The sequence below is a fragment of the Coffea arabica genome, chromosome 3e, assembly GCF_036785885.1.
Source record: "Coffea arabica cultivar ET-39 chromosome 3e, Coffea Arabica ET-39 HiFi, whole genome shotgun sequence".
Classification (NCBI taxonomy): domain Eukaryota; kingdom Viridiplantae; phylum Streptophyta; class Magnoliopsida; order Gentianales; family Rubiaceae; genus Coffea; species Coffea arabica.
Window position 1 is genome coordinate 16492426 of NC_092315.1, and position 115795 is coordinate 16608220.

Consider the following 115795-nt stretch of genomic DNA (forward strand, 5'->3'; position numbering starts at 1 on the left):
AACTATTTCCCAAGTACTTTTGAAATGTTTCTTGCATTATTTACTCGATTGCATATCATGCGTGCTTGCATGTGAGTTCATGACATGTTTACCTGTTTTGGCTTCAATGAGTCCTGGAAAAGTCTTGTGCTTAGAACCAATGTCTCCACCACGTTTAATGTTTATCTGGAGCACCAACGGGCTCCCTATCACTGAGTGAGTGTTAAATGATCATTTTGAGCGTTGGATGCTAAGTACAATGATTTCACCGGCTCACGAGAGCGATAAACGTACATTTGATTTCAGATACATGACATCATTGAAATGAGCGATTGAGAAACTGATTTGATTACTGATTTTATTAGTTACTCACTGAGCTTCCAGCTCACCCCAAAACTATTTTATTCCCCTCCACAGGGCTTAAACCGACGGAGGCATTGATATTAAAGTGCTCCATGTGAATGGTTGGATCTCCTGTACCGTTGAAGTTTTAGTTTGACCTTGTGTAATATTTGAGACTGCAATTGTACTTGTATTTATATGAGAACTGAGGACCTTAGTCTTATTCGGGAAAGTTGTATTGCTTTGGTCTTTTAAGGTTATAATTGTTAGTGCAATTGATTAGTTTCCGTTTCGCTTTTGATATGTAAAATTTGGAACATTTGATGTATATTTGAGATTTATCTTGTAATCTATTTGATGACTGTAGTGAACGACTGAGTCCCGGCGAGAGCTGGGCAGGCGGCCTGCCGAACCCTTTGGTTCGCCTTAGGGGGAGGTGGGGCTGTCACAGAACCAACCCAAATTCTCATAGGAAGCGGCCTTACTTCCACACTCATATAGGTGAGTCTATCAAGGATGCTCCCATGACCTAGACATCCCACCCATAAGGGCTATAGAACTCATTAAAGGAATAAAAATCCCAACCTCACTTATCGTCATAGGATCACCAATGTACTTACATTATAGGGATAGACAATATAATCAAAGTAGTGCATATTAAACAACCAAATCACTCTATGATTCGTTTGTCTCCAACCTAGTTCTTGGGATCTCCAGTTCCTAGGTAGTTGTATCCTCATAGGTGGTTTTTAACATACATTGGACTTTTGTCTTATCCCCCTCGATGTGTATCATATCCTTGACTCAGACTTGAGATTTATTTTTTCAACACAAATAAAATAACAAAGATATGATATTCTCGAATTTTTCAAATAATCTCTTAGTGGTCCAAATACATGGAACCAATCTTCGATGAGAAAAATTCTCATCCATATATTTTTGCCAAATAGTGTAGGCGTATATTTACTCATATGTAATTTTTTAATTTTTTCCATGGCCAGTAGTCTAGTGATGCACTAGAAGCCATTCTCAAAAAACTCCATTGTTATTTTTGCTTTTGCAAAAATATCAAAAAAATATTTCAAGTACCTTCACATCAGGTCATACTTTTGAGTGAATGCTAGTATCAAGCAAAGCCACATTAATTTCCATCATTTCTGTAATCTTCTCAGTGGCTAGTAATCTAGTAACCCGCGACTCTCATAATCCTCAATGAATTTTCTTTTGCAAGAAAACTTCATAAGTAATTCAATTCTATCCAAATCATGCCTCACTTTTTAATCTGCACAACTCAAATTAGAGATTAAAAAAAATTCAAAAAATATAATAGTCAATGCACTATCATGCTTTAATTTCAAAATTCAACCTACAAACCTTATAATGAAAAATCTGAAGGGTTTCAAAATTCATAGCTACCAGCTTAGTCAACATTCACTGTCTGCGTTTCCATCCAAGCATAGTCTGACTATAGTCATGCTTCGCAAGGAAATTAAGTATTCCAGTTTGCATTAAATATAAAGACAACCACATAGCAAACAACATGAAATAATTTAATAAAAATCCCAAAGTTGTTGGTTGCCTGCAAATTGATGGCCTTTGACTAGAATACATATTTTTCAATGTACAACATCACATTTTCAACTCAAAAGTTCATATTCACAATTTTAACACAATACAAGTCAAGAGAATAGAGTTGTTGAGAATTATATGGCTAATAACTTTATATTTCACAACTTCAAGTCACTAAAGCTATTATCCATGTATATAATTTTTCCTTGGTGATGGTATAATCTTTTTTTCATGTATTATCAATACCGTTTATTGCTTGTGAAAATGCAAACCTCAAGCTTGGCTAATATCATATGAATTCAAGACAAAACTAGAGAATTTTAAACCCCCACTATTTAAATATAACTTGAACACTCATAATTGCAGTTTTTTTTTTATACATCTTGATACCACTATTCTTCAACGTGTCATAGTCATGCACTCAATTGAAGAATGCAATCATGTAATTACATACCCCCACTATTTCTAACAATTATTCATTCAAAACTACTCATGGAGTTCATATGTTAAGATAGTGCAGAAATAGTGTTCTAGGTACTCAAAATGATATACACTCAAAGTAGTACATAAGCATAAGAGCCATCTTATTGGGTACAAATCACACATTAACATCAACAAGAAACTTGACTTTTTTAAAATCACACACATTCAACAACTAAATAGTTGCAAAGTCATTCATATATTTTGAGATCATCGTTGTTTAAAAAGAGGCTGTCCACAGACTTGTAAATTGAACTTGACTCCAAGTTATAGATGTATTGTGTTTAGTGTATCTCGGCTGCAGTTGAATTCAATTTGATGGCCTACTAGTTTACAATTGTTTGAACTATAATGTCATAAGACTTGTACTTTTGTACAGCATTTTTTTTTTTTTGCAATCACGTTGAAAACCGAAACCAAGAAAATACTCATATACAAGTCTTTTAGGCTAACTTCAAAACTATGAGATCGTACACATTAAAGTAATAAACTTTTAAATTTGAATGCAATTAGGCAATTATAAAATGCATTGCATTCTTTAGTCAATTACTTATTCTTAAAACCTCATCATTAGATTTCATGTGCATAGATAAACAAGACACATCTAAAATTACTTAGCAATTTCACAACCAGTTCAAAATCTTTGAATATAAAGTTTTTTTTTTAAAATAGGAGCAAATTCATCTTAAAATTGTTGGTTCTAGACCAAAATAAATCATATAAGTAACAATAATTTCTCTAATAAAATTTAACAAATAAATTAACCAAAATTCATACCTCAATATTGCATTAAAAATGCAAATAATTGTACCATAAAAATGTTAATTTGGCATGGGTTGAGGCACGGACCAAGTCGCTCTCTTTAAGACGATTCGCGCCCCTACGGAATATCCTCCGGTGTAGTAAGTCTCAACACGTTGCCTCCAGGATACAACAGCTCAGCCTTTTACACACTGTAGTGTACTCCAATCTACACTATTGGAGTAAGACAGAAACCTCACACTAACATTGTTCTTTGCCCTATAAACTCTTATAGTAGTGGAGGAAAAATAGAAAGTAGTATAGAGATAGCAAAGTGTGTATTAGGTATGGTGGATAGATGCCTTATATATAGGCTAAGAAATTAGGAATATTAAAATTCCAACATTAATAGGAATTAACACCTCATATTTCAGTTACAAATTGAAAAGTCTAGATTCATTGTATAACGGAAAAAATTACTAAAAGAATTCATTAAACCTAATCATTACATAAGTTACAAATACAAGACATAAATCCCATAAGTTACACATTTAAATGTTTCAATTTGTAACTAAAATTTTATTTAAAGAATTTGTAATTTATTTAATTTGAATTCAAAATAAATATGTGATATTTTTTATTAAAATATCCAACAGATACCAAGGGCAGCTGGTAAGTTAGCTTCCATGCTTAAACTAGATTTACATGACAACCAACTTGCTGGTGGTATACCTCAGGAATTGGGACTGCTAACGGAATTTCTAGATCTGTCCACAAACTCCTTGAGTGGAGGTTTACCAGAAATTTTGGGAGATTTGAAACACTTGTTTCACATGAACTTGAGCAACAACGTTTTAAGTCAAAAGATTCTGCCACAGATTGGGAAGTTAATCCAACTTTCTGAATTGGATTTGAGTCAAAATCTCTTCACAGGAGGGATACCATTTGAGTTTCAAAATTTGCAGAATCTAGGGACACTAAATCTCTCCCAGAATAACCTCTCTGGTTTGATCCCAAAGGCTTTAGCAGAATTGCCTGGTTTATTGCACATTAATCTTTCTTTTAATAATTTGGAGGGTCCAATTCCGAGTGGTAGAGCCTTTGTGAATCTAACATTAGAAGAAGTAAAGGGAAATGAAGCTTTGTGTGGCAATATGACAGGGTTACGAGCGTGTGAAAGTTTCCCTTTGATTAGAAAGCACGTCAAGGATAAAAGGAAGGAACTTGTTCTCATAATTGTAATACCTCTACTGGGATCATTCATACTTCTTGGTGCATTCTCTGGCGTTCTTATATTGCATGATCAAATAAAAAAATATTCAAGAGCGGAAGACATGGAGGTGAAGAAGGGCGGATTATTTGCCATATGTGCTTTTGATGGCAAAGCATTGTATAAAGAAATCTTGAAGTCTACAGAAGAGTTCAGTGAAATATTTTCTATTGGGAAAGGAGGTTATGGAAGTGTTTACAGAGCACAGCTTCCATCAGGTGATGTAGTAGCTGTATAGAGACTTCACAACATGCCTAATGTGGCAAAGGATAGAAGTTTCTTGAATGAAATCAGGGCCTTGACAGAAATCTAGCATCGCAACATTGTGAAACTCTTTGGCTTCTGCTCAAATGCACAGCATTCGATTTTGGTTTATGAATACTTTGAAAGAGGAAGCTTGGCCAAAATCTTGAGCATGGAAGAAGAAGCTAAGGAACTAGACTGGCAAAAGAGGTTGAAAATCATCCAAGGAGTCGCTCATGCTTTATCTTACATGCATCATGATTGTTCACCAGCAATTGTGCATCGGGACATATCAAGCAACAACATTTTGCTTGATCCAGAATACGAGGCTCACGTTTCAGATTTTGGCACTTCCAAGTGTCTGCAAAAAGACTCTTCTAATTGGAGTTCTCTTACAGGCACATATGGATATGTTGCACCAGGTAATAAAGTTTTTTTTTTCCTTTCATTAACCGGTTAACTAGTAAATTCAAGTCTGATTACATATCATGAAAAATCATTTTCCTACTTTCTCTTGCAGAATTTGCCTACACAATGAAAGTTAACGAAAAGTGTGACGTTTATAGCTTTGGGGTGCTAACAATGGAAGTAATCAAAGGAAAGCATCCTGCTGACTTGATTGCTCACCTAATGTCTTCAAAGCCTAAAGAGATACTCCCTCCGTCCCAAAACGTTTGTCACTTTTCGGGACTCCAACTTCTTATCAACAGTGCTCAATTTTTGAAAAATTCATCCGTGTTTTCCATGTTACCCTTCGTTTAAACACAAAAGCTGCAGAATGGATGGCCAAAAATGTGATAGTGGGGTCCATATGTTTATTGATTGGCATGTGACTTAACTAATTTGAAGTAGAGTGTGAAGTCACGGACAGCAATCATTTCACGTTGGTTGGTGCGTGCAAAACCATCAACTAAACTGGAAAAGTTGCAAGTCTTGATGGAAGACTTTTTGACCATAATAACACCTGCTTTTTAGTCAGGTGAGACAGGGTAAGTATCGGAAATTATTGATAAAGTTTACAACCATTTTTGGTAAGTGACAAATATTTTGGGACAGACCAAAATAGAAAGCATGACACTTTTAATGGGACGGAGGGAGTATTACTGAGAGACATGCTAGACCAAAGACTTCTATATCCCAATCAAGAAATTGAAAAGATTCTGATATCCATTCACAAACTTGCAAGAGAATGTCTACATGTTGATCCTCAATGCAGGCCAACAATGCTCTTTATTTCCAGGTTGGCATGCTGATCCTATATGTAGGCCATATGAATCTCTTGTCCATTTCTTTTCTTGTTAAATCATTAGATCCATCAGATATGTTGAACTTGGATGATGTTTTCGGTTTTTGCAGATATCTTGCCTCCTATTAAATACAGGCTGCACTGGCTCATTCCCCTACCCCCTTACATAGCACTACCAGGCATTAGCAGAAGATGATATGATGTAGAGAATGTATTCTGCGTAAAAATAAACTCTGCCTAGCCAATAGAGTTTATGGAATTGATACCAAAACTAGTATAGGGTGAAAATCGAGCGTTTGGAAATGTATGGTAAATTTGTCCTGAAAGTAACAATTCTATAGCATTTACTTCGGTCTTAGTAGTCTTCGTAAAAGGTTAATACTTACAGGATGCAATAGTTCACCGTCCTAGAGATGGGTTCTTTCCTTCCAATTTTTACGTGGCCAAATTGAGCCCTCCCCATTCCCCAGCAATTACAATAGTAGGGTGCAACTTACTGTTGTTTGTGTTTCAATACAACAGAATGAGAAAATATTTAAGAAAACGAAGAGTCTTATGCACGACAAATGATCATAATTAAAGTTGAACGGCGTAAAGTTTTAGGTCTCGATCCAAGAAGTCGGCTTTTCCAATACAATATTATAGACCTTGATATTATGCTAAATCAGGCATGGGCTGGCATATATTCGAACCAGCGGCTAACCGTCAATGGATAAATAGGTTGCTAAAGGCATCGAACTTAGGGCGTGTTTGATAAAATTGAAGTATGAAAACTGAATCGTTAAGTTACTAACGCTAAAATATGAATATGTTAAGTTACTAAATCGTTAAGTATTAAGTCTGATCCATTTGAGTGTATATCACATTATGTGATAATTTGGAGTAAGTTTTATTTAGAAAATTTAATGTTACTTAATTAATTAAAATACTTTATTTTTGTTATCACACATGTCTGAACATGTTAAGATCCGAACCATTAGTCAACTTTGTGTGTTCCATTGGTTTCCTTTTTTTTCTTTCTTTCTTTTGCATCAATTTTGTGTATTCAAAATAGATTTCATTGAGAAAGGTTTGAACTGTTGAACATTTGGTAAAAGCCATTTTTAATGACTAGATAGGTGCATGTGTGTTTCACTTGTAATTTTGTGGTCTTCATATTTGCTTTTTCTCTATAAATTTGGAATGTTTTGTTGTATTTGGTCATAAATAAAATTGAACTGCAAACTGGTATCAATTTTTTCTTAATTAAGGAAATGTCCTTAAACATGCTGAAAACAATCACCAATATGAAACTAGTAATTAAATACATAATGATATGAAAATGTATCTAACGATTACCAGTATTTAGCCTTTTCCATTTTTATCTTCTTCTTGAGATTGTTGTCATCGGTTGCATTTTTTTTGACAGTTGAGTTTTTGAGATATTGAGATAATTTTGTGTCATCTTCTATGATTGAGACTTCATCTTCATCATCCTCTACAGTGTTTGTTTTTCTTTTTGTTGAAATTTTGGCTTTCTTCTTTGTCTTCATGTTGATGGAAAATAATTTTGTCATTTAATTGATTTTTTTTGTGTCATAGAAAATATTACCTGGGAATTGATGTGACATTTGTGCAATTGAGACATTCTACACCATCTTGTGTTTTAAGGACTGATCTTGTACATTGCTAACATGCATCGCGCCATGGTCTTGATTTATTTTCAATTGAATCCACAGTTGTTTTGAAATAATAATTCATATTCTACAAGTACATAGGTTTAGGTATTTATGTATTAAATCTGAATTCATGATGAAATATTTGTTTACCTCCTCTAGTGTTTCTCTTTTTTTGTATAATGTCATGGAGGGCAACTTCTGTGGTTTGTTGAATTTGTTTTTTCATTGATTGGTATTCCAAGTTTTTTGCTTCTGGTGAGCTTTTCAACCTATGGAAGAAATAGTATGAGAAGCTTAAACTCATTAGGTTATGTATTATTGTATAAATAGTTTTGACTTACCATTTTTTCAAATCTTTTGCTTCTTTGCAAATGGGATCGATCTCCAGCGTTGTGGCATGAGTGGTTTGTAAGTCTGTCCTTTCCTGCATACATAGATATAGGTCTATATGGATGTATGAATCATTTAAGTTGGGTTGGTTTGCAGTATGGATGTATAATTTGTATCTTGGTAGACGTCTTTCTTAAGGCCTGAAAGGGGCAAAACGGGTCTTTCATGTCATTGTGATAAAGAGATCAGGTTTGCTAAATCTCTGAACTAATGCCATAGAGTCAAGGTATCTCCGGCGCATAGCTCTTGGTCCTCCTATGAAAGATGCTGGGAGAATAGCATGCTGTCCTACTTCACTTGCTCTTGTTTCTCCAGCCAATACAGTGTCAACAACTCCTTTAATAGAAGTTCTACCCTCATTTTATTGGCCAATTCCTTAGACTATGATTGCTTTAAAAAAAAAAAAAAAAATCCATCCAATGTTGCATCTTAGAATTCGCGTATCAATCTATGGCACCACGGGCCATAAGATTGATCTCGATGCTTCAACCAGACATGATAATTCATCCCCAAAATTTTCCTCCCGATGATGTTCATGCTAATGAAGAACCAGGTATTTCACCAATTCTAAAATATATTGTATTTCTATTTTGCTCAATCATATTATAGTAACTAAGTATCATAATTACCATACAGATGTTACTGAAGAATACATGAAAAAAGTTTCATGTCAAGAATACTATGCCTACAAGTTACATATAAGATGTGGAAGCCAGTCTATTCTTCTTCTTGCTAGAAGACTGCTCCACGAATTTGTCGTGGACGTGCATTAAGGTAGAAACAACTCGACTGGATTTTTATAGGCGCAAGCAAAATAAAATGGGCTAATTTCTTTGTTTATTGCTGAAAAAAAATCACAAAAATTGTTTAAAACTTGAAATGGGCTGATATTAATTAGTCTGGCAGGCAAGGTAAATTTTTTTTTTTAAAACTGTTGGGTGGCTAGGCTGACTAGGCCCGACAGCTATCTAGAAATATTCCTGAAACGCTGCTGGGCTATCAGCCGCTTAATTTTTTTTAAATTGTTGGGCTGCCAAGCTTAGCGTGCTCGGCAGCCAGTTAGAAACCTTTCAACATTCTATTGCCCCCAAAAATACAATTAGCTTGCTTCCAATATCAAATGGTCAAAGCTAGAAATTTTTATGGGAAAATTTCAGAAACCTGTCTCAAGGTTTCTGATTGTTTCACTTAGCATTCTCAAATTTAAAAAAAAATCTCACTTGGTTCCCCTGCTTTAAACTTTTTGTAATAGTTAAATACATTTCAAAATCTAATATTAAAAATCTCAATTTGGGAGAGAGAGTACAACTTCATTTCAAATTTTCCATTTTCTTGTCATTTCTTAATTGTCATAATACACCAAATTTATTGCTTAAATTTTATAAATTGATCGATATAGTTCTTTAATGAAAATTTAATATTTGATAACATGATAAAAAAAACTCTTTAACAATTTTTGTGTGATTGGTTTGGACAAAAATGTAAATTACTGAAAATTATGAATGATTACAGTACTCTTAAAAATAACTTGCAACAATTTATAACCATAAGACTAACTTTTGTACTAACTAAAAAAATAAAAAAAATTATAACTAAATTTTAACATGGATTTTTTTAGTTGTCAAGCCATCGATTTAGACAAAAAAAAAATTTAAATTCAAAAATATGTAAATGATTATAAATTAACTCAAAACACTTTACATTAAAGAAAATATTATCTTTGTAACTTGTAAAAACTTCAATAAATTTTTAAATATATACTCTTGGAATTTTAAAAAAACTATATAAAGTTTTAAATATAGTCAAAATAATAATTTTGCTAACAAAATATAGTTTTTTCAAATGCCAAGAGTATATATTTAAAATCTTATTGAAGTTTTTACAAGTTACATAGATAACGTTTTCTTTATTGTAAAGTGTTTCGAGTTAATTCATAAATCATTTTAGTCAAAATCGATGGCTTGACAACTAAAAAGATACAATATGTTAAAATTTATATATAATTTTTTTTTATTTTTTTAGTTAGTCCAAAAAGTTATTCTTATGGTTATAAATTATTGCAAGTTATTTTTAAGAGTATTGTAATCATTCATAATTTTAAGTAATTTACATTTTTTGTCCGAACCAATCACACAAAAATTGTTAAAGATTTTTTTATCATGTTATCAAATATTAAATTTTCATTAAAGAACTATATGCGATCAATTTACAAAATTTAAGCAATAAATTTGGTGTATTATGACAATTAAGAAATGACAAGAAAAAGGCAAATTTGAAATGAAATTGTATTCTCTCTCCCAAAATGAGATTTTTAATATTATATTTTGAAATGGATTTTAAATATTACAAAAAGTTTAAATCAAGCGAACCAAGTGAGATTTTTTTTTAATTTGAGGATGCTAAGTGAAACAATCAGAAATCTCAAGGGAGGTTTCTGAAATTATCCCAGAAAAATTTCTAACTTTGACCATTTGGAATTGGAAGCAAGCTAATTGTACGTCTGGGGGCAGTAGAATGTTAGAAAGGTTTCTAACTAGCTGCCGGGCAACAATTTAAAAAAAAAAATTAAAGCAAGTTGTTGGGCTGACAGCCCCGCAGTTTTTCAGGAAAATTCCCAACTGGTTATCGGGCCTAGTCAGCCTAGCAACCCAATAGTTAAATTTTTTTTTTTGCCCTAAGTCTGGTAGGCATAAATTCAATATTCTTTTGATTTTTTTTCTTTCAGCAGTAAACAAAGAAATTAACCTAATACAGGGGACTGTTCCAATTGAAATGCCATTTCAACTCATTCAATTTTCTACGAAGTGGTTTAATGGGATATGGGGCAGGGACGGTTATCAGGCGGACCATCCCTAAGCAGTCCTCTCACAAAAAGGAATGAGAGGACTCAATGGACCATGTATAATAGGAACGGCAGTAAAGGAAAACGACACTATTTCACTAAGTGTGTAGGAAAAAAAATTAAAAAAACATATGAGAGGCTAGTGGGCTCTGTTAAAAAACCTCAGCTTCCGTTCCAAAAATTCCAACTGAAATTAAAGAGGCACGATTATTCTTCTGAAATCTTCAAATGAAATAGACTTTTGGTCTCCCTCCAAAAACTTATCTTTTGAACATTCCTTCACAATTTCAAAACATCGACAGAATAATATTCCTGCCCCAAATTGGGAAGTTTTAGATGAGAGGTTTTTGGAAGAATGTTGCAAAAACATAGTGTCACCAGTTAATGTATCGAGGGAACACAAGAAGTAATTGCTGTAGACAAGAATTTTTTATGAAGGCTACAAAAAGGTGAAATTGGTGAGATCTGAAGCAGAGATACACTCAATCGAATTGGACTAAACCCCATAGGTAAGAATATTGCAAACTCATCGCAATATCTGGCTTGTTTTGTGACTAAAGGGGATGAACTTACTTGCATGGTTTTGTTTGTACAACTTGTTTAAGACAGTGTGACATGAATAATGAAATTGGAACTCTAGTAGAAAATCGTAAACAAGGAAACCATATGGGTAACACAAGTTAAATACACTAAGAGCCAATTTGGGGAAGGTATGCACAAGAAACTTATTCATGCCAAGTGTTTGTAAATTTGACTCAGTAGACGAATTAAATGACTTAGAAAATTAATAGGCATATAAAATAACAGGGAGAGTATGAAGGTAATTGTTACTTGTTTTTTTTATTCTTGTTGCAGGATAGTAGTGACACCGTATAGTTTAGACTATATTACTGACTGTATATGAGCGCTCACATCACAGTAGACTGACACATACAAAAATAAAAGATAAGCAAACTGAGTCATTGTAAATTACACGAATGAAATAGGGAATACAACACTGCAATGCTAGACTCATAATGCTTACGCTTATGACCATACACTGTAAGTATCATCTAATAACATGTACATTATCTAAAACCTATTGTGCACAACTGTGACACTATGTGACCATCACTCACATACAATGCCCACTCTGCCAACATCATCCTAGGTATTAGTTACTTGAATGTGTATATCTATAAAAGATAGTGCAATGGTATGCATACATTTGGAATGGTTATTGGTGGTTATTGACCTAGATAAGGTGTGTGATGTACACCATATTTATCAGAATGTACAATATATTATTCATCAATAATATTATATCAAAAGGTTTTACTAGATGGTTATTTGTTTCAATTGCATATTAAAGTAACCATTAGTGCTTATGAGAGTGCATTAAATATTTAGTAGATATGTAGTTTACTTCAATAAGTAGCATGTATATAAATACTTAGTGAATGTACAATCTGGCTGAAATAATGTATACCATGTTACTGACCAAGTACGATGCAAAGAAATTGTTGAACATGCAGTTACTTGATCACATGCATATTGCAATTAATCATTGCAGCCATATGCATAGTGCAATGGTATGCATACATTTGGAATGATTATTGGTACTTTAATCCACTTGTGCATCTCTTTGCAGTTTGTAATGGGTGTGTAATTTTATTTGTATGACTAATACTAATTTGCCTTTAAGCACCTTACGTGGGGTGATATATGAGTTACAATCAATTTACAAAAATATACATTATGTTAGATGTTAGTTACTTGACTGTGTATATCTATAAAAGGTAGTGCAATGGTACACATAAATTTAAAATGATTATTGGCCATTTGATCAATTTGTGCATCTCCCTATAATAGATGTGTAATTTTACTTGTATGAGCCTTATACGGGGTGATATATGAAGTATAATCAGTTTACAAAAATGTACATCATGTTAGGTGTTAGTGACTTGACCATGTATATATATAAAAGGGAGATTAGATATAGCACAGCAAAAAGTAGTTACGCAAGTTGGAATATATTCTACAAACTTTGGTATAGCTGATATTAGCATTTCTCTATAGAGTGTACACGTTTTTAGTGGGTATAGAGTAGTGCTATATGTTATGTGTGCTTACATAGTCATAAATTTACAGAAGTTAGTCTATTGTTTGAATTTGTAATTGGTTATTAGCCCTTACACACTGTCACATGAATACACATAATGTAAGAATGAATTTAATGTATAGTTGTTCATTGGTTACGTAGAGTTCATATAGGGGTACAAATTGGGGTCTGATTAGCTAAACCGTGTATGTAATTGTTAACACATTATATCTTATTCACCTTATTTTGCAGCATGTCATGGGCAAAGATAGTTTCTTTTGACAAATCAATGGATATCAATCAACGTTGATGGAGCAAAGACATTAGATTGGATAACTAGATAGTTTCATTGTGCCAGACTCGTAACACTCATTAAAATATACTTACATTTAGTTCTTAATGCATTACCACATGTTCAATCTATTTTACAATGTCCAAGAGAAAAAAAGGTTAAATTGCTAATTTTAGATTCTATTTATAAGTATTGTACATTTAGTTAGTATTTAAGTACTATTTGTTGTTAATTTTTTATTGTTAGCTCGATATGCTTTAAAATATATCCAAAACAATAACTTCTATTCTATCGACTGATAAAAAAAAATTTACATTCTATTGCTAATTAGTAACATACTGATGTTGTACCTCATGTTGGTAATTATTGACTTTCCATTGCTAATGTCTTACAAACTGTTTAGTCCATTTTATGATATGTTTAAGAAAATAAAGATTTTTGTTTAACAAATTGGTGACAACTAGTGACATTTGGTTACTTATAAGTTACATACATGCTGATTGAACAAAAATTTAACTAGTCATCTACCACTACTATGAAAGTAGTGGCTTTAGGTAAGATTTTAGTTGTCAATGTATTATAATCTCAAAAAGTAGTAATTACCCATCAACAAATTTGTAACACCCAACCATAGTGTAACTCGTTTTCATTTTTATCAAACCCCAAACTAAAAGTCTTAGAAAAGTGGTTGGGATGTCAATTTTGGCATACTTCTATCATTTAATTGCTCTTTGAACAAATAGCTTTGGGTTGGTTGGGATGTCAATTTTGGCGTACTATTTTTTTTTGTGAGACCTAATTTATTGTTATTTTTTCTTTTTTATATTTTATTATTGATAAGCCGTAGCACAAAAGGGGTACACCAACTAGGAGTGCTACTCCCTTACACACATTCGACGAAAATATGGAAAGGACTTAGTGTCCAAAGCCGAGATGCCTTTCACACGGGGGGGCAAGCTAGCTGCGTCGTAAATATTCTTAGGCTTATTAGGTATGATGCATATAAATATAACATAAACATTAAGAGGGATAATGTGTGACTTAAAATGAAGAATGGAGAAGTTTGTTAAGTTTATAAACATAACGAAATGCCTCTTTGTTAGATAATTTTATTATATACAAATATTTCTAAAAATTAAACACAAATAATTAGCCAAATGTACACTCTAGTTATAACAATATGTACAACAATTCTAATAGATATATACAATGCTTTGAACAAATCTACAAATTGAACAAAAATCTATGATGATTATAATGATAACTACATAACATTTTCTATAAATCGAAATTGAAATTTACAAATGTTGTGATAACAAAAATCTGTAAAAAGAAGGTAAAAGAGTTGTACAATTCTGTTAATTGAGTTTCGATTGCTCCATTTCTTCTTCTCAAGTTGATTTCTTCTTTTCCTTTCTAATTATAAATGATGGGATTGGTTTTGCAAGTTCAGTAGTTCCCTTATTTATATTTCTTCCTTGTCACTTGGATTCTTCTTTGTCCTTTTTCGTGCCATCTTGCCTCTACTCATGCAAATTGTAAAGGCTATTTACTTTGTTCAACACATATCAGTTTGACTAAAATTTCATATAGTCTTATCTCTGCAAATTAATACAGAGTGAGACCAATTCAACAACTCATAATTGCAATTAGTCAAATAAATACATCTCACTATCCTACCAACATATTGGTGCAACATAAAAACATTGACAACTTACGTATTCAAAAATTTTGATGGTGCCTCAAGTTTGCTGTTACCCAGTTTTTCACTTTTTTCTTTTGTAGATTCTTTTTTAGTCGAGCTGCTCAATCTCATTCATGCCATCTGCACCAACTTTTTGATAAACAATTACATTTCAATTACATAAGATTTTCTCCCAACATTCCTAAATCAAGATAAACTAGTTATAAGAATAGCATAGCAGATTCAATTATAAGTAAAACATTTTGAACAACAAGTATATTCAACCTAATATATAGCCATTAAAACCAAGACTCAAGCCAATCAACTCTCATACTGTGGGCTTCAATTATTGGATTGATGCAATTAGTCGAGGTTTCAACTTATAAACAAGAGTAAACAATTACTAATACTTATTAATGTCTGGATTTCTTTCCATACAAGATTTCCATTATCAATCTCTTGGACCTGATTTAGCATCATTATTCTAGTTGATTGTACATTTATGACCACGTCAAAGTATTTCTACACTGTCACTGTTCTATCATATAATGTAATAGTTATCTAACAAGATGTGCATGCATACTAATTCAGATAACTGGTAACCATTTTTTCACATTATAAGAAAGGCAGTCTAAACAATATGTCATTTGACCTACTAGATACAAATTACAATATATACTTATACCTGTCTAGTTTCAAGAAATGCATTTCCTTTATTATACTACTATTCTGCAAAAGGTACAATGTTACAAGCATGAGATAACAATAGTTACTGTTTAATATTGTGTGCACATCCTCCTTCCCTCTCCTTCCCATCCTTTTATAAATTTTCCTTCTATTATCATTTAGTTTTAACATCATTGCATTAGTGAAATACTAATTTACAACACCATAACAGTTTTACTCCATGGTCACTCTTTATTCACATAAAATATTACTTCTCCAACATGATGTCAAGGAACACTGAATTGTAACCAATTTCTTTCACTAGGTAAGTCCAACTAAACAATATGTACATAGCGTAACACATATATCTACAACTATACTTATACTAAGTTTAAAAGAAATCCTTTTTAATTAATTCATTGTTAATAGGTACCAAATTTCTAACATGAGGTACTAACCAGCAATGTTTAATTAATAAAGTGTGCAGTTCCCTCCCCTCTTGTACCCCTTATTCCTTTTTTCATTTCTCGCTCCAATGTGATTCTCAACACATATAGATACCAAACCATGTTAGAATCCACTTAATTAGAGATACATAAGAGTATTTCTTAACCATCATTAGCTTATCTCAAAAAATATTTACTATCAAGAAGTATAACTAGCCACAATTACTCAAATACCTCGTAATCCTAGAAGAATCGCTCTTAAGAGATACATGAGTGTATTTCTCAATCGTCAGTAGTTTATCACAAAAAAGTATTTGTGATCAAGAAGTATAGCTAGCCACAATCATTCAAATACCTTGTAATCTTGAAGGAATCCCTCTTTGTTGTACTCCCTATTTCATTCATGTAATTTACAATGACTCAGTTTGCTTGTCTTTTATCTTTGTATGTGTTAGTTTTGTGACGCCCCCACTTCTCTCAAGGGAGAACCAAAGGATATCGGCGGGACGTCTGTCCGACTCTCGCCAGGACTCGGTACAATTCTAGTTCTAGTTTAAGCTTAAGATAGAATAGCCAATAATAATATACGGAGTAAGGAAAAGAAGTCACTTCCATACATAAGTGTTCAATCTTACATCACAAGATTCAAAATACATTCACTTTCTCAAAATATACAACTTCCAAATTGTCTAGTCAAATACGTTCAAAACCCTAATCCAAAAGTTCATCCCATTGGCTTCCCCGAGTTTCACTCCATATCAGTTCTTGTTAAGGAAAACAAATTTACAGGGTGAGCGATTGCTCGTGCGGCCAAAAAAATCATGCAAGCACGTAGTTCAACAATAACATTTATATCATAAATAAAGCGATAAAATCAAGTAATTTCACAATTAGTAATTAAACACACTTGAGTAGGATACAGGAGCTCTCAGGAGCTAATTTCCATTTGCTTTGCCGAGGCTTGATCCACTACCTTTACGAGTTGACACTCCGTCAATCGGGTAGATTTTAGGTCCGTAGAAGCTCCACTTAATACCTCCAGCCAACATTCCACCCACTCAGATCCGTAATCAAACACGCACGAAAAGGGCGATACTGCACGAGTATGCCGAACAAGATCTCAAGAGATCAAGTTTTGCTTTGTTATTGTCTTGGTTCATCAAGTTTCTGGACCAAGCCCATGCCGGCTCGAGTCGCAAGATTGGCCAAAGAGAATTGGGCGTCCCCATAAGTCGAGGAGGTTCACTCGACTCGACAACATGACATGCACACGTAAACGAGCATATTTTGCGTACGAGATTCACTCCAATTGACTTTGAAAACCAAGTTTAATGCGAGTAAAGTTTGAGTATTCACATAACAAGTTAAGCAACATGTTGAGTAAAGGAGAGCGAATGCGATAAAGTACACACTCGTCTCATCAGGTGATATTCACGTATATAAGCACGATAAATCAAGTAAATATGGCAAATCATGTACTTGACACTCATGAATGAAAGTAAGCGAGTAAGTGCTCAAACAAGTGTTTAAGCGTCCGCTTCGAATTCCTCTTGAAGGTCCCCTTGAGCACCTGAGCAAACAATAATTGGCTATCACACACTATTGTTTATAAACCCCTTGTTAACAAGGAAGATTGTACACTTGTACAATACTAAGAATATGTCATGAAAAGAGCTTTAATTACTCGTAAATCAAGACTCAAAAGTGGGATTTAATAACACAAGAAAAAATTGATATCTTCCGTGAAGTCAAGTTTAAAACGGTCAATCAATATCAAAGGATAGGGAAAAGTTTCCATAAACTCATTTCCCAACAAGTCCCAAAAATTCAGTTTTAAGTGACAATCTTTGAAAAATCCGATCTTGCACTCAGTAGGGCCAAAATTGGAAACCTTTATACCGTTCGAATCTTGGTTCAAAGTAATAAAAGTTCCTAGAAGACATTTTTCCAAGATTCTAAACGGAAGACATTCAAATTTCAGCTCAAAGTGGCTGATTTGAGCATATAAGACAGTTTCAGTCTTGTTTTTCGGCAAACTTTGGAAATTCGGAAAAATTCACAGAAAATGAACCAGCCCTTGAAATTCGTAACACAATAAGCATTTCAAACAAGGTTTCAAATAAAATAAACAGAACTAAATTTGGAGTTCCGAGTGTTGAGATACATCAGTTCAAAGTTGGTTGGCATTTTGTAAGCTGTTCAGTCATTTCCCAAATTTAAAGACTATCTTTGAAATATCATTTGGCCATCGAGTTGGCATTGGAAATATACCAAACTTGGTAAACTAAATCTATCTTTCATGTGTGGACAACATTTCTCAAGTTTGATGCAAAAACTCCCATGGGAAGGCAGTCATTAAAACAACCAATGTTCAAGAAATGTTTCAAGGCTAATCTGCCTTCTCACTTTTCTTTCCTTTTTTAAAAGATTTGTCCCACACAATCAACCTCAACTAACTCAAATGTTGAAACCAATGTTCCATAAACATCTAATAAGCAATTTAGAGGTAATTGATATCAAATTTTTTGAAATATAACTTCTCAAATCAGATTTGACCATTCGGCAAAGAGAAAAGGAAAAGTTTTCCAGATTTGAAAAGTAAACTTTGGGACATCGTTTGGGTATCGAAATGGTTTTAGAGTAACACCAAATTTGGTACACACAATCTTCCATATGAGAACTGCTTCACTATCAATTTTCACACAAAAAATCATACGGAAAGGTAGTTAACAAAACTACCGAAGTTCAAGAAATTTTCAAAGCAAATTTGTCTTCTTGCTTTCTTTTCCTTTTTCAAACATTTTGCACCACAAAATCAGCTCCAATTTGGTTCATTTGAGAAAACAAGGTCCAAGAAATATTTAATATACATTTTGTAGGTGATTGACACCAAAATTTTCGAAACAACATGTCCCAAGTCAAACTAGACCAGTCGGCTAGCAAGAAAGAAGGATTTTCCAGTTTTCCAGTTTTGGTACAGTTCAGGAATTTGGCTATATCTCAGTCAATACAACTTGAAATCGAGAATGGTTGGTAGAGTTTGAAAATCAGAAATTTTAGTTACCAAAAACTCAAGAAAACTACCAAGATGAAGCCTCTCGTCTAGCTTAAGTTGCTCTTCAAGTGAGGTGGAAGTTGTGTGACAATTTGTGAAGGTTTTGGAGCAAAGAATGAAGTGAAATGGAGAAGAGAGCTTTCTTCCTTCTTCCCTTTGAGGTTTCAGCGGAGAATGAGGGAGTGAGGAGAGAGAGATGAGGTTTTGTTTGTGTGCTAAAACTTGGGGAGAAAGAATGGAATAGTAGTCAACTGTTAGGCAAAAGTCAACTCTTATTAGTTGTCGCACGCGCACGTTTCGTCTCCGTTTTCTCTCAGGTTTGTTTCACTTGTGTATTAAACCTCTAATATGCTTTCGTAAACACTATAATTATTCACTCTTACTAGTCCCATTTAAATTTCTTAAATCTCCGTTTAACCATTCCAATTTGATATACGCGAAATTTCAATTTGCGTGCAATAAGGCGAAAGTTAAAAGGCATTCCTATAACGATTATATAATTAACTACTACTAAGGTAAATAATTATAAAATAACCATTTTAGAAATAAAATATGAGTTCTCACAAATATTAATTCCTCAAGTTTCCAATTTGTTGCGCGGTACGACCTTCGAGAAACTATCGATACGCACACAGTAAAAGTTTTATTTAACTTAATCACATCTAATCCCTCAATTAAATTTTCTTAATCCACTAGTAATCATTCTTAATCCTCCAAGATTGTTGTACTCTCAAATCGATTATTGCCTTGAAAAATGTGTATTCACTTATTCCTCGATAAACGAGTTGCAGAAAAATTAATTTGCTAACGGGATGTTTTAAAAATATACGTGAGACCTTGTTCCATGAAAACAGATTAAAAATGATTGAGATAAATTATTCGGAGGGAATGGTTGAGTAAATAATTAATTAAGCCAAGAAAATAAGATAAAATAATAAAAATTTCCGGGTTCTCACAAGTTTACTGTGATGTGAACGCCCATACACAGTCGGTAATACAATCTAAACTGTACGATGTCACTACTATCCTGCGACAAGAATAAAAAAACAAAAAAGCAAGTGACAATTACCTTCATACTCTCCCTGTTATTTTATATGCCTATAAACTTGCTAAGTCATTTAATTCGTCTACTAAGTCAAATTTACAAACACTTGGCATGCATAAGTTTCCTGTGCATACCACCCCCAAGTTGGCTCTTAGTGTATCTAACTTGTGTTACCCATATGGTTTCCTTGTTTAGAAGTTTTCGCCACAGTTCCAATTTCATTATTCATGTCACACCGTCTTAAACAAGTTGTGCAAACAAAACCATGCAGGTAAGTTCATCCCCCTTCAGTCGCAAAACAAGCTAAATATTGCGATGAGTTTGCAATATTCTTACCTATGGGGTAAGTGTATCTCTGCTTCAGATCTCACCAACTTTCACCTTTTTGTGGTCTTTATGAAAAATTCTTATCTCGCAGCAGTTATTTCTTGTATTCCCTCATTACATTGACTGGTGACACCATGTTTTTGCAACACTTACTCCAAAAAGCTTTCATCTGAAACTTTCCAATTTGGGACAAGGATGTTATTCTATTGATACTCCAAAATTGTGAAGGAATGCTCACAAGATAAGTTTTTGGAGGGAAACCAAAAGTCTATTTCGTTTGAAGATTTCATAAGAATAGTCGTGCCTCATTAATTTGAGTGGGAATTTTTGGAATGGAAGTTGAGGTTTTTTAACGGAGGCCGTTAGCCGCTCACATGTTTTTTTATTTGTTTTCCTACTCGCTTAGTGAAACGACGTCATTTTCTTTTACTATTGCTCCCATTACACATGGTCCATTGCAACTCTCTCATTCCCTTTGTGAGAGAACTGCTCAGGGATGGTCCGCATGATGATCATCCCTATCCCATATCTAGTTTAATGAAACTATGGACATGTAAATACCAATGTACGTGTTGGAATTGATAACTATTACCTGCTACCAGGGGAGAATCCCAAGTGATACAAGAAAATGGAAAATGAGACGATGATGAATCGGGCGAGATGAATCCTGCTGCAATTATGGTGGTGGTAAATTAATGAGATGGTGGCATGGACTAGGGTTACAAACGAATCAAGTCGCTCGCAAGCAGTTTGAGTCCGAACACGACCTCGACTCGAGTTCGGTCAATATCGAATTTCAGTCAAGTTCGAATTGATTAAATCGAATTCAAGTTCAAATTTGAGCTAAAAAATATTAAGTTGGTTAGTTCGTGAGCTGACTCGATTATATATGTATACCTCTCCTCTTATTTGTTCTCCTGCTCTCTCATATCACTTACATGAAACTTTGCTCTCTCATTTCTATCCTTCTCTCTCTTCTCATTTTTTTCTCTCTAATATTTAGCTAAATTTCTCATAATTTTCTTGAGTTTCTCACTGCTGTGAAGTTCTGAGATTCTTGGAGCTGCTTCTGAGGTGAACTCTTTGGAACTCTTGGTAGCTGGTGAATTAAGGGAGAAACTTAAAAGAACTTTGTGATCTTTTGGAGAATTTTCGTGGGTTTGTTGATGAATTTTTGTGGGTTTATGAGTTTGAGTTGAGTGATAGTGTTTTGGTGGCTTTGACTGGAATTTTTTTTGGCTTTTGCAGTTTTTGCTCATGTTTTGAGTGTTTTCTTGGTGAGGGGTTTTTGGATGATAGATCTGTGTTAACGAGTAGGGTGTAGAAATGGCTGCTTCAGAGGTGCCGATCAAGGGATATACTGAGCCAAGTGATGGCCTAAGAGGGCTACCAGAAGTGGCTAAAAGTGTTTCCGGTGCCGTAAAAGGTAATTCATGAGGTTTTGCTCTCATTTCTGGCATGAGTTTTCATTTTTCTAAGTCATTTTTGGGTCTAATTCTTATGGATTCTGATTTTGGATTGTTTTACTGTGTCAGTTGATGCTGAGACGGCTCTGTATACGGAGCTTTGGCGGGCATGTGCTGGACTGTTGGTGACAGTGCCTCGTGAGAAAGAGCTTGTGTACTATTTTCCTCAATGCCACATAGAACATGTTTTCTTAATTACTTTTTTTTATTCAAATGCTTTATCGTTAATGTTCATTTTCAGATTCATGCAACTTTTTTTTAGGTTTGATGTGTGCACGGATTCAAGCCCACGTAAGGACCCAGTTCGAGTGCCATTGGGGCCAGTTACACGTGCACGTGCTAAACGATTCGAAGAATCACTCCAAACACTTGTTCGAAGTGTTCAGGACCAACATGAGATTCATAGGAACATTGAAGGCTTGGACGTGGCGGGCCAAGGCATCTAAACATTGCTCCAAACCCATGAAGAGCCAAGTGGAGACCACGACTCCTCTAAGTAGAGTCGGCCAACTGTTAGGCCTTTTTAGTTGCGAGTCGTTAGTCGTCAAGTCATTGTTTAGATTAGTTACTAGTTGTTACATTGTTGAGTCATGGATTCGGCCCACCTATGTCCAAGGATGGACGAACCCTTTCCTTTCCCTAGCCTAAGGGTTTCTTAGTCATTAGTTTATATAAAGGCTCACTTTGTACAAATTCGGGGTTAGACACTTTTATCAACAAAATTTCAGATTTGTTTCTCTTCCTTTATTGAGAGAAATCTGCTCCTTTACTTGCATCGGCAAGGGCTCTTGAGCAATCTCATGATCGTTCTTGATTGTTCGTCCGACCTATCCATTTGAGTATTCACCTCAATTGGAGTCGTCGTTCTATCACCTCAATCAAGTCGTGTCATCCGTCTTGGTTTTAGGTCCCGCAATCCAGATGTTGGATAATCTCGCTAGATCCTTGGACAAACGTGCTATGTGTCTCGGAACGTGTTGACCGAGGACCGTATCAGTTAGCTTTAGAGCCTAGGTTGAGGTATCTTCCGCTATATCCGTGTTTCTCGTTATTGTGTCATTTAGGGTTTTTGTTTCCGCTGCCGTGTGTTAAAAAAACAAAAAAATCTGTCCGCACCTTTGTGTCTTTTGTTGCGTCAATTTCTGGTCATTGTTGTGTTGAGTCATTTGTTACAAATCTGTCCGAAGTACTTGTTGCTTCATTGTCGTTAAATTCTGTTCGGTGTTTGTGTCTTGTTTTCTGGGATATTCTGTCCAATTCGTGCGTCGTTTGTTGTTCACAACTCCATCCGTGAGTGTGTTGTTCGTTTAGTTTCCTTCGGTCCGAGTCTTGCTCTTTTATTTTCGTGTCTAATCTGCCATGGTTTGTGTGCGCTTGGAACGTATAAAATTCTGGTTGGAGTTTACAAACCTATCTTGATTAGTTGGTCGTCGCTTGGGCAGCAAGAAAATTAACTCTTGTGGCAGCTAGGGTTCTTTCCGCTCTAGGTTTCTTTAGTTAAAACCTGTCCAAGTTTGTTCGTTGGTCATCCAAGTTGTTTTACTTATTTTTCAAATCTGATTTTTGGTAAAACTTGTTGGTAATTGTGAATCTTGAAGAGAACCTACAAGAATCTAGGATTTCTTGAATTTCTTGATCACAATCTTGAAGTGCTTGAAAATTACCTTGGAAGTTCTTGAAGGATATTAAAGTTTGGTTGACTTTGGGGTGAATTAAGGGCTGACCAGATTCTGGAGTTTGATTGTTTCGGCCAAGGGTGTGTGTTATTCGTTTAAGTCAAAAAAAAAAAAGAAACAAAAGAAAAGAAAGGAGAAAGAAAACTCGGTTGGCAAGAAACAAAGAAAACAAGAAAGAAAGTGAATTTTTATTGCCAAAACAGTCCGCATACATCTTGTCCCTAACTAAAACAGAAAATTAAAACAAAGGGAAAGAATCAAAAGTTTTGATCCACCACTTCTTGGAATTCTTGAATATCTTGTTCCTTGGAAATTTGTTTCATCCTCCTAGAGTACATCTTCTTGTATTCTCTAGCGGTGGTGAAGGGTTTCCTTGGAGTTGGTGTGAATTTCTTGGGAACATCTTGGGTAACCCGTTGGGAGGGAGCTCGAGGAGGGTTGTTGGCATCACTTGGTTGAGCATCCATTGTCTTGAACCAAAAAACAAAATCTGCCTTGCTACTTGTCAAAAAAAAAGAGGAAGTCCGAATTGATCTTGTTGTTTACAAGTGAAGGTCATGTGGAAGGTGGTTTTAATAGCCTTCCAACCGACTAGGGTGAGAGTTTTGGGAAAAGAGGACCGAAATCTGTTTGTAATCCTATTTGGAAAAGAATTTGGGAAGTTTCTAAAAGTTATCCAAGAGGGAAAAGGTTTTCTAAAGATTTCCAAAACTAACTTGTTTCCAAAATCATTTAGGAAACTAAGTAGGTAGTTTGGGTAACTCTTCTATTTCCACTTGGACACACTCCTACATTCTAGGAAGCTAGGGTTTTGCTCGATTCCTTTCACACTAGCACACCTTTCATTCCTGTTCGCCATTAGTAGCTGCCAAATTCGAGCATTCTTAATTCCCTTTTGCATTCCATTTGTGTCTTGTTTCTGTGATTACTCTTGTGGAAAGTTTGGGTGATATTTGTTGGACTTTGTGCGGTATTTCTCAACTACCTAATCCGACAAGTAAAGGAATTTGGTAAGATCATTAGAGTGCTTTGAGTGAAAAAATATGAGGGTGAGTGATACACTAAGGGAGTGAAGTAAAGTTATACTTGTGTTATTTCCTTTTGTTTCTAACCTTTTTGTAGGCCACACGAGAGGCATGGAGCAAGCTCATCCAAGCCCCAACTATACCTTGATGTTCAATGCCATGAAGGCTGAGCTCTAACGGATTAGCGATCGACAAATAGAGGAAATGCACAGTCGTCTTGATGAAATCACCAAGAGTCTTCCGAGAGGTTCCCGTTCTAGATCCCACAACCGAAGTAGCCATGGTACCAAGGGAGGAAATATGACGATTACTAGGCCAGTTGATGAGAATATAAAGATCAAGGCCCATTCAAGCACATGGGGAATTGGGAGATTCAAGTGAAGACTAGTTGATTGCACGAATGCTTGAGTTTAGTAGGATTATTTGATTTTCCTCGTTGATTTTGGGTTATTTCTCGCTTTAGAAAGTCTAGGTAATTAAGCTAGTTTAATTGCGGCCCATTTGTTAGTAAGTAAGGCCAAAATCTTTCTTAAGTATGTAGGGTAGTTTGGTCAACTTTTGGATTAGGGTTAATGCTTGTAAGGGCTATAAATAGCCCCACTTCCTCTTTGTTTCAGATCAATTTTTGGCTATTAAATACAATTAGTGAGTTTTCACTTTCTCTTTGGCAAGAGAGTTTTCTTTGAATACTTGCGAATCTTCTCAAGTTATTCACCTGAATTTATCAATCGAGTATCTCCTTGATTGTGGCGTTCTACTACCTCCAATTTGGTTCGTTAATTCGAGTAGTGACGGGTTGAAATAATATCAAAATTGTTCGTGACTTCTAGGGATTAGTTGGGTCAAATTTCCGCAGCCTAAGCCATGGTGTTTTGGTTGTCTAGATCGGGGTTTCACATCACCAGTGAGGATGAGGAAAGGGCCGAGAGGCCAAGGAGGGGTACACCTAAGAGTGAGAGTAAGGGACTTAAGATCCAAGTTCCCACGTTCCAAGACAAAAGTGACCTTGAGGCTTACTTGGAATAGGAAGGTCGCATTGAGATGGTCTTCGACTGCTATGATTATAGCTAGGAACAAAAGGTGAAGGTTGCCACTGTTGAATTCACCGATTATGCCCTAGTTTTGTGGGACCAATTAAGGACTAATAGAAGGAGAATGGGAGAACCACGAGTCCGGACTTGGCGAGAACTCAAGGCATTAATGAGCAAGAGATTTGTTCCTAACTACTACAACTGCGATCTCCACTCTAAGCTTCAAACCCTCATTCAAGACAATATGAGTGTGGATGACTACTACAAGGAGATCAAAATGGCCATGATGAGGGCGAACATTCAAGAAGATAGTGAGGCTATAATGACAAGGTTCCTTAGAGGTCTCAATCTTGACCTTCAAGAAGCCTTGGAGCTCTAACATTGCTTGGACATGCATGACCTTCTTGAGCTAGCCATCAAGGCCGAGAGGGGAAAGAAGTTGAGGCGAGGAGGCCGAACCTTCCAAGCTTCCAACTCGACTTCATGGAGAGGAAACCAACCAAGGAGAACCGCCCATGAAGTTGAAAACTCGGCTACACCCATCTCTTCTAGCCGAATTCCAGGTAGTACTCCTAGCCAAAATTCCTATTTTACCCCTAACAAAATTGTTGATGCATCCAAGTCCACTTCTAAGACTCCTCATGAGACTCCTAAGATTAGGAGTAGAGATATCAAATGCTTCAAATATCAAAGGTTTGGACATATCCAGTTCCAATGTCCCAACCAAAGGGTCATGTTAGTCATTCACAATGGGAAAATTGTGTCCGATGATGATGATTGTGAGGAGATGCCTGGACTGATCAAGGGTGATTGTTTGGAGGATGACTTGGCTGAGGAAGAGTGCTCTCTTACTCAAGGAGAAATAGGTTGTTTGGTGGTACGACGAGTGCTAACCGCTTGCGTCAAAGAGGACGAGCAATTACAAAGAGAGAACTTATTTTAGACTCGATGTAAAGTAAGTGATAAGGTGTGTAGACTCATCATCGATGGTGGGAGTTGCACCAATATGGCAAGCTTACTAAGAGTTGAAAGTTTGGGCCTTCCTACAACTAAACATCCATACCCATACCGCCTCCAATGGCTAAGTGAAGAAAGTGAGGTGCGTGTCCATAAACAGGTACGTATTCCTTTTTTAATTGGCAACTACATTGATGAAATTGTATGTGATGTTGTTCCTATGCATGCGACGTATGTCATCTTAGGAAGATCTTGATAATTTGATAAACGTATCGTATTTGATGGTAGGGCAAATAAGTACACTCTTTTGCACGATGGTAAATGCATGGTTCTAACACCATTCACACCTGCACAAGTTTATGAGAATCAACATAAACTGCAAAGAGAGTGTAACTTAGACCGTCAAAAGAGGAAACAAAGGACGGTCGACCCTAGAAATTGCTCCACTTTCACAAATAAACAATCAACCAAGGGTCAAGTGAGCACACCTAGTGTACCACATGATCATGTATTGACTAAACCCAACACTAGGAAGCAAAACATGATAATTAAGGCTAAGGATATGCGAAAACTTGTAAATGCTGATCAGCATGTATTACTCATGATTTGTAAACATGTGGTACTGAATGTTGATAAGCTCGGTAAGGCATTGCCTTCGAGTGTGGTTGCTTTTTTGCAGGAATTCGAGGACGTGTTTCCTGATGAGATCCCTGATGGTTTACCACCTATTTGAGGGATCGAGCACCAGATAGACCTAATTCCTGGAGTCTCTCACTACCCAACAAACCTGCTTATCGCATGGGTCTTGAAGAAACAAAGGAGTTTCAAAGGCAAGTTGATGGCCTATTAGGTAAGGATTGGGTAAATAAAAGTCTGAGTTCTTGCATTGTGCCTGTGATACTTGTCCCCAAAAAGGATGGTACTTGGCGCATGTGCACAGACTGTAGAACTGTTAATGCTATCACTGTTAAATATCATCCCATTCTTAGATTAGATGATATGCTTGATGAACTTGACGGTGCTATTATTTTTGCTAAATTGATTTGAGAAGTGGGTATCATCAAATTAGAATCAAAGAAGGTGATGAATGGAAAACAACTTTTAAAACAAAATATGGCCTTTATGACTGGTTAGTCATGCCCTTCGGGTTGACTAATACCCCTAGTATCTTCATGAGATTAATGAACCATATTTTGAGGTAATTCATTGCGAAGTTTGTGGTTGTTTACTTTGATGACATTTTGATTTACAATCGCAACATGCATGAATACATGGAGCATTTGAGATTGGTTCTTAATACATTTCGAAAGGCGTGTCTATAGGCTAACCTTAAGAAGTGCACTTTTTTGTACTAATGAGCTTGTGTTTTTAGGGTATGTTGTGAGTTCGCAGGGTATCAAAATAGACGAGTCCAAGATTGAGACCATCAAGCAATGGCCGACACCGAAATCCGTCCCTGAGGTGCGCAATTTCCATGGATTGACGGGCTTTTACCGGCGTTTCATCAAGGACTTTAGCACCATTGCCGCCCCATTGACCGCCATGACATTCCATTGGGGAGAGACCTAAGAACAAGCATTTCTTACCCTTAAGGACAAACTCACACATGCACATGTTTTAGTATTACCAAATTTTAATAAGACTGTTGAGATTGAGTATGATGCTTCTGGTGTAGGAATTGGAGTTGTTCTCATGCAAGACAAGAGGCCTTGCGTATTCTTTAGCGAGAAATTGGGAAGTGCTGTCTTGAACTACCCCACGTATGATAAGGAGTTGTACGCACTAGAGAGAGCATTGGAGACATGGCAACACTAACTCCGTCCAAGGGAGTTCGTGATACACACTGATCAAGTATCTTTGAAGTTTCTCAAGGAACAGTCGAAATTGAGCAAGAAACATCCCAAATAGGTAAGTTTCATTGACACCTTCCCCTATGTCATTAAGTACAAAATTGGCAAAATGAATGTAGTAACTGATGCACTATTTCGTAGACATTTCTTGCTTGTTTTTCTTGATGCTAAGTTGTTAGGTTTTGAGATGATTAAGGAACTGTATGCACATGATCTTGATTTTGGTGATATATATGCTTCCTGTACTAAGAGTCCGCATGAAAAATACTTCTTGTATGATGAATTTCTGTTCTATGTGAATAAATTGTGTATGCCTAATTTTTCTATTCGTGATCTTTTGGTTCTAGAGGCACATAGCGGTGGTCTCATGGGACATTTTGGCATTGTTAAGACATTAGTAATGTTGCAAGAACACTTTTACTAGCCTCATATGTATAGGGATATTGAACGCATGGTTGGTAGATGTGCCACTTGCCACAAATCCAAGTCTAAAATAAATTCATATGGCTTGTATAAGCCATTGCCCATTCCACATTATCCTTGGGTAGACTTGTCTATGGACTTTGTTTTGGGACTATCTAAGCCACCAAGGGGTAATGATTCCATTTACATGGTAGTTGATAGATTTTCTAAGATGGCTCATTTCATCCCTTGTTACAAAACTGATGATGCATCTCATATTGCTAATTTATTCTTTAAAGAAATTGTTCGTTTGCATGGTATGGTTCAAACCATTATTAGTGATAGAAATGTGAAGTTTATGAGTTATTTTTGGAAGACTTTGTGGTCCAAACTTGGCACTAGATTGTTATTTTTGACCACAAGTCATCTCCAAAGCAATGGACAAACTGATGTTGTCAATCGCACACTTGGTACTTTACTCAGGGTTTTAATTAAAAAGAATCTTAAATCTTGGGAAGAGTGTTTACCACATGTTGAATTTGCTTATAATAGAATTGTTCATAGTGCAATACATTACTCACCATTTGAAATTGTTTATGGTTTTAACCCTCTGACCCTCTTGATTTAACATCCTTACCTTCCTCTGAGCACATGAGCTTAGATGGAAAAAAGAAAGCTGATTTTGTGCTCAGATTGCATGAAGCTGTTCGGGCCAATATTGAGAAGCATACGCAGCAATACATCTAGCAAACTAACAAGCACCGTCGCAAGATGACATTTGAACCTGGAGATTGGGTTTGGCTGCACTTGAGGAAGGAAAGATTTCCTAAGCAATGCCAGAGCAAGCTGTTCCCAAGGGGTGATGGACCCTTTCGTGTACTCCAACGAATCAATGAGAATGCTTACAAATTGGAGCTACCTAGGGAGTACAATGTTAGCGCAACCTTTAATGTCGCGAATTTGAACCCGTTCCTTGGGGAAGATAATCCAGATTTGAGAATAAATCCTTGTCAAGTGGAGGGAACTGATGTGTGCACGGACCCAGTTCGAGTGCTATTGGGGCCAGTTACACTTGCATGGGCTAAACGATTCAAAGAATCACTCCAAACCCTTGTTCAAAGTGTCCAGGACCAGCATGGGATTCATAGGAACACTGAAAGCTTGGACGTGGCCGGCCAAGGCCTTAAAGAGGAGCAACAATGCCACAACGCAAAGCAAATGATTTATTGTATAAAAATTGATTCAAATTGGGGCAATTTTGAAAAGATTTTTGCAGGTGAGTATTCAAGAATTTTTTCGTGCAATAACGTGTTTTTTATCACAGTTAGCATCGAGTATTAACTCACTAACGTGTGTTTTAATTTTTTCATATCCGTTAGTATCGGGTCCAACCCACTAACGTGTCTTTTATCACTGTTAGCATCGAGTATTAACTCACTAACGTGTGTTTTAATTTTTTCATATCCGTTAGTATCGGGTCCAACCCACTAACGTGTCTTTTATCACTGTTAGCATCGAGTATTGACTCACTAACGTGTGTTTTAATTTTTATCACCGTTAGCATCGGGTCCAACCCACTAACGTGTCTTTTATCCGTTAGCATTAAGTATTGACTCTCTAACGTGTGTTTTATTTTTTCATATCCATTAGCATCGGGTCCAACCTACTAACGTGTCTTTTATCACCGTTAGTATCGAGTACTAACTCACTAATGTGTGTTTTAATTTTCATCACCGTTAGCATCGGGTCCAATCCACTAACCTGTCTTTTATTACCATTAGCATCGAGTATTGACTCACTAACGTGTGTTTTAATTTTTTTCATATCCGTTAGCATCGGATCCAACCCACTAACGTATCTTTTATCACCGTTAGCATCGAGTACTGAATCACTAACATGTGTTTTAATTTTCATCACCGTTAGCATCGGGTCCAACCCACTAACGTGTCTTTTATCACCGTTAGCATCGAGTATTGACTCACTAACGTGTGTTTTATTTTTTTCATATCCGTTAGCATTGGGTTTAACTCACTAACGTGTCTTTTATCACCGTTAGTATCGAGTTGATCTCACTAACGTGTATTTTAACTTTCATATCTCCGTTAGCATTGGGTCCAACCCACTAACGTGACCTTTGTATATCACGTTGGGATCGGATTTTATCCCACCAACCTTGACAGGTTTGGGTTGTATCCCACTGACCGTTTTTATCATCTTGAATTTGGAATGTCGGCAAGGTATCCCACTGACCGTTTTCATTGTTGGGCTTGGGTCTTATCCCATTAACCTTGGCAGGATCGGGTTTTATCCCGCTGACCTTTTTCATGTTTCAGTTTGAGGCAGAATAAATACAGGTAAGTATTTGAAATCTACGTCTTTATCTCGAGTTTTTTAGATTTATTTATCATTATTTTAGTTTTTATTTGTTATTGATAATCAACTATTTTTACTTATTAATCTCATGATTTTATTTTAGACATTTCTTTAGCATTTTAGATGCCAAATTTTTATTTGTATTTTTAGCTTTATTTGTTATTATTTTCATTTTTATTGATTCAATGTATTTATTATTCAAAATTATTGGTGGCTTAATTTTTATTTTAAGACATTTTTAGTATTAAAATTTATCAAAAAAAAAAGAAGAAAAGGGAAAATTGTTCCAAAAAATACGCTTTCATTCTCTTAAATTCAATTTATCTAAGTTAAGTGAAAATTAGTATAAAATAAAAAGGCAAAATCATCGATCAAAATCAACAATTTTTTAGCATTTCATTTGATTTGATTAATCTTGTTTTATTTTTATTTTTTTATTGTTAAAATTACTTCATTATTTGTTGTTAAAAAAAAGAAGAGGAGAAAGCAAGCTCACGCATGTGTGAGCTACACACGATCCAAGCCCTTCCTCAGCTTCATATCAGAAGCTAGTTACGCGTAGTACAAAAAAACTGGCAGCTGGCTTCTTCTTTCCATTTCATTCGTTCCTCCAAAAGATTCTCAGTACAAGTCCAGCTCACTCCATTCATGAGCGGGATCAAAGGGGCAAGAGCAGGCCACATAAACCCATTTTGGGGTTTGAGATCTCAGCCTTCCATCGTAGGTTTAGGTTTTGGGTTCCTTTAAATGCTTGAAAACACAGCTAGCAAAAGGAGTAGGGTGTAACGGCTGAGAGAGAAAAAAAAGAGTAGATATGGAGTGACGGCTGAAGTTAGAGAGAAAGTGAGGAGGGAAAAAGCTGAGAGAAAAGAACCGAGAGAGGAGAGCTACGGTGAAGAAAGAAAAAAAACCAGAAAAGAAGAGAGAAAAAGGCTTCGGCAAAGAAAAAGAAAGCCAAGGAAGCTACGGGCTGGCTGGGAGAGCAAGAGGGAGCTGGAAAAAGAGAGCTTCGGCCGTGAGCTTGAGGAGGAAACCAAGAGAGGGAAGATTGAGACTGGAGGGCAGCTGAAGGTTGCGAGGGAGCAAGGGAATAGAAGAGAAAGTAAAGGGGGCGGCGGACGGGCTGAACAGAAAGAAAAGAAACAAGGAAGGAGAAAAGGGAGGAAACAGCATCGGAAAGGCGTAGTTTTGGCGTCAACTTAGTCGGCTTCCAGTTTTGTCCTTTTTTTCGGTAAAAGCTCTTACCTTTTCCTGGCGTTTATACCTTGATACTAAGATGTTGTTTCTGGTTTCTGTTTTGGGTGAGAGGAACCTCGTCAGTTGTTTGAAGTATGTGAATATACCCTCCAATATCCTATGGTTTGCTGTTTGATGTTATTTTTGCGTTGGTTTATGGTTTACAGTCCCAAGTTGTTGCCTTTTTGCTATTTATTTGCTCACTTTTTGTCTGTCCGATGGTTTTTCTCTTTGTTTTCCATATTGCCTAATGGTTACTTGCTGTTCGCTTTACTTAGAATCCACTGGTTCTTCCTAAGAAGCCAGATTTCGACCCCATCATACCTTAAATCTCCTCTGTTTCATTTTAGTAGTCGGTTCATGGTGGTTTTATGGAGTCGAAAGAGCATTAGACTCCAGTTTATCTGCTGAATGTGTTGTCTTGCCTATGTAGGTTGTGACGTCGAGCATGTTTGCATTTTCTGTTGGGTTCCTGTAACCTGTTTTCTTTGACTGAAAGGTGTAGATTTTGCTAATGTTTGTTAATTCGATTTGTTAAAGGACTAGAAAGTTTAGTGCTTGATGTTTTTGGGTGGCCTGAACGAAACAAAGTTAGCACCCAATGATTCTGATTTCATGTTTTCTTTTGTTGTGGCATGTTTTTCTCTTTTGACAAATCAAGAATCTTGTCCAGATTATGCTAACTAAGTGGGTTAACACCTAAGGATTTATGCTAAAAAGTATGAAGAATGCTGAATGATCTTGTTGCCTGGGTTTACATTGCGTCGGGCTGAGTCTTGTGCATAAAAATTTGCTGCAACAAGCTCGAGGCTCTCGGCTTGTTGCAGCAGTACATGCGGACAGTCTTTCCTTCCCTTTGGTTGCTGATGTTTTGATTGTTTGAAGTGTTGATTTGTTAGCTATTTGATTGGGATACCGTTGTGCATGTGTGCCATGAGGTGAAGTATTGATTTGGAGTAGAATTCAGCTGCAACACGGCACTTGTTTGTTGTAGCAATAGGCTGCGATTCAGCTGAAGTTAGCAACTTGTGTTTGCTAGTTGCTTCAGCTGAAGTCAGTAGCTCAGAATGTTTTTGTCTGAACATATACAAACCCTCCCATTTCCTCTCACTTTGAGTTCAATGTTTGAGTGTAAGTATACTTGCAGTGTTAGGGAGGGTAGTGTTTGACAGTTCTCCCTTTTCTTATCATTTCACTCCTATAATCTGTTTCTCCTCCTTTAAGAGTGGCGAACCTGTTCAATTTCTTATGTTTAGCCGTGAGAATGAGTGATGTTTACATGGGTTAATTTTCAAACAAAGCATTGATTTCTTTCAGTTTCATGGTATGGCAACTGCCATTTATACAGAAAGTATGTTTTGCTCTTGCCGTACCTAATGAAAACCCATGAAGTTACAAACAAGCTTCATGCTTTCTTTTGTTCTTCTACAACCAGGTGGATTTGGTTTTATTACCTTATTTGCTAGTTAATCTGATGTTTGAAAGAGGTAATTGAATGATTGATAGTGAGCTCGTTTGTTTTGGTCCAAACTATAGATGTCTTGGTGCGAATGCCACGCGAGTTGAAGCTGCAAAATTTGCAGCAGAACAAAAAGCTGCTGCATTCTCTTTGCTGTTTCCTTCTCCGCGACTGCTCACCAAGTTTGGCACCCAATTTGCTTGTTGATCTTATGTTGGAAAGAGGAATTGGATAAGTGGTGTTGAGTTTGCATGTTTGGAGTCTAAAAAATACTTGAATTAGGATCAAATATCTGTTGGAAATGAATGTCAGGTTGCCGAACCATTTTCTTTGCATGAATGTTTTCTTCCAGAATTTTGCATGATATCTTTCTAAGTCTCTTTTGTTTGTTTGGATTGCGATAGTTATGTAGTTTTGCTTAGTGTAAAGTTGTGGTGATAAGTTGAAAAATATCTAATCAAAGTTGTGTATTTGAATTGGAAATCTGAAGTTTGAAAACAAAATGCAGCTGGCCTCATTTTCGGTAATAGAAAGTAGTTGCAGAAGCTTGTTTCATTCGTGGTTTGTATGAAAGTTGCATGGAAAATGTTCCAAAAATTGCACTTTAACCCCTTAATTTGTGTTTAATGCTACTATGGCCCATAAGATTGAAAAGATTAATCAAATTTATCCCTTTAACACGTTATTTTTCCTTGGTATGCTTTCATGTGAATTGTGGACAGATTTTTCATGAATTTTAGGATGAAATAGGGAAAGTTTAATAATTTTTGAAGAATTTATAGTTTTGATTTCCATTTGATTAACGTTTTAGCTAATTTTGTCGTTTAATCCTAATAAATTGGTTTCCAATCATCTTTTGTGAAATTTTAAACATGAGATTTTGATAGGTCCCATCTTAAGCCATTAATTTTAGTATTTCATTTTAGACCCTTAAAATTTTTTAATTATTTTAATTAAGTCCTTGTTTGCTTTAATTTCTTGAACATGGATGGTTTATTTTATGTGAATACCTTAAGTGATTCCATTTCGTGTTTAATTTTCATTTCATGTTTAATCGTTATTTCATGTAATTAATTGTTAATTAAAGTGATGCCTTGACCCTTTCTTTGTTTTTGGAGGGTAAATAAGTAATTTCGTTTCATTAGGGCACCAACTCAAGGGAGGTACACTCTATCCCTTATTTTTACTTTATTTGACCATATGTACACTTATGTGACTTTATGTGTCTAGTTGCATGCCTTTTGAATATTTTTATTTCATTTATTTATCTGCTTTATTTGTTTCAATTTCGAATATTTATTTTAGTTTAATTTTAATTATTTGAAAGGCATTTAAATGCCAAATTGTAATAGTTAGGATTCAAGATCTATATTTAGATAGGATATGTAATAGTTAGGAGTTTATTTATTTATTTTTTATTCCTCCCCCCTTAGATTGTAGTTAGGGCCCCCCTAATGTAATAGTTAGGGCTTTATTTGTTTTATTTTTTTTTGTATGTTTTGCATGCTTACGTGCTATGTGTTACCGTTTTTTTAGGGTCTTGCATCTAGATATCATGATTATGTGTTGTGTTTATGTGATATTATGTGTTTACATGTTTTCATTAAGTTTACATGATTGAGTTAGTTATAATTAATGTGTGACTTGTTATCACGCTAGTCCAACGCTAGTTGTGATCCATTTCTCGAATCCACACTAGTCCAACGCTAGTGAGAATTTGTAGACATGGGCTAGTCCAACGCCAGACCCTTATGAGCCCTTCGAGCGTTAGATCATGATTGTGTGATAAAATCACTTCATCTCATACATGTTTCACTTTCTAGGGTCTTTTATCATTTTGTGTGACATCCCCCTAACATGTATATCCCTTATTCCATGTTCCCCCTTTTATATGTATATCCCTTATCCTATATTTCCCTTATATATTCATTCCCATTTTTGCATGAAAACATGACATTAGACTTGCATTTCATATAGGAAAAATTAGAGATAGGTTAGTACATATGCTTAATTAGATTAGGAAAAACCCCTTGAGTATGGGATATGGACGAGTTTGGCTTTCTAACCTTAGCACGCTCTTATTCCCTCTATTAAAGTGAAAATTAAGTCACAAACATTAGTCCCCTGTACCCGACATGATGCATTCCTTTAGGTCATGTATATTTGTATTTATATAATTATTTTATTTCTTTTCTTTTCTTAGAGTCTCATATTTTTGTATTATTCGTGACCTCTCCAAAGGTCACTATTGGGCATCACAATTAATGTGATTTGCACCAATTGAGTTTTGAAGAGAAATTCCGACCCTTCGACACCCTCCTAGGTCTGGGGTTTGCATTTATATAGTACATCCAAATGTGATAAATTCTTAGGTTAAAATAAGAAAATCTTTGATCAAATCATGCAACTAGCCTTGGCTAGGTTGAAAGGGTGCCACAGATTTTTTATCCTTGCCTCCCCTTTCTTCAAATGTGACTCCCGAACCTTTTTCTTTGATTTACGTAGACTAGGAGTCGTTTAAAAAGGGTTTTCCTATTTTTTCTTTGAAAAATTCATTTTTAGGTGACTTAGTATACCTTAACTCAATACCAAGTGGCGACTCCGATTTTTATTCAAAAACCCTTTTTAAACTATTATTCTGGGTCCAAATCGTCACACTTTCAAACCCCATTTTAGGCCATTTTCATTTTCTTTATTTATTTGTCACTAATCATTTAACTCACATTTTCACTCAAATAAATCAAAATCCCATTTTCTCTAAAAATGTTATTTTTCTTATAAAAATGGGGTGCGACAAAGTGGAGACCACGACTCCTCTAAGTAGAGTCGGCCAACTGTTAGGTCTTTTTAGTTGCTAGTCGTGAGTCGTCAAGTCATTGTTTAGATTAGTTACTAGTTGTTGCATTGTTGAGTCATGGATTCGGCCCACCTATGTCCAAGGATGGCCGAACCCTTTCCTTTCCCTAGCCTTAGGGTTTTTTAGTCATTAGTCTATATAAAGGCTCACTTTGTACGAATTTGAGGTTAGACACTTTTATCAATAAAATTTCAGATTTGTTTCTCATCCTTTATTGAGAGAAATCGGCTCCTTTACTTGCATCGGCAAGGGTTCTTGAGCAATCTCGTGATCGTTCTTGATTGTTCATCCGACCTATCCACTTGAGTACTCACCTTGATTGGAGTCGTCGTTCTATCACCTCAATCAAGTCGTGTCGTCCGTCTTGGTTTTAGGTCCCGCAATCCAAACGTTGGACACCTCGCTAGATCCTTGGGCAAACGTGCTACGTGTCTTGGAACGTGTTGACCGAGGAGCATATTAGGGTTTCTTCATTTTTTTTTGTCTTCATGCATTTACATTTATCTGTCTAAATGCTTTATCAGCAATTTTTGTTTTACGATTCATACAAAATTTTCCTGGGTTTCTTCATTTTTGTGCCTTATCTTCATTTACAAGCCTATTATGCTTCACTGCTTTGAAAGATAGAATTTTTTTTTGTTAAGTTTTGGTAACTTTTTACGTATCATTACTTGGTGTCAGCTCAAAGGGGGGAATATTTTGAAAACTTTATTATCCTTTTTTTTGGGTGAATGTACTGCTGTATATGGAGGCTGACTTGTCATGGGTTTTGTTCCTCTCTTTAGGTTGAAGCGTCAACTAATCAGGTTGCAGGCCAGGCGATGCCTGTTTATAATCTGCCTTGGAAGGTCCTTTGTCGTGTGATTAATGTTCAATTAAAGGTATGCCAAGTTCGACCATCAGGTCATCAACTGTTAATTTTGAGGTTCTACTTTTCCCTTGTGTGTGTGGTTTATAACTGGATGTAAAATGTATGAACATATGCAGGCTGAACCTAACACTAATGAGGTGTTTGCGCTAGTTACTCTGATGCCTGAGCCAGATGTGAGTCTCCATATGGAACTATCGTCATTGCATGTTTACCTTTTCTTGGAATTGGTTATTTGCTTGGAATTTTCAATTTTTTTGATATGGTCAATGGCAGCAAGATGAGAATTCTGTGAAGACAGAGCCAGTGCCAGCCCCTCCGTCGAGGTTCCATGTGCATTCTTTTTGTCAGACTCTTACTGCATCTGGTACAAGTACTGATGGTGGATTTTCAGTGCTGAGACGACATGCTAATGTATGTCTTCCACCACTGGCGAGTGCTTTTACAAGACTTGAAGTGTTTTATTGTTTGTTAGTACTTTCCGGGAATTGGGGGTTGTAATGTGTGTATCTATTTGGTTGTCTATGATAGGACATGTCTCGACAGCCTCTAACGCAAGAACTGGTGGCCAAAGATTTGCATGGAAATGAGTGGTGGTTTAGAGATATCTTTCGTGGTATAATGTAGAAACTTGGCACATTTTGGACTGTACCGTGTTGTATTACATCAGATTAAAAAAAGCAATTTTTGTTAATTTCCAGGTCAACCACGGAGACATCTCCTTCAGAGCGGTTGGAATCATACTGAAATGGAGGGCACCGATAAGATACTGATTTCTGAATCGCGGATATTATCGTATCCATGATGACTCGTTTTGACTCGGCTGATATTCGACGATTCAAATTCGTAATGCATGATATCAGCTAATATATCCAAATTAACTCGGAGTTGATTAAGATATTTTTTAAATTGTGCATTTTTTGGTATTTTTTAAATTTAGTAATTTTTTCAAAATTTTTGAAAACTTTCATGTACTATAATGTATGTATCACCCGATATTCAATTGATATGCCGCAATAGATGTGAAACAACCAAAACCGTGTCGTGATCACGACTCGCGATGGCAAACCATGGTTGGAATGTTTTTATTAGTTCAAAAAGGCTTGTTGCAGGGGATGCCTTCATATTTCTCAGGTTTGCTACTATCCCAAAATTCTTATCGTCCTCTACACATGATTTTTTTTTTCAAATTGATTGATATTGCATATTTAGAGGTGAAAATGGGAGCTCGGTGTTGGGGTGAGACGACCCATGAGACAGCAAGGAAATCCTACATCCTCGGTCATATCCAGTCACAGCATGGATCTTCGCAACGGATCTTCTGTACCATACCCTATCTCACATTCTGTTCCACTCCTTATAATCTTGCCAAGTGTCCCTTGATAAACCAAACCCTCAAACAACCCAACTCGAACCATGTTAAATTGATTAATCGATTAACCGGACAGAAAATTTAATCTCTTTAACCAAAACCAAGTAAAATAAAAACTCTTTAACCACAAAATTGTCATCATCTCCACCGTACCCTCTCGTCATCTCCCAAGAATCACTCACAATTCACCTATAAAATTGTCAGGTGTGGTCATGGGCTGTTGTGGGTAAAGCGTGGAAGGGGGGGTAAGATTGCGTTAAGCAGGTAGTGGAGGAAGCGCATTATATTTGTAAGGGTCAGCAGCCAAACTGCAAAAGGCAAACATTGAAATCAAACCGAGTGCTTGTAAGGAATCCCATATTTTGTACAAAAGAAAGCAGCACAAATCTACGCGACATACACTCATTATACTGTAGCACAGTGGAATATGCACAGGACGAAGCTCACCACCTGTTCATTCAAATGCCTAAACCGATTGCAGCTTTTTCTTTTGTTTTTTCTTTAACAAAAGTTATGCTAGGGACTAATTAGAAGCCAAGTTTTGCATGTAAGCTTATTTTTGAAAAAAAAAATTGTTCTTCTATTTTCAAGAAGAGAAAATAGCAAACATAGTCACAAACTGTTTGAAATTTTCTGTTTTGGTTATTAAATATTTTTATATGGCCAGAATGATCATTTTAGCATAGTGGACCATGCATGTTTTTGGAATCTCTCTGGGGATCTCATGCATATTTGTCTGAGGATCCCGATGGTGTGGATTTCTATCTCTGCTATTGTTTTGTAACTTTATGCATTGAATCATTTTTATCTTTATTTATAATATTACGCTTCATTACTGATTGCTGGATGAATTTGTAATTCAAGGTCAATGTTTAGGAATTGTTCCTTTTGACTCTCGGCTGAGCTTTTATTCATTTTTATTTTAAAGGTCAATGTTTAGGAATTCGTCATTTTTGTCTTGTATAGCATAGTAGATATGTTATTCATTTTAAATTTTTATTTGAATATTTTATTCTTTAGATGACTAAACTACATTAAAGAAATGTTTTTTCAATGATATTTTTAATTTGTGGTTGTCTCTCTTTAATTATATCAGGAATTTGGAATTCCAATAGAAGACATCTACAATAGGCGATATGCTGAAAACATGACACAATTATTGCAAGTAAGTAAATAGTATGCTTTTTGTAGATATTATGTCAACCATTAGTTGCATGTTGTTTCTTATTTATCTTAATTTTTCCCTAGTATTATATTTTTGCAAGTTTATAGCTGTTTGTTTGTATGTGTGGTCTTCTCTTTCTTATTTTTTGGCAAACATTGGACCCTAACTTCTACCAAGGCTATGATTTGATGTCTTCAAGTTCAATAGCACACCAGCATGCATCAATGAGTTTTGTCCAAGTAAGAAAGACCTTGATTAATTACTTAATCTTATATATATTAGTTTGATAAGTTACAATTATAATTCAATACATTTGCTAACTTAGCATTTGTTTTTTGTAGGCACAAGAACTGGAAAAAAAAAATGAAGATACTGATCAACAAGTTGCTAAAGATGAATGATCAGTGCAAAAAACTTGGATGGTGTGAAGTTATGCAAAAAACGCCAGTGCAAAAATTGTCACGTATTGACAAAATTCAAGGAGACAACATTCTTTATTAGATAAAGAAATCTGAAACTGATGCTGAGAGGTGTCTGATGCTAGTGGAAGACTAGTGGGTTGGTTTATTTTATTCAATCTCCTGTCTCCTAAGGAGATCAGTGTGAAAACTGTGGAAAGCTTTTAAATCCTACAGATATGATTTTGAATAGACTAGAGGAGAATGATATGATTAAATCCTACTGATCTTAATTCCTCTTAACAGGATAATGATTTTTCAAGTTTGCAAAGGTTTGATGATGTTTTCTTCTGGTTCTCTTTCTGTCAACTCATGAAACAGATGATCATTTACATTGCTCCTTATACCAATTCAAATTGAGAAGTGTGCTAAAGCTTGATCCGCTAGACCGTTGTTTACTAATGTGTTTACTTGCACATTTTTCATGTTTTCGGGTACGTCAGTGCTCTAAAATCGACAAGTGGGAAGATGATAATGCAAAAGAATACCATATGAACTTATCATTTTAGATTTAAGATGTATACACAACTTTGTTCAGTTTGATGACAAATAAGGAGAGCTTCTCGAATCTGAAAACTAGATAACCAACTTATTTTAACATGTATATACAGTTGGTAAATGAGTAAAACCACTAATCAGCAGATCGGTTAATAAAAGAATCAAAGACTGGCAAAATCAAATTTCTGTTGTGCAGCCTTTGTTCCGTGGTAGAGAATCTGTTTATTGCATCTGAGCTTCCATTTGATTCTTTGGAGAATTAGTATTTCGTGGCCATGTGAATCAATTGACATGAGGAACACTGCAGAAGGATTGTCCTCTGTCTCTGATTCTTTTCCAATTCCACTCTGATCTAGTTGGCCTTTGACAGACAGAGATAGAACTTTGACATCTGGAGATGTAAACATATGCAAATGACTTGAACCAGCTCCATCATCTTAGCACAGCAGGGAATAAGAGTGCCAAATTACTGTGACTACAGTTGCTGTATTTGATTTGTGCCCAAGAACCTTTTCCTCTCCTGCTCTTCTTGTCCATCATCAAGGTTGCACGAGAATGATATAGGCTTCCATAGTGAAAAATGCATTAACACGAATCTTTCTTGGTTTCTCCAAAACCAATCTGACGACTTTCCACAACGCAGAACAAATTCAAGAAATGAAAATGTTTTTCTTTTTTTTTTTCCAATATCAGTAATTTATTCTTAGGCTGAAATATTCAAGAACAAGAATAGAATAATCTATATGAGTTTAGACTTGGTTTAAAAGAGGAGAAAGTGCAACTAAGCAATCAGCATCTGTCAAGAACTTAATTAACCATTTGCATATCCAAACTACAAGACTTTTACCTAACTTTTCCAGAACAGTTTGGTTCATCTTCCTCTTAGGCATTTGATCGAACAGGTGGTGAGCTTCGTCTAATTGCCCATTGAGAGCACAAAATCTGATGAGCTTTGACCAAACAACAGAAGCTAAATTAACTTTGCATCCAAAAACAAATCTTCGGAAGCGGAAGTACCCATTACCCAGTACAAATTTACACTAAAACTAAATATATTTCTACAAGAAGAAAGAGCTTCGAAGAAACCCAGCAAGGAAAAAGGAAAATAAAACTTGGGTTCCTCTCAGAAATATTGAATTTTCCTGCTAGATTTTGTTAGAAATAATAATAAAAGTAATAGGCTGATATACTATAGAGAAGAGTAAATACAACCTAGAAAGAAAGAAATAATCAAAAATAACAATAATAACAATCCGAGGCTTGTGAGCACAATTTCCTTAAAACAGATTCGCTCCCTCCAGGTAGAGTGCTCGAGGTTGAGTAGGCGTCTGTCTCCCAGGATACAACGGATTAAAGGTGAATATGTCAGCACCAAACTTTAATCACCACAGCGAACTCGAACTAGAGCAATATGGAACACTATAAAAAGATGAAGATGCAAGAAGGAAAAAATAGAGAGAGCCCTCTTATTTGAAACAAAAGAGAGATATTTATAGATGCTGGCCAATGGTGACTGTTCGAAATTGGCAACAAGAGTTAAATACCAGATAATTATCTTCACGTTTATCAAAGTACCACATTCATGTACATACATGTATCTCAATAAGATAACTCCAAAATCATGTATTAAGTACATGAATCCTATCCAAAATCATGTATCAATAATTAATATACATGAATCCTAGGTACATGAATGAAAGATAGATAATTATCCTTGGATTCTATCGAGAGTGCCATTATGAGAACAATTTTCTCATTCACTCTACAATGGATATAGCCATTTTTCCAACAATCCCCCACATGAATGAAAAATTGTTTTGATTTGACTCTACAGTAGTGTTCCACAACTGAAACCTGCATAAGATAGGTAGGTGTTACCCTTTGAACCTTCTCTTGTGAAATACACTTTACTAGCAATCCAGTAGACATGATGTCTTTGAACTGTCCTGCTTTTTAGTGTAAATAAGCCATATATTTCACACAGGAATCATGCTCCATTTGTTCAGTTCTCATAGTTATGTTCGTTTTGGCCATGAACATCAACCTGGTTCAGCAAGAGTTTTTAAGAATTGAGCCCTAAACAATTCTCTTTTGAAGCGGCTCCATTTCACTCTTACATAGGTGATTTACTTAAGTCTTCAGTAATTAATTACTTCACTTAAGAATCATTAAAGCACGCCATTGTGCTATCCTTAATTCTCCTTTGTGTCATTGTTTCATTATGGAATGGGTCTAGGGATATTTCCCCACAATGACTATGCTAAGTCCTTATAATTAGGTTGTCCCTTTGAACCTGGATCTTGGGATCTCCAATCAGTTAGGTTGGGTTTCCTTTATAACACTTAGCCTTTCATGGGCTTTAGTCCCATTCCCTTTGCCATTTTTGCAACCAACTCTCTATTCAATCCTTTGGTTAGCGGATCTGCTATGTTATCCTTTGATTTCGCATAATCAATAGAGATAACTCCTGTTGAGAGTAGTTGTCTAATGGTATTATGCCTACGACGTATATGTCTAGACTTACCATTATATATGTTATTCTGTGCTCTTCCAATTGCTGATTGACTATCACAGTGAATACATATTGGTGGCACAGGTTTTTCCTATTTTGGAATGTCTTCAAAGAAATGGTGTAGCCATTCAGCTTCTTCTCCACATTTGTCCAAGGCAATGAACTCAGATTCCATTGTAGATCTAGCTACAATAGTTTGTTTAGAAGACTTCTAAGATACTGCTCCACCGACAAGTGTGAACACATACCCACTTGTGGATTTTGAATCTTTTATATCAGATATCCAATTTGCATCAGCATACCCTTCTAAAACAGCAGGGTATCTAGTGTAATGCAGTCCATAGTTCTGAGTGTACCGTAGGTATTTAAGTACCCTTGAAATTGCTTTCTAATGATCAGCACTCGGATTGCTTGTAAATCTGCTCAATTTGCTCACTGCATATGCAATGTCAGGTCTAGTACAACTCATTAAATACATTAGACTGCCAATGATTCTTGAGTATTCTACTTGAGAAATACTCTCTCCTCTATTCTTAGATAGATGGAAACTATTGTCTAATGGAGTTCTTGTAATTTCAGAATCATTCTTATTGAATTTTTCCAGAATCTTGTCCACATAATGAGTTTGGCTCAAGACCAACCCGTCTGCTATTCTTGTAATTTTAACTCCTAAAATTACATCAGCAAGCCCCATATCTTTCATGTCAAATTTTGAATTCAACATGTCCTTGGTAGACTTGACCATTTTGTCATTACTACCAACAATAAGTATGTCATCTACATAAAGACATAAGATGACATAGCCATGTTCTGTTTCTTTAGTGTAGACACATTTGTCACACTCATTTATTTTGTATCCATTAGTTATCATTGCAATGTCAAACTTTTCATGCCATTTCTTTGGCGCTTGTTTTAGTCCATACAATGATTTCACTAATTTACAAACTTTATTTCCTTTTCCCGGAGTTATGAAACCCTCAGGTTGCTCCATGTAGATTTCTTCATCTAAATCACCATTTAAGAAAGCCGTCTTTACATCCATTTGATGTATCTCTAGATTTCTCAATGCAGCGATAGCAAGAATCATTCTGATAGAATTTATTCTCGTAATAGGAGAATAAGTATCAAAATAATCCAAACCTTCTTGTTGCTTGTATCCTTTGATTACAAGTCTGGCTTTATACTTATCGACAGAGCCATCAGGTTTCATTTTCCTTTTAAAGATCCATTTGGACCCTAAAGGTCTACAACCAGGAGGAAGATCCACTAACTCCCATGTATGATTCTGTAAAATAGAATCAACCTCACTTTTTATTGCTTCTTTCCACAAAAATCCTTCAGAAGAACTTACAGCTTCTGTATAGGTTTGTGGTTCCTTTTCTAATAGAAAAGTTGTAAAATCATCTCCAAATGATTTTTCCACTCTAGCCCTTTTGCTACGTCTCGGTTCATCTTGTTGAATCAAGTCATGATCATGTTTTTCTTGATTCATAACTTCATGTGTTTGTTTTGATGAACTTGATGCACCATTCGATTTACAAGGAAACACATCTTCAAAGAATGAAGCATTCCTTGATTCCATTATCGTATTTTTGTGTATATCCGAAATTTCTGAATTATACACAAGAAATCGATAAGCAACACTATTATGTGCATAGCCTATAAAGATACAGTCCATAGTTCTAGGACCTATTTTTATTCTCTTTGGTGCTGGAATAGCCACTTTTGCAAGACACCCCCCACACTTTCAAGTATTTGTAGGATGGTCTCCTACCTTTCCATAACTCACAAGGAGTTTTATCTTATTTTTTTTTCGGGGTACCCTATTTAAAAGGTAATTGCTTGACAAAATAGCTTCACCCCACATATTTTGAGGCAATCCTGAACTTAGTAACATCGCATTCATCATTTCCTTTAGTGTGCGATTTTTCCGTTCAGCAACACCATTCGATTGTGGTGAGTAAGGTGCAGTTACTTCACGAATAATTTCATATTTTGCACAATAATCACCAATAGGTGTTTCATATTCACCACCTCTATCACTTCTTAACCTTTTAATTCTCCGGTTAAGTTGATTTTCAACTTCATTCTTGTAGAGAATGAATTTTTCCAAGGCTTCATCTTTACTTTTGAGCAAATACACATAACAGTATTTTGTGCAGTCATCAATGAAAGTGATAAAATATTTATTACCACCTCTTGTTTGAACAAATTTCAAATCACAGACATCTGTGTGAATCAATTCAAGGGGTTCGGTATTTCTTTCAATTGTTTGAAAAGATGACCTTGTTAATTTTGCTTCTACGCAAATCTCGCATTTATGGTTTGAATTGATGTGAAAGGAAGGAATATGATCCAAGTTAATTAGACTACGCAAAGTATCATAATTAACATGACCTAGTCTACCATGCCATAAATTGGAAGACTCAAGCAAATAAGCAGAAGACTTATTCTTATTATTCACAATAGTCATTACATTCAATTTGAACAACCCATCGGTTATATATCCTTTCCCTACATACATCCCAGATTTGGATAATATAACTTTATCCGATTCAAAAACCATGCGAAAGCCATGCTTGTTTAGCAACGATCCAGAAACAAGGTTCTTGCGGATTTCTGGCACATACAGAACATCGTTCAAAGTCAATGTTTTGCCAGAAGACATCTTTAGCAACACCTTCCCTTGACCTTCAATAGCAGATGAGGCAGAGTTCCCCATGAATATTTTTTCACCTTCAATTTTTTCGAAGGTAGTAAACAGGTCTTTGTCTATGCAGACATGTCTTGTGGCTCCAGTGTCAATCCATCATTCTTTCGGATTTGACCCTATCATATTCACTTCAGAAACCATAGCAGTCAGGTTCATGTTTTCCATGTCTCCCTCGATTCTATCAAGCAAGTTTGCTTCATGCTTCTTCTTCCTTGGAAGCTTACATTCAGTGGACCTGTGACCTTTTTTGTCACAGTTGAAGCACTTCCCTTGGAATTTCTGCTTAGAGATTTTCCCTTTTGCCCCAAAATTTCAATTTGGCTTTTTGCCTTTGGAGTTTTGCCCTTGCTTATACTCCACAATATTTGCCTTAGTATCAATAGAAGTTGTTGCCTTGCAATCAGAACCCCTGTTGTCTTCTTCAATTCAAAGTCTAACAATAAGGTCCTCCATACTCATCTCTTTGCGCTTGTGCTTGAGATAGTTCTTGAAATCCTTCCACCCAGGAGGTAGCTTCTCAATAACAGCAGCTACTTGAAAGGTTTCACTCAAAATCATGCCTTCAGCTAGAATCTCATGCAAGATAATCTGAATTTCTTGCACTTGACTGATAACAGTTTTGGAATCCACCATTATAGTCTAGAAATTTTCCAACGACAAATTTCTTTGCCCCAGCATCTTCGGTTTTATATTTCTGATCTAAGGATTCCTACAATGCCTTCGCCGTCTTGTGTATTTGATACACGTTATACAGCGAGTCATGCAAGCAATTCATGACATAATTTCGACAAAGGAAATCGGAGTGTTTCCAAGCATCAATAGCACTGACAGCTTGTGCATCAATTAAGCCTTCAGGCAGCTTTGAAGCATCCTCACTTAAGAATCTCGAGAGATTCAATGTTGTCAAATAGAACAACATCTTTTGTTGCCATGTTTTGAAGTTCTAGCCATGGAACTTCTCAGGTTTCTCACTATGGTTGGTAGAAGCCATAGGAGTAATCTTTCCTTCAGGTTGTTTCACAATTGTGCCAGAGGCAGAGGCATCAAAAGTAGAATTGTTGGTTTCTCTTCCTGTATTGTCAGCCATTGAGAACAGAATCTGTTTTAAGACTGTTAGAAATAATAATAAAAGTAATAGGCTGATATACTATAGAGAAGAGTAAATACAACCTAGAAAGAAAGAAATAATCGAAAATAACAATAATAACAATCCGAGGCTTGTGAGCACAATTTCCTTAAAACAGATTCGCCCCCTCCAGGTAGAGTGCTCGAGGTTGAGTAGGCGTCTGTCTCCCAGGATACAACGGATTAAAGGTGAATATGTCAGCACCAAACTTTAATCACCACAGCGAACTCGAACTAGAGCAATATGGAACACTATAAAAAGATGAAGATGCAAGAAGGAAAAAATAGAGAGAGCCCTCTTATTTGAAACAAAAGAGAGATATTTATAGATGCTGGTCAAGGGTGACTGTTCGAAATTGGCAACAAGAGTTAAATACCAGATAATTATCTTCACGTTTATCAAAGTACCACATTCATGTTCAATAAGATAACTCCAAAATCATGTATTAAGTACATGAATCCTATCCAAAATCATGTATCAATAATTAATATACATGAATCCTAGGTACATGAATGAAAGATAGATAATTATCCTTGGATTCTATCGAGAGTGCCATTATGAGAACAATTTTCTCATTCACTCTACAATGGATATAGCCATTTTTCCAACAGATTTTAGTCTACAAAATTTGTGTGTGTGAATGGGGTAGAAAGATAGTCTAGTGCGGGAGTGTTTGTGGGCGTCAGTGATGCATGTAAATTGCGCAACAGATAATCAAGTTGTATATTTGAATGGTGAAGATGATGAAGAGAGGACAGAGGTTGTTTGGGTTTTAGGGTTTTTTCTCTTGGTAAATTGTGATTTTGGTTAAAGAGTTTTTATTTTACTTGATTTTGATTAAAGATATTAAGTTTTCTGTCCGGTTAACGATTAATTAATTTAACATAGTCCGAGTTGGGTTGTTTGAGGGTTTAGTTTATCAAGGAACACTTGGCAAGATTATAAGTAGTGGGATAGGATGTAAGACAGGGTGTGATACAGAAGATTCGTTGCGATGGATCTTGGTGTGCTTGCAAAACCTTGGCATGCCATTCATTCTAAAACAATGTTTACATTTTATTATAAACCTAGGTATGTCACTTGTATAACTCTCTGTTTCAAGTTGTCTACTGAAAAAGCCAAAGATTAGAATGTTTCACAACATGCACCTTTATATGTTAAGCAACATGATTGATGAATGGTTATGGATGCTAGTGGAATTGCATTTGCTCGAGAATCTGACTGGTCTTCCTTCTCTATTTGTCGTCTACAGGACGAGCCCCTCTGAGTTTATTGTTCCTTTTGACCAATATATGGAGTCTGTGAAAAACAGCTACTCCATTGGAATGAGGTTCAAAATGCGATTTGAAGGTGAAGAGGCTCTAGAGTAGAGATTTACTGGAACTATTGTTGGTGTTGAAGAAGCTGATCCAAAAAGGTGGCCAAAATCAAAGTGGAAATGCCTGAAGGTAGTATCTTTGAACTTCATTTTGTCTTATTTTGCATTTTGTGATGGAGCTGAAAAGGTAACCTTTTCTTTAAGGTGAGATGGGATGAAACTTCAACTATTCCTCATCCTGATAGGGTTTCACCCTGGAAAATTGAACCTGCGCTTACTCCTGTGCTTAATCCTCTTCCGGTGCCTAGGCTATAAAGGCTTTGACCAAACATTTTGCCATCATCTCTTGATTCTTCTGTTCTGACCAGGGAAGGTAGGTTTTTGCTTTTATTATTCTGATCCAAGAATCTAGTCGAAATTTTGGAGGGATTCCCCAAGGATTCGTGGCAGAAAATTTTGGTGAAACATGGGACAAATCCCTCCCAAAATTCGGCCCAAAACTTTGACCGATTGCCGAAAGGATTCTGGTCAACAATGGTGGTTATAACTTGTGCAACTTGATTTCCACTCCAATATTTCACACCTTTTGAGGGGCATCTTATGGAAGATTTGTAGCTATAAAGTAGAGATTCTAGCTATAATTCTTGACCTTATTTTCTTCTATAATGATGTGATTTAGTTTGGAACAAAAAATATTGACATTTGAAGCTAATGTTCACACTTAAAGGAAGACATAAAGAGGGGTAAAGATTTCTTTATAAATAGGAGGTTGTGGTTTTTAGGAGAGCTAGGAGAGACTAGAGAGAAAAAGTACACTACAAGAATGTTGCTATTAAGTTTTAGGTTAGTATAATATAATTTAGGTAGTATTGTGTATTATCAACTTTTGTACATTGGCTAGATTAGGATAAAGATGGAGACGAAAAAGGAGAGGATGAAACTCATGTGACACGAGTTCTCTCTTCTCCAACTCTTTATCCTTTTCATTGGATTCTTATGTTTAGTTAATATATTAGTTTTGACTTATGTTTCATTATGTCTCTCTAAAGTTTATACCTTAGATTTTGGTTGAATTTTCTATGATTATGTTTTGTTGATTTATTAGCTATTTGTTGCTCTTATTTTAAGCAAGTTATTTAGCACTTTTTCTTTTATAATTATGATTAAATGGCCATTAATTGTAATAATCTTAAGGTGTTAGATTTGTAATGAGAATTAAAATTTAACACTAGTTTAACAAAGTACTTAACCTAAAGAGTATACTCACAAGAGTAGAGGTGCACTTTTGTGACTTTTAGCTAATTCATAACCATGAGAGTAGATATAGATTAATTATAAGTATAGTGTTCAACACAAGAGTTAGTTTCATATGCATAAGGAAATTATACCATAACTAGTTGAAGTATTAGTGTTCGATGATTCGAAAATTTGCACTTGTATGAGTAGTGACGGATACCATGACCTAAGAAGTTTTCATTTGTTATTTTATTGTACATTTCGGCTTAATTTTATTTTCTTCAATTTTTTAATAGTCTAAATAATAAAGGAGATTTAGTAGTGCTGACAGTTATCCATTCTTTCTCGTGGGTTCAACTCTTAATATGCTGTACTCAATGTCGACCTATATACTTGTAGAAAATTGTATGTGGGATATTTAGCAATTTATAAATATAAAACTTGAATGCGGTTTGAGCTTAACTTTATATATATACCCTACTCTCGTCACCTATTATGTATATGATTAGGAATTAGCAGTTATTTCCTGTTATTACTTGGGTGTTGGCCAATTAATAGGTGGAGGTTGGCATATTATAAAATAGCATACATGGGTGACATGCTGCCTTATACATGGGGTGAGAGATGGTTCTTGAGAGATAAAAAATGATATACAATGGTTGGATTTGGCTTTAAATTGTATTCTTGTATATGATTTTTTTCTCTCATAATAAAAATAGGTTTCTCTCCGTGAATGTAGGTTTCATGATGGAACCTAACTACGTTAAATCTTGTGTGTCATTTATGTTTCATGCTTTTAGTTTGTTTGTTATTAAATTATTGCATATTTGATGTCTCAATAGTCATATTTTCTGCACTTGGATCCCACCAAAATCTTCACAGGTCCTGTTGTTCATTAACTACGCCACATTAAAGATGCTCCTCTGACTCATTCCCTGGAATGATTTCTGACCCCAGAATGGATTTGAAAATTAGGAAGCACGAGGCATGATATCTCAAGAACGTATTCATGCATTTAAAAGGTAGGGTACAACATCTTATTGAGGTTTTCTCCTTTGGCTAGGCCGCGGCTTCTACCTCCGTGCCTCTCTTTTGAAGGCAATCTATGAGGCCTTTAATTGTACCGTATGAGAGTACAAGTTAGAAGATTTAAAGAAGAGCTGAAACATTTAGGTGATTAATCTTTTTATTCTTCGAGTTACATGTATATGATCGTGTAATGCTTAGAGTTATGTTTGTGTCTCCTTATTTAGAGATCATAGGCTTTTATATCTTTAACTTCAAATTCAGTGAATAAATTAGATTAAGGACATATTGATGGATATAAAACATGGACCTTATTTTTCTTCATAATGCTCAAGTTCTACTCCTTAAGCCTTGCAAGAAAGTAGAGCAAATGCTCTTTGTATGCATCTCTATTCCTTTACTTGCCGTAAAGTAGTGTTTTGAAACTGGGATTGGTTATCGATTCGGTCTAGATTAGGGGTCAATGGATTCGATCCCAGTAGAACCCATCTAAAAATAGAATGATATCATCATGATGTCATAAATATATTTAAATTTAAAAATTAATATATTATGTAAAATTTCTAAAAGCATATTAATATTAATAAATGTAGGTTCAATGTATGTTTGATGTTTTTAAAATACTTTACAAGAAAATACAAATAAGGTAGTATAATTAAGTGGCAATTTATGCAATTTACAATTTAATGCATATTCAACAAGTTTAGAACCAAATTGGAGGGCTTATTTGAAAAGTAATACAAGAGTTTAGGGCTATAGCTATAAGTTCTAAAATGTTTCTAGATGTAATAATAGTTTTTTAATACTCAAGGGGTCAAATCATAAATTCATACAATATTTCTAGGTAAATTTTTTACTTTCTTTTTTTAATGTATTATCCCTTTTTTTAACTTAGATCTTCCATTAGAGTTTGTGTTGAGAGAGATTTGTGGTAAGATATGTAAAGAGATTTAAGAGTAGTTAAAAGAAAGAATCAAAAAAGGAAAACAAAAGAGCTAAAAATGGAAAAGATGGAAAAAGCCCGGTTCAAAATGGTTCTTTTGATTTCTGGTCTAATCCAGTTTTTGGTCGTGTTTAATCGAGTTTTTGTTTCATGGTCTTTTAAGACAACTCGAACCGAATGTTTACCCAATTTTTGATTCAATTGATTGAACCGACCGATCTAATCCGTGTTTCAAAACGCAGCCGCGAAGGGACTGTAATTTATGCAAAATTACAGCAAGAATCTCTTCAACGGCCAACTACATCGTGGGCCCATTCCCTGACCCTTTTGAGTTTTGATGGCAATGTGGCATAGATTTTCCTATAAATAGAGATCAATCTATACCAGCTTTCTCATCCTTCACAAAACCATTTTTCAATACATAAATTTTCCTTGAGCGAAAATGGTTTCCAAGACACTTCTTTTCTTTTGCATCTCCTTGGCTATAGTTCTCACAATGACCTCACAGGTGGCTGCTAGGGAATTGGCTGAGACTTTCACATCAGTTAGCAATTGTAAGACATTTATTCTCTTATCCAATGCCCTCAATTTCTTTTTATTTGCTCCTAACTTCTCTTCTGTTACCTATTAGTAGGTTGTGATCGTTACTAACTCTGGTTGGGATTAAGTTACCTATTAACAGGCAACGTTTAAACAATTTTAGGGATATGTGAAAATCATTGATTTTGACTTGCACATCAAAAGACAAATTTTTGACCTGAATATAATCAAATCGATTTGGTATTCTTTAAAACAAAAAACGTGCAACACATTTAATCCAAAATCTAGAATTTCAAATTGTATGAGTGCCCAGATGAGTTTATTTGACAAGGCCATTCCCAGATTACATTAATGAACGTGCATGCTTTATTATCCTCAATGCAGCCAGGTCACTTGTGACTTCTAACAGTGGAGGGGATCCTGGAGGAGACTATGGAGGGAGCCTTGGAGGTTGGTATCCTGGAGGTGGCTATGCAGCAGGTGGCCAGGCAGAGCCTTAGAACTAATAAAGCCAGCTTCAACCAAGGTCATGAATGCTTAATCAGGCTTACTATAATAATATGCATACTTTGTAGTGTGAAATACAAATAAGAGCCGGATTAGTCATCGTGTAATGTGAACTCTATGTATTTGCTAGCTAGCTAGTTCACTATTCCAAGGGTACTTTTTGGTTGGTTTATAAATCAGTTGATCATTATCAAATGACGTTGTACCCTTTTTCTGTTTCTGGGCAAGCTTAATTAAGCAATACAAATATTTTCAAAGAGCTCAATCCTCTATTTGGTTCGTTATTCGTTTGGTTTATTATTGATTTTCAATAAGGCCCTCACTCCTATATACCTGTCTGTTGTATATAGTATATAAGCAGAAAAGAACTAATAACACCAAATATTAAGTATAAACATAAAAAATTAATGGTCAAAAACTACAGAAAATTTTGTTTATGTAACTTAGATTCACGACCTATTTTTCTCAAACCATAGCGGCCGTGGTTTGAGAGAAAGTTTAGGACTGATGATATTGATGAAATCTAAAATTTTACATTCCAGTTAAAATCTCAACCGAAATATTGAAGAATGTCTAAGACATAGAAGTTTCAATTGCTGATGTAACAAATGCAATGCAAAATTTTTCCGCCTGGAAATTTAGTTGGCTGCCTAGGTTTATCAACATTGTTGTCCTTGAGATGGCAAGGTAAGCTAGTTCAATTGATGATTCTATCATCTGCGTGGATTCTTTCCCACATTTTGTACTGTCCACTCTTTTTACGGACTCATCAATTCATTAATATTATTATAGGCCTTTTTCTATCAAAAAATACATTTGATTTTTATCCATATTGTTCTATTGATCAAAATAAGGATAACATATATTTTGTGGGTAAAATATCAAAAAATTTCCTGTGGTTTGCTGAATATTTAATATAATTCCCTCTAGTTTAGAAATCTATATTATAGCTCCCTGTGATTTCAACTAAATCGAAAATTGAACGGAAAGCATCCAATCTAACGTACGTAAAATAATAATATTGCCCTTGTATAAATGACTCCTTGTGATTTGTTGAATGTTCAATTTAACTCACTCGAGTTTGCAAAATTACACTATAACTCCTTGCGATTTTGACTTTATTGAAAATTGAAAAGAAAGAATTAATATAATAGGCTTTTTCTATCCAACAAAATTTGATTTTTATCTATATTATATTGATTTATTGATCAAAACAAGGACTATATATATATAAAAAAGATAATTCAATGTAACCACGACAATAAGTTATTATATAAACCTGAGGACCAACAACAACATCTAAAACTTAATGATTATACTACCATTAGATAAGGATCGACTAAAAATTATTTTGTCATACGGCAGTTGCTTGTTTTCAAACAAATTCGCGGTTTTACGATTCTTGGCTAAGGTCCAAAGGACTTACTTGTTCATAATGTATAGGGCAAAAAATCGCGGTGGTTCTCAAACTTTCAACTTTACGCATTTTTAGTCCTCCAACTAATAAGTACGTAAATATAGTTCTCCAACTAATAAAAATATGTAGTTGTAATCCTTCCATCCAATTTGGCCGTTAAGATGGACGGGAAACGCATCATGAATTGCTCACATGATATTTAATTTTGGGATAATTACAAAAACCTCCCTAGAGGTTTCTAACAATTTTACTGAGCTCCCCTGAGATTTGAAAAATTACACTTACATCCCTTGATTTGATTGTTTTAGTAACAAAACCTTAAAATAATATTGACTTGTTCAAATTTTTAAATGAATATCCAAAATTACCTTTGTGTAATGAGTTTTAATTTACTTCTTTATATAATTATAAGATTATCTAGTATAATTATAAGAAAAATGTCCCAAAATTTTCAAATCTATACCTATTATTTGATAAACAACTATAATTATAATTTTATCACTATGATAGGATACTTTTAATGGTGTTTTATTATGAATTTAAATTTATAAGATAGAAAAAATATTGAAATAATTCATTTAAAGTTTATGAATTTTTTGAGTAGTTGGATTATCATAATTTAATAGTAATTTTGGGCCATTTTCTTTTCATTTATTATTAATTTTAATATCAAAAAATAGAAAACAAAGATCAGCAAATCTATTGGATTGCATATAAAGTTAACTCGTCAAAAAAATCACTAGTTGGACATTTGGTTACAATAGAAACTAGAGGTAATAGTGGTAGTTCTACAGTTTTATTGGCAAAAAATTTTTTAAAAAAAGGAATAAGAAGGAAAAAGAATGAAAAAAATAATTTTAAAAGTCATTGTAAATATACACATACCAAACAAGGAAATTTTATTAAAATATTTAAGGATAGTATTATCATTTTAAATGATAAGGAAGGTATGTGTAATTTTTAAAACCTTAAGGGAGCTAAATAAAATTGTTAAAAACCTCAAGGGAGGTTTTTGAAATTATCCGTTTATTTTTTGTATCATCCCGTCTATCTTAACAGACAAATTAGATGGAAGGACTATGACTACACATTTTGATTAATTGGAGGACTATATTTACGCACTTATTAGTTGAAAGACTAAAAGTGCATAAAGTTAAAAGTTCGAGGACCACATCGATTTTTTGCCCTAATGTACAAGGATATATTGCTTTGTCTCTTTCTTATCACGATGTACCAACATCGGGAACAGGGTGGCGGATAGGATGACTTACCCGTAAGATTTTTAAATTTCTATTTCCTAACATTAGAATTAGGAGAAAATAACGAATCTAATCAAGACAAATACAATAATATTTAAGTTTATTTTATAATTTTTAACGAATTTGAAACTGTGCTCAACATTGACTTGTTGATTTACAAAGCCAAATTTAAACGGGTTTTAATATAATCAAACTAAAGTTATGTAAATTTCACTTTTATGCTAATAGAACCAAGTTCAAGTTAGGTTTGACAATTTACAGAATACAAAATTCTGTTTAAATTTGTTTTGAGTGGTTGGTGAAATTATGCTCGAATAAGTTCTTACCGAGTCGAACTCTACTCGAATATTAAGTAATTGATTTGTCTTTCAACTTTTATTAGAGTTTTAAGTGAATCCATAGCAATCTTAGTTTTTGCCACTTGACTCTGTGTTTAAGGTCAAATCTGGCACTCCCTACACTACAAGAAAATTGGTCATCAGTGACAACTTTTCTCTGTGACGAAAAAAAGTTGTCACAAAAGTGGATCCTTTATTGACGACTTTCTAACTCGTCACAAATCTCTAATGGGAGCCAACTCATTTGTGACGACTTTTCTAAGTGCTTTTCTAAGTCGTCACTAGTAAATTCCCGCCAAGATTTAGCAAGAGCGCGGGAGTGTTTAGAACACACAATAGTGACGACATTAAGAACATCATCACTATTGCTTGGCCTATTTACGGACGACTTTTTGTTGTCGTCACTGATCACTAAAAAAAAAGTTATTAGTGACAACATTTTGTTGTGATGACAATAAGTCGTCACAAAAGGAGCTTCTTTAGTCGCGACACCTAAAGTTGTCACAATTGCATCAAAGCAACTAAATGTTTAGTGACGACCCGTTATTTTCGTCACAAACTACACTGCAAGAAATATGGTCATTAGTGACAACATTTTTTAGTGACGACAAGGAGAGTTGTCATAATTGCTCAAAGCAACTAAGGCTGCAGTGACGACCTTGAAAAAGTTGTCACTAAAATGATCTATATAGTGACAACTTCTAATATCGTCACTGTCACTCTACCGATTCGGATTTCGTGACAAGAATTAATCGTCACTGTTTAAAGTACTTATTTCTAAGTCACTTTCATTAATTCTACTGTGCCACCCTAACTTTTGCGATTTAGCCCCAAATGTTGTAAAAAATTCCATTAATTCCATTATGATAGTTTAACTTTTACAATTTAGCCCCATATGTAGTACACCGATTTCTTTAATTCTATTATTACTCCCTAACTTTTGTAATTTAGCCCCATATGTAATTCACCAATTTCATTAATTCTACTATGGCACTCTAACTTTTGCAATTTAACCCCCATATGTAATACACCAATTTTATTATTTCTATTATGGCACCCTAGCTTTTACAATTTAGCCCCTATTTTTTTATTAGGAAATTGCGAATGGTATCTTGATAAACTATGCATAAATATTTTATAATTTTCTCAAACTTAAGTAATAATTTGTTATAAACTCTAAAGATATATCTTTCATTACAATAGTTATAAGGCAAGCAGGTCTTTTTATCAATGGAATAAGAAATTTATGCCAGATTTATCCTTTGTACTACATGCCAAGTAGTATTAGCAAAGGAATAACAAAGTACTACAAAGTAATTAACAAAATACCCTTCAGGGAGTGTAGTTTATGGGCAAATGAGCATTATCTATTCAAAGTACCAACTTTTATGGGCATTTTACTCTCAAACATATAATTTATGATAAATTTATAAATGTTTGTAAGTAAAATTCAAAAAGTGTTACACTGATTTCTTACAAAACGAAAACTGGCAGGTTATCTTTTCAACATAAATTAAATTTTTTTAAAAAAAGAAATAGCCCATAAAGTACCAACTCTTTTTGGGTTTCCTCCATTACATGAACAAATATTCTGCTCTTTATGGGCATTTCACTCTGAATCATTTAATTTATGTTAAATACATAAATGTTTGTAAGTAAAATTCAAAAAGTGTTGCACTAATATTTTTATGAAAGGGAAACTGGTAGGTTTTGTATTTAACATAAATTAAATATGTGAAACCAAAAAAGAAAAGAAATTACCCATAAATCTATGTCTTGCAAATCTATACTAGTAAAATAGTTTCAAACAAAATTAAACATTAAAATAAACTGTAATTTATACACATTAAAATATCTGTAATTTATACACATTTTGCAACTACTACTTTGTGTTTTCTCTGTAATGAATTTTTTAACTATTGAGAACTTAAGTTTTGTCTTGCAAATCTATACTAGTACAATAGTTTTAAACAAAATTAAACATTAAAATAAATGTTTGAAAAAGAACAAAAGTACATTTATCACTTGCAGTAATGTAACAAAATTTTCTCAACCATTATCAATATTTTCACAAAAGTATTAAAAACTAGCAATTGACAATATTAAAAACTAGCAATTTAATTAGTGACGACTTTTCTTGTCATTATAATCTTGAATAAATTAGTGATAACATTATGTCATCACTAAATTTTCTTTGATTTTGACTTAACAATAATGTCTTATTAATAGCATTTGATTATTTTTAATGAAAGTCTGTTATAACCATAGAATTTGACTTTCGTTATTTTCAATTAATGATGTACTTTAGTGCTGCAATTATAAAAAATTGCAGGGCTAAAATATTTGCAAATTATAAAAGTATATTTTCACTTATATGTAATTAACAAATTTTGCCACCTATATTGATGAAAATTTGTGTTTTTGTACTAAAAAATAAAGAATAATACTATAGCAATAAAATCTATGCTTCAAACCAAATTAAAAATAAAAAAAAAACATGATGATTGGTCTCAAATGTTGGGAAAATGATTATTTTTATTGAAACTATGTTATAACCATATAATTTGAGTTTAATTATTTTCAATTACATGATGTTCTTTAGTGCTGCAATTATAAGAAATTAGTATAAAATATTATCAAATTATAAAAGTACATTTTCAATTATATGAAATTAACAAATTTTGCCACCTATGTTGATGAAATTTTTTTATTTTTTGCTAAAAAATAAAGAATAAGACTATAGCATTAAAATCTATGGTTCAAACCATATTACAAATCCAGAAAAAAACATGATTTTTGGTATCAAATGGAGGGAAAATGAGTGAAGTCAAAATTTTGATCAAATCATAGTGAAAGTGCCGCGCACAAAAACAATATCCAAAGCAAAGCAAAGACCAAAAGCAGCAGAACACATTCTGAAAACAAAAGCAACGGAACACTTGGTCTGAGTTAAAGCAACGGAACACTTGACCAACACAAACTTTCACCGAGCTGAAACAAACAGAGCTTCCCAAAACAGAGCTTCCGCACGGCATTTATCACTTTCACCCACACAACAAATCCGTTCTCTGGCTTCTCACTAGCATCACCATGGCTGTCCAGCATTAAAGGGCAAGGTTTTCATTGGAAAGGTTCGTTTTTCTCTCTCCTATACATTTTCCCCAATTTTTCCAAATCCCTAATATTCTACAATATTTTTTGCAAATTTCTGCCCAAAATCTTTTAGCAGCTCTTGATTATTAGATGCTATCATAGCTATGTTGTTATTTACTTGATCATTTTCTCCAATTGCTTTATGGCCCTAATTTTGATAATAGCTTTTGGCATATCCTCTAATTTTGATGCGGCAGTGCTTAAATTTCAAAATCAGAAGCTCGTTGAGAAATTAGAAGCACAGAAAATCGAGATTATTGATTTCAAGGAGAAAATTGGTAAGCTGACGGTGAAACAACTGCCATATGAGAACGTTGTTGCGGTAGTCAGTAATTCGTGGGAAGAGGTATCCATCTATCTAATGTCCTTGATACTACTTTTCCAGTGTTATGTCTCATATGTCTGGACTCTAGATGGTAAGGTTTGACTCCTATTCTAATCTTTTCTTTTTCTTCTGTCTTGCAGACTGTTAAGGACTTGGAATCACATTCTATACACACAAATGACTGTGCGAAATGTGAGCGAGGTGTCAAAGATCTACTTGTCAGAGACGGTGCAAATCCTTTGCCTTATAATGGTATCTTTCCCTTTTTCCTTTTGCCTTCTTCATAATTGTTTCAAATATTGTCCCCATTCAGTATTGCTAATTGTTTAGCATCTCATAATCTATAATACTTGTTGGTTGTAAGAATATTCTGCCGTGTAATAGTTTGATCAGGAACTTGGAATTTGAATGGACAGTTGTCAGGTGTCATCTAATAACCTTCTTTCGATCTGTAATAGAGATTGATTTCAGGTATATTGTTTCAGGTTGTTTCAAGTTTCAAACATGCCAATTTAGGATAAGGGTTGAGATGTATTTTTCTCAAACTTGCTTGTTTGTTAAGGTGCTTGTCATGCTCTTAGAATTTGTGATATTTTCAAAATGGTTAATGTTGCTGAGCTTTGAGGATTGGCCATAGTAAATTAAAAACCATGCCATCAGATACCGACCCTGGCAAATTTTTTGCTGTTGCATACCTCTCACTGCCTTCTTTACCCCCACTCTATGTTGTAAAAACAGACAGACATCTGCACCACGTATTATTGAATTACTAAATAGCATATCCTGTTTACCAGAAATTCATGCTTTGTCTCCAGTACTTTTTCATGTTTTCCGAGAGCTTATTATTATCTTTTTTTTTTTTGGTTTTTGTTTTGGGGTTATGTATTAGTTTAATTTATTCTTCTGTGATACAGTTCATGGAGAATGAAAATAAATTATTTCTTTTCATGAACTTTCTGCTTATGTTTCTGAGTATGAATTAAGATGAGTATGAAGTTGGGAACTAGCTGATAGAAAGTAGGAATACCTTTTCTATGACATACACGTATTGGTCCATTTATTTCACAGTTTGCAGGCATTATGTTTTTATAGATTTGAACCCACACAAGAAGCAGATGTTGCTCCAGGTTTAAATTAATTCCATCTCTTGATTGGGAGTGTGTCACTGTTGGGATCATGCTACCATGCCGAGCAATTTGCATCATTCTTTAGAAATGTTTGAGAGAGTCGATGAATGCTTGGATTCCTAGGAGAAACTTTGTATATAACTTTTTTTGAAATCAGTTTTCATGGAGAATGGACTCATCTGTTTTACAATGTTGGGAATGTGGTGTGATGGAGAGCGGCCTTTTAGCGTGAGGCTCATGTATCACTTCTGTACTGATATGGTATAACCCCATAATATGTGCCCAAAAGATGTATGGTTTCTGGGCTTTCCCTGATGTAAGGAAATTTTGATTGCAGACTAATTTATTCATATATTTTTCCACTATATGCGTTTTTAGCTTTCTAATATCTACTATCAGATTCTTAATGATAGCAATATATGCAATCAGAATTTCCTTCATCTCTTGTAGGACCTGCTCACTGTTCTTGCAATTGGTATAAAGTGGGTTGTTTGGTCTGATGTTCGTTATTTTACTGCTAAAAGGTCATCTTAGGGACGCGATTGGGTTTGAGAAATTTGTACATGGTTGAGCTATCCTGTTTGTGCTACTAGGTAAAGCCTCATAAGTATGTCATTCTTCAACTACTGCATATCGACCATTTGGTGGTTGAAGTTAGGATTGGTGATTAATTGTGGGTCCAAGTAATGTTTCCTAGTCCTATAATACAAGGATATGAAAAAGATCATTACAGCGAGTTAATCAAAAGCCAGGACAGTGATGCTATAATTTGGACAATTTGGATAGAAGTTGTTAAAAAAAAAAGTGATGATATATGTGGACCTTGTGGTGAAAGATTGGTGTCAAATACCTCAATGGATAAATACGCAAGAGCGACCTTTTTAGTACAAGAATCTCTTGCAGGAACTTCTAAAGATGTCATGAAAGCTCAGTTAAGTTGGATGTTGGCTCTTAACAGAGTTCGAAAAAGGGATTCTATAAGCAAATGGATACCTTTTCCACCAGCAAAAGATGCAGCCGGCCAAATCCGATAACAGAGCTGTTGCTTTTGATTTTTCTACTTTTAAATGCTGAGAGCTCAAGTCGATCAACATCTGCAGCATCCCACAAGTTCAGGAACTGATCATGACAAATAGTCGGTAAATTATCATTATCCCAATGGATAACTGACTGGAATTTTGTACTTTGGCGTGTGGGGAAGGACTTGTCCTGCAGAAACACCCCATTAGCCGACCTTAACAGAGGAAGTTGAATAAAAGACTAACCTGAAGTTTTCGTCCTTACATATGCTGGTGTTGTAATATGTGGGCCCAAATTATATGAGGTTCTTAATGAATTGTAATTTTTGTCTTAATAATCTAAGTCTCATTACTTGTTCTTTATTATTGTACTCCTCCCCTTACCTACTTCTTTTACTCTTTTATGACAGATAAATGCTATTCATACTAGCTTTTGGAAGATATCTATGGTTATGGTTGAAGAATGTTGAAGACAAAATTGCCTTTTGCTCATGGAGTGGTTCATTTAGATGTTCTTCAATTTCTTAAATTGTGATTGCTTTTGTAAATGTACCTTATGTACAAGTGATATTTTGGACAAATGTTATTTTTGTAGGCATTAGTTGGGTAATGTACACTTGAATTTGGCATTTGAGAATGCTATATTATTACCATGTAATCTAATGCAAATACTTTTGGTTATCAATCGTTCATGTTTATTTGTATGGTTTGTTTAAAATCAATGATTTAGCAATGATTACAGGCCAAATTATGACTATTAAGCTATTGAGAAATTATCTAATGACAAAAAAAAGTTGTCACAAAATAGAAAATAAAAACTCCTTGTCACAACAGAGACTGTCACTAAATCTAAGCTACATTTGTGACGACAATTGTTGTCAGTAAAATAGTTATATACAATGGCTTTCGGTGCTTTTTAGTGACGACCTTAAGTAGAGCATTTTTGACAAAAGATCAATTCGTCAATAAAACACTTCCGGATTGTTGTCACTAATGACAACTATTTAGTGATGACATTTCGGATCGTCACTAAATAGTTGTCATTAGTGACGACAATCTGGAAGTGTTTTATTGACGACTTGATCTTTTGTCAAAAATGCTCTACTTAAAATCGTCACTAATGAGAACTATTTAGTGACGACATTTTAAGTCGTCACTGTTTACTTTTACCGACGGGGATTTAGTGACGACTTTGTGACGATCAAAAAGTCGTCAATAAAAGGTATTTGTGACGATTTTTGTATGTTCTGTGATGACTTTGTGTTGTCACTGATGAACAATTTTCTTGTAGTGCTACTCTAGTACGTGTCCAAGTTTTGCCTCTCCGCCTGCTGATGGGGCCTCAAAAGTTCAATTTCAGGCAATTTTGCCTTTTAGTGTAACTGATTTGAAAAATGGTGTATATGGTATTACTAAATCAGAATATGGGGTAATAAAAAATAAATGGATTATTTTACCCCAAAATAGAGTACAATAGAACTTACGAGGCCTTGATCCATCCAAATTCTAATACTCATTGTCAACACTTCCTCTTTTTCAATTCTCTCCTTTTTCCTTCTTGTCTTCCATTAATATCTTTTAAACATTTAGTGATTGACTTGGTCATCATGACTTTGATCAGTGCTAACAGCTTTTATAAGTCTTCGAAAATGATGGAAAAAATAGATTAAAAAGGAATATGGAAATTATTTAGGAAGAACCCAAGATTGTCCCCACCGTACAAGGAAGACAAAAGGTCTTCTATTTTTTTTTCGGGGTAAAAAATTGGTTTGGATGGGTTCAACACAAAAAGTCTTCTTGTCCTGTCCCTTTATGTTTGGTTTGAATAGTTGCGAAATCAAATTCGAATAACTCTTGCCAAATCAAAGTTAATTTGAAGATCAAGTAATTTAGTTCATTTTTAGCCTTTATTGGAGTATTATTTCTTTTCAAGTGGATCCTTACCGAACTAAACTCAATTAGAATATCAAGTGATTTAGATTTTAGAGAAAAATGCAGTTTTGGTACCTAAACTTTGAAGCACGAGTGGTTTTAGTTCCCAAATTTTAGATGAAAATAAATTTGGTACCCAAACTTTCAAATTTTGAGCACATTAAGTACCCTAGACGATTTTTTTTCCAAATTGTTACCAGAAAAAGCCATGTGACAGTCACGTGTCCGGACAAAATGGACTATAAAAAGGCCAAAAATGCAGTTTTGGTACCTAAACTTTGATGCACGAGCGGTTTTAGTCCCCAAATTTTGGACGAAAATAAATTTGATACCTTAACTTTCAAATTTTGAACACATTAAGTACCCTTGACGAATTTTTCCCAAATTGTTACCGAAAAAAGCCATATGACATGTAAGGCCCGAAGACAACCTAAGAGGGGGTGAATTAAGTTGATTAAAACTTAATCAGGTTATGAGACATCTTTTTGCTCAATATGAAATTTATCCTATTTTCTAAGTGATCACACAATGAGTAAATCAATGAATGAACAAAATCACTTGAGAAAAGTAGAAGAGATAAGCAATTTAAAGATCACAAACGTAACAATAAGTAAATAAGAAGGAAAGAATTACAAACCAATTGACTACCCAACCCCTTTTGAGCTTGTAGATCAATTCAAACAAGTTTTTTCAATTTGATGAATTACAATCACTCTTGTGTACAAAGAAAGACTCACTTCCTCCTTATCCGAAACTCCACTTGGTCAAGTTAGGAAGTTTTACTATTCCTCAAGACAACTCTCACAGAGCTATACTCATGAAGTATTCACTCAGGGATTGGTCGAGGAGATTGATGAATCATGGGTCGTGTTTCTTATTTAATCCACTGGATTTGGTATACTCGAGTATTACGCTTCTTGTTATATTTGGTATTTGAGTCCGATAGGGGGATGATCAGTGTACGGAGATTGGCGTTAAGTGGTACTCTACTGGACTTGTTACTAAATTCCCATGATTGACGGAGTGTCAAAGGATCATGGACAAGCTGTTGCGGAACTAGCTCGTAAGAGTAGACTGTATCCTTTTTACGTGAACATGGTATTTACTGTACATTGTTAAATGATCTATCAGGATATTACTTGCTTCATGAGCTATGTGATCATGCCATAAGGTGGATTTTATATAGACTGCTAGAATGCTTGTTGTTTTCTTGGAACCTCACTAGGATTTTATCTCACCACTTTTTATTTGTTTTTTATAACAGGGTGTGAGGATGAGAGAGACAAGGATAGTAATAGTTTGTAATAAGGACATCTTATCTTGTATTTGGCCAGCACTGTATTATAGAACTAGTTGGTTAAACTCTTCTCTTCTGACTTATAATTTTTTTTTAATGTTTGAATGATTTGTGGCATGTAAATGTTATATTGAAGGATTTTAGTGTTGTTGATTGGGGTTTGTAACGAGCCTTAGTGAGAACTAGGCAGATGGTCCACCAATCCCTAGGGTATGCCCTAGGGGGAGGTGGGGCGGTATCAGAGCCCTTAATGAGCTCAAACCGGGAGAGGATTCTCAGACTGTGGGGAATGGCCTATTAAGTTTGGAATGAATTACTATTGATGGGGGAAATAAAAATGTACGCCAGGTACGAATCTCAAATGTGGTTGATTTACTCTTGGGACTGGCCGGATTGAGTTGTGAATTATTCTATTTTCAGATTCTTGCACCCGAGTACCAAATATTTTATAACATTATGATGAAACTGGAAATCATGATTGAATTTAAGGTATATTTTGATGGCAAAGATCAAGGCACAGAGGATTCTAGTATTGGACTTGGAAATTGAACCGATTGAGAAGATTAGATCAATGAGTGCTGTCATGAACTAGTCCCATAAATGTTTGGCTAGGGTTTCTATAGATAGTGGCTAGATTTGAAATTTGATGATTGTCATGAATGTTCAAGGTGCTCGCACTGCAGATCTGTTTAATTTCTCCTATGAATGCGTGGACTTGTTATGTGTTTACTTGCATTTGGTGCGGTCTGATTTAAACTACATATGTAATTATCTCAGGATATTAGATATGATCACTATCTTTGATGTCATAGGGTACCCAGAGGAAAGGTAAGTGACTTTTATGGTATTCAAGTTTAGAGGAATCTCACTGGACTTTTAACTCACCCTTTTATTTGTTTTCCTTAATAGGGTGTGGGGATGAGAAAGATAAGAATAGTAATAGATTGTAATAAGGATGTCCTAATCTTGTATTTGGCTAGCACGTATTATAGAATTAGTTGTTTAAACTCTTCTATTTTGGCTTATACTTTTGTTTGAACATTTGGATGATTTGTGGGATGTAAATGTTATTTGAAGGATTTTAGTGTTACTGATTGGGGTTTGTAGTGAGTCCTGGCGAGAGTCAGGCAGACGCTTTGCTAACCCCTGGGGTACGCCCTGAGGGAGGTGGGGTTGTCACAGAGATTTCTTAAATTATCCTGATACGAATCCAGAAATACCATTGGACAAGGGTCAAGTTCCTCTAGGACCCGTGACGCGAGCTCGAACTAAGAAGATCAGAGAGGAACTCCAAGGGCTTGTTCGTGAGGTGCAAAGCCAACAAATTGCTCCCAAAGTCATTAAGGGACTTGAGCATGAAGGATTAAAGGTTGTCCATGTTGTTCAAGTTAAGGAGGACCATGCTTGAAGGATTCCTAGTTTGAGTCTTTGTGTTAGCCATTTAATTAGTTAGTTTGGAGTCTTGTTTAGTCATTTAATCAAGCAATAATTCGGCCAGCATTGCAAGCTAAGAGAGTCGATTCTAGGTTCCTAAAATGTAGGTACCTTGTCATGTTTAGCCTTTTCCATTTCACTTTAGGTCTAGCCTTTTTCCATTGCACTTTAGACCTTCTACTTGTATGGCTATAAATAGCCTACCTAGGGTCATGTTTTATTCATTCAAAAATACAATAAAAATTTGAGAGTTTTCTTGGTTTCTCCAAGGCTTCTTGAATATCTTAGAATTTCTCTAAGTGTTTGTGACTTATCAATCAAGAATCGCACTAGGTTGTGGCGTCTACTACCATTATACCAATGTTCGTTAACCACGTAATTAGCGGGTTGAGGTCATCCGCTCCAAGCTTGGTATCCTCTTATCGATCCTGAGTCTAATCTCTTACGGGTTTTGTTACAAGGTTGGCGACGTTCGTATCAGTTTGTATCAGAGCTAGTTAAGAGGTATCACATTATATCCCTTTTATTTTTTTTTCGAGTCAAGTTGTTCTAAATTCTGTTTGTGTTTGTTGCCAAAAATTCTGTCTTTGTCTTTTCGAAATTCTGTTTTTTGTGTTGCGTCATTTATCCAGATTTGTCACGTCATAAACTTGCGTTAGTTGTCGTTAATTGCTGTGGTTAGCCTTGTTTTGTCTAGAAATCAAACAAAAAAAGGAAAGAAAAAATTCCAACCGCAAGGGTTCTTCCTTGTTTCTTATCGTGTTTTGTTCTTGTGTCTTGTGCAATCTGTCCAACAATTTTAATAGCTAATTGCTATGAAATTTGTCCAGATTATAGTTGATTTTGTGTCGTCTTGGGTTGAGAAAACAGCTCACCAAATGTGTCAAAAAAAAGGAAAAAAAAGTGTCGCATACCATTGTTCTTGAGTCAAATTGCTGGAATTTTTTCCCTTGGGACTGTTGAGCCTGTTTTGCTATTGAACCTTGAATTTTTGTGTTGTTTCTTGCAAAACTTGAATACCAAAAGCATATTTGGGAAGTTCTTGAGCCTCTTGAACAGGTTTCTTGAAGTTCTTGAAACAGATTTGGGGATTCTTGGAAAAAGTCTTGGGTTTCTTGAAAACAAACTTCAACTTTTCTAGACCAATTGTGAACTTTGATCTAGCTTCAATTTATTGGGACTAAATCTGAGTTCTTGAAAAAATCTTGTAAGAGCTGCAAAAGAAATACAAAAAAAAAGAGAAAAAACAAGGAAAGAAAGATACGGCTCTAGTTTCCTAATTGAGAAACAAGTCTCATTCTTGATCTACTTCTAATCCTAAAGCTTTTGGGATTGGAGTCAGCCAAGAAACACCAAGGAACCGAATCCAAGTCCCCCTGAAACACCTTAACCCTTCCCACATCAGATCCAAACAACCTTTCCAAATCCTTGTTTCCAAAACAACCAAACCAGTTTACTAAAACAGCCACACCAAAGCTTTCCTAATCCAATTTGGATTCTAATTCTAGCTTGCAAGTTCGTTTCTGGAGGGACTAAAGCTATTTGGAAATTTCCAATTGAGAGGGTAAAGATTGTCTCAATGAGGGAAAAAGGTAGTGTCCAAATTCCAGAAATTATTCTAGCTTGTTTCCTAATTCTAAAGCCACAAGACAAAGCGGGGTTAGGTAGAGTTGTTCTTGTTCCTTCTTGAGTCGTTCGCTGTTAGTTCTTTTAGTTGTTATTTTTATTCCAATTCCAGGTTATTTCCAATATATCTTTGAGTCTTAGAGGTCAATTTTGAGCCAAATTACGTCCAGGTCAGTTGTGTTAAATTTGCTACAATCTTACTCGATTCAAAGTTGCTAAGTTGTCAACACCGAAAAGGAACTCTAATTTATTCAAGGGGTAGATCAAGGAGCCTTGAGAATTGACTTGGTGAGATCATTAGAGAGTTTTAGTGAGTGAAAGCACAAGTATGAGTGCATACATGTGAGGGAGTGTGTGAGGTTAAATTATATCTTTTCAGTACTAGATTCACAGCTATCACTCTACCATGTCTAACGAGGGAGAAGGATGCTCCCAAGCTTTGAAATTCAAACTTTTTGCAGATGCAATAAGGGGAAAATTCAAGCAGATTTTGGATGAAACTTTCGAGCCTCTTCATAAATGCCTTGACCAAATGGTGAATAAGGATGTCAAGAGGAGGAGTTCTACACAATTTCATCCCAACGTCCAATCTAACTCTTTAAAGTCAGCATATTCAAGGAGGAGGGAGGAGGTTCATTCGAGAACAAAGCATGCAAATACATTATCCATAGATGAAGGAGTTAGTCGAGTGTGGGAGACATATCAGCAACTCCTCCAAACAAAACTTGAAAAAGAGTGAGTTGAGTGTGGTGGTGAGAGTGCACTTGAGGTAAATGTTGAGGAAAATATCAAAAAGAAAGAGAGAATGAACATTTAAAGGAGTTGATTGCGGAAAATTTCATGCACGATTCTGCCATAGTGGAAAAACAAGAGAGAAAGCCGACATCGATTGTACAATCTAAGGATGTGAGGAGAATTTCTTATTATACTAACAATCTTAACCTTGCAATATACAGTATTTTTTGTTTTGTGCAGGTTAAGCAAAGTGCAATCACTTTGATCTTACAATATTCCATACCAAAGTCACTTGTGCAATTCGCGAGTTTCCATGGAGTTTGTCTCCTAGGAGTTAGATCAAGTTGGTGCTCATTCATGGCATCGGATGATCCCAAAGCTGTTCACATCATTAGAGGATCAAACTATGGAGCTAACCATGTGCCACGAGTTTACTTATGGAGCGAGGTCTTCAATGGTCACTACAACACCCATGCTCATCTTGCACCTAGTCCACGTGAAGCTCCAACTTCACCAGATTAGTTTGCATACTTTGCAAGCTTATTCAAGCTTGAGGAGTTCGAATTCATGGGATCTACACCGCATCACTTTAAGGATCCTTACCTCATGGCTACAAGCGATCAAGTTGAGCATACATTGAAGCTAGTTCGTGAGATTCAAGGTTCAACAAAGGCTACCTTTCAACTTAGCAAGTGGTTTTTTGCAAAACTTGTGGTCATAACAAAATTGACTCGCCGACATGTAACTCTTCTAGTCATCATTCATGCTTCAATGTGTGGACAAATTGCTTTCAAGAGGAGGGAAATGATACGAATCAAGAAATACCATTGAACAAGGGTCGAGTTCGGACCCGTGACGCGAGCTCGAGCTAAGAAGATCAGAGAGGAACTCCAAGGGCTTGTTCGTGAGGTGCAAAGCCAAGAAATTGCTCCCAAGGTCATTGAGGGACTTGAGCATGAATGATTGAAGGTTGTCCATGTTGTTCAAGTCAAGGAGGACCACGCTTGAAGGCTTCCTAGTTTGAGTCTTTGTGTTAGCCGTCTAATTAGTTAGTTTGGAGTCTTGTTTAGTCATTTTAATCAAGCAATAATTCGGCCAGCATTGCAAGCTAAGAGAGCCGATTCTAGGTTCCTAAAATGTAGGAACCTTGTCATGTTTAGCCTTTTCCGTTTCACTTTAGGTCTAGCATTTTTCCATTACACTTTAGGTCTTCTACTTGTATGGCTATAAATAGCCTACCTAGGGTCATGTTTTATTCATTCAACAATACAATAAAAATTTGAGAGTTTTCTTGGTTTCTCCAAGGCTTCTTGAATATCTTAGAATTTCTCTAAGTGTTCGTGACTTATCAATCTAGAATTGCACTAGATTGTGGCATCTACTACCATTATACCAAGGTTCGTTAACCACGTGATTAACGGGTTGAGGTCATCCACTCCAAGCTTGGTATCCTCTTATCGATCTTGACTCTAATCTCTTACGGGTTTTGTCACAAGGTTGGCGACGTTCGTATCATATCCCTTTTCATTGGCCTTCTAAATCAAATATGCATCCATGTCTTCTCATTCTGGTTCGCATTAAATTAAGACTTTCATTCGGAGACCTCATATAATTTTTCCTCTAGTATGAGAATTGTAAATTTAAATTGAAATATGTGTGTGTGTGTGTATATATATATGCTTGCTTGTGCATCTACGATGTATAATCAAGAATGTATATTGATATGTCTGAGCATGTACGACGTATAATCGAGAATGTATGTTGATATGTTTGATATATATATATATATATATATATATATATATATATATATATATATATATATATAGACACACACACACACACTTGCTTGTGCATGTATGAGTGCTGATATGTTCACTAAGGGTAATTTCATAATCTTACCTATAGATAGAGCTTTTAATGAAGTGAGCTGTTCGCGAATGTATTTGTGTTTGGCTAATTCGAGTTCGCAAAAGCTCAATTGCTTAATAAATGAATTGAGTTTGAACATAATATTAGACTCGTTTAATAATTGAGTCGAATGCACATATATAAAATTATAAAAATGAAAATAAATATAAATACATTTAATATTATTTTATATATATATTATATTTTACTTAAAAAGTAATTATACATAAATTAGCCTTATTGATTTTTTAAAAATCAATAAATACAATTAAACTTATTTAAATAATATACATTTATTAAAAATATAATTAAATCATCTTCAAAATCAAAATCGAACTCCAGTTCGAGCTTGAATTTGACTCATAAAGTTTAATTAGCGAAAACCCTAATATTTATACAAATTCGAACAACATTTATAATTTGTTAATATTCGAGATGAATTCCAACCCTGTCTGTATATTATTCGAACAAAGTTTGAACACTAAATATTTGGTTTGATTCGGCTCGTTAAAAGCTCTACCTACTAAACAAACTTTTTTGGATACCTGAAAACTGAATTACCTAAAAGTTGCACCTCCAAAGTTATAGACAAATAAAACATTGCTTCCAACCTTTTTCTACATAGTTGGTTTGGAATTTTAAATATTCGGGAACGGATGCTCGAGAGTTTAGAATCACAAAGTTTGTCATCTTTATAATCATTGAACTTTGATCCAATAGCTAGGAAGAGAATTTTTGTGTATCATGTTGGGGGTTCAAATCTCTTACATTAATGGGAAGCATATTATTTTTTTCGTCTACTATAGTAGGGGGAACATAATATTTTTGGGGTTAATTATAGTTTGCCCCCCTTGAACTTGTCCCTTTATAACAGTTTGCCCTCATGAATTTTAAATATATACACTTTGTCCCCTTCATTGACTAAGTCAAATGTTAATGATCATTTCTCCATCTAAAATTTTAACAAAATGATGTTAATGCCCTTACGTAATAGTTCTAGAATAATGTTATACCTTTAATTGTAATATGAAACATTTTATTGGAAAAATACAAAGTCATATGATTTAAAAAATTCAAAAATGAAAGATGGTATAATACCAAAGAATTGAAAATTTGTATTGTGGAGAAAAAAATTTATAATTTCCTAAAACATTTGTACAAGTTTTCCATCGCTTATCTTTCTTCCTTTAAATTGTAAACGGTTAATTTTGATAATTTTTATTTACTTTGCACCTTTCACAAGATTTTCATGAGTCAATAAAATGCTATTTAGTAATTTTATACCACATTCATACCTTACTTTGTATTTTGTTTGCATTCTACATTTTTAAAAAACTAAAAATTCTCTAAATACATTTTCAATAAATTTTTATTTTTAATCATGTTTTTATCTTATAAAACACATTAAAATGTGTTACAATAAAAAAATATAAGTACATAATTTTCATTCCAAATACACCAATTAATTTTATTTTATTTAAAATAAGTATTGCTATCGCATTGAGATAAATACATTGAGTTTTTTAGACTTCTTTTTTGTGAATTATCTAATTTGTTTTAGTGCTAAAAGATCGAAATAAACAAATAGATATTTATTATTTTACAATTATTATGTGTGTTTAAGAATTAGTCAAAGATATTTTGGTCATGAAAAATATGACTTCATCTTAACTCCATCATAAAGTTGACCACAAGGGATAAAATGCATGAGTAAATCTTACATACACTGACAGTGTATACACTATCACGGTTGAGTGCATGACACGTATGCAAAATTTGGATTTCAAATTCAAATCTCAATTACGTATCAAGTGTATACACTATTGGTGTATAGAAGATTAATCCAAAATGTATATATCTGGAGTTTAGGGTGGCAAAGTGTTACAAGGATCCAAGTTCCCCCGGGAGGGGTTAAAGTGTAATTAATCCTTTTTTTTTTCATCAAAATATCTAGAGAATTCACTAATGCATTTACCTTAGGCCCAAAAAAAAAAATTTCCCTTTCAAATTTTCCCAACAATTCTCTTTGTTTTCCTTTCAAATTTTCCCAACAATTTATATCAGCTTTTCAAATCTCCCCGTCTCCACGTTGCGTCTCGTATCAAATTAAGACCGTGCCTTCAGAGACCTCGTACAATTTCTCTCCTCTCTAAAACCCGGTCCATATTCCAGTCTAACCCACGATCTCCTTGCATTCAAAGTCAATTTCCCGCTGCCTCTATCCACTGACCAGTCACCACGATCATCACACATTTAAATCTAAGCCACCAGCTTTGATTCAGCCATTGATGAACCACCACAATTCTTCTCTTTGTCATCATCATTCTTCTTACTTTGCCACGAGAAACTAGACCAATATAAGAGGAGGAGAAGGTAAAAAATGCTGAACCCTTTGCCTTTCTTCTTACTATTCATCACAGCCAAGAGTTTTTCTACTTTAGCTGCAGCTGATGTTCAACTTGGGTCAACCCTCTCAGCTTCCGATCCCAACTCCAAATGGACTTCTCCAAGCCAGACCTTCACTTTTACCTTCATTTCTGATCCCTCTGGTGCTAGTTCAGCTCATTTTGCAGCCATAATTTACGATAACAGCCCCAATATTCCTATCTGGATTGCTGGTGGTTCTGACCTCGGCGCTGCTGATTCCACCGCCACCCTCCGCCTCCTGTCGAACGGCAATCTGGAGCTTCGCAACGGTTCATACAACTCCCTTGTCTGGCAGTCGTCCACCTCTAGGCGTGGGGCTGCATCCGCTGCTCTTGACGATTCAGGTAATTTTGCTCTTAGAAACGCCACCAGGTCGGATATTTGGTCAACTTTTGATAATCCGACCGATACTATTGTTCCGTCTCAGAATTTTACCAGAAATCATGTTTTGCGAAATGGGATTTATTCGTTTCGCTTGAGCAATAGTACTGGCAACTTAACTCTTATGTGGAATGAGTCCATTTTCTATTACAGTTCTGGGTTGAATTCATCGGCTACGGTCAACTGGACTTCACCAAGTTTAACCATTTCACCAATTGGGATAATAACCCTTTCTGATCTGCACCTTTCCGGCCCTTTATCCTCGGCTTATAGTAGTGATTATGCCGACGCAACAATTGTATTAAGGTTTGTGAAGTTGGATAATGATGGTAATTTGAGAATTTATAGCGTTGGGAAGGGTAGTGGGAGTAGAACTGTTACATGGTCTGCTGTAAGTGATCAATGTCGAGTGTTTGGATATTGTGGGAATTTTGGGATATGTGGTTATAATGAGACGGGACCGGTTTGCAGTTGTCCGTCACAGAATTTTGAACCAGTTGATCAGAGGGATGGTAGGAAAGGGTGTAAGATTAAGGTGAACCTTCAGAATTGTCAGGGATATAGGGCGATGATGCAGTTGGACCATACTGTGTTATTGACCTATCCCCCTGAATCAGATACAGATAATACTCAGGTTTTCTCTGCCTGTAAATCAAATTGTCTTCAGTCATATCCTTGTCTTGGATCAACTTCATTGGCTGATGGGACAGGGTTTTGTTATCAGAAAACTTCAAATTTCATCAGCGGCTACCAGTCGCCTGCACTTCCTAGCACTTCCTTTTTCAAGATATGCGGTCAACCTGAGCCTAGTCCTCCTGTTTTATCAGCTGACAGTGTTAAAAGGGATGGCTGGAGATTGAAAGCGTGGATAGTTGTGGTTGTGGTCTTGGTTACCATTTTGGGTTTGATCTTAGTTGAAGGTAGTACGTGGTGGTGGTGCTTTAGGGATAGCCCAAAATTTGGGGGAATGTCAGCTCAGTATGCGCTTCTTGAGTATGCCTCTGGTGCACCTGTCCAGTTCTCATATAAGGAGCTCCAACGGGCAACAAAAGGGTTTAAAGAAAAGCTTGGTGCAGGAGGATTTGGGGCTGTCTATAAAGGGGTTCTTGCTAATAGAACTGTTGCTGCAGTGAAACAGCTGGAGGGAATTGAGCAGGGTGAAAAACAGTTCAGAATGGAGGTTGCCACAATAAGCAGCACCCACCATTTGAATTTGGTTAGATTGATAGGATTTTGTTCTGAAGGGCGTCACCGACTACTGGTGTATGAGTTCATGAAAAATGGTTCGCTGGATAACTTTCTCTTCACCACTGAAGAGCATTCAGGAAAGATATTGAGTTGGGAATCTCGTTATAACATTGCACTAGGGACTGCAAGGGGGATTACATATCTTCATGAAGAGTGTCGAGATTGTATTGTGCACTGTGATATAAAGCCTGAAAACATTCTCTTGGATGAAAATTACAATGCCAAAGTATCAGATTTTGGCCTTGCGAAACTTATTAATCCCAAGGACCACAGGTATCGAACCTTGACAAGTGTAACGGAAACAAGAGGATATTTGGCTCCTGAGTGGCTTGCTAATCTTCCAATAACTTCAAAATCTGATGTATATAGCTTTGGAATGGTATTATTGGAGATAGTAAGTGGAAAAAGGAACTTTGAAGTCTCAGCTGAGACTAACAATAAAAAGTTTTCTTTGTGGGCTTATGAGGAATTTGATAAGGGCAATACTGAAGCAATTTTTGATAAACAGCTTTCTAAGCATGAGATAGATATAGAGCAAGTGATGAGGGCAATTCAAGTTAGCTTTTGGTGCATCCAAGAGCAACCAGCTCAGAGGCCTGTAATGGGTAAGGTTGTTCAGATGCTAGAAGGCATTATTGATATTGGTAAACCACCCATTCCTAAGGGTGTCACAGAGGGATCTGTCAGTGGGACTAGCATAAACGCTAGTAGTATCAGTGCCTTTTCCACAATTGCAGCTTCAGCTCCAGCTCCCTCGTCATCTTCGTCAGTTCAAACTCGTGGAATTTTGTCTTCTGTTTCAGCAAGGAATACAGAGAGAGCATCTTCATCACTTCTTCAGTCCGAAGCTAAGTCTGCATTATGATATGATTCACAGTTTGCCAGCAGGGAGTATTTTTCGGATTCACAAAAGTCAGTCTACCAGCAGAAGATTTGGTAATTTTTAATTTGCTATAGTAAATTATTTGGTAATTGTATCTTGCAATACTTATAGCTAGTGCAACATTGATCACATGTGTATGGCTTCGTAATAGAGTTTAGCTGCTTGTGAAAGTGTATAATTGTAGTACAGAACATGTGTGAATGATAGTATCTAAAGTTTTAAATGTCAGAATTTACTGCAAGTTTAAGTGTGAAAATTAGACAGCGCTAGCAAGTTCAAACAAAAATATTAAAACAAGGTTGAGGGTCTTGACATCACTTGGCTATAAATTTGCATTGACCTTCATTTTCAACACACTCTCAAAGCACTTGAAGTAGACCCAGCACAGAAGATTAGATGAAACCTCTGCAGCCCTTCATTATAATTGTGAGAAAAGAAGAGGGACCTGTAGTCAAATTGCATGAAGCACTCGTAAGATTGATCATTTAATATTGTGATCCACTTGTTTATGGTTTTTTTTTTCAAGGTCACTCGTAAATATTTGCTTCTGTCTCATAGTAACTGTTTGATCTTTTCAACCGGTGGATGCCCTGCCTAAAATAATATTGGTTTTGATATATGGTCTGCTTAAGTTTTTTCTTTTAGTTAGTTTGAGCTAAGAGCGTTTTTGATGACTCCCTTTCCTCCTTGAGATTAAGATTTAGGGGTTTCTGACATTTTGCTGTTTCTTTTTTCTCAAACCAAAGAACGATAATTTTTGAAATGAACTGTCCACCAGCGTGTAGCTTTTGGAGACTTAAACTATTGTAACTTATTCTTGCTGCATGGATGTTATTGTTTCCAAAAGTTCTAGAAGACCTTACCAAGTAGCAGCATATTGCAGACACCTGACATAATATTTGATTTGCTATATGGTCTGCTTGAATTTTTTCTTTTAGCTAATTCAGGCAACAGTGTTTTAGACGACTCTTTTTCCTCAAGATTCAGATTTAGGGGTATCAGACATTTGCTCTTTCTTTTTTCTCGAATCAAAGAATGATACTCATTCAAATGAACCGTCTACCAGCATGTAGCTTTTGGAGATTTAAAACCATTATATCTTAGGGGCCGCTTGGTTAAAGGATTTGGAAATCACATAATAGAATAAACCCCTTATTTATTGCTTGGGTTAAATCTATCGGAATGCAATTTTTGGAATCATTTCTAAAAAAACCGGATTTCTCCCATTCCTGACCAAGTTGGGAGGTTTTGTGAAATCCCACGTTTGATTCCAAAGCTAATAAATAGTAATAATTTTTTTCATTTCATGTCACTTATTGCTTCACCATCTCTCTTCTATTTCCATCATATTCTCCTATTTGCTTCCTTCCCCATATCAGACCGGCCTTTCCCTTTCCTCTATCCCACTTATTCCAATCTTCTAATTTCTCTCTTACCGGTGTAGCAGGTCCCTTTTTTTCCAATCTTCCACAGCTGACGACGGCTCTTGAAATGTGAGAGTAATTTTTGTCGGCCAAAGAATCTCATCTTGATTGGTTTTTCAAATTAAGACAAAATTGTTCTCTTTTCTAGTTAGAATCTCCATATAACAGTTGTTCTTTTTTTTTTTTGGGAGTTGTATGGCTGCAATGGAGGAGGAGTTAAAGTGGTGGAGTGAGCGGCTGCAAAAACCCCACTCTCTCTTTCTTTCTTTCTTTTTTTTTTTTAAGTTGTTTAGAAACTAGATCTAATGATCTTCAAGTTACAAGTGGGGTTTCCGAAAACAGATTTTGTGATCTTGAAGTCCAAGAAAAATACCAGTTGATCCATTAATGGTCACTATGAAGTTCTGCAATTCGGTTAAGAAGGATGTTCTGCAATTGGATTAAGAACAAAAAGGAGAGAAGAAAAAGAAATTTAAAAATGATAAAATATTCAAATTTTAATGTAATATCCATTCCTGACAAATATCTACCAAGCGCTTGTTATTGTATTGATACCTTGACTACAACCCAATCAAAACCCATACTAATTTTTTGTATATGATTCCAATTACAATTTCGATTCGTCAACGTGAACCAAGCGGCACCTTATTCTTGCTGCATGGATGGTGTTACTTCCTAAAGTTTCGAAAGACCTTGTCATGTAGCAGCATATTGCAGGCAGTATAGTTGTTTCCCAAGGATATCAAAGGTGTGAAAGAAAAACTGACATAATTTTTGTGAATTGTACAAGGAGATGTCGGATTTAATTGGTTTTTTGGGTGACATAGATGTTGCATTTAGTCTATTGGTTTTGCTTTTGTTCTTTCTTGTATAAATTTTCTGTGGTTTTTCTGTTTAGGAGATAGCCTTGGTTAGTTGATGGGTTTAGTTTTTCTCTCCTTGACTGTAAAGTTAGGAATTGAGTGTATCATAAGAATGTATTGATGTAGTTCATGGTAAAATTCCATCAGACAACTTCTCGTATTTCCTCCTCCTCCTCTCTCTCTCTCTCTCTCTCTCTCAGCAGAATAAATTTTAGGTGTTTTCTCAAGCTATGTGGAGGGAAATATACATTTCATGATTGCTGTCTTTAGATATCGTCTTAGGAGTGGACTTTATTTGTTGATTGAAAGGATGCTCTTATATGAGAAAAGGTGGTCATAATTTAGAAGTGACTCGAGACATTTGCTATAAGAATTCTGATCCACTTTTTAAAGCTATTACAAGTGCTAGCAGATAAATGGTATGTCTAAGCATTTATCCAACAATATACATTCGACTTTTGTTGAGAAGGTTTTGATCTAGTAGTTAAGATTGAAATTCTTGGGATTAGAGGACCTAGCTCAAATCCTCCTTCCCCTTCTCTGCTTCTAATATCCCATTCCTCCCCTTGTTAGGAAAGAGTATATTGGATTTATTTTCTGTGTAGTCATTTTCTGAATTTTGACCACATAATAAATTGTTAGATTTCGTGGGGTTTTATCATATACATGGCATGCATTTTAACCCTATTCTCAGAAAAAATGTGCAAGTGACAAAATCTACTGTAAAACTGATCTACGTATGTTGATTAAGCTATTTGAATATTTCTGTCAGCTTTTCTTTTAAGTAGCATCTGCAAGGTAAAAGTATATGAGAGATTACAGATTGTAGCTTTCGATATAGGCATGTCAATGAGTAAGATTTGGATTGGATTCTTTTGATCTAAATTTAAATCCATTAAATTTAATTAGGCCCACATCTAGATCGAGATCCTTTAAAAAAGTTAATCCAAACCCAAACTCTCATGGATTTGGATATTTGATGGATTTCCTTAGGTATTTTTTTTGAACATACAGTGAAGAACTAAAGTAAAAATGTCTTAAAAATATATAGTGTTAAAAAATAACATAAAAACCAGCCAATTTTTGTTTTTAAATTAATAAAATAAACAGTCATGAAGTGTTATTGTATTAAATCCAATGGCCATATAATATAGGTTATCATATGTGCATGCAAGCGCGCCCGCGCACACACATACATACATGAGTTTTGACAGGATCTGATTTGAATTTGCGTATGGATAATAGAAAATCAAATCCTATCGAGACCTATAAATCTCTTATGAAGTTTAGGTTTGAATTTGAGAAATTAAATCTCAAGCCTTAAGTATATTGGGTTTAAATTGAATCTAAATAAGATCGGACCCATTGACTTACTTATTTCGATATATGCTACTATTCTAAGTTTGTGGAGAGTAGTATCTTTGTGAAGCTCTTCCTAGGATAATCTTCAAAAACTGCCCCTAAATGATAATCCGTTCCTTCGCTATTTCTTCTTTGCTTTTACGGTTTTGAATGCTAAGAGTTAGTTAGGAGCGTATTAGTTCATTCTGCAGAGGATGATTCTGTGTGTACTCTAATTATTTATAGGATGTGTTGAAGATCTTTTGAGGTTTGAGCAGCAACACTTCAATAAGATATTTTGACCGCTCGAAGTCAAAGAACAATGGAAGATGCTTTTGATTGGTTGAGACTTGAGAGTGAGGTCTATGTCAGAATTCTCGCGATCGGTTTTGATCATCAGTCTGGCGTTTGTGGTTCCGAAAGGAGGAAACGAAACGAAGTGATTGAAAAAGATAGTTTGTGGTCATTTGGACTTTAAGTATTTCAAATTTTCATTAGTTACAGATAGTTACAGTTAATTGAAAAAGAAACAATTTCCACCTTTTATCATAACTACTGTTGTAACTATGCTAAACAGGTCACTAGACAACTTGGATTGGCCGTATAATCAGACTTGTAACTACTACTTTTGATCTGGTATGAGTACACACAACAGCAAAACAGGTACAGTTTAAGCAAGTTCTGAGACTGATGATATTGAAATAAAAAAAAAAAACTGATGCTATTGAAATGGAATATGTATATATCAGAGAATAATATGTGAGAGTTCTGCACAATTCGATAGTACGGTATAAGAGAGAAAAAAATCCAATAATACAAACTCATTTTTGGATATGGAAATGCCCAATTTGTGGCGGACACAGAAAGTAGGCCATTTGATAGTCTCTAACTGAAGTTTATTATGAGCATTTGGTGCTGTTGGATGAGCCAAAGCAAATTCAGAGTTGCAACGCAACAGTCTTAAACGTACTAAATGCAATTAGACAACAGCGTTCTTGCCCCCTCACAAAATCCCTTTTACTAACTTTCAAGTAGCTAAATGGACTAGGATGCTAATCTATCGCAATGAATACCTCTACAATGACACCAATTAAAGGCATAAAGAACCTGGCACAGCCTGAAGGATTGTTGGAACAGCATTGGTCGCTAGACAACTTGGAATGGCCAAATCAAATCCTACAAAATATGTATGTTTTGCCATCATTTTCTTATCTCCACAAAGAAGAAGAAGAAGAAGAAGCAGAAGTGTAATAATAAAGACTATTTGATATAAAAAATAATTAACCAAGCAGTTAGCTTAATTCAGGATGTTACAACAAATATGGAAATTAACAGTTTTCCATTTGCTGTACTTTAGAAAACAAACCAATTTAGCGAGGTGCCTTCTTCTTTCCAGCAACAGTAACCTTCTTGCCCTTCAGGGTCCGGCAGTTGTTCTTTGTACGTTGCCCTCTACAGGGCAATCCCTGAATATGCCGCCTCACACCTCGGTAACATTGGATCTCCTTTAGCCTCCTAATTGCAAGTGCAGTAGACCTCCTCCACAAATTTTACCCAGATAATCAGGCAGCATTGGCACAGAAAAATGTAAAAAGCTCTAGTCATGTTATGCACATAGTCGAAACAAATTGTACTTGCATTCAAATTCAGCTCTTATTGGTCCTATTTAATAACATGAATAATGCTATAGCCATACTAACGAAAAAAAAACAAGGAACATAAACGAGGATGAGACATGTTATGCAGATAAACTATTTTACATTTTTCGCTTGTCCACTATTTTACATTTGGCTTGTAAACCAGTGAGTCTCCTTGTATTAATGTTGACCACTCAAGATGGGAGTGTTTTATTTCCTTTTCCCTTGTCCTGTATTCCCTTAAATACAGAACAGAGAGATTGCCTGACAACCCTGAAATTTCATTTTTAACATGTATATCACAACCTATTAGCACCAGGAAAAATAGCTTTCTTCGCTTCATTTTGCCAATTCAACCTTTCCAAGTACATTACCTAGTGCTTGCAATAGCATTGACATACTATGCATACCCTGCATCTGATTTGGGGTACATTAATTTGACATTGAAATTAATTCTCAAGATCCAGCTTTATACATCAAACTGAACATGTCAATAATAACTACAACATAAGCCCATTTAAAAACCTAATGAATTGATAAGATGTGTCATTTGGGAAAGGGATGGGCTGAGTGGTACGATGGCATAAGTGAGAGATTCCGGATTCGAGATCTCCCACTTACACTAAAAAAATTTCAAAAAAGATGTGCCATCCCATAAAAATAAACAAGCAAACGAGCCCATCATGCAACAAGTTGCATTCTAGATAACCATAGCAAGAATAAATAAATCACGCCTTTACTTCATAAAACAAATTTAAAGCTCCAGTGTAAAAATTTCCAAATCCATTTGCTAAGGAATTGCATTCTATGGAATTTCTTTAAGGGTTTAATGCAATACAGTTCCAATTCAAACAACAGCTTATGAAGCCACAATTAAGCCAGCAAACTAGCTAGAACCCTTTTAACTGGACCCCTAAAACCCCTCCAAAAATAAAAGAAAACAGAAAAGAGAAAAATACTACCCTCAACAGATAACAAGAAAAAAAAAATGTTCCTTCAGGCATTAATTGAAAAGGAAAAGAAAAACATACAAGATCTCCTTCAATCATGTACTGGGTGACTTCTTCACGGAGAGAGGTGAGTTCTTCTTCAGACAAGTCCTTTGTGAATTTGTTGTCCATTCCAAGGTCCACCAGTATCTGCTTAGCCGTTGTACGCCCAATTCCATGAATATACTGCAAAGAAAACTCCACCTTTTGCTGTTTGGTATCTCCACTCCTCCCACACGAGCACAACTTATACTCAACCCACCAATCTAGCACCCGTCAACTAAAATATGACAAAAGAGGAAAAAAAAAACGATAATCGAAGAAATCTACCTTTGGGGGAACTGATGAGGCGGGCAAAGAGAAGGAACTGGAGGTGCGTTTTGAAGAGGTAGTGTTGCAGATGAGGAAAATGAAGGTAGTACAGGTACGGCTAGTGATTGTGCCATGATTTTTTGTTTTGTATTTCAATTTGCTATTGATTTGTGGCTTCAAGAGGCTGGGTGGAAAAAAGAGAGGAAGTTTCACGTTTATGAAACTTTCTTATCCTCTCCCCGTCTCCCGGCAGGAAGGGGACTAAGAGATAGGGACCAATTTGGCTCCCAAATTATCTTACTTGTGTCAATTTAGTCTCTATATTTTAGTGTTGACCGATTAGATACCTAAACTTAAGATGCAGGTCCCAATTGAGGCGCTCCACCGCAAGGCCACAAGCAAAATCAAGCGGTTGTCAAATTGACCAAATTTATAGAGGTATTTTTGAGACATCACTTATGCGGGTGTAATAAAGCCAAGTAAATTGTGCGTTAAAACAACAAATTCAAATTGAGGAGCTTAATTTGCAGATTTTCTCAATTGGAGAGCTAGGGTTCATTGGAAAAAAGGAATGTCTCCTCAAATTCTCAAAATTGTGTATAGAATCATTGCAAATGCATCTAAGGAGAAATTGGGCCAAAGCAACATCAAGCTCAGCTAGTGTTTCAAGTAATCTAGGTTCAAATCAACCTTCATCTCTCCTTTCCACTAAGCTCATCAGTTTCTGTCTCGAGTAGAACTTGGATTTGATCGCAGGAGTTCCTCACAATAGTCCTATATTTTTTGTACTATTTCTTCTAGTTTACTTGGATCAATACCTTAGCCTTTGCAAATGTTTTGTGAACATGATCTTTTGTAATATGCACATTCAATTCTTAATGCGCTTTTCCTTAAACTCTCTAACTGAAATCTTCTCATTCAATTGCAAGAACTTCTTGTAATGTACATTTAGGAATCCTAAGTTTGCTAGCTTATGGTAGAATGCCCTTCCACATTGATGTTCTAGCCTTATGATTCATATGACAAAGGCATCACTATTTGGTTCATTAGTAGCATAAGCAAACCATTTGCACTTGACATTCTTGCATTTTGCACTTATTTTTTTGCCATCATTTTTTTTCTGACCATGGTCCTTGCCCCACATCACCTCATAGAAGTCAGCTGCTTGCTTGAATAATGTCTTTGTGTCAAACAGCAGCCCAATAAAAAATTTTGGGTCCTTCATGCCAATTTCTAGTCTAAACAGAACATATTTTGGCTCCTTTGGTGCACTAACTTCATTCAAGGACCCATAGTGGCTGTTTAACTCCTCTGTGCTCATTGAGTCTAGTTCTTCTTAGAGAAAAATCTGCTTTCCATCATAAATGTTGAAATCAATAACAAAAGTGTCTTTTACTTATGCATTTTCTTACTTAGATGTGTGTGCTTTTTTCCTCTTCTATTTAGCAATTGTTCTTGAAACTTTTCCCTAAATACCAGCCTCTACATTGCCAATCTGATCTTCAAGTGACATATCAACATTTGATGTATAGTTCTTGTATATCATGTCATCATCATCTTTGCTGAAGTTATAATCACTGTCATGAAATCTTTCGCAACCATCATCACTATCACAGCCTCATCATCATCTTCTACTGAAGTTATAATCACTGTCATGAAATCTTTCGCAACCATCATCACTATCACAGCCTCATCATCATCTTCTACAGTTTGACTACCTCTCGTTTTGCCCTTTTCTTTTTACCCTCATCAACTTCTTCAACTGTTACATGAACTAGGAGTTCATCATTCCAAAAGAAGTCATCAAATGTCATGTCTATATGAAACAAGTCTTCATATGCTTTCTTAGCAGTTGAGCAGCCCTTACTAGCATCATCTTCATCTACTTTCATCAACAAGTCTTCAATTTTAGCAATTGTGTAGCCCATACTAGCATTCAAAAATCTGATATGAAACTCATGGACTACATAAAGTTCAACTTTATCACTATGTTTACCTATAGAAGCCATATCCCAAACATCCTTCCCAACATGTACTTCCCTAAGTCTGAACTTGCCATCTATTGTAGGGATTCTATACATGTATCTAGAATCTTTAGGACACTCAAAATATGCACGGTAAATCTTTATAATTTTCAAGTTTAGTCTCATGGCAATAACCCCTCAAAAAGCTCCATGCTATCCCCTACGAATTTTTGTTCTGTTTCTTCCACATAAGCCCTGCCATAGTAAATGGCCATATAAATGCATCCAAGTGTTCACCTGTCATAATTTGCAAAAAAATGACAAAAGAAAAACATATGTTAAACCTTTAGCAACACATGCTCATATTTGCCTTTTCATGAACATGAAAGCAACCTTTCAAATTAACTCAAATTAATTTAAGCCTTAGGGACCACATGAACTATCTGCTTTCAAGGAAAAACATAAAAAAATCAATTGATCCCATATGAGTAATGCAGTATAATAAACACAATTGCAAGCTAGACAATCCAACCCCACATATCATTAAATAGTTTAGCAGATCCTTAGTGATCACATGAACCCTCTTTTTCCTAAAAAAATCAAATAAAACAAAACCTTTTCTAGTTTCTCATCAGATGATCCATCCGAGTAATGTAGTTTATTTAACACAATTGTAAGCAAATAAACCAACTCCACGTATCATTTAAAAATTTAACATATCAAGAAAAAATGATTTCTAAATATTTGAACTTACTAGTTTTGTTCAATTGCCTTTCATCAAAATTACCTTTGATGCTCGATTCACACCCCATTTTGTCTGTCGTTGCAGTCCCATTGCCCTCCTCTTTCTTATCCGTCATCAATTGCCTAAATTTTGCCCAAATATCTCTCAGATTAAAACCCTAGCTTTGTTCTACATAAGTTGCTTTCAGTTTTGGTATTTTCTTAGAGTTTTATCTCATGTAAAAAGTGATTTTGCTTGACTTTATTACAGTCCCATAAGTGATGTTTCGAAAGTACCCCCTCTATTTGGTCAATTTGAATTAAACTCAACTTTTGTTGGTGGTGCCACCATGAAGGGCCTCAATTGGATTTGCATCTTAAGTTAAGGTATCTAATTAGTCAAGAAAAAAAGTATGGGAACTAAATTTGTGACGACCCCACATCCCCCTATGGCGTACCCAAGGGTTTGGCGGACCTCCTGTCCAACTTTTGCCATGACTCATTTACTTACATTCTTGAAATAGCCTTTCACACCTCCAGATTTACATAAATGTTCCATTCATTTAAGAATTTCAACTTAATTTACACCCTAAAAGTGAAAAATAGGATTTCATTACCAAAGATTCCAAAATACATTTCATATACAAAAGTACAAGTATACGAAGATTATATATATTATTTCACGCTTACTTGCTCTAGCCTCCATTCCTATAAGGAAAACAAAACTAAAAAAATGAGCTAAAACCCCAATGAGGTTCCAAAACGAGCAATTAGGTAGATAAAATATGAAAGTATTACATTTAACATTTTACACACTTTGTACAGTAATAAACAATCATTCAAGAAACAAATATTCAATCATTGGAAGGATACGTGCTCACTTGGAACCATTCATTCATTCAATCATTCATCTCCGACCATTTCTCCCTTATACCTCTGAAACATGAATTGAAAATAAAAACTCCTTCAGTGATCATTTCATTCAGTCAGTTATTTTATTCACTGGCCAGTACTCCACCAGACTTCGTGGTCATATTCGAGTATACCAAAACAGTGGCTCACGGTCACCAATCTACCCGACTGAGTCCGCTTCTGGCTCGAATAGGCTAGAGACGAAGGGCAAGAGCCCAGTTCAGCAAAAGGTCTACATTCATGCACAAGTAATATTCAATCATTTGATCATTGAAAATTCACATTCACTTATGTCGAGTACGATAAAGTACACCCTCGCCTAACAGTCAAGCAAACATTCACAACACTCACCGATATCAGTAGTCAAGCAAACATTCACATTCATTGAAAAGCGTTTAACAGTCAAGCAAACATTCATAACATTCCACATAGTCATTGGAAGAACAGCATGCAAGGAACACTCATCGATATCAGTAGATTAAATGTCAACTCTCTGGATGATAACCTTGATCGTTACCAAACCCTGAGGCAAGATTCACAATCACAATAGATTTAAACTTAGTGGATTCAACTAGCCAAAACATACACGTCTAGTATTCCAAGGTATTCCATATACTTCTCACTTTGAATTCAAGACTTTAAGATAAAATCCAACACAAGTATTCTAAAAGTGAGAAAAGCAATTTAAGCGTCCAAGATCACACCAAATTAAGGTTTAGGACCTAGAAAAGTTTTGCCAAAGTTTTCCAAATCCCTCTTAATTCATTTGACAAAAATTTCAACTTTGGTGACAATCTTTGAAAAACATAACTTGAGTTCCGTAGGTCAGAAAATCATAAAACTTATACCATTAGAAAATAGATACGAAGCACTAGAAGACATTTTCATAAAATTCAACTCATATGTTAGTCAAATATCAGTTCAAACTCACTGCTATCTCATGTACAAAAGCAGAACATTGATGGTTTTCAAGAAATTTTACAGATTTGCTGGTATTTGTAAGACTTGAATCAAACCCTGAATTTTATGTCGTTGAAAGTACTATGAGTCTAGTTTCAAACGCAATAAACAAAACTCAATTCTGACTTTCTTATACGAAGTTATAATCAATTTTTCAAAGCTGCACATGACTTCCTGCAAAAATTTTCTAGCATGCTATTAGTTTGGAAAACTAAGTTTTTTCCCTCCTTAAACCTCTTTGTTTTGGTTCAAAACTAACACACATGCAAAGAAAAAGATTGTAATAAGTGTTTTGAGAAATACATATACAAGAGGAAGATAAAATGCCCTAAATTCACCCCTTAATCCTCACTTGACCAACAAGGAGAAAATTCAGCAATATGTCTCCATTTTTCTTCAAGTTAAACATCCAATTCAAGTCTTAGTTTCATAGTAAATAAACCTCATTCAAGGCCACATATTGTAGGAGACAAATGGTGCATACACTAAGCCACAAAACTATCAACTTTGAACATATATAATAAGCTCCAAATCACTTACACCAAAACTGAAAATTTTCAACTCAAGGCTGGAAATTGTAACTAAAGCTGGAAATTCGAATATAGAAGCTAGAAAACCTCATCTCAAGGCTAAAAAGTTCATCCAACCTCATATCCAAGCTAATCCATTCATATCAAGGTGTTCCAATACATTTCAAAACTGAAAATTACAGCCTACTAAGTAAAACCGTGAAATCTTTCATAAAATCCATCATAATCAAGTCATGTGTTGCTTAAATGACAAAATAAGAAGGAAAAAAAGATGTTCTTAATACATCAAAACCCCCAAAATAAGTTGCAAGATAAGAACTTTCTTCCTCCCAAAAGCTCCACCAAGCTCACCTGCAAGCTTTCCCCAAGATTGATCGAAGTGGATTCGAGTTTCACATTGATTTCTCAGGAATCAAGCAAGAAATCAAGTTGAAAAATTGAGAATTTTCTCTCTCTTTTCTCTCATAAATTTCGGCCAAGAAGGGGAGGAAAGTGAAGGCTTTTAGTTGTGAAAATAAGAGATAAAGGCAAGGCTTAGTTTGGTCAAAGAGGGCTTAGATTATTGACACATGACAAGGCTTGGTTCAAGCCTATCTCTTTGTCTCTTGTTTGTCTCTAATTTCCAAGATAACTATGGTTTCTCTAATATACTCTTAATATTTCTAATCACATAATTCCTATAGTACCACACTTGTTCTCGTCCACCAAATTTAACGCACATATCTCACTAGTTAGTCAAACTAACTTAATACTCTACAAAACTTAACATGCACTAAAATATAAAAAAAAAAAGAGAAAAATGTTAACTTAACCTTTAAAATCACTATCAAATTAAGGCTAGCAAATAAGCAAGTAAAGTAAAATAAAAGAAAATATAAATAGAATTTTAAAAAATAGAAGAAAATTTAAAAATAATTTTCGGGTCCTCACACTCTCTCCCTTTTAAGAAAATTTCGTCCTCAAAATTTTTATCATCCATTGCCTCAGATGACTCCAGAGCTGATTGCTTGTCTATGGTGTATACCCACGCTAGTACTCTTGGTCTGTTCCCTATTTCATTAGCTTGTCTAGGGTTAGTTTTATCCCCATGTTGAGCATTATTCCCTCGTTGCTGCTTCTTCGAGCAGTTGTTAATTTAATAGCAGTACTCCCACAAACTAAGCACTTTCGCTCCTTCCTCTAGCAATCATCTTCAGTGTGATTTGTCTTCTCACAGTATCCACAGGCCAAGCGAGGAGCCACTTTTTGGCCTAGTAGGGTATGATAAGGAAGATATGGGATCTATTTTTGCATCTATATTTGCCTTATTGACTTCAATGCCTTTAGATGGCACTACATAGCCTAGAATTATCCCGCACTTAACCATAAAGTGACACTTTTTTCAATTAGTATGAGATTAGTTTCAATACATATTTTAAGAATAAGAGTCAAATTCTCAAGGTATTCGTCGAAACTATCTCCATCGATACTAAAATCATCCATAAAGACCTCTATTATTTTCTCAGCATGTTGAGAGAAAATACTTACCATACACCTTTGAAAAGTTGCAGGAGCGTTACATAACTCAAATGGCATTTTTCTATAGCGAAGGTACCTAATGGGCACGTGAAAGTAGTCTTTCCTGGTCTTCCAGTGGTTTTTGCAATCTAAAAGTATTCTGAAAAATCATCCAAAAAGTAGTAGTAAGCATGACAAGCTATTTTTCAACCATTTGATCAATAAAAGGCAAAGGATAGTGGTCCTTTTTGGTGATGGCATTTAGCTTTCGATAGTCGATGCATTGCCGTCATCCCATTGGTTTGTGAACAAGAACCAGCTCCCCATTGTGATTAGCTTCTACCATGATTCCGACCTTCTTTTGAATGAAATGCACTGGACTTATCCATGGACTATTAGAGACGACATAAATCATTTCCACATCCAACAACTTGAGTATTTCCTTTTTTACAACTTTTATCATGAGAAGATTTAGCCTCCTTTACGCTTGTCTTACATGCTTTACGTCATCTTCAAGCCATATTCTATGCATGCAAAAAGAGAGGTCTATACCTTTGATGTCAGCTATTGTCCATCTTATTGCCTTTTTGTGATCTTTTAGGATGCGAATCAATCTCTCCTCCTGACTAGGGTCTAATTTTGCAGAAATAATGATCGAGAGTGTCTTTTTACCTTCTAGATATGCATACTTCAAGTGCTTCGGTAGAGACTTTAGTTCCACTTTAGGTGCCTGTACCACAGAAGTTAACAACTTTTGATGAGACTCTGGTGTGAAAATAGTTGCAAGTTCATATCTTGTCTTAGTAGAAGCTAATGACTGCAGTGTTTCAACCATGCATTCTAACTCTGCTCCTAGTTCCACATCATAAGTTGCCCCCAACTTGAGATGTTTAGTGAGAACAACTTCTAACTCATTTCTGCTATCAATCTCAAAAATTTCCTGTACTACAAGGTCAATCACACTCATAACAAAGACAGAATGAGAGTCAGATGGATATTTCATAACTTCAAATATATTGAAATGGACCACCTTCTCATCAAATTCCATTGTAAGTGTGCCCTACTTAACATTTATTTTTGTCCCAACTTTGCTCAAAAAAAGGTCTTCCTAGTATAACTGATGATGAATTTAGCGAACGTTCATCATTCATGTCAAGCACAGAAAAGTTAGTAGAAAACACCAATTCATTAATTTGGACCAAGACATCTTCAACTAATCCATTGTGCTATGCATTGGTACGATCAGCTAATTGAATTATAATATTTGTTTTCTTTAAGGGTCCTAGATTTAAGAAGGTATAAATACTCTTCGATATATATTAATTGAAACTGCTAACTCTAGCATAGCCTTCCTAATCCTAGTGTTTCCTATACGACAAGGGATAGAAAATATATGTAGATTTCCACACATTGGTGGTAGTTTCTTTTGCAACATTGCTGAAGCATTTTCCCCCACTACAATTCTTTCATCGCCTCTCAATTTCTTCCGATTGACACGTAAATCCTTAAAAATTTGGCATACCCAGGCACCTGCTTAATTGCATCTAACAGAGGGATGTTTATCTCCACCTTCCTGAATACCTCTAGGATCTCTTTCTCCTTGTCATGCCTTTTTACCTTCTCCAACCTGCTAGAAAAGGTGATGGGTTAGTATTAACTTTAATTGAAGGGTTCAGATTTACCTCAGGAGTTGTCTCATTTCTTGCTTCTTCCTCCAACTCCTTTTCAATTTGATCATTGCTCTTGTTCTTCGAAACTACATGTTTTGGCCCTTCAATTTTCTTCCTAGTTCTGAGGATCATGGCGCTTACATTCTTTGGATTCATCTCAGGTTGAGAAGGTAGTCTCTCTCGTCCTTGAAACTCTGGACGGTTTATCGTAGAGGTCAGCTAATTCACCCAATTTCTTAGATCTTGTATACTTGCATCCATCCTCTACTGAAACTACAAGGTATTTTGTTGAAGTTGTGCGGTGTTAGCAACCAATGTGTTCACCATATCCTCAAGAGATGTATTTGTCTTGGATGAAGAGGATTGAGGTCTTGATGGGTGTTGTGGCTCAAACCCTTGTTATCTATTAGGGACCGAATTCTACCTATTTCCTCCATAACTAAAATTTGGACGGTCCTTCCAACTCAAATTATTCGTATTAGAGTAAGGATCATACTGTCTACAGGGCGCGAGCGCGTATCCAACTATATTTACTTGTTCCGTGCTATCATTTCATAGCATTGGATACCCATCAGTTGGGTGACTAACATCCTTGCAGATTCCACGTCTTGATATGTTGCATATTTTCCATTGTCATTTGGCGAACCATAGAAGTCAACTCTGCCAACTGCACTTGCACCCATGAAATACTTACCTCATTTACGCGATGAGTTAGAGTATCCTCTCTTGTGCCGAGCTACTGGTAGTTTTCAGCCATCCCCTCAATTAACTCCCAAGGTTCTCGAGGGGTTTTATTCACTAAAGCACCTCCACTTGCAACGTCGATGGTACTCCTACCTCTGTAGAGCAGGTCTTCATAGAAGTACTGGATGAGGAGTTGTTTTTGCTAATTTGATGTTAGGGACAGCTGGTGCATAACTTTTTGAATCTCTTCCAATATTCATAGAGGGACTCCTCGGAATTCTGCTTAATTCCACAGATCTTTTTTTGTAAGCTGGCAGTCCGAGATGCAGGGAAATATTTTTTCAAGAACTTTCTTTTCATGTTTGTCCATGTTGTGATACTCCCTGCTGGCATGTAGTATAGCCAATCCTTGGCAGCCCCTTTCAATGAAAAATGGAATGCCCCCATCTTGATTTGCTCCTCAATGACACCAGGTAGCTTTATACTTGTGCAAACTATTGTGAACTCATACAGGTGTCGCGTCCCATTTTTATTGAAAAAAATAAAATTTACAGGTTTAGAAAAATGAATATTGATTTATTTTGATTGAAAATGAGTTTTTGATTTGTAGAGAATAAATAAAGGAAAAAGGGCATAAAATGAGGTTTAAAAGTGCGATGATTTGGTGCAAAATAATAGTTTAAAAGGAGTTTTTAATGAATAATAGGAGTTGCCACTTGGTATTGAGTTAAGGTGTACCAAGTTACCTAAAAATTTTAAAATAAAAAAATAGAGAAAACCCTTTTTAAACGACTCCAAATCCTCAAAAATCAGAGAAAAAAGTTCGTGAGTCACAATTGAAGAAAGGGAAGGCAAGGATAAAATTCAAGGCACTCTTTCAATCTAGCCAAGGCTAGTTGTGTGATTTAGTCAGAAATTTTTCTTAGTTTAACCTAAAAACCTATCACATTTGGATGTCACTTATATGAATGCAATCCTAGACCTAATGGTTATCGGAAGGATCAATATGTCTTTTCAAATCTTGATTGATGCAAGTCACATTAATTGTGATGTCCAAAAGTGACTCTTTGAAGAGGTCACGAAATTTGCAAAAATGAGACTTGAAGAAAAATAATAATATATAAATTTACATGACCAAAGGGAATGCATCATAACGGGTGCGAGGAACTAATATTCGTGACTTTTAATTTTCCCTTTAATAGAGGGAATACGAGTATGCTAAGGTTAGAGAACCATACTCGTCCATATCCCATATTTGAAAGGTTATTTTCCTAATTTAATCAAACAAATGCACTAATCTACTCCTAACTTTCCTTAAATGAAATGCATGTCTAATGTCATGTCTCACACATAGGGATAAGGAATATATATATGGAGAATATGGGATAAGGAATATATATATATATAAGAAAAATATGGGATAAGGGATATACATATATGGGAATATAGGATAAGGGATATACATATAAGGGAAATATCATACAAAAATAATAAAAGACCCTAAGAAGTAGAAAATATGCATGAAAATGTAGTGATTGTCACACAAATATGATCTAACGTGTGGATAGTCCCTAAGAGTCTAGCGTTGGTCTAGCCCATGTCTATGAGTTTCTACTAGCGTTGGACTAGCGAGAAAACGGAGAAAAGGGCCACAATTAGCGTTGGACTAATGTGGTGACATCGTACATTCATTATAATCAAATAAATCATATAAGACAAAATAAAAGCAAGTAAACACATAATATCACATAAAACACATAGCACATAAGCATGATATCTAGATGCGAGACTTAAAAAAGCGAGTAACATGTAAGTACATAAGCATGCAAAACACATAAAGCAAATAAAACAAATAAAAACATAACTATTACATTTAGGGTCCTAATTACAATCTAAAGGGGGAAGAAATAAAATAAATAACTAACTATTACATATTCTATCTAGATACATATCTTGAACCCCCTAACTATTATAATTTGACATTTAAATGCCTCTTAAATAATCAAAAATTAAATTAAATTAAACATACAAAACTGAAAACACATAAAGTGAATAAATAAATACAAAACTAAAAACACACCAAATACTTACCTGTAGTTATTTTACAGTGAACTAAAACAAGCAAACATACAAAGGTCAGTGGGATAAAAAAACCAAGCCTATCGAGGTTGGTTGGATAAAACCCAAGCCTAACAAGATAAAAACAGTCAGTATGATACAACTGAAGCCTGCCGAGATTGGTGGGATAAAACCCAAACCCAACAAGATAAAAATGGTCAGTAGAATACAACTCAAACCTGCTGAGGTTGGTAGGATAAAATCTAAACCCAACAAGATAAAAAAAAGGTCAGTGGGATACAACCCAAACCTGTCGAGATTGGTGAGATAAAATCCAAACCCAACAAAATAAAATGATCAGTGGGATACAACCAAACCTGCCGAGGTTGATGGGATAAAACTCAGACCCAACATGATAAAACGGTTAGTAGGATACAACCCAAGCCTGCCTAGGTTGGTGGGATAAAATCCAAACCCAACACGATAAAACCGTCAGTAGGATATAACCCAAACCTGTTGAGATTGGTGGGATATAACCCAAACCCAGTAAGATAAAAACGATCAGTGGGATACAACCTAAGCCTGTCGAGATTGGTAGGATAAAATTCAAACCCAACACGATAAAATGGTCAAGCAAAGTAAATTGACATAATTAGTATAGACACCAAAATTTTAATTTGGTTTAGTTAAATTTTTGCTTCATTTTTTATTTATTTATTTATTCTTGTTTTATTTTATTTTACTTTACTTTATTTTAGTTGATCAAATTGGTAGTAGAAAATTAGATTCATCATTCTTTTTAAAACATTATTATTATTATTATTGTTATTAAATTTCTAAAAAAAAAAGAAGAAGAAGAAAATTCTCAATAAAAATTCATTTTTATCTTTTTCAAACTCAATTTTTTTAAAATAAAATGACATTTTGTAAGGTAATTACAGATTAGCATTTTATTTATCAAAAATTGGTTTCGAAAAAAATACAAAATAAAAAATATATGGCACACATGCAACAGGGCCAAGTGGAGGCCATGCAAACTAGGTAGGTGGGGGGAGACAATGGACAAGTGTTTCTTTATTTCTTTGACAGCACATCATCTAAAGGATAGGTGGCTAGGACACTTGGAAGCCTAGGAAAAATTTGAAAAAAAAAAACAAACAAAAGGGAAAAGAAAAAACAAGGGAAGCTACGGGAAGGGGGAAAAGAAACCAAGCAAGAAAAAAGAAATAGCGACGGGCTAAAATAAAGAGGAAAAAAGAAAGGAAAAGGAAGCTACGGGGCTGAGGAACAAAAAAGGAGCAGCTACGGGAACAAGGGGAGAAAAAATCAAGAGAGAGTTTTCAGAAACAAGGGAAGGTTTCGACTGGGAAAACAAAGAAGGAAAAGTGGGAGAGGAAAGAATGAGAGAAACTGGGAAAAACAAAAAAAAAAAGCATGGGAAAGGGAAGAAGGAAGCTCGGGCAATAGGGGGAAGAAATGAGGAAAACTAGAAAGGAAGCTTCGGAGGAAAAAACCAGGAGCTTGGGGAAATTTAGGAAGGAAAAAGAAAACAACAGAAAGAGAGCAAAGAAAGGGAGAGTTACGGGCAAGAGAAAAAAAACAGCAAAGAAAAGAGAAAGAAAGAAATAGAAGGGTTTCGGGCAGGGGTAAAGAGAGAAAAGAAAGAAGAGTAAGGGAGGAGGAAGAGACAGTGGAGAGTAGGAGAAACAAATGAAAAATCCAAGGAGAGGCTTCAAGTTGACAGGGAAGAAATAAGAAACAAAAGAAAGGCAAGGAAAAAAAACAAAAAAAGAGGGTTTTCTGGGATAGGGGAGGAAGAGAGGAACGGGAGAAAGAATAGGAGGATGAGAGCACTACAGGAAAGTAGGCTTTTGTGACGTTTTCGCTGCGGCACAAGGAGAAAATGCAGCTAATAAACTGTACATTTCAAATTTTGTGGCAAAGTTGACAAAGGCGCATAATTTTTGTGGTAAAATGACGTAGTTTTAATGAATCTAGAAAAAGGTATTAAAAAAAAAGGGGAAACCGGCTTTCACTTCCAATGTCTCCATTCTCTGCTAATTTCAAATCTCCCACACTTCTTTCTTCCAAATTCTAAATTCTGATTCCGAATTCCCAATGAACTTATCTCGCTTTCTCTCTCTCTCTTTCTCTCTCTCTCAAATGGTCAAACCTAATTCCACCTCCTCCATTTTCCTCCGAATACGGCCAATGAATATGCGGCAACCACCTTCATCTTTGAGATACAAAGGAATTCCAGAAGAATAGACAGATTGATTGCTAATTGGTTTTGACGCCTGAAGCTTGGGTTTTAACACGAGGAAAATAGACCTCCTCCATTTTTATTCTCAGCAGTTGAAATCGATTCCCAATTGCAGTGCTTCTCCATGTAATTTTGATCATCGGTGAACTAATTGTAGCTTTGAGAGAACTTACCTAACAATTTTGCTAGCTATTCTGGTTCAAAAGCAAGGTAACTAAGCTCAATTCCTTTGCAATTTTTTTTCACTTTATTCATTTATTTTATGGTAAAATCAGAGAATTTATTACATGCCCTTAGTGCTCGGGAGTTTATAGACTTTTGTGGTTATTTTTATGTATTTTTTGTAATTCTTTAGAATATTTAATGTGACTTAAGGGGAGATAATAGGAGTTTACTCTCGTTTTAAAGAGTCCAGCCCATATTGCAGATGGAAATGAAATCGCCTGAGAAACTCAATACAGTCGTTGTCTTGAAACAACCAGATAGCAGCCGTTGGCAGAAGGTACATTTGAAGCTTAAGTGCACTCCATCCTCTGGTTTATATATTTGTCTGATTATCATGCTACTGATATTAGGTGTTATTTGTAATTCTGTCATAAATGCTTGTAAACAAATCTCCCTGTTCTTGGAGACTGGGATCACACAAATAGTTTAGGAGAAATCCCAACTTTGGAGCATAATCATTTCAAGAAAGTGGAAAATGGCAATCAAGTATTGCAGTTTTAGACCAAGTAATTCCTGATTTAATCCTTAAAAATGGTTACAAGGCATTCAAACTACTTAAAAATGCACTTGCTTATGGTAGCAAGAATTTTTGCTTCACACTATGACATGGTATGATAATATTGTAACACAAAATTGTTAAGCATGATTGCCTCTACGGGTATAATAGTAGGCCCGCCTTCTCTCATTATTAGCTTGGTGTTTGTGTTATTTACATAACTTCTATCAGGACCGACACTAATTATAACCATTCTATCTTGCAGTCACCCATGAGAGATTGTTGTAGAGTTTTGCCATCTAAAAGGAGCACAAATATATATATATATATATATATCTGGGTAGGCAAATGCAGAACGGATGAGGTGTAGTAGAAGCAGCAGGCAAGAAATTCAGCTAGGCATCTATTCTCTTTTCGTTTTCCTTTAATTTCAGTGGACATTTTTTGAACAGAACTCTGGGAATCATTTGCATCTGTGTCACTGGAAAATGTTGGCTGTTGCATTGCAATGTTCGGTGAACTAGCAGAATTCATGTGCGTTCCGGTCGGTAAGCCACCAAGTGAAGTCTGTGGAGGATTGTTAGATGATGATGCTTTTGGAGACTGGAAAGGAGAAGGATTGAGTTGCGGTTGTAGTAAGGTACTCAAGGAACACTTGGAGATGGCATCTGAACACCATTTCCTCCATAAGGACAGTTTGCACTACTCTTCGGGTTTTTGCTGTCTCAAGTTCATTGAGTTTTGATGACGCAGCCCACATATATATGGCACTAGTAAAGGAAGTTGCATGAGCCGAATTCAGTGGATTGTTTACATTTGCCATGCCATTTCTGGAAGGAAGTTGCAATTATTATGAAAATTGTTTCAATGTGGCCTAACCATATTGAAACGTGATGACTTTTGCGAATTAGGAACTACTTGTACCTTTTAGAATTAGGTTATAATGATGAATTTGGAAATTTGCAATGATTGTTTCCATTTAGATAGTGAATTGAATTAACACTTGAAAGGGGAATGTACTACAAGCATGGAAAATAATTCATAAAAAGATGCAAAAAGTGTAAATCACTTCAGTGCATCTGTTTATTGAAGGAGACTATTTGTGATGCAATTTTTGTGTCGCATGATTTGCCGCGCAATTTTTGTTCTGCTTGCATATTTTGTGGCACTAATATGTGTCGCTAATTGTGCGGCAAATACTTGCGACACATTTAAAATAAGGTGTCGTTTTCTTTTGTAACGGCTACTTTTGAGGCACAAAAGACTTGCGTCGCAAATACTTTTTTGCGGCGGTTTTTGGACTTTTTGCAGCACATTCTTGGCGTCGCAACAAGCCAAATTTCTTGTAGTGGAGGAAGAAGAGAAAGAGAAAAAGAAGGGAAAAGGAAGGAAAGCAAGCAAGGAAAAGAAAAAAGGAAGGGGACGGGCTGAACAGAAAAAAAACAAGGAAGGAAAAAAAGAGAGATTGAGGGAGGCTACGGATAGAGGGGAAGGAAGAAAGGAAGAGCAAAAGAAAGAGGAGAGAAACAAAAGGAAGAAAGGAAAAGAGGATCTGGGGAGAGTCAGAGGAAGAGTAGGAGGGCAGCGGAGCAAGAAAGGAAACAAAGGAAAAGAGAGAAAACCGAGGGAAAAAGGAAATTTTTCTGGGATCAGGTTAGCGAGGTAGCCCAATTTCCGGTCAAATTCCGACCTAACCTCCAACCCTTAGAGCATGATTCCTTTTCTGAACCTTCTTTGGACGTCATGCAACAACTTTTGTTCAGTGATTACTCCTTAAAAACACCTCCAACGTGGCCGTATTTGAGCTCCAAGTTGCGGTTTTTCCAGTGCTGGGCATCTCTATAGCAGAATTCTCTTCATCCATTTGCGTTTGTACGTCCCGCCTTGGAGTTCTCGTGATTGTTCAACCTTATAAGTGACAAAGGCTAAAGGTAGTCTTTCTATCTTTTCTAGATTATGGGGTTTACAGCAAAGGCATTAAAACCGTTGTTGCTATGCTTGTTGCCGCGTTCTTCTGTTTTCCTTCCTCCTTGTATTTTCTATTCACGAACCTGGGTGGGAGTTCTGAGCCATGAAACTGGTGTTTTTTCTGTGTTGTTGGCTTTTGGTGCAAAAAGGGGAGAACAATGGGTGTAAATAATTTGACTAGAACCATGTTTCTTATGGCTAAGCATCTCTGTTTCTTCTTTGTTTTTTTTTTTCTTTCTTCCTTTATCATTTTGGTTCCAAAATCTGTTAATCGATCTGATGTTTGGTTTTCTTTATGAGGGTGAGAATGATTTTGACATGGGTTTTAGTACTCTTAAAATAAATGTTTTGGTTCCTTTCCGTTTATGATATGACGACCCTGGATGACCTGCTATGGGAATTCAAGAAACCAGCGAAGAAGAAGATGAATTCTTCGAATCAGTTGCATGAAATTTCAGACAAAATGCATTCTAACCCCTCAGGTTTCCCCTTGTTCCACTATGGCCCAGAAAATCGAAAAATTAAATCAATTTTGCCCCTTTAAAATGCTATTTTCCTTTGGCATGTCTTAATGTGATTTTTGGATAGATTTTTAGTGAATTTTGGGGATGAATTTGGAGGTTTAATAATTTTTGATAGATTTATAGTTTTGATTTGGATTTTTAGTAAAATTTTGGGTAACTTTGTTGTTTAATTATAGCAAATGGGTTTTCATTCATTTTGTGAAGTTTAGTATTTGGTTTTAGTATGCTTCATCTTAAGCCTTTAATTTTATATTATTTTAATTTAGACTCTTAATATTTGTAATAATAATGATTTGATCCCTCAAACTTCTTTAATTCTTTCAATTGAGCCCTTGTTTGTTTTAATTCATTGACTATGGGTTGTTTTACTTTTATTTGAATGCTTTGATTGATTCAATCTCATGTTTATTTTCATTTTCTTGTGATTATTGATGCTTTGACATTTTTCTTTGTTTTGGAGGATAAATAAGAAAATTTCATTTCATTAAGTCACCAATTCAAGGGAGGTACACTCTATTCTTTATTTTGATTTTTACTTGACCCTTTGTGCCCCTATGTGACTTTATGTGCTTAATTACATACCTTTTTAAATTTTTTATTTCATTTATTTATTTAGTCACTGTAATTGTTTTGATTTAGTATATTTATTTTAATTTAATGTTTGATTATTTAAGGGACATTTAAATGTCGAATTGTAATAGTTAGAGGGTTCAAGACATGTATTTAGATAAAATATATAATAGTTAGGTATTTATTTTATTATTTATTTTATTCCTTCTCCTTTTATATTGTAGTTAGGACCCCCAAATGTAATAGTTAGGTCTTTATTTGCTCTATTTGCTTTGTGTGTTTTGTATGCTTATGTGTTTACGTGTTACTCGCTTTGTTAAGGTCTTGCATCTAGATATTATGTTTATGTGCTATGTGCTCTATGTGGCTTATGTGTTTACTTGCTTTTATTAGTTTTATATGATTTGTTTAGTTCTAATAAATGTATGACGTCACCACTCTAGTCCAACGCTAGTTGTGGTCTTTTTTTCCCGTTTTCTCGCTAGTCCAATGCTAGTGGGAACTTATAGACTTGGGCTAGTCTAACGCTAGACCCTTAAGAATTGTTCACGCGTTAGATCATGTTTGTGTGACAAATCACTACATTTCATGCATTTTTTCCATTTTTAGGATCTTTACCATTTTTGCATGATATTTTCCCCTATATGTATATCTCTTATCCCATATTTTTCCTATATATGTATCCCTTATCCCTATGTGTGAGACATAACATTAGACTTACATTTCATTTAAGAACACTAGAACTAGGGTAGATCATTTGTTTGACTAGATAGGAAATACCCCTAGAATATGGGATATGAACGAGTATGGCTCTCTAACCTTAGCACGCTCGTATTCCCTCTATTGAAGGGAAAATCAGAGTCATGAATATTAGTTCCCCGTATTGATTATGATGCATTCTCTTAGGTCATGTATATTTGTATATTATTATTTTTTTCTTCGAGTCTCATTTTTGCAAATTTTGTGACCTTTTCAAAGAGTCACTTTTGGACATCGCAATTAATACGACTTGCACCAATTAAGTTTTGAAGAGACATATCGATCCTTTCGATAACCATTAGGTCTAGGATTGCATTCATATGATAACTTTCAAATGTGATAAATTTTTAGGTTAAACTAAGAAATTTTTTTTTGACTAAATCGTGCAACTAGCCTTGGTTAGATTGAAAGGGTGTCTTAGATCTTATCCTTGCCTTTCCTTTCTTCAATCGTGACTTCCGACCCCTTTTCTCTAATTTTCGAAAATTTGAAGTCGTTTCCAAAGGGTTTTGCTCTACTTTTTATTCAAAATTCATTTTAGATGACTTGGTACACCTTAACTCAATACCAAGTGGCGACTCCTAATTTTTCATTTAAAACCCTTTTTAAACTACTATTTTGGGGCCAAAATCATCACACTTTTAAGTCCCATTTAGGTCCATTTTCTTTATTTATCCTCTAAAAAAATCAAAAATTTATTTTCACTCAAAATCAATCAAAACTCATTTTCATAAACCCGTAAATTATTTATTTTTTTCATTAAATGGGGCGCGACAGCTTGGCGACTCCACTAGGGACTTTGAGAGTCCAAACATTTGATTTATTTAATCCTTTTCTTCTTTTAACCTTTTTATATATCATATTTAGAGGATTTAGGTTGTATTTTTTCCTTTTTAGGATTTTTCTTGCATTTCACACGTACAAATCGTCTCAATATTCGTGTATGTGATAAATAATGTATTTATTTTCTTTTATTCAATTATGTTTGTATATCGCGTTTGCATCTTGGGGAGGGGGGTATAACTACCCTAGAACCTTCAACCGCATATGATGGTATTTAATCCCTCCCTTCAAAAGGAACACTTCATACGTGCATACGTTTTACTTTATAACCCCTCATTTCTTTTTTACTTTTAGTGGTTGTCATACCACTCTTCCCTATTTAGGATTAGAATTAGTCCACTTAGACATGTGGCCGTGGCACGACATGCTCGTAACAATATCCGAGGGATAACTCGAATCACCGACACTTAGGCATTGGAATTGATGACTCTTTCGCCTTTGATCTGAAAGTTTGGGAGCCTGAAAACCTTATCGAGTTTAGATGCATTAGTGAGCCAAACTTCATGCATCTATATTAGAAATCACCTAGGATAAAGTCTACCATACCGAACTAAGAACATTAGGCACGAAAAGAGGGATTCCACCCCTCTTTCCTTATTTTTCTTTTACTTTTTGTATCATCTAAATTGCCCCAACATGATTATGTGATTATTTGTTGAACTAACATTTCCTTTTTTCTCATTTTACATTCACAAATGCTAGAAAATAAGAGATCTGGCATGATACTCTTTAAAACCTACCCTCTTAGATAGATTGTTGCACGTTTAAATTCTAATATATTGCATTTATAGGTTAATTATTGCACATCATTTTAGGGCCCATCTTGGCATACAAAACGTCCCTTTAGGTCATGGTTTCATTTCAAATTACATATTTAATTGCTTTTATAAATTGGTATCATGCATAAGCCTTAGAAGAAAATGTCGCATAGGGAATCCTACGTTAGAAATAAGCCACTTTGTGTCTCAGATATGTAATCCATTGAGACTTGCACGTCTATATTTCTTGTACCATCCAAAAGGTAGTGCATGAGATAAGGTAGGATCCGATTTTTTTAATGATAATAGAGTAACTTTTGCACATTAGAATATGAGCATCTAACAATCATCTTTTGGTCATTTTATCAAAACTGGTAAAAATCCATTGCGTAAAGGATATTAAGTTGAAGAAATTCACGAATCATTCCTCATTGTTGAGACAATAAATATGTTGAGGCCAAATCTTGATTTTAGAAAACTCATAGACTAATGCATCACAATGATTTTTTGAAACTACCAATGGGCAGACAATTTAATCGATTTTGAATAAACCATCAATTCCATTTGAACCGCTTATTCATTTTTTAGGACAATCTAATTCAATCCATTTGACCATATTATTCATCAATTTCATCCAATCCATTTTATCAATTCATTCATTTTTAGGACAATCTAGTTATTTTTGAATAAATCATTAACTCCATTTCATCTATTTGATCAATTCATTTTTAGGATAATTTAGTCAATTTCGAATAAATCATCACTTCATCCGATCTATTTGATCAATTTCATTCATTTGATCAGTTTACCCATTTTTAGGGTAATCCAGTCAATTTTGAATAAATCATCAATTTCATTCAATTCATTTGCCCAGTTTACCTATTTTTAGAGCGATCCAGTGAATTTTTGAATAAATCATCAATTTCATCCGATCTATTTGACTTGTTTATTCTCTTTTAGGATTTCGATATAAGATTCACTGATTAACCTAGTCAAGACGTTGCAATCCTTTCAAGAGTAGGCTCTTTCACGCATAACTTTATGTGTTAATCAAAATAATCAATCCATCCGAACTTTGTCCTCATTTTTGTTAAGACAAATGTCTCTTGTCACTCCACTTGATCAATTTTTTTCAAATTATTTTTCACTCGAATATGAATAAGTGGATCGGATTCATCAGGTATTGTATAGTGCCTATTCTAGAGGATTGCATTCTCATGTTAGGCCTACCCTTGGCGCAAAAGAGCTCCTCCAATAGGACATGTATCCAAATTACTTTAATTTTTTTTCTAACTCTTGTCTTTTTCTTTCTTTTGTTAGCAGTGAATCAAGAGGGAAATCTAAAAAGGATTTTTTTTTTTCTAAATTTTCAGATAATTGTAAACATAGCTATACAAAGAAGCCCCATCATTATACGATCACGTAGTCAAGTTTCGAGAAATAGTGTAAACATGAGTACACATCCTGAATCATTCGATAGGCCTGTAACCACACGAATAGCCGACCTTGCAAATCTTAGAGTTCAACTGAGTGAAATGTTAAACAAAGTCAATGAGTTAAGTGTGGAGATAAACAAAGTCAATGAGTTAAGTATGGAGATAAACAAAGTCAATGAGTTAAGTATGGAGATGAGTCAATGAGTTAAGTATGGAGATAACTGCACAAAAGCGCATGATTGACCAACTGGTTGCTAGCAGCAGCGTTGTTCAACATGATCGCTTAACTGCTAATCAACCTACCTACTTATACCCTTACCCATATTACCCAAACCCACATCCTGTTTACCATACTACTATCAATCACCCTCGACCTCGGACAAATTATGCAAACCCACCTATACTACCCATCCCAACTTTTCAACCCAATCTTCAAACTCGACCTCACCCTCCTTATAATCCAAGGCCTGTTCAACCAAACAACTGATGAGTTAAGTCTGGAGATAAACAAAGTCAATGAGTTAAGTATGGAGATGAGTCAATGAGTTAAGTATGGAGATAACCGCACAAAGGCGCATGATTGACCAACTGGTTGCTAGCAGCAGCGGTGTTCAACATGATCGCTTACCTGCTAATCAACCTACCTACTTATGCCCTTACCCATATTACCCAAACCCACATCCTGTTTACCATACTACTATCAATCACCCTCGACCTCGGACAAATTATGCAAACCCACCTATACTACCCGTCCCAACTTTTCAACCTAATCTTCAAACTCGACCTCGCCCTCCTTATAATTCAAGGCTGGTTCAATCAAACAACTGAACTTATCCTCTAAACAGTACAATCCGAAAACCAACCCCATATCAAACCTTCACCAACCTGGACCGACCCATCGATCAATTATACGAACAACTCAAAGCTGCCGGAAAAATTGGTGTTATACCTTCCAAGATCTATCCTAAGGGTTTTCCCTCTGGCTATGGCCCTCAAGTCGTCTGCGCTTATCATTTTGGAGCTCCCGAGCATTCCACCAATAATTGCTGGACATTGAAACATAAAATCTAGGATATGATCGAAGCATGAGATATAGTACTAAGGAAAAGGGGAGAACAAGGACCGAACATAATTACGAATCCCTTTCCCGAAAACAAGGACACCTTTGAGGCATTTTTCCCCAATGAGGAAATTTGAAAATCCTGAACTAGTGAGATCCTTCCCTCTTAAAAGGAGTTTGGATAAACTTGGAGAGTTATCTTTGGTTTAAATCCATGAAAATCATTTATACATGTGTTGTTTGTTTAACTATGTTTTATAAATAGTTTTGAATCAAGTGGCTTTTGAAGACACGTCTTGTTTAATAAGTAACATGCTATTAAGTTTGATCTTTATCTTGAAATTCAATAAAATGTACAGTTTTATATATACTGTCTTACTTACGCATTCTTTTCAGATGACCAAGAATAAAATTCTCTGACCCTTTGGGTGTCACTGTTTCAAAATTCGATGGCAACAATCTCGATATCTCACCATGTGAATTTGAATTTCAAAATGAGAGGAGTATCGAACAGACATCCGAAAATATTTCAAAGAGATCCAAATGATATAAAGAGAAACTCAAGCCGAATTGGATCAAAATTAAGAAAATAAAAATCAGTGGTCACTTGATAAGAAGCAGCTAAATGCTATTTGCCATGATCAGTGCTATCAAAAGATAATGGCCCGTGTTTACTACAAGAAGGTCAAACCACAACTATTCAAAGAAGGAGATAAAGTGTTGAAACAAATTTTGCCAATACAAGAAGATGCTAAGAGCAAGTTTGCACTAAATTGGCAGGCCCTTTTATCGTCAAGAAGGCATTGTCTGGTGGAGCACTTATTCTCGCAGAAATGGATGGACAAATTTTTCCTCAGTCGATCAATTCGGATATGTGTAAGAAATTATTCATATGATAAATAAAAGTTTCCTTTCATGGTTAATGCGGAGAATGGAATGAAAGTCAGGTCTTCTTCCTTTCCAATTAAACATTTTATCCCTAGTTATCCTTTTCGAACCTTCAGAATAAATCATTTAGTTTGACAACCCCTAAGAATTACAAACCCCACATTGGGACAAGTTTGAGTTGAAAAGAAAAAAAAAAGAGGAAAGTAAAGCCTCAAGAGGTGAAAAGTGTTTGTCGCGCCCCATTTTTTGATAAGAAAAATAAATGATTTTAAAAAGAAATGGTGAATTTGAATTTAATTTTTTGATTGGAAAATGAGTTTTGATTTAAAAAGAAAATGGGCTTAAATGGGCTTTGATAAGTGCGACGATTTGGGCCCAAATTATAGTTTAAAAAGAGTTTTTGAAAAAAAACGGAGTCGCCACTTGGTATTGAATTAAGGTGTACCAAGTTACCTAAAAATAAAATTTTCAAAGAAAAAATAGAAAAACCCTTTTTAAACGACTTCAAGTTTACGTAAATCAAAGAAAAAGATTCGAGAGTCATATTTGAAGAAAGGGAAGGCAATGATAAAAATTCGAGGCATCCTTTCGACCTAACCAAGATTAGTTGCATGATTTAGTCAAAGATTTTCTTAATTTAACCTAAAAATTTATCACATTTGAATGTACTATATGAATGTAAATTCTAGACCTAGGAGGGTATCGGGGGTCGGAATTTCTCTTCAAAACTCAATTGGTACCAATCACATTAATTGTGATGTCCAATAAGGACTCTTTGAAGAGGTCGCGAATAATAAAAATATGAGACTCTAATGAAAAGAAAAGGAAAATAATAAATATAATTATAATTATACAAATATACGTGACATAAAGGAATGCATCATGTCGGGTACGGAGGACTAATGTTCGTGACTCAATTTTTCCTTTAATAGAGGAAATACGAGCGTGTTAAGGTTAGAAAGCCAAACTCGTCCATATCCCATATTTAAGAGGTTGTTTTCCTAATCTAATCAAGCAAATGTACTAACCTACCTCTAATTTTCCTTCTATGAAATGCAAATCTAATATCATGTCTCACACAATAGAATTATATAGGGGGGAAATATAGGATAAAGGATATACAAGGGGGAAATTATGGAATAAGTGATATGTATATAAGGGGAATATAGGAGAAAAATACATATATATAAGGGGGAGTATGGGATAAGGGTTATATGTACAAGGGGAGAATTATGGGATGAGGGATATGTATATAAGGGGAACATGCAAAAAATGATAAAAGACCCTACAAAGTGAAAAATATGCATGAGATGAAGTGATTTTATCACACACTTATGATCTAATGTTCGAAGGGCTCCTAAGGGTCTAGCGTTGGATTAACTCATATTTCTACTTTCTTACTAGCGTTGGACTAGTGAGAAATCAGACAAGGGAACCACAACTAGCGTTGGACTGGTGTGGTATCGAAAAATGGATCACAACTAGCGTTGGATTAGTGTGATATCTCGTCACACATTAATTATAACTTAACTTAATCATATAAAACTAATAAAAAGCAAATGAACACATAAGTTCACATAAACATATAGCAAATAAACATGATATCTAGATGTAAGATTCTAAAAAAGCGAGTAACACGTAACACATAGGCATGCAAAAACATACAAGATAAAATAAAGCAAATAAAACCCTAACTATTACATTAGGGGGCCCTAACTACAATCTAAGGGGGGAAGGAATAAAAATAAATAAATAAACTCCTAACTATTACATATCCTATCTAAATACAGATCTTGAACCCTAACTATTACAACTCGGCATTTAAATGCCTTTCAAATGATCAAAATTGAACTAAAATAAATATTCAAAATTTAAATAAAATAAATGAAATAAAAACATTAAAAAGGCATGCAACTAAACACATAAAGTCACATAAGTGCACATAGGGATCAAATAAGGTCAAAATGAGGGATAGAGTGTACCTCCCTTGAATTGGTGCCCTAATGGAATGAAATTACTTATTTATCCCCCAAAACAATAAAAAGGTTAAGGTATCACTTTAATTAATAAATAATCATATGAGATGAAATTAAATACGATATTGAATTACTCAAAACATTCAAATAAACTAAACAACCCATATTCATCAAATTAAAACAAGCAAATACCCAATTAAAAGAATTAAAGAAATTTAGGGGTCAAATCATTATTATTATAAATATTAAGGGTCTAAAAGGAAATAAATTAAAATTAAGGACTTAAGATAAAACCTATAAAAATCAATCATAAAATTCACAAAAATAAATGAAAATCAATTTGCTATAATCAAACCACAAAATACCCAAAATTTCACTAAAAATCCAAATCAAAATCATAAATCTCTCAAAAAACTATTAAACGTTAAAATTCATCCTAAAATTCACTAAAAATCTACCCAAAAATCCCATTAAATTATATCAAAGAAAAAATAACTTCTTAAAGGGACAAAATTGATCAAATTTCCAAAGTCTTTAGGCCATAACAGAATTATAGGGAACATGAGGGGCTAAAGTGCAATTTTTGGGAAAATCCCATGCAGGTTTGCGAAGAAGCTTTCTTCATCTGCATCTGTAGCCTTTTTCTTGCTGCAGCTTTCTTAGCAGCTTATTGAATACAGGTATTCATGGAAACTCAAATAGAATCCACGAATTTTGTCAACTAAACCCAACAAGAATCCTAACCCAACAAGGAACTAACACAAAACATGAAATTAAAGCTCAAAATTCCTCATCCGAGATTTGCAGATAGAAAGGAAAGCAGACACCTTTTGTTTGGTTTTCATTTTTCGGCAAAAATCTCTACCACATATGCAAGTCCAGAAGCAAAACTAAGAAACTAATGAAACCCCCAACAACATCCACGTCCCCTTTATTCAAACATCACATTTAATCACAAACCAGCAAGGGAAATTTTCATCCCATTATTCATGAACAGAAATAGCAAAACCAAACAATAGCAACGACAAAGAAACCCAAGAAACATGACCCAGCAACGAACGAAAATGAAGGAACCAAGGCATCAATCTAGGAGAGTACCTGAAGAAGCTTTCTGAATCAAATCTAGACAGGAAACGCCGTGAACGAGGTGCCGGAGTTGCTCCGTCGCCGCTTCGAACCCGCACCAGCGAAGCCAGTCAGCGGTCGTTGGGGGCAAATTCGAAGGCTCTTTCGATGTTTTCTGCCAACAATTTCTAAACGAAACCTTCTCCCCTTACTTCCTAGTTGGTGCAGAACTTGAGATTTGCTTAAAATAACCAAAGACACAAGAGAAATTCGAGCTGAAACATAGCTGATAATCAGCCTTTGTTGAAAAAATTGCAGCTTTTCCTTCTTTTCTTTTCTCTCTTTCGGATCTCTTCCTTTTCTCTCTTTCTTTCTTCTCCCCCGCAGCCCCCCTCTCTCTTTCGATTTGGCCTAAAACCCTCTTCACTTCCTTCCATAATTTCTCCTCCTGTTCAGCCGAATGCCTCCCTCAAAGCTCTCTCGGATTCTTCCTTTTTCTCTCCATCCGTAACTCTTATTTTTTCTTGCTTCATTCTTTTTACAGCCCGAAACCCTTAGTTTCCTCCTCAGCTCCGTAGCTTTTCTTGCTTTTTTTCTTTCTGGGTTTTCCTTCCCTTTCGTCCACTGCCAGCTCCCTCTTTTTGTTTTCTTTTTCTAGTTTCTCCTTTCTTTATTCGTCTCAAACTCACGGCCGAAACACTCTTTTCTTGCTTTGTTTTCTTGCCGTTGAATCTCACTCTATCTCCCTATTCTCTTTTGCTCACGGTTCTTCCTAAAACCCTAGTTTTTTCTCTTTCCCCAGCCGCAAATCTTCCCTCCTTGCTTCCGGAACTTCTGCCTCAGGTTTCCTCTTCTTCTTTTTTTTTCAGCCAGCCCCAGACTCTCTTGTAAGGCCCGAAGACAACCTAAGAAGGGGTGAATTAGGTTGATTAAAACTTAATCAGGTTATAAGACACCTTTTTGCTCAATATGAAATTTACTCTCTTTTCTAAGTGATCACACAATGAGTCAATCAATGAATGAACAAAATCACTTGAGAGAAGTAGAAGAGATAAACAATTTAAAGATCACAAACGTAACAATAAGTAAATAAGAAGGAAAGAATTGCAAACCAATTGACTACCCAACTCCTCTTGAGCTTGTAGATCAATGCAAACAAACTTTTTCAAGTTGATGAATTACAATCACTCTTGTGTACAAAGGAAGGCTCACTTCCTCCTTACCCCAAACTCTACTTGGTCAAGTTATGAAGTTTTACTATCATTCAGGACAACTCTCACAAAGCTACACTCATGAAGTATTCACTCACAAATGAAAAACTTACAATGAATCTCACACCACTAAGACTACAAATCTTCTTTGGAGAGTGTTTTCTCACTAAAACTACTCTAGATCTTTTGTATCTTCAGTGTGCAAAAGTTGTTTGAAGTATCTGACCAATGACTATTTATATAGGACCAAGAAAGTGCCTTATTAATGTTTTCAATCGACATAAAGTAACTGAAGAGTCAACTATCCGTTGGAGTATCGGTCGTCCGGTACTACCCAAGCATGCGTCCGACAGTAGGCAGTGAGTTTGAAAAATCTTCTTCAATTCTATCGAACGTTCGAACCATGCATCCGACAGCAGGCAAACTCTATCGGACGTCTGAACCATGCGTCCGACAGCTTTCGTCGAGTTTGAAGGATCCTATTGGATGTCCGATACTTGCGTCCGAAAGAGGTCAGTGAGCTAGGTGGAATGTCTTAATTTCTTCGGACGTCCGGTGATGGAGTTTTTCATGCGTCCGAAGTTACGCAATGACTATCGGACGTCCGATCATGTATTCTTGAGCGTCCGATAGTTTCAGCATACTTTGTTTCTTTCAATTGTACTTGATTTTTAAATCTGATTTGCTTCATAACTGAAAGTATATCTTGAAGAGGTATTAGTATCATCTATTTATTTTGTAAACATCAAAAGTTAGGGATTAAGATCAACATTCTCTCCTTTTTTGATGATGATAAAACAATGGATAGAAGAAAGAAAAAAGATTGAGCATAAGCTCCCCCTACCAAACTTATAATCTCAGAACTTAGAATAATACCAAACGTATAATCTCAGAACTCAGAATAACTCCTCCTAATACATAACATCCATTTTTTCCCAAGTTTGTCATCATAAAAAGAGAGTAAAAATCAGTAATCATAATCCAGCAATAATAATAGAGAATACAGTATTCCAGAGAAATGATACTAGAATTTAGTAATCACCAACATACTAATATTTACCAATATATCACAGAGAATTGATATCAAAAGAAGTATCAAACAGAGAAATAATAATCAAAATAATTATCAAAACAAATCATCATTAGATCAGTAGCATTCGATAAGCATTATTCATTTCTTCCTCTTTTTATCATCATAAAAATTTAGTAATATTCAAAAAAGATCAAAGAAAACTCAGTTCAACACATCAGAAACATCAAAAGAAAATTACAAAAGAACATTATGAACAAGAATCTCACCGATCTTACCAATATCTCCTACTCCAATTATTTTAGTTTTCATGTCATCCCCAAATGTCACTATACTACTAGATTTTGGTTTGAATAGTGATGGATCATCAGTCATGTGTCTTGAGCAATCACTGTCTATGAATCACTTTGATTTCTTAATGATGTTCACCAGATTTACCTACTCAAGAGTTCAAGAACTAATACTTGGTACCCTTTAATTTTTGGATCCTTGAGAGTTAGCATCATTTTAACTAACCACATACATTTCATGCCTCTTCTCATGTTCTTCATCACATAGCAATTACTTTTCATGTGACCTTTTTGACAACAAAAATTACACATAATCAAAGAATTATTTACATGAATAGATTTAATAAATCTTACTTGTCTTCTCTTATAAACAGCAAAATCATTTGCACCAAAATTTATCTTCTTCTCATAAGTGCCTAGATGAGACTTGGATTTATTTCCTTGAAAGCAGTTTTGTTTCTTATATTGGAGCAACTCATTTAAACCATTCATTCTTCTTTTTAAATCACCTTATTCATTTTTTAGTGTTTCACAAAGACTTGTTTTTCTATCAAGTTTATTTTGTAAATCAATCTAATTCTTTTTCAAGAAATCATTTTCAGTTTTCAGTTTCTTATTTTCTTGAAAAAGACGTGTATTATCATAAAGCAAAAAAATAGTTTTCTGTTTTACCTCTTTGTTTCTAACATAAGATTCTTTCAAAGTATCATGCAATTTTATAATGAAAGATTCAAGATCATCATCAGTTTCATCATCACTATCAGATTGAGAGTTACAAGTTGTTACCTCATCATCTCCAATGGCCATGAAAGCCAATTGAGCAGATTTTTCTTCCTCTTCAATTTCACCATCAGAGTTGCACCCATTCCATGTGAATTGAAAGTTGTTGAATCTTGATTTTCTTTCAACTTTCCTTTTCTTCATTGGACACTCACTCATGTAGTGTCTAAGTTGGCCGCATTCATAGCATTTGTCACTTTACTTTTTGTTGGTTTCATAGTTTTCTTTGTTTCTTGCATTGTTGAATTGATTAGAATCTAAATTGCTAGGTCCTCCTCTTCTAAATCTCCTTCTGTTGAGGATCTTTTTGAAACTTCTTGTTATAACAGTAAAATCATTGTCATCAATTTGCATGTCTTCTCCATCCAAGGAGGTCGAATTTTCTTCATCTTGAGATACTTTTAGAGCAATGTTCCTTCTTACTTTTGCATCCTCTTTCTCTTGCACTTTGGACTTAAACTTTAGCTCATAAGAGATTAGAGAATTAATAAGAGATTCAATAGACAAGAAATTTAGATTTCTAACTTTTTCAATGACAGTCACTTTACTCTCCCAATCCTTGGATAAGGCATTCAAAATTTTTCTGTTTTTCTCACCTAGAGAGTATTCCTTTTCCAGCACTTCTAAGTCCTTAATGAGGTCATTGAATCTACAATACATCTTATCAATATTTTCATGAGATTTCATCTTGAACGATTCATACTTGGTAATCAAAATAGACTTCTTTTGTTTTCTCACATTCTCACTTCCTTCATAGATTTCTCTAAATTTGTCCCAGATTTCTTTAGCCGACTTACAACCCTTGATTCTAATATATTCATTTGAGTTTAAAACATAATATAACACATTCATGACTTTTACTTTAAGGTGAGATGAGATCTATCTACAGCAGTCAGTTCACTTCTTATTTTTGGTCTAGATCTATGAGTATTTTCATCTATAAGAAAGGCATTATATGGACCTTTACTAATAATAAACCACAATTCAATATCAATTGATTGCAAAAAAATAATCATTCTTTCTTTCCAATTCACATAATTTGATCCATTAAACATAGGTGGTCTAATGATAGAATGTCTTTCAAAAAACATGGCATTATTGGTTGTCATCTTTACTCCTAAACCAATTGAACTTAATTTCAAGGAGACTAAATTCTGATACCAATTGTAAGGCCCGAAGACAACATAAGAGGGGGTGAATTAGGTTGATTAAAACTTAATCAGGTTATAAGATACCTTTTTGCTCAATATGAAATTTACCCTCTTTTCTAAGTGATCACACAATGAATCAATCAATGAATGAACAAAATCACTTGAGAGAAATAGAAGAGATAAGCAATTTAAAGATCACAAACGTAACAATAAGTAAATAAGAAGGAAAGAATTACAAACCAATTGACTATCCAGCTCCTCTTGAGTTTGTAGATCAATTCAAACAAGTTTCTTCAAATTGATGAATTACAATCACTCTTGTGTACAAAGAAAGGCTCACTTCCTCCTTACTCTAAGCTCCACTTGGTCAAGTTAGGAAGTTTTACTATCCCTCAGAACAATACTCACAAAGCTACACTCATGAAATATTCATTCACAAATGAAAAGTTAATAATGAATCTCATACCACTAAAACTACAAATCTTCTTTGGAGAGTGTTTTCTTACTAAAACTACTCTAAATCTTTTGTATTTTCAGTGTGCAAAAGTTATTTGAAATATCTGACCAATCACTATTTATATAGGACCAAGAAAGTGTCTTATTAATGCTTTCAATGGATAGAAAGCAATTGAAGAGTCAACTATCTGTTGGAGTATCGGACGTCCGGTACTACCCAAGCATGCGTCCGATAGCAGGCAGTGAGTTTGAAAAATCTTCTTCAATTCTATCGGACGTCCGAATCATGCGTCCGACAGCAGGCAAACTCTATCGGATGTCTGAATCATGCGTCCGACAGCTTTCGTCGAGTTTGAAGGATCCTATCGAACGTCCGATGCTTGCGTTCGAAAGAGGTCAGTGAGTTAGGTGAAATGTCTTAATTTCTTCGGACGTCCGGTGATGGTGTTCTTCATGTGTCCGAAGTTGCGCAATGACTATCGGACATCCGATCATGTCTTCTTGAACGTCCGACAGCTTCAGCATACTTTGTTTCTTTCAATTGCACTTGATCTTTAAATCTGATTTGCTTCATAACTGAAAGTATATCTTGAAGAGATATTAGTATCATCCATTTATTTTATAAACATCAAAAGTTAGGGATTAAGATCAACATCTCTCGCAACCTCCCTTTTTCTGATTTTTCGTAGCTCCCTCTACTCAACCTCCACCTCCTTTACTCTCTTGTTGCCCCCTGTTTGTTCTTCCTTTGCTCCCTCAGCCAACTCCCCGAAGTCTTTCTTCAACCCTAGCCGCCAACTCCTATCTCTATCCCCTTAAAGGCTTCGTGTTTTTCTATTTATATGGAACCCCAAGTCTTAACCTGAGAGGAAGGTTAAGATTGAAAGGGAAAGAGATTATGTGAATGTTCTTGGGTTCATTGAATTTTTGGACAGCTGGTAATGATGTTATCTTGTACGATCCCAGCTTGGAAAACAAGAAAATTCGAAAACCAAGACGGGTTGCCATTTTATACTCTTTTTGCTGGTTCCTGCATCTGGGTTTGCAAAGTGGGAAGAAAACACGTGCGTGAACAGCACGCGGGCGTGGAAGAGCTTCTTCGTTTTTTTTTTTGTGCAAACAGAATTTGATTGATGAATTTTTCTTTCCAATGAATTAATCACTAAAATAATTTTCTTAACAAAATGGAAATAAAACAAAATAAACGAAAATAACAATTTAAGTAAAAATAAAAATGCTAAAATTTTTTGTGTTTGATTGATGAATTTTCTTTTCTTTCTTTTTTTCTTTTTTAAAATGAATTAATTAATAATAATAAATAATTTTCTTAACCAAATGAAAATAAAATAAAAATAAATAATAATTAAATCAAAATCGACTAAATGAAAAAAAAAATAAAGAAAGACTAAAATTTTGGTGTCTACAGTGTTAAAAGAACAAAAGGAAAGAAAAATTAAAGAAAAGAACCTCAGTTGATAATAAATTGGGTCAATTTTAGCATTGTCCTAAATAGGGTTAATATGAAGATGCGACCTCGAGTGATTTAAATACTTATAAAATCTGCCTTCAAAACTTAACCTTTTCTTAACACCTCACTTGATCACATTACGAAAAACTGCAAGTCCTGACTTTCGTTCTTTGCATCACCTCTTTCAGAAAATTTTCTAATCAAATGGCAAATGATATCAATATACCTTCACCAATTTTACAAGGAAAGGATTGTCGCATTGATGCCATCATTTCTTAAAACACATTTTTGAGTTGATAAAGGCTATCAGCGGGATCTGTTCATCAGGTGAAAACCCGAAAAGGCACCTTACAAGAAAAAAAGAGAAAACGAAGAAGAAAAAAAGGAAAATGAAAAGAAAAAAAAATAAAAGATGGGGGTAGCCTTAGTGAAAACCCGAAAGGGCGCTAAGGTAGGATTTTATGAAGAAAAGTGAGCATGGAATTGAATGGCTGGACACTCAGTTCATTGAAATTTCTTTTTATATTGTGGTTCTGTTGCCAAACATTGAACTCCGGAGGAATGATATCTAAAGGGTCAAACGTGATATTTTGTTCAAGAATCAAAGTCTTTTGATTCATCAAACATAAACTTTTGAATATACATGTTCATTTATCTAAAATTAATTTTCTATCAATAAAGGTAAATTGTTGCTTTCATGTTATTTGAATTTTTATCATTTTTGTGTAAATAAAATATTTTTATTTCATAGTCTCATTTATCCCGTTGAATTTATCAAATGGCAATCCCTATGATTTGTTAAAAGTCCCAGGATATCAAATGTCATACTTTATTAGTGTTGGAAATCAACAAAACTTGATATAGTTCATAGAAAAAAGTTGAGTTTTACAGCATCGAGGGGAAAATATCAAAATACTCATATTTGCACGTTTCTTTGAAAGCTAGACGGGTCGAATAGTGGTGGCATTATTTGTTCTTTCTCTTGCAGGTCCAACCGTGTTTCAAATAACAAAATTAGAGCAAAATTTTTGGAATGTCACCCAAGAATTGAATATTCATGGTTCAGACCGAGAAAGAGATGTGAATCAAAATCTTAAAGAGGAGCAATAATGCCATAATGCAAGGCGAATGATCGGTTGCATAATAATCGGTTGAAATTGGGACAAAATTTTTTGAAAAGATTCACCAAATAAAAAAGTCAAATTTAATTTCTTGTTGGTGGAGTCTCAGCGTCCGCCGCGCACCATTCTACCTCCTTCTTGACAGATCAAATCTAATTTCTTGTTAGTGAAGTCTCAGCGTCTGCCACGTCCGCCGCGCACCCTTCTACCCTCTTCTTAACAGATCAAATTTAATTTCTTATTGGTGAAGTCTCAGCGTCTATCGCGCACCCTTCTACCCCATTCTTGGCAATATAATTTCTACCGATGTTCAATTTTACGGCATGATCGGGTATTATCCTACTGATCGATGTTATGGCAGGATCGAATTTTATCCTACTGACCAATTTGATGGCATGATCGGGCATTATCC

At 35.1% G+C, this 115795-nt stretch overlaps 1 protein-coding gene, 3 long non-coding RNA genes and 2 pseudogenes across 4 annotated transcripts; 5 read left to right on the forward strand and 1 right to left on the reverse strand.

Annotated features, from left to right (window-relative positions):
• The first annotated feature begins 4984 nt into the window (after window positions 1–4984).
• Window positions 4985–5175, forward strand: LOC140038671 (uncharacterized). Its single transcript, XR_011842243.1, has 2 exons — window positions 4985–5046; window positions 5145–5175. It is a non-coding gene; the product is annotated as an uncharacterized lncRNA (long non-coding RNA).
• Window positions 5176–21651: 16476 nt separating this feature from the next.
• Window positions 21652–52962, forward strand: LOC113735661 (auxin response factor 2A-like; annotated as a pseudogene).
• A 6367-nt stretch (window positions 52963–59329) lies between these two features.
• LOC140038672 (uncharacterized) lies at window positions 59330–59652 on the forward strand. Its single transcript, XR_011842244.1, has 2 exons — window positions 59330–59482; window positions 59602–59652. It is a non-coding gene; the product is annotated as an uncharacterized lncRNA (long non-coding RNA).
• A 12990-nt stretch (window positions 59653–72642) lies between these two features.
• On the forward strand, window positions 72643–75722 carry LOC113741560 (G-type lectin S-receptor-like serine/threonine-protein kinase At1g34300). Its single transcript, XM_027269097.2, has one exon. The coding sequence runs from the start codon at window positions 72923–72925 to the stop codon at window positions 75461–75463; it is 2541 nt and encodes an 846-aa protein (XP_027124898.1). The 5' UTR covers window positions 72643–72922; the 3' UTR covers window positions 75464–75722.
• Window positions 75723–79976: 4254 nt separating this feature from the next.
• Window positions 79977–82371, reverse strand: LOC113741562 (small ribosomal subunit protein uS13c-like; annotated as a pseudogene).
• An 11878-nt stretch (window positions 82372–94249) lies between these two features.
• On the forward strand, window positions 94250–96424 carry LOC140038673 (uncharacterized). Its single transcript, XR_011842245.1, has 3 exons — window positions 94250–95518; window positions 95736–95810; window positions 96295–96424. It is a non-coding gene; the product is annotated as an uncharacterized lncRNA (long non-coding RNA).
• The last annotated feature ends 19371 nt before the right edge of the window (window positions 96425–115795 follow it).

Coding starts and splice junctions, on each gene's coding strand:
- LOC113741560 (XM_027269097.2), top strand. CDS start 72,923: ATGCTGAACCCTTTGCCTTTCTTCTTACTATTCATCACAGCCAAGAGT.